Genomic DNA, 116648 nt, shown 5'->3' with positions numbered 1-116648 from the left:
TACACATGCCACAACATGTATCTGTAAAAGGACATATAATGCTCTAGGGCCTGTGTTTTATAATGAACGATCATCATTAAAAACCAAGCAGCTTTTCTTAGTTTGTTTTTAGCTAACATTTAGATTAATGTACACTCACATTCAAAAGTTTGGGGTAGGTGTAAATTAAAAAGAAATGAATACATTGATAGTTCTATTTAACATCAGCGCACTAAATTCAGTGACAGGAAAGTTTTCATATTATATTAGAAAGATTTATATTTGAAATAAATACTGTTCTCTTGAACTTCTGAAAAAATAGTCACGTTTTCCACAAAAATAGTAAGCAGCGCTGATAATAATCAGCATATTCAAATTATTTCTGAAGAATCGTGTGACACTGAAGACAGGGATACTGATTCATCTTTGCCATCACAGGTGTTAAAGATAGAAAACAGACTCTTTGTGATTATATTTTATAATATTTCTGTTTTGTGACCAAATAAATCCAGCCTGAAGTGCACTTGCTCTTTTTCATGTCAAAATGAAAGTGAACAGAGCATGAAATCTAGTGTGACCGCCTCTTAAGCCACCTTTCCACCATCTGCAACATTTACATACGACTGTCACATTTCACACCCTGGTGGCAATCACAGGGTACTTTGAATCAGCGATTATAATGAATTTAAATGAATGTGTGAATATATCCACACAAAAATAAAATGACCCCCAATACATGTCAAATAAAAACACATTTAAATTACTTGGGCCGATAAATTCTAAATAAGTATTAAAGGACTTTATTATACAGCTCTCTGATTTATTACATTTGTTCCTTATTGGTGAATCATGATATTCCATCAATTGGTTAAACTAATAACACACGGTCATCCGGGTACTTCGAATCAGCTTGATCAGGGGTGCCCAAATATTTTCTTATAAAAAACCAAACTTGATTGAGGGCTGTGGGTCAAAGTTAAATATACCAAAGCGTATTATATCAAATTAGCCATGGATAATTTCCTACTTTATTTGCTAATATTTCAAAATAACTAGAAATGTTGCTTTAAAACATATTAATTAATAATGCAGTATAATTTCTACCATTTTATAATGAACTTATTATAGTAAAAACATAAACAATCCTATTTATAACACAATGGAGTTCAATGCTGAATACGCTAGTGGAGCTGCTTCTGCCTTTGTCTTGATTTGCTCACCGATGTCTTGTGCATTGTCCTCTACCTGACAGTATTTACATTTTAAAAGTCTGATTTATTAACATCATTTAAATGAAACATTTAATTTTAGTTGGCTTTTTTTGTAGCTCCTCAATTAAACAAAGAAACAAAAGATTTAGTTCGATACGAAATGATGATCTCTGTCAAAGCAATTTACCTCAACCAACTCCCCATCATTCTCCCTCTCCTTTCAGATGGGATGGTGGGCCAAATCAAAGGTTACCATGAGACAACTTTGGCTTGCGGGCCCTGCTTTGGTCACCTCTGATCTTGACTGTAAGTGAATATATTCACATACATGCTTATCTGTCACATAACCATTCTTGACTGTTTGGCACCATCTTGTGGCAAGCTTTCCATGTAAAAAAAAAAAGAGTTAACTATTAGAGCTTAGATCATTATTTTGTGTCTAATTGTTTACTTCATTAGAAATAGTAGCAGCGGTGTAATTATCAGGATAGTGTACATCTAGCGAGTTGTTTTTGCAGAATTAAGTCCTTTATACTTATACAGGAGCCCTACGTGAAAAAGAATGCATGGCTTTATTCTCCGAGAACAATCCCTTACTTTTACTATGAGGCTGTTGAATGCTTGATTTTGATTGGCTGGTGAACATTCCCTGGAGTCTTTCACATATCACATCAAATCTAAATGGAGAATGTGAGACGCACAGTTTCCTCTACCAAATTCAACTTGCGCTCCTGTGGCATCTGATGTTGCTTACCAGTCATCAGCTGTGCTCTCCACTGTAAAATTTAAGTCAGTAATCCTTATTACCTTTGGCTTTTTCTTGTTCACTCAACTTTTGGAAAACATCAGCTGCACTGACCTAAAATAATTTGTCAGTAATACAAAAACATTTAGTTGGTTTAACATTATATTATTAATTTTCTGGAGAGACTACTCTGTAACAAAACTTTAACTTTAAATTGGGCCAGCTGAACATTTTTCGTAGGTGAGTGAACAAAAAACATAATCCTTATTTCCTTTCGTGTTTTCTCGTGTACTACACATTTTTTTAACCTTTAATTGATAGAACAGTACTTAGTATAAACAGGAAAGTTTGAGCAGAGGAGAGAGGTGAAGGATCGGCATAGGACCTCGAGGCAGGAATCGGACTCGGGTCGCCTTGAACACCGGATTGCCATGTGTCGACACACTAACCACTACACAATTGGCGCTGACGTGTACTCAACTTTTGAAAACATCAGTTGCACTGACCTAAAATGTCTGAAGTTGAGTGAACAAAAAAACTCTTTTGGACATTGGTACTAAGAAATAATACATTATCAGAACAAACAAACATAGTTTAAATGAAAAAACAGGAAGGCATGCTTCACATGTGCAGCATTACAAAGCATGTTTCCCTGTTTGTCCTGCCATGTTTTGATCCTTGTCTTGTTTATCGTTATTGTTGTTTTACCTCCTGTCCTGTTTCTAATTCTGTGTCTTAATAAATGTTTTGTCAACATTAGTCTCTGTTTTATTTATTTTTTTTATTGAACTATGTTTGTTTGTTCTGATAATATACTTCAGGCATTCCAGTTCTGCAGACAAAACAATGTTCAGTTGGCACAACTTAAAAGTTTTGTTACATAGTTCACCTCTCCAGAAACAAATAATCTGATGTTAACCCAACTAAATGTTTTTTGTATTACTGACAAAGTTTTTAAGTTAGTGCAGCTGATGTTTTCAAAAGTTGAGTGAACAAGAAAAAGCCAAAGGAAATAAGAATTATGTTTTGTATTTGTTTTTTGTTGAACTGACTAAACATTTTTCACAGTGCAAGGAGCCACCACTGACAAACCCTTGCTTTAACTCTGATACATGCTTTATTTTCATAAAAAAAGAAGAAAAGTGCTGCAGTGTTTGCATGCTCTGTGTTTGTTGAGGTAATTATTATGTTATAACTGAAATGTTTAACACACAAAAGGAAAAGCTGATTAGTCGGCTCTTGTCACACGATGTTTAGTGCACTAGTGGCATTCTGTAAAGTTGAGATGTTTTCAACTTGCTGCCTGGAAAAAGAGAGCGCATCGCTCTCTATTTGCACTTGCTTGCCACACATCTGCATTTGAAATAAACTATGATGGGCAGTTTTTTTTTAGATAAACACACAGGTTAAGTAGTTGTTCCAGTCAGATTTTTAACCACATTACAGTTCCATGTCACTATGCTGAATGATTTCAGTCATTTCACTGTTTAAAACTGTCAAAAATCCTAATCCAAACAAAACAGAAGGTTCTGGATGACGTGTAAGAAACTAGTCCTATACACAGGAGCACTTTGAGGACAAAAGCTGACAAATGTCTTGAAATACAACATTTTTAACAGTGTCTTTAGGAGTGATAACCATAGGTGTAAGTGGAATAATTGAGCCAGTGAATTAATAGAAAATACACCTCGGTTATTCCAGGTATACACCATTTTGAAGGATGTAAACAATAACAATGGTCCCAATGTATTTCCTGTTTTACATTTTTAATTTCCATAGCTTCCGATAATCCAAAAAAAGCCACACATTGATAAATAATGTTATGAGAGCTGTTTTACCGTCAAGTTTTGATTGAATTGCCTCTTGTTACAGTTATGAAGTAGTTTGATAACAAGCAGGAAATGTTTATGAGCCAGTGACATGACCACATTGAAATGGTCTATTCCAAGTCAAGCCCCTGTGGTCAATTAATTCTCACATAAAAATTCTGTGACTTATTCATAACCAGCATTTTATAGAAACAGCATTTTCTTGATAATGTTAGAGGGAAAATACTGGTAAAATAAAGTAATATTAACATAGCGCTTATTAAATACAACATTTCTGGTTGGACAGTCGCATAACCCAAATGGTGCTCAAATCTGATCCAAAATAAAAAAGACTTTTGGCCTGCTTTTTGCTTGTCAGAGATAGTGAAAAGGCAGCTTTAGCAGTAAAATGTACCTGTCCCGAACTTCTTTTCTGTTTCAAAACCTAGTGAGCTCTACATAGGCAGCATTTTTAAGGCACCATAGGCACACTTCTGCCTTCTATGATACGTTCCTCCTGTTCAGATTCTAAGGCAGCACTGCATGTATGGAGAAAACAATCCCAGAATGCACCGCGACATGAGTCAGTCTATTAATTCCATGGTAGGCAATGCAAGAAATATCAATAAATACTTAAGTATTAGTCAAAAAGTTGAATCTGATTAAACACAGGCTCTGTCACCCAGTATTTGTGTGAGCTACGTATCAGTTTCACGTTATCCTAGTCTTTTTTGAGGTTCTGTTTCAGTTAATGTAGGCATTAAATAGCAAGGCAGCTCACTTGGTTTTGAAAGAAGCCTACAAATTACCAGTAATCCTGACTGCATTTAAGACCAGATCAAATTCAGTGTCATACAGTTATTCGTTAGCAGCACCTACTTATAAAATGTAATGTACTGTGATGTTTAGTAAAACCTGATCAAAGAGCCAAACGACTCTTAATAATTACACACTGACTGACTGCAGGTAGATCGAAATAGTTGGCATTGTAAATGTTTCACTATACCTACTTGAAACTGATTTGGTCAAATATTCCCTGTTTTGCAGTAAGGGCTGATGGGATACATCTGTGAACACGAGAGGTTTCAGAGCTACTTGTTCTCTATAAGTGTCTGCACTTTGCACACCAGGTCTCGAGACAGAGTCAGGATCTGCTTGATATTGTGATGCTCAGCCATTTCTGAAATATAAAAAAACAGGACATAATTATTCAAATCAACTGTCTAGTGAACTGAATAACCTAGAAATAATTAAACAAATAGCCATAATGCATTTTATCCCCTCCAAGAAAGTAAAAATAATATCACATCACTACAATCAGCATCAAATGTAACGGTACAACAGAAATAATAGTAGATAAATATTTAAAATTATTAATTTTAATATTTAAAAAAATTCATTTGTAACAATTAGTTAAAAGTCTGCGTGAACTGGAAGTTCCTGCAGCTTTTATGACAATATTATAATGCATTTCCAACTGAAACGGAAAATTGAGTAGGAGGTGTATTTTGTATTTGTGTTCCACCTCTTTTCATTTAATAGCGTCTTTGCAGAAGTACTTATAATGTTCAGTAACCCAGTTCAACTGTATGCAGTTACAAAATCATCATGTTTAAGGTCATTTTCTTTCCACAAAATTAATGATCTTTACTGCCTGATTGATATACAATATAAAGTGGGTCTCAGACTGTACAGGGAGCACTGCATTACATACCATTGTTCCGCACCATGTCTTTAAAATATGAAAATTTATTTTACCCCAGTATTTTCAATACAATGTCTGTTCGCCTGCTGCTTCTGACGGTGCTTTTCATCTCGTTTTATGCTTGAACAACTCATCGTGAGGTTCATTGTCATCAAAGCAGATGACCTAATGGTTTGCGCCTTCATTGCTCATCATTGTGCACAAGGAGCAGTAACTGCTTCATTCCGGATGTCATTCAGGGATGTAACTGTAGACTTACCATAGGCTATTGTGTATATAATATAATGATATTGTGTAGTTCTATAATGTGCACGTATGACGAAGCCACTAACAATATAGAAGCTAATGAAATTGTTTTAAATGTGTGCGGATGTGCACTCTTTCCGCTTTCAAAATTTCATGTCACGACCACGTGCGCTCTAGGTACATTATAAATACAGCCAGGACACACATTTGTTATTATCTTCTGCAAGTTATCTGTCCTTATATCATTTACATTTACATTTAGTCATTTAGCAGACGCTTTTATCCAAAGCGACTTACAAATGAGGACAAGGAAGCAATTTACACAACTATAAGAGCAGCAGTGAACAAGCGCTATAGACAAGTTTCAGGCGTGTAAAAGTCTAAGAAGCAAAACATTAGTAGAAATTTTTTTTTTTTTTAAGAGAGAGAGAGAGAGAGAGAGAGAGAGAGAGAGAAAGAGGGCTCAGTTACTCATTTATGTAGTGCTGCAACTAGGCACCTCAATTTTCATACCTGAAAGTTTCGTAAGTTTAGATGACTAGTAGTTTATTTATCACGTTGAATAAAGAGTTTACTAAATTACAGGAAAAAATATATTCTGTGGACACAAGAGCACTAAATCGAGTTAGTGGCTCCATCTAGTGGTGGTGTGTAGATCTGTCTTGACATTTAAGTACAAAGTACTGTATAAACCTTTTAAATAGACCTTTAAAGCTTTTAAAAACTTTTTGAAACTAATAAAACAAAAAATAAACTTAAATTGTGTCAATATCTACATATTTTAATGATACTTCTGTTTAGCCATTATTCTTGTTATTATTAGTTGTAGTTATTGCTCCACTTACTTGTATTTAAAGAGTTTGAGTAGTTACAGGTATAAATCGTCAAATAAAACTTCTGACCATATTCCGCATGCTAATATGACTGAGAACATGCTGAGAACCATTTATATGATTGAATTATTTGTTTATGAAAATATTGTTTCGTTCACATTTTCATAAAAAGTGCACAATAAATGAATTGGCATGAGTTTGATAGTGATTTTGTAGCAAAAATTAGACTTTCAAATTAGTTTATGTCCCAACACCCTCTTTTCCCAAAAACAGGTTGCAGACATTGAGATGTATGTTAAACGAGTGCCTATGAAGAAGTATTTACCATTAAAAAACTTGATGATGTCAGTGAAGTCCATATTGTTCTCCAGGATGATGTCTCTGTAGATCTCCACCAACGAAAGAGCAATAAAGAGCACAAAATGGCTGGAGGAAACACACTTAGCAGCCCAGATGGTCTCCCAAACAGCGAACACATCATCATACACCAACTCTGAGGAGTCCAAACACAGATGTTAAGACAAGGAAGACACCTTCTTATGAGGAGGTATACAAATAATATACTCATTACTGTATATTGTGAACAGCAGAGGGAGCTGTCATTTCTAACAATCATTTAATTAGCTTGGCCTTGGGCAGAATCTCATTATTTCATTTATTATTACAATATATACAGCCTTTAGCATGTCCAGAGCCTTGTGTTGACCTAATATTAATGTAATCGGTTTTAAATGACTGAGTCTCAATCGACGAGGTTATTTCAATTGCTAGTTAGGAGACTGAACATTCATTATAAATCATTAAGCAGAATATGGCTTCATGTTACGCACTTAATGCATTTATACTAGTGATACGTTTAGATTTACTGAATGCCAATTTGTAACTATCAGTTTCTTTATATACGTTTTAGCAAAATACATCATTACCTCTTTTAAAGTCAAGAAGAAACCAGCGATAGCAGAAGTAGAAGTGAGTGTAGTCTCCATTCTGATGCATCAGCTCAAACAACTCTGCGTCTAGAATCTAATTCCAAACAGAGTTTACACATCCATACAGCAGATTTAAAAGATGTTTTTGAACACATATGATAGAAAAATTGTAACCTGGATCAGAGATCTCATGTTGGCGAAATGAGTGTCCATCGCTCCTCCGTGAGGAAAATTCTGATTCATTCTTTTCATTAGTTCAGTGAAACAACTGAAAGCCATGGCCTCTAAAAGGTTCAATGAGAACTGATATGAGAAAAGCAAACATGTAATAAAGTTTCTTTATATAAAGAATGAATAAAGCGCATGCTCACCGTCATCCAGAATAACTAGCAGGGGAGCGAGTAGGTCGCACATGCCCTGGACATATCCAATTTCAAGGTGCTGCCAAACATAACTGCAGAAAGAGTCGGTCAATAGAGAGATATTTGAGCTGCAGCACAACACAATCTGTACAGAGAGCTCTTTATTGTTTGCCATCCAGTTTCTGAGGATTTCTGAGTTATTGCTAGGATGGTTTCTGCTGTTTTTTTTTTTTCAATGATTTCAACAGAATTTACTAAATCAAATAACCCATGTCTACGTGTCTATAATATTTCCACCCCTAGTCAAATGTGAATGTATGTTTTAACATTTGCCAGATAAAGTTAATTACTATGAGTCCAATTAGGAAATAAAAAAGAATTTACTTTAACAACAAATCTTTTCAATTCAATAAACAGTTTTTTCTTTATAAACGGCAGAAATTAAATTAATCCATCCTATATCACCTGTGCAAAAAATTTAATTAATATAAATGGTCATTTGAAATGCAATTTTAAAAGTGAATAAAGACATCACTATAATAAAATGTACAGTATTTACACAATTTTTTAAAAATATTAAATTATATATTTTTATTCAAAGAATAAGCATTTAGAGTAATGCAGGAACATGCATTACAGTTTTTTACAGACGCTAGGACACATTTCTCAATACTTATGTCACTTTTCCAAAACGCTTCACACAGTGAGCACAACAGAAGTCAATGTGGGCTAAACTAACGATCAATTTTCATTGTTATCATGTTATCATTGTTATCAATTATCATGACTAACATCTCTCAAATTTCATGAATTCTTTTCTCACTCAACACACAACAACTGCCAAAAATCTTTGTATGTTAAGGACATTTTGCACATGCTTACATACTGTTTTCAAAACTGTTAAACTTATGTTCAAAACAATAACATAATGAAAAATGATTAAGTCAGCAAAATTCAACCGCAATATTATATTGAAACATGTTTCAAATCTAAAAATGCAGTTTATCCAGCCAGATTAGCATTACTATTGTATCTGTATCAGTGGATGGTGTGTATACAAATTCTTGTATTTTGGAATTACTTAGTGCTAAAAAATTTAAATAAATAAACAACATAAAATATTGACAAATTCTGCATCATGTCTGATTCATTCCAGTAACATATATTGCAGTTATAAACAATATATGTTGCAATAATAACACTGTAATGCTACATGTTGTTAGTGTTTTTTAGGTCATTGTATTGTGGGTGACACCTTTGCTAGTGTTCTGGAAGAATGAGTTTATTTGAGACCTGAATAAAGTGTTTTGGTAGGTGTAGTGCATTTTGAATGTGAAATGAACTGCTTTGCCAAGCTGAAAGCCGGTTAGGAGAATTGTTTGAAGAGTTTTGCAAAAGTGAACTAAGTTTTGAAGTATTGAGTGTCCATCTGTAAAAAAAAACTATAATAACAGAAGCATAGGACACTAAAGACTGGGGAAATGTGTGCTGGAAATTCCCTAGTATTTTTTGCAGGAATAAAAAATACATACTTAAATTCTAATATTTTTTCAATTTTTTCAATTTTTTTTGTTAAAGAGCACCTATGATTAAAATCAACTTTTGTAAGCTGTTTGGACAGAATTGTCTGTATGTATAGTGTGTGCACTACTGGATATATGTGTGTGTCGTACTAGAGTGATATAAACCCAACAAGTCTCTTTTTAAAAATTTCCTGACGTTAAAATAGAACCCAAAATCCCAGTGATTTTGAGGCCCACCGCAACGTGACGTAGGAGTGCAGTTTTCCCCGTCCACCGAATTGATTGACAGGTGCCATGTTTCTATAATAACATGTAAGCACATGTCCACAGAACATTATTTTTTGCAAAGAAACTGGGATTAAAATATTTGTTTCAACTCTCTGTGATTTTTCTAAGTTTTATGAATTTAAAAGGTTTTTAAAACAGCATGTTTGTAATTAAGACAGTAAAATCACTATGTAATTCTTAACCGCTATAATCACCACGGCTGCATGGTGTCAGTAAATGCGCACAAATGTGTATGTGTGTGTGACTCAACATTTCAGAAAGGCTTGAATAAACTCCACCGCAAATACATAAAACTTAATCATATTTCAGCTGAGAAGCAGCTCATTTGGATTTAAAGCCACAGGCTACAAAAACAGCTACAATGCATTCAGACACCAAAATGAGCAAATTCTGAAGGCTATAATAAATTATCTGATGGGTATTTTGAGCTGGAACTTTACAGAAACATTCCAGAGACACCGAAGGCTTATCTTACAACTTGTAAAAGGGGTAAAATAGGTGCCCTTTAAATGAATACAGACTTGATAAGCTTTCAAAAACAAAACAATTTTAATCATAATGTATCCTACAGTGACTGATAATGATAAACCAAAAATAACACTACACACTAAACCATTCCAGCTTGTTTCAAACCAAATTTGGGTCAAATATGGACTAACTTAACTATTTGGATTAAAAGTATTTAAAAAAGCAGTTTGGTAGGTTTATATTTGGCTCAAAACAACTCAGCGTTTTTTTTAGACCATAATATTGGCCAACAAATTTAATATGGTATCCATACACATTGCCCATCCATTCCTGAAAACATAACACACTTCTACTCAAGCCATATGATCTAGAGCAGGGGTTCTCAAACTTGGTCCTGGAGGTCCAGTGTCCTGCAGATTTTAGCTCCAACGTGCCTCAACACACTTGCAAGGATGTTTCTAGAAAGCCTAGTACACAGGTGTCAAAGTCAGTTCAAGGAGGGCTGCAGCTCGGCACAGTTTAGTTCCAACCCTAATTGAACACATATGATCCAACTAATTGAGTCCTATAGGCTTGATTGAAACCTACAGGTAAGTGTGTTGGAGCAGGATTGGAACTAAACTGTGCAGGGCTGTGGCCCTCCAGGAACTAAGTTTGACACCCCTGGCCTAGAAAGAGCTTGATTAGTTAGCCCAGGTGTGTTTGATTAGGGTTGGAGCTAAAAAGGAGATTGAGTATGTTTACATACGGACACCAATAATCCGATTTTAATACGATTAAGACAATACTCTGATTAAGAGTCTACCATGTAAACAGCATTTTTTGATTAATGTAATCTGATTAAGGTCATAATCGAAGTAAATAGAAATTGAAATTGAAAGACATGTGGAGTAGCCGATTTTAGTCACATTATTAAAGTGCAGTACAGACATTTAAACATCGCAATCATACTATTACTGTCGTGAAGGATTTTTGGATAGTCTATACAGACACAGCTGTTTGACGCTATTCTCTGCACCTACCGAGATGGTGAAGGACCACAGAAACCCACATCTCAAAATGCGGAGGTTTTTCCCATACGGCGTGCGCTATCAAACCCTATTAAAACTACACTCTTCCAGCAGTTCATACTCGCATCCAATATCATGTTTGTCAAGGGGGGCATGCATGAAATATTCCTGAATGAAAGTGAAAGTGCCAAACTGCAGTTAAAGTTAACAAATTGCAAACGAAACACCCGAAATTACATGAAACTTCAGAGGAAACATGGATAGCACGGTGATGCAATGATGTTAATTTAATTATGTGCTAAACAAGTAAAACAGGATCATGAAAGGAACATTCAAAAGCAACTCAGGTAAACACCTTAATCATATTATTGTCTTATTCAAATTAAGGCAAATAATTCGATTACTGATGTCCATGTAAACCTGGTCATTGAGAACCCCTGATCTAGAGTATCATTCATATCTGGAGCTGAAACACTGAAACGCAATGTAGAAATTGTTCTGTTACCTGCACATGATGTTGCGCAGTTTCTCCAAGTTAGCAGGTGTGAAGTACCAATAATTCCGGTCGCAGCGCTGAACATCTTTATCTATGCGATGCAGATTTAGAGTGTACATGTCCAAAAGCTCTTGCTGCAAATACATGGGTATCAGACCATGAATATTCAACTTGATTCACATAACAATTCTATTAACATCAAAATAACCAGTGCTTACAGAATAAGTGGTCCCTATAGAGGAAACCGGAGAGGAAGCTTCAATCTTCTCTGTGTTTACAGCCAGTGAATCAAGTTGTGGGCAAAGACTCTCCATCTCCGGCTCCTCAGGGTTCACTTCTACAGAGTTGGGCTTTCCATGAGCTTCCTCCAGTCGGAGCTTCAATGCAGGAATAGTTGCTTGCTCAGTTGTTCTTCTTTTGGGTGAACTTTTCCTTTCCCACACTTTAGCCGAAGGAATCTCTTCCATCTCGATGGCAGAGGGAGACTCGTCTGACTCGGTTTCATCTTGGGCTTCACTCATCTTTCTATTGCTAAAAGCTTCATGGACCAAAGGGACAGTCTCCTCAACCACAGGAGCTTTCCTTTGCATATCTGCTTTTCTTTTTCCTGTCTGTCCAGCTTCATCAGCTAAATCATTGGTCTTCTCATCAATTGGTTTTAACACTCTAACATTGTTCTCCTTATCCATCCATGTCTTAGAGTCTTTATCCTTGCTTGTTTCATTGGTTTTCGTTGTTTCTTTCTCTGTATCGTTGTCCTTTGAAACAGACACCCGAATGTCAGCTACAACCTTCTGTTCAAGCACATCTGATACCTTAAGATCTTTTGCTATCAAAGGTTGCTCTCGGATTGCTGTAATATCTTTAATTCCCTTGTGGGGCCTTTCAATGTCCGCTCTTACTCGAGTCTCATTCATCTTCCGCTCTGCAGGAGTCGATTCCATGACCTCTGTTGCTTTGGGAATATCTGGCTCAGTATGCCGTGTCGGTGCTTCATTTCCCGATGTCAAACATCTCTCTGGAGATTCGCCCACTTCCATTTTGGTCATCGGGCTGTGAGCTGCTGTAGAAGCCACAAAGGCATCTTGGGCTGTTTTTATACTATCCGTTTTGACTTCAGAGTCCTCAGTGGCCTTTTTGCTTTCCTCTGTAACCACTTCATCTAATAACACTTTGTTAAGCTCAGTTTTATTATCTTCTCTTACCCCCTGTTTCATCACCATTTTGGTCTCAGGTTCCTCAGTCTCCTTACCTTCCTCTCTGCAACTCGCAGCCTTTTCCTTTGATGCTGCTAGTTGCGGTTGGGTTTTAAGGTTTGGCTCATGTATCCCGCTGTCTTCTGTGCTCAAGGAGTCTGACTGACCGGAGGTGACAGAGAAGTTTCTGGAAGAGGGGTGGCCGGAGTCTGGAGAGCTGGTGCCATTTTGGGGAGTTCCGTTTGAGATTTTGCAAACCTGTTTGACATCGTCGTTCTTGGGCTCAGACTCGATTTGCTCGACCTCTTCAACAGACTCAAACACCTGGAGAAACAAACCAAAGGGAAGCAAGCTACTCCAAGGGAAGGGCTTCTGGGAAGTAATGAACTACCAGGAAAGTGTGAGGGTGAGGAACATCAGTCAAAGAGGGGCTCCTTTGTTATCACATGCAATTTGAACAAAATCAATAACTTTTTTCAGTGCCCCTGAAGGTTTACATGCATCCTTGCATAAATGGAACATATAAAAATATATTATAATACCAATATCTACCATGATCGCAAGAATACGTGTAAAATTCGTGGATATATTTTTTTACTTTTTAAAAATTGTCATAAAATTGTACTTAAGCCCCCTTGATGGCCCCAAAATGGAGAAGTTAAGCTATTTTGCCTCACTTTGTTTCTTTATGTGACTCGATTTGACTGGGAGACAGCTGAAGATAGACTGAAGATTCTCCGTGGGAGAAGCTCAGACCAGACGCATGCTTTTTCGACAGTTTATGTGGTCAACCAATGCACTGGAATCTCAGCGAACACTTGCTTCACAGACATAAGTCATGTATTCACATAAAGTTTGAAATCTCTACTTTTAAATAAACCAAGTCCACTTAAAAACAAGTTTCCTGGTTTTGTAATCTGTTTGAAAGGAACGCGAGGTACAGTCCGTCCTGTCAAACACACGTCACATGACAGGAACTACTCAAATGCCCACAACTTTAATCAAGACCAAGTTGTGGATTACTTCAGAAGAGCAGCGCGATCTGACGGGGCATTATACAGAGGATGATAATGTGTAACACGGCCATAAATGAGGTTGGTGTCGTGATCTCGTTCCTTTCGAGTGCGTATGCGCATTAGCTTGGGCAACCTGAAAACATGCTGATTTTGTTTGATTCAAAATTTAGAAACGAAGCTTATGAAACAGTTGTTGTTTCATTTATTGGCGAATCCAAATATGTAATGTAATCGTAAGTTTGGCAAATCGTTTTGGAGAATCTGACGTTTCCCCATTCAGACAGAATGCCTGAGCATACTGCCCGAGAGGCGTTTCAAAGATGGCTGCCAAGTGAAATAAATTTTAGGATCTTTGGTACTTTAAATGGGCTTAATTCAAAATACTTGTGCTTTAGTTGATTTCATCAAATGTTAAGAGTATTTTGCATTTGAAACCAAATGGGATTATTACTAGTGCCACCTACTTAGCATTTTCATTCAGCCAACTGTTTTCTGCAGTTGTATTTTCTGCAGTTGTATTTTTGCAGATGTAAAGTCCCTTTAAAGAGCCCATATTATACATGAAATAGGGTCATATTTAGGTTGTAAGGGTCTCCAACAACAGTCTAATATGCATGCAAGGTCAAAAAACACTTTGATGGTCTTATAATCTGCATTTATTTTTACCTAATTATCCCAGCGACTCCCATATGAATCGTTCAGTGATTCATTTGTTCCCAACCCCCTCCTCAGCGCGAAGCTAATCTGCGCTGATTGGACCGATGACAGCCTGATGCGATTGGTCGACACAGACAAGGCTTCAGCACGAGAGTGAAATGCCCAGCTGCTAATCTACAATATAAAAGTAGTCACAGTGCACACACGCTTCATAGTGGATTTTGGCTGCCAGTGGGTGAATGTAAATACAGACGATGGACTAGAAAATACTGACGACTAACTATTTTATTGAGCAAAAAGTCCAAGAACTGGCGAGGAGGTCACAGTCTTCTTGCTCTTTTCACACACACACACACACACACACACACACACACACACACACACACACACACACACACACACACACACACACACACACACACACACAGGGCCTGCGCGTCCATAGAGAAGCGGCTGAATAGAGAGGGCGCGGCGCGGCGCTCAGTTATATCCGCGAATACCCGTGCGTTACACACACGAGGAGACACACACACACACACACAGGGCTGGCGCGTCCATAGAGGAGCGGCGCTCAGTTATCTCCGCGAATACCCGTGCGTTACACACACGAGGAGACACAGACACATACACACACAGGGCCGGCGCGTCCATAGAGGAGCGGCGCTCAGGTTTATCCGCGAATACCCGTGCGTTACACACACGAGGAGACACACACACACACAGGCCAGCGCGTCCATAGAGGAGCGGCGCTCAGTTATATCCGCGAATACCCGTGCGTTACACACACGAGGAGACAATAATATTGAGCTGAAATATTTTGAAACTTGTCCGTTGCATGTGTGTAAACAGCTGACGATCCGTTATCAAAGCGGCACGCGTCGCGTTTTCAACGTGGCTTTACACGCGATATGAGAATATAAAGAGTTAACCTGATACAGCACACGCAGTTACAAGTAACAAAACACAACTAAATACATAATTTGCAAGCTAGAGTAAACGAGGCAATAATTTTAATCGCACTTACTTACACTTGTGAAATGGGGGTAGAAACTGATCCATGATGCACTGATCCATGTTCAGACAGTCTTCACTGATCCTTCCTTTAACAAACTGATGAAGTCTTCTTTGAAAGCATATAGTTTTCAGAAGCACTCAGAACTGCTCAAGGCTGGGCTATATTGCTGATGTTTCATCTTTGATTAGACTGTCCATAATATCCATCTGCACAGCGTGACTTCATTCGACCAGTGTCTGTGTGTGTCTCTGTGTGTGTGTGAGACTTTTTTTTCTGTTAGTGGGCGGGGCCGCAGGTTTCAAATCTCCCAGGTTTGCGCGCCCAACTACTTGTGTTTCGTAGCTGCGTCATCACGAAACACCTAATGACTCGTTATCAAGACGACTCGTTTGAAGCACTATGAGTCGACTCTTTTATAGATGAATCAATAGTTTTAAACACTGTACACTTACAGATTTAAGCCTTAGCTGGATATTTCACTTCACTTAGAGCTATGTTACACACTACATGGAAGGGCATTTTCAAAAACCCATAATATGGGCTCTTTAAGGCAAGTCATTTCACTCGGCGGCCATCTTTGAAACGCCTTTTGGGCAGTATGCTCGGGCATTCCGTCTGAATGGGGAAACATCAAATTCTCCAAAATGGTTAGCCAAGCTCACGATTACATTACATATTTGGAATCTGAATCAAACAAAATTGCCATATTGTCAGGTTGCCCAAGCTAATGTGCATACGCACTCGAAAGGAACGAGATCATGACATCAACCTCATTTACAACCATGTTACACATTATAGTCTTTCAGATAATGCTTTGTCTGATCGCGCTGATCTACTGAAGTAATTCACAACTTGGTCTTGATGGCAAATCTCCTCCAGAAATGGCAGCGACTCTGTGTACAAGTTTGTGGGCTTTTGAGTAGTTGCTGTCATGTGATGTGCGTTTGACAGGACGGACTGTACCTCGCGATCATTTCATACAGATTACAAAACCAAAAAAACTTTTGTTTTTCAAAAGTAGTTGGTTCATTTAAAAGTACAGATTTCAAGCTTTATGTGGATACATTTCTTATGTGAGAAGCAAGTATTTGCTGAGATTCCAGTGTGTTTGTTGAGTAACATGTCTTGTGTATTCTATAGTCTTTGATTTTGTGTAGCATAATTTCAAACCATTATGTTTTTATTTATCATTTTGAAATTAAATACTCTAAATTAAAAAAAAAAAAGCCAGCTAATACATGTAGCCTCTTTGTGTGGATTCTGATAACGTTATCTGAATTTATAATCCTTTAAATGTAATAATTTGAGCAGTTTTTATATACTTGTTATACTTGTTTGTTTATTTATATATATATATATATATATATATATATATATATATATATATATATATATATATATATATATATATATATATATATATATATATATATATATATATATATATATATATATAAGCAGACCCACACTTCAACACCCAAATGTTCAAACCGAATCTACATCCTTGAATAAATTAATGGTCAAAAATCACTTTCATTTTCTCACAATCTCAATTTCACAATACCTCATTTGTCAAGGATTCTCAAACTATTTGTTCAAAGATTTCTTCTTTCTTAAATTGTTCTCTCCTTTGAGCCCAATCTCTTGTGTGTGATCCACAACTTATAGCGCACACTGAAAACAAAAGATCCATTAGCATATCTGAATGCCAGCTCTGGAGGTTTCCTCAGTCCTGATTTTACACACAGTAAGAAAGGCATTGATTTCATTATATTAATCCAAGTAGAGACCATTGATAAACACTGGAAGAACTAATTGATTAACTTGAAGCTCAGTAGCAAAAATGAGAAGGATGTTTCTCATTGACACATTTAGAGAATAATAACCAATCATACACAATTCTGTTGAGCATATGAACGCAATGTCCGATAAGATGTTTAGTCACTGAAAACGGCAGAATTTTTTTGAAATGCACACCCACTAAATTTTGCACTCATGTAATAAACAACAAAGCACAGATACAAAGTATTACGAGTAAGAGATTTTTTTTTGCAGCTTTAGTAACTATAATGTAGTTTTTGTGAAAGTGCATGCAGTAAGTTGAGCTTGAATAAATGTTCTCTCTCAGCAATAGTTTTAATCTTGATGCGATATTGACAGCACAAACCAGCTAAAGCATTAGGAGCTAAGTAGGCATTGTTCAAGGGGAGCCAATGAAGACCATAGGATGGCTTTATGCAAATTTGTTTCATATTTACACAGGAATTGTAGATAACTTGCAGACTTTAGGTCTTATTCACTAATAACTGGTTACGTTTTTCGTATTTATTTGCACATTTGAACTTAGCACAAAAACAATACTGGCTCATTGTGAAAACTTTCCACCGTATACATTTCTGGAGAGCGCTAATTGTGTAGCCAGAGGCACGTATGATATCCCTTTGACTGTCCCTCTACCAAACGGTTGACCATGTATTTAATATTTTAAATAATAGCTTACACACACAGCATTGTTGGTGTGCCAAAAAAAAAAACAAATCAAACAAACATAATCCTGTTTCACGACTACACTTGATTTTGGTTTAATTGTAAAAAAACAAAAACAAAAAAAAAAACAAGAAAACATGTTAAACGAGAATCTGAAATATTTTATGGCATACTTAAAGGTGATTTAGTATTAAAAAATGTTTTATTTTGAATATATTTTTAAAATAAATTGGTCTTATTTTCATATTTTTCATAGTTTATGTATTAAACCTGGTACTTTTACCATAAACGACATATCAACCATTTGGAAGAGGCTGATATTTTAGAAATTATGGGACAAAATGCATTGAGTGCGTTAACTAGTGACATTAGGGGTTAAGAAACGCAACGCATTTTTTTCTTGGTGGGATAGTTAAAGGGTTAAAGCGAACGCTATGGGGGTATGACGCTGCCAATGGCTTGTTTTTTTTCGCGATACCAGCTGACCGCTTACCTCTGTACGAACGGCTTTTCTGCTGTTCCCAGTTTGCCCAGTGGCTCACTGATTATGTTGGTGGACATGAGATGCACAGCGAAATTGACTGCAACACCGAGGTTTGAGTCTGGCAAAGAACGGTTCCAGAAAGCAGATAAAATAAGCAAATAACAGGGTGAGAGGATGGTACGTACTGAAAACGTGGTAAAAATCAGGCGGTGTTGAGGGCTTTTTCTGGATTGCTTTTTGATGACACTTTCAGTTGGGTTTAGGGCTGGGGGTGGGCGGGTCAATCTGTGCTTTTGAAAACACTATCGGTAGGGTTTAGGAAAGGGGGTGGGTGGGGCGTTATTGGTCAGTCAGTCAATCAGTTGACAGCGGCTGCTGGCGGATTTACGTGAGTACAGCTGGTGCGAATGGCACACACTAAAGAAATTTAAGATCTAAAAAAAAAAAAATGTAAACAGCGGCCTCTGGTGGAGTTGCAAAAAAACGTACCTCCTGGGACACACTTCGCACTCTCTAGAAATGTATACATTGGTACATATCCATAACGAGCCTGGGTTGCACAAAAACGTTCTACCTAATTCAGCTGGATGTGAAACACGCTTTCAGTTCTGAAAATTTATGCTCACTTTAGAAAAGACTTTTCAAAAGAGTAGATTGCTTCGAGTTTTATTCTAGCCTAGGCATCCACTGTCTTTTTTTCCAGCTGCAGGTGCACATGAGCGCACCATCAAAACGCGAGGCACAGCAGGAAAATGCGAGACACGTGGCACATAAACAGTGCAAAACACTTGATGCCAATAGAAAACCATTTTAAAAAGACAGCTCTCACCACAATAGAACACATTCGGTATGATCAGTGCCTGAACAGCCATTCATCACTCTCAGGAAACATGTCTGTCCACACACTAAAGACAGTCACTGTGGTCATGCCTCCAACACAAGCTGAGACACAATAATCATCCTTTATATGAGGATATTGTTGAGCAGGTATTACTATTGAGCATTTTTATATAATTTTTTATACATTTATATATTTTTAGGGGTGCTGTGATTAGGATTTTTGCAGTCGATACCTTGTCATGGTGATCGGCTGATACAGATTACCAATTCTGGTGCTTCAAGCTTTATGATAAGCGGGGATCTTTCCTTAGCTAAGAGAATAAATGAAGGATGTTGCATATAATCCCTTAAACAAGTCTCTTATAACCATTTGGGTGTGAAGATGATGAAAGAAGAATATTCAGGAGACTCGCGGAGCTTCCGGGAGAGGTCATTGGGATGGAGGAGACACTAGACAGGGGCAATTGCTCTGCTCGCGTCACAGCAGCTCAAAACACTGGATATACACTGATTGTAACAAAGAGACCTTCACTCGCGCAAGTCACATATAAACAGTTTATGCATATCTGTGTGTGTGTATATAAATACATATACAGTTGAAGTCAGAATTATTTGCCCCCCTTTGAGTTTTTTTTTTTCTTTTTAAATATTTCCCAAATGATGTTTAACAGAGCAAGGAAATTTTCACAGTATATCTGATAATATTTTTTCTTCTGGAGAAAGTCTTATTTGACTTATTTCGGCTAAAATAAAAGCAGTTTAAAATTTTTTGAAAACCATTTTAAAGTTTTAAGTGAAAATTATTAGCCCCTTTAATAGCTATAAGCCGCTATATGTTTTTTTCGATAGTCTACAGAACAAACCATCATTATACAATAACTTGTCTAATTACCCAAACCTGCCCAGTTAACCTAATTAACCTAGTTAAGCCTTTAAATGTCACTTTAAGCTGTATAGAAGTGTCTTGAAAAATATCTAGTCAAATATTTACTGTCATCATGGCAAAGATAAAATAAATCAGTTATTAGAAATGAGTTATTAAAACTATTATGTTTAGAAATGTGTTGAAAAAAAATTTCTCTCCGTTAAACAGAAATTGGGGAATAAAATAAACAGGGGTGCTAATAATTCAGGGGGGCTAATAATTCAGGGGGGCTAATAATTCTGACCTCAACTAAATATTTCAGCTGTTGTGACGCGAGCACAGTGATCCCTCACACCCCCACACATCATTTACCTCCTCATGTGTTGTATTTGCTGAATGTAGAACCCAGGTGCGCACAGACGTCTACTCTGCTTGTAAAACAAAAACCTGCGATGGGTTCATGAGATCGGCCAGATCAGCGAGTATCGATCGAGTAATTAAATGCGATTATTGGCCGCTACCGATCTCTGGCCGATTGATTAACTTTTCGTTCACCCTGTAAATAGAATATCTAATCATATGTAGGGTTCTTTATACATGTTTATAAGGCCCCCGTGGCAAACGTTGGAATACATTTTTGCATGAAAGTTGATGAATCAAGATTTATTTGTGAAAATGTCCATATGAAGAGTTCAGATCCAAAACCCTCTAAATCAACCAGACCTCTTCTTGTAAAAGAGCATTTTCTACGAGGCTCATCTGATTAGGTTCAGAAGTTTCATTTCATAGATAATGAGCATACACTCAGTGCACCACTTAGCGAGCATACACTCAGTGCACCACTTAGCGTGTTTCCACACAGGTTTCTGCACCTTGTTTATATACACTATGAACAGCAGCTACGCTAATTATTCTCTTTATTCTCCATTTCCACCTGGGGATACTCTTCCCGAGGCCCTCAGACTGTGCAGAGTCACTGATTCGATCCAAAACCAACGACGAGATGATCCCAAGGTTTCCATATCCTGGACCAGGCGGTAACCTGAGCAGCTACTGTGGTGGTCATGGAGGAGTGGTCATGGAGGAGCAGCTCTGCACAAGACGTTTGGCCAGCGGAGAAATTAAAATGGTCGTGCCCAACTGAGTCTGGTTTCTCACAAGGTTTTTTCTTCACTTTCGCCAATTAGTGAAGTTTTTTTTCCCTCTCCGCTGTCGCCACTGGCTTGCATGGTTCGGGATCTATAGAGCTGCGCATTGTTGGATTTGCTCTTCAGTGTTTGGACTCTCAGTAGTGATTATTAAACCACACTGAACTGAGCTAAACTGAACTGAACTTAAACACTAAAAACTGAACTACACTGTTCCAATTTACTGTGACCTTTTATGTGAAGCTGCTTTGACACAATCTACATTGTAAAAGTGCTATACAAATAAAGGTGAATAATGTTTGGGTTATTAGCTAGTGAATAAAAGAGCTTTTTTCCAAAAAAGTCACTTTAAACTAATTATTTGATTTTTAACAAATGAGGTTTTCTTTTGTGTCAAAACCAGCTAAATCCACGTGTGCTTTTTTTTTTTTTTTTTTTTTTTTTTTTTTTTGCAAAAACCTCTAAATCCACCTATCAGGACAAGACAGTGTAATTAGTTGAAATACACTAAAGATGCAAATTAGAAGTTATTTTACCAAACATAAAACACATTACACAAGCCACTTAAAATATATAAATCTTTCAAGCAAGTGGCTGTTCATTCCGCTGTGATAAACCAGGGACTAAGCAGAAGGAAAATGAATGAATGAAATCTGTCAAGTAAGTGCATTAATCAATAACATTAAAACTGACCTTAATTCAATCTTAACAATCTGTTGTCATTTCTGATATTTGGGATTTAGATGTAAAATCTAAACATTGCAAGCATTGCAAACTAAGCTTGGTAGATTCAACTAATGTAGTATAAAAACATTGGGAAACATCAATATCTGCGCATTGTCCATTAATATAAAAGCTTATCAAACGTATAGGTAATATGAAGTAATACAAACAATGTATAGTTTCATACATTATATTTATCTTTTGGAAAATACCTTAAATTAGCAAATAAAACCCAAGGTAGGCCTACTGGGCAAAAAGGGAATGTCTCTCAGACAATTTTAGAGGCTGTCACTCATTAATTCTCACCATACTTAAGGTCTTGGTCTCTTGTTTATCCTCATAGCATCCACGTGGGATAAAGAACGACATCTTGACTCTGTCTTTCGTGAAAATCAGTTGCCGCTTAATGTATTGTAAATCGAACTCATTCAAAGTAGCGTGACTGCGCAAAAAAAACTTTATGAATACATGCTGCACTTCCAACTGTACATTGTGTTTTCTTTTTCTTACAATGCAAGAAAAAATGCAAGTGTTTTCTTACAGTTTTGAGGTAAGGGACGTTTTCATTTGCCATTCACTGACAGTCAGACAAGCTCATCGTGGTCATCAAACTCCATCTTTTAAAATCGAAATCAATAGTGGAATAAAACAGTTTCCTCATAAAAGCCAGCGTATCAGCGCACCGTTACATTGAAAACATATGATTCGATTCGCACCTTCGGATTTGTTTTTGGGATATAGCAGCTTTTGCAGTCAAAGGCAAGTGGCATTTAGCAGCTTTCGCATGTGAACTCTTCATATGCACACTTCACACATAAATTTGTGTACGCTTGGTTCATGAATGAGAACCAATATCTTTATTTGTTATTGGTGAATTACCTTTTATATTCACAAACATTATAGGCTGCATGAAAGGTAATATTTGAAACTGCAAAACAGGGGCACTTTTAGCAAATGTCAACTTAAGTACTGCTGTAAAATTCAGCCTGAGGTTTACCTGGGTGCCACTGCTGGAGTCACTCTGAAGCCTGGAATCTCTTTGCCTTTCAGAACTACAGCTTTGCGAGGACTGAATGATAAACACAACAAAAATCCCAAAGTAAATATGGCATGAAATCAAAAGCAAATCTCAAGTCTGGAATCTAAAATCCATCGTAAATTGCAGCCAAGGCCGTTTTGATCTCGAAAAGTTCCTGCACTCACCTCATTACTGATAGTGGAGTCGCGGTGCATTATTCTCTGTGTGGTGCTGTCCATACTTGCCCCAGATGAACATTTGGCTAATGCCACTGCGTGCTGTTCTTTCTCTTTCTGCTTAACAATGGCTTCGCAACCCAGCCATTCACTCATAGTCTGTTCATAGCACGCTCGCATCTGCTCATCCACCTGCGGAAAATCAGATGTTTCAGAGACGGCAGCATGCAGAAAGAAGCGATTATCTTACAACGAACGCCGGAAGATAACAAAAAGGAAAGCTTTGATTCACAAACCATCTGAAATCCAATTAACCCTGCTTTGGAAAGAAGCGGAGTGAAAAATTAAATGCTTGTCACATTTGTCAGAGCTAAGATAAGGCAACTAATTGGATGTTGTGTTGGCTGGCATATTTCTGTGTAATCAATTGAAAGTCTGTAGAGAGCAAAAACTTCAAGGGATAGTTCACCCAAAACTGAAAACCCTGTCATCATTTATTCACTCTTTACTTGGTTTCAAACCTGTTTGACATTCTTTTGTTCTGTTCAAACACAAAAGAAGATATTTTGAAGAAAGCTGGGAGCCTGTAACCACTGACTTCCCTAGTATGTGTTTTTCCTACTGTGGAAGTCAATGGTTACAGCCTGTACAGGTCTTCAGCTCTCTTCAAAATATCTCTTTAGTGTTCAACAGAATAAAAGAAACCCAAAAAGGTTTGGGACCACTTGAGGTGAGTAAATAGTGAGTAAATTACATTTTTTTGGTCAAACTTTACCATGTATTTTGTTAATATACGTTATACCATGTTAAACCTTTAACATGACTAAAACATTCAAATCAGTACACATGCACAGATGTGTTCTGGCTAACTTGCCTACATCAGGGTGTCAATTGGAGTTAATTTACACAATCATTATGTCAAATGACATGATTATCTAATTAGATCTCCGAACAGTAAATCAAAAATAACTTCAAAAAAATAAAAATATCACAACGTGGAGCCAATACAGCAGTAATCTGAAACTCAAAACATGCATTTTTTGTTTGACTTTTGAATTTATTGTATATTACTTCCATATTATTGAAACTGTATGTTTGTTATATACAGAGTTGGGCAATAACGCGTTACTAGTAATGTGTTACTGTAACAGCATTACTTGAAGATGCCTGGACAAAAGTCAAGCGAAAGCAGAGACCGAGTGCGATATATATATATATATTTATAGTATATATATATATATATATATATATATATATATATATATATATATATATATATATATAGTGCGTGTATATATATAGTGCGTGTATATATATATATATATATATATATATATATATATATATATATATATATATATATATATATATATATATATATTTATGTGTATATATATATATATATATATATATATATACACGCACACATACACATACATACATACATACATATATGCAGTGTAAGTTCGCCCCCTTGTTTATTTTTCCCCAAATTTGTGTTTAACGGAGAGAAGATTTTTTTCAACACATTTCTAAACATAATAGTTTTAATAACTCATGTCTAATAACTGATTTATTTGATCTTTGCCATAAATAAATAACATTTGACTAGATATTTTTCAAGACACTTCTATACAGCTTAAAGTGACATTTAAGGGCTTAACTAGGTTAATTAGGTTAACTAGGCAGGTTAGAGTAATTAGGCAAGTTATTGTATAACGATGGTTTGTTCTGTAGACTATCAAAAAAAATACAGCTTAAAGGGGCTAATAATTTTGACCTTAAAATGGGTTTGAAAATTTATTCTAGCCGAAATAAAACAAATAAGACTTTCTCCACAAGAAAACATCAGACATACTGTGAAAATTTCTTTGCTCTGTTAAACATCTTTTGGGAAATATTCAAAAAAGAATAATGTATATTTATATAGTTGATTGTTTATGTGACACACTGAATGTGCCTGTATTGACACCCTGATCAAAGCAAGTAAGCCGTAAGGCTTTTGAGCATGTGTGCTGTTTTTAATATATTTGCTCTTTATACACATGCTAATAAAGGCTTTTTAACTTTCTGCACAATTTGAGTGCCTTGAATTGATAATTTGTTTGCTGATTTAAAAGAATCACGTATCCAAAGAGCACCAATACAGATCTAACCACTGTAGCTTTTTCTGTGTGTTCTGTATGTTATTTTGGAAGTTACTATGGTTTAATTAATTGAAGGAACAGTTTTAAGAATAAAAAAAACTAACCTCTTTTCTCTCCGTCTCCGACATTCCAAACTGGTAATGACCCAACAGGAAGGGCCAAACCTCTTTCCGTAAAGAAGGCTCAACTCCACCGAAATAAACTAGCCGAAGCAACTCCTTTTCTTCATAGGTCTGCCAAAAAAGCGTGTACACAATGACTCCAAAACAAGTCAAACCCTATAAGGACTATACAGGTTTGTTTGTTAAGCACATAAATTAGTCAATAGCCAATATATGCACACTAAGGATCCGAGCCATAAGGCTACGTCTGTATGGATTTTACATTGATTTGCATGCTTTAGTGCCGTCACTCTGGCACTCAGGCTCCCAGCATTAGTCACCCAAACATATTGTTTATGTGATGAGAATGAGAGAACCGCGATTAGGGACAAATGAATATTAATGAGTGTCTGGCAAAGACGCTTATTTAAATGAGGCTGCTCTGGACACCAGGCGGGTTAGTGTGTGTGTGTGTGTGTGTATGTGTGTGTGTGTGTTTGTGTGCACTTACACTGCAATCTTGAAGAAACTTCTGCCACACTTCTGTTGTGAGGCCACTATAAGCGTCACTGGGCACATCTGGCTCCACAATAGTGTGATTGACCAGGCCAGACAGGTGAGTGCGAACCGTGGACAGGTGACGACAGTACGCCAGCCCTGAGAGAGCAAAATATGCTTGTGGTTGATTGAATGAGAGAGACATTGGAGTATGTGAAGGTCATCTTTGATGGAAATAAGACAGTGTTTTGAGGCTGCAAATGTCTGAGTAATGAATACGAACATCCGTAGAAAGCCCGGGAGATGATTTGGTTCTTCATATTGTCACACAGCAACTTCAGAGGGGTCCTGCAGATGAGACGTTTTTTTTAAATAAATATTCAACAGCTATGCTTTAATCTAGGTGTATTTTTTATACATGCATATTTACTTTTGCACAGAATTTAAGTAAAAGTAACACAGACAGACTTTTTTTCTCTGTACATTAGAATGTGTCCTGTTTGTTCTTTTTTACTCTGAGCACAAATGAACAAACTCTGGTGTGCACTCCTTGCCATGTGCCCTTAAGTGTAATTGTATTGTTTACAATTTTTATTTTTACTTATATTTTTAGATTATATTAAATGTTATATATTACATAAAACGAGTTGGAAACCACAAATCAATAATGTAATAAAGTAGTAAAAACTGTAGCAATAGTGTATAAAGCAAGATTTATTCACGACAATAAATCAATATATGTATTATATAACACACTTATGTTGCCAGATATGAGTTATTGAGTTGAAATTTGGGGGAATACGTATAAATCTAACTTACGATCCTTATGTACAATTCAGAAAAAAAGTAATTAGAATGATAAAATAGTGGGGTATTTGGAGCATACAAATCCTTTATTTTTTAAATTGAAGATACTTCAGTTCAATGATTTAGTTACATTTAAAACAGCAGAATTTATATTTAAATCTCAGAATAAATTACTTCCAAAATGCATACAAACATTTTTTGAAGAAAGACAAGGGGGATATAACGTTAATCTGAGAGAAGAACAAAATTTTAAAAGGTTGAAAACAAGGACAACTTTGAAAAAAGTTGGTGTATGTCTGTGTGTGGTGTGAAAATACGGAACATTCTGGAACAGATTCTCAAACAAGGTCAGGATCTTAATCAATTAAAAAAGGTGTATAAATATATATTATTAAAGGAATATATTGATAAATAGAGGTGATTAAAAAAGGAATAAAATGAGAAAGGTATGATGAAATTAATGGCTGTTTGCAATACTGTGTATGTTTGGGGTCTATGTTATAAAATGTTAATGTACAAATACAATCAAACATATAATGTCAAAGATGCCAAAAGGACAAAATATGTCTCATGTAAAGCTCATGAGTCTCATGTAAGAAGAAATAAGTTGAAGTAATAGAGAAATGATGTGTGTGGTAATGGGGTGGGAAAATAATACACTTGTGCTTTATTCCGCTCCATTACGACCATGTTGAAACTAATTTTTTGGTAAAGAATATTTATGTATGACTTTTCTGTTTGAAATAAATCAAATGTGTAATTGTATTTGTTGTAATTTATTTTTAAAATTCTACTTTTTGTATTAATATATTCTGTTATGCACCTAGGGTCTGAGAGTAACGCAAGTTTGATTCTCTGTATATCCAGTACATGTGGTTGAATTGACAATAAAGCTGACTTTGATATTCATGTACCATTATTTACACAGTATGGAAATTACAATGCCATTAAGTTTATACTGTATGTCAAAATAATCTATGACCAAATCATTTGATGAAAAAAAATCACAGTGCATCCTAAAACATTCATTCATTTTAATTCTTATTAAATAGTAAATAATTTTAAATCGATAACACTTTACAATAAGGTTGTGTTAATTAATGCTAGATAATTTATTTACTAACAACAACAAATAATCAACAATAGATTTATTACAGTTTTTTTCATGTGTGTTAATGTTAGTTATTGTTAGTTCATGGTGCATTAACTAATGTTAACAAGCACGAATTTGGATGTAACAATGCATTAGTAAATGTTAAACTGTGGTTAATAAATGTTGTACAAGTATTGTTCATAATTAGTTCATGTTAGCAAATACATTTACTAATGAAACCTTATTGTAACGTGTGACCTTTAAATCTTTATACTTTGACAAATGGATATAAATATTATTAATAAAAATATTATTATTATTATTATTATTATTATTATTATTATTATTATTACTATTATTATTATTATTGTTAATAATAATAATAATAATAATAATAATAATATAAAAAAATAATAATAATATAAAAAAATAATAACAATAATAATAATAATAATAAAATAAATGCTAGAATAAGTATGTTGTTAATTTCATGGAATGATCAGTTATGATGGAGCATTTTCACCTAGTTGTTTTTTTTTTTTAACAAAAGTAATTTGAAACAATAAAATAAACTTCACTTGCATTATTTATGTTATAAAACATATATAAAATCACTTATGTAAATTTAATGTAATGCTCACAATTTAAAGTTTCATTTTTGAACAACGAACATGACATGCAAAGTATGTCACTTGGGTTCAATTGAGTCAAATATTATGTTGTACCTTTCATGGTTGCACCCATTGGGCTGTGCTCCATCAGAGAAACTACTCTGCGAGCAGGAAGAGCACGATGATTTCCTTGGTGTCGGGTGCCACATATTTGCTCCCTGATCTATCAATTCAGGTGCCACTACCACACAAAAACACACAAATAGATCTGATTACATGACGTTTACAAAAAAAAGTTCTTATGTAGCCACAAGCAGAGCAACATGAACCCACAATTACACCCAACCGAACAACACAACCCCTATAGAAATCTGATACATGGAAAACCGGCAAATTGCATACAGTATATGACATGCAAAATTCACACTTGGACTTCACATATACAAAGTATGTATAATATGTAACATGTATTTCAAAATATTAAAAAAAAAATGGCTACTTAGTGCTTGCATATAATTTTTTCAACCACTGGAATTACAAATTTGTATATACTCTCACCGGCCACTTTATTAGGTACACCTGTCCAACTGCTCGTTAATGCAAATTTCTAGTCAGCCAATCACATGGCAGCAACTCAGAGCATTTAGGCATGTAGACATAATCAAGACGATCTGCTGCAGTTCAAAGCGAGCATCAGAATGGGGAAGAAAGGTGATTTAAGTGACTTTGAACATGGCATTATTGTTGGTGTCAGACAGGCTGGTCTGAGTATTTCAGAAACTGCTGATCTACTGGGATTTTCACGCACAATCTCTAGGGTTTACAGAGAATGGTCGAAAAAGGAGAAAATATCAAGTGAATGGCAGTTCTGTGGGTGCAAATTCCTTGTTGATGCCAGAGGTCAGAGGAGAATGGCCAGACTGGTTCCAGATGATAGAAAGGCAACAGTAACTCGAATAACCACTTGTTATAACTGAGGTATGCAGAAGAGCATCTCTGAACGCACAACACATCCAACCTTGAGGCAGATGGGCTACAGCAGCAGAAGACCACACCGGGTGCCACTCCTGTCAGCTAAGAACAGGAAACTGAGGCTACAATTTGCACAAGCTTACCAAAATTGAACAATAGAAGATTGGAAAAATGTTGCCTGGTCTGATGAGTCTCGATTTCTACTGCAACATTCGGATTGTAGGGTCAGAATTTGGCATCAACAACATGAAAACATGATCCATCCTGCCTTGTTTCAACAGTTGTATCAACTCCTGTTTGTGGTGTAATGGTGTGGAGGATATTTTCTTGACACACTTTGGGCCTATTAGGACCAATTGAGCATCGTGTCAACGCTACAGCCTACCTGAGTATTGCTGCTGACCATGTCCATCCCTTTATGACCACAGTGTACACATCTTCTGATGGCTACTTCCAGCAGGATAACGTGTCATGTCAAAGAGTGAATCATCTCAGACTGCTTTCTTGAACATGACAATGAGTTAAAAAAGTGCTCTATCAAAAAAAGTGACTTAAGTAGAAGTTGAAGTGCTCTTTAAGCACCATACTTAAGTGGAAGTACTAACATGACAATGAGCTCACTGTACTCAAATGTCCTCAAACAGTCACCAGGTCTCAATCCAAAAGAGCACCTTTGGGATATGGTGGAACAGGAAATGCATCATGGAAGTGCAGCCAACAAATCTGCAGAAACTGCGTGATGCTATCATGTCAATATGGACCAAAATCTCTGAGGAATATTTCCAGTACCTTGTTGAATCTATGCCATGAAGGATTAAGGCAGTTCTGATGATAAAAGGGGTCCAACCCTGTACTAGTAAGGTGTACCTAATAAAGTGGCCGGTGAGTGTATATGAAACCCAAATATGAACTTTCATGGCATACACTAAATTTGCACATACTGCCATATATAAGATTTATATTAGGAAGAAAACAATGCAATTTTTCCAGTCAGCATGGATTTGATAAAGTAACAATGGCTTTGACACTGAAAATCAACAGGAACCCATTCAAGATTAGATTTAAAATGCCAGCTTTTTGGTTACAAACACATAATTAACGACGTACGTTTCAAAACCATGTAGCCATTTGCCCACAATTTAACAAGGGTCACTAAACTTTACTGCAGGACCACTCCTAAACAAAACAGAAAACTCACACTGGCAACTAAGTGATTGCTTGCAGGTGAAAGCCATAAAAGCAAGCATAAAGCAGCAAGAAGTTGGCCCACCAGACAGACAAATGAACACACAAATGAGAGGTGACAGGGAGAATTACAGCTGGGCTCAGGGGAGGATGGAGACACTCCCGGGCTGCTGCACTGGTGCTTTGGCATCACCAGCGTCTGGCATTTAGGAGGCCAAAGTGCCCTCGAGTTCAGAGACAGATGAGAAGAGTGGGTAATAGTCACTGTAATGAGTCAAAACAGCTCAGTAAAACCAAAAGAATGATGGTACGTACAAATGGACAATAACAAAAATGGCAAATAATAATGTGATGGATATGAGAGGGCCTTTTAAATTTTTCCACTCCTTTAATAACTATGGATGGGAGGTATGACCAAAATTACTTTTACGGTATGAGTATTTTTATTTTAAGATATATTAATGATATATTTCATAATATTTGTATTTCAAGATATATTAATGATATATTTCATGATATAGTTCTTTACATACACAGTTATTATAGAAAATCAACAAAAATATACTTTAAAATAAACTTAAATACTTTACAAATGGAAAAAAAAACTGGATGTAAACTTTGGATGTAATTAAATATAGTCGAGATGCACAATGTTGGATTGTTGCTGATATTTTTAAGCTCATTTTGGTTGTGTTGATGCCGATATCTTTTCTATTTGCGTGTTTTTGAGAAGCGTTAACTTCACAGGTTAATGGGATGAAAGCACAGCTAGTGTTTTTCAGCCACCGATAAACTTCTGGTAAAAAGTTAACGTGACTATTTTTAATTTCATAAGGTTCCTTTTACAACATCTATGCTGTAATGTGATTAAAATATAACCAGTTAAATAGACATTTAGTTGTTCAAGCATAAAAGAAGACGAAAGACTGTGTAAATGCTAGCGCAGTCAGTAGGGTGGCACAGTGGGTAGCACAATCGTCTCACAGCATGAAGGTTGCGGATTCGAGGCCTAGCTGGGACAGTTGGAACATCTGTGTGGAGTTTGCATGTTCTCCCCATGTTCGCGTTGGTTTCCTCCGGGTGCTCCACAGTCCAATGACATGCGCTATACGTGAATTAAATAAACTAAATTGGCCGTAGTGTATGTGTGTGAATGTAAGTTTATGGGTGTTTCCCAGTGTTGGGTTGCAGCTGGAAGGGCATCCGCTGCAAAAAACATATGCTGGATAAGTTGGCGGCTCATTCCGCTGTGGCTACCCCTGATTAATAAAAGGACTAAGCCATAAAGAAAATGAATGAATGAAATTCAAGGACATAGCGGGGGGAAATGGAATTTAATGAAGTGCTTCTTGTCCAGTCTGAGACCCGCTTTATATTGTATATCAGTCAGGCAGTGAAGATAGCTGATTTTTAAAGAAATCAGATCCTAAACGTGGTGATTTTGTAATGAAGCGACAGTTCACTGGAAGTGCTTGAGCTGGCTGACTGAAAATTAAAAGTCTGTATTGCATAAACCCCATTTACAGAATCAGGCTTGAGATTCTTATTTCCCATAAGTCTTTACCTCTAACATTAAATTAAAATCAAACTTGCTATTTTATGACCCCAATTGATGCTTTATTCTTAAAAAAAACTAACCTTTTATAACCTTTCTTGTTAACCTGAATACATTTCTCATAGGGTGGGCATTAGGACCCAGAAGGAGGTTGCTTGGGAGGGATTTTTTAAAGAAAAAGGATTACTAGAGAAGATACTGAATTAAGTTAAGTCTTGAACTTCAGTCTTAGTCTTGTTTGATATATTGGTCAGAATATAAAGAAAAAAAGACTCATTTAGTGTGACACCAATGTTATAGTCAAGAAGTCAATCTTTTGTCCTATATTCTGATCAATATATCAAACAAGACTGAGCATTTTATGACACAACTTGATTTTATTTGTGTATTTTACTTTTGTTTTCCCAGTCTAATGTGAATCTAGTCATGTTACCAGGCAGGCATTATGACCTGGGGGTGGCTGTAGCGCTACACAATTTTGAACATCAAGTAATTCTGTATTCACATTGGCAGTATGATGTTGATAATCCAAAACAGTCAGTTTAAAATAGCTGGTAAAATTTCACCTCAGATTGCTGACCAGTTCTTAGTTCAAGTGCTCAAGTCATTGCTTGCTCTTGCTCTGACCCATGCACTTATGTTAGCCACACCCACTTATTTACATATTATGGTTGACTATTTATTGTGATACATTCCATCATACCGCCCAGCACTAGTTGCGACGTATACAATACTGATTCCATGTCTAAGACTTTAAACAGTCATTAACATCTAGTTATATCACACATTAAAGCAAATCTTTTACACAACCATCCATTTTCTACAGCCACTACAAGACTTGCTGCATCCCAATATTTTAATGGTTTTTAAAAGATGAATCACAGTCTGACCATCTGACCAGTAAACACGGATATTAACATTACAATCACGAATTTCAAAAGAATTACTGCACAGTGTGAGTGTGTATCAATATCATTTGTTGTTAGCTTTTGGCATCTGATAGAGCTTTTGGACTGTGATGCGAGCGGATTGGCTCAAGAACAAGATTCAGTCACTTACCAAATTCTGACTGGCTGTTTGGGAAAACAATGCGGAAGACATAATCTGTGGCTTCTTCCTCTTCTTTGTCCGAGACCGACTCTGACGATCCTTGTGGACATCTCTTTTTTAGCTTAGGAAATACTTTACCCTGGAAAAAAATAAGAGTGAAGCATGGGTTCAAGATATAATGACTGTGCAAACAAGCAAAACGCAGTCTAGAACATAATTGGGCGCAAGTAATGGCCAATTATTTACGCCGTTCGCACACAAAATGAATTGTAATTGACAGATTAATCAATCAAGCCCTGCAAATTACAGCACAGTGAGGGACTGTAATTGATCCAAATAATACACGAACAATGTGTTTAGCATCTCGAATGTAGGTCAGCGTGAGTGGAATGAGAGCATGGAAAAAAACCTACAGAAATATTAGAGCAATGTTTCTCAACCACGTTCCTGAAGGCCACCCTGCAGATTTTACAAGTCTCCTTAATAAAACACACCTGATTCAGATCATTAGAGACTGAAAGACCTGTAATGGGTGTAACAGACAAAGGAGACATCCAAAACATGCAGTGTTGGTGGTCCTCCAGCAACGTGGTTGAGAAACACTGTATTAGAGTACTAGTTTAGCATGCTAGAAAGTTTGTGGATGGATCAAATAAGATCAAAATATAGTGAGATAACGGAAATGTTTAGCACTTTACAATATAATTGTTTAATAAACGCTAAAATTCCTACTGGAAAATACAAATGTCCCAATATTTGCATGTATAGACCTTTTTCGTCATTGCTGCATGGAGGACGCCACAGCGATGAGCACCTTCCGGTTGGATGCTTTAAAGAGCCCATATTATGGGTTTTTGAAAATGCCCTTCCATGCAGTGTGTAACACAGCTCTAAGTGAAGTGAAATATCCAGCTAAGGCTTAAATCTGTAAGTGTACAGTGTTTAAAATTATTGATTCATCTATAAAAGAGTCGACTCATAGTGCTTCAAACGAGTCGTCTTGATAACGAGTCATTAGGTGTTTCGCGATGACGCAGCTACGAAACACAAGTAGTTGGGCGCGCAAACCCGGGAGATTTGAAACCTGCGGCCCCGCCCACTAACAGAAAAAAAAGTCTCACACACAGAGACACACACAGACAGACACCGGTCGAATGAAGTCACGCTGTGCAGATGGATATTATGGACAGTCAAATCAAAGATGAAACATCAGCAATATAGCCCAGCCTTGAGCAGTTCTGAGTGCTTCTGAAAACTATATGCTTTCAAAGAAGACTTCATCAGTTTGTTAAAGGAAGGATCAGTATAGACTGTCAGAACATGGATCAGTGCATCATGAATCAGTTTCTACCCCCATTTCACCAGTGTAAGTAAGTGCGATTAAAATTATTGCCTCGTTTACTCTATCTTGCAAATTATGTATTTAGTTGTGTTTTGTTACTTGTAACCGAGTGTGCTGTATCAGGTTAACTCTTTATATTCTCATATCGCGTGTAAAGCCACGTTGAAAACGCGACGCGTGCCGCTTTGATTACGGATCGTCAGCTGTTTACACACATGCAACGGACAAGTTTCAAAATATTTCAGCTCAATGTTATTGTCTCCTCGTGTGTGTAACGCACGGCTATTTGCGGATATAACTGAGCGCCGCTCCTCTATGGACGCGCCGGCCCTGTGTGTATGGCGAGTGGATAGTGCCACGGATAACCGAACGAAGGAGACAGTCGTGTACTTTTACGTCTGAGAGGGTTACGTCGCCTCAGCAGTCGTGTGATAAGCACGTCGCCTCATACACATCTGAGACTGACGTCGCCCCATCAAACGTGTGATAAGCACACCGCCTCAAACACGTCTGACACTGACGTCGCCTCAACAAACGTGTAATAAGCATTTCCCGACATAAGTGTCATGTGACGCCAAATAATAAAGTAACCTTAGGTTGTTGTTTTACTACCAATTTATATTTATTATTTCATATAATTCACCATCACTATAAACGTGGTTTTAAGTTTAGCTCGAACAAGTTATCATTATATTATTCTGAGATGTATAATTCCTTTATGTTATGTTTATGTTGATTTCTTGAGTCATTCTGACCGTGAAATGTGCGAAAATACTTGGCCCTTAAAAGAAGTTCAATAGGGGGTATAGCCTTTTGCATATTTAAAAAAATATATAGGCCAACTGTATAATGTATTGTGTAAAAGCTGTTATATGGCACGTTTCGTCCAAAGACTAACTAAAAAAATAAACCCAAAACCATAAAATGCTCAAATTTGTTGCTGAGAAATGCTCTGATTATTTTTTGTAAATCAATTCACATTTCCACATGAAAAGATTCACGTTGGACACTAGATTATAAGGACTTATTTATCAGTAAAGCATATAATGCATCACATGAGTTAATTGTATAAGGGATACATGGCACATTGACATATCTCCTGTTCAAACAAAAAAATTAACAGCTATTCCTCCATGAGATACCCATCCGAAGGCCTGTAGAGATCGCGAAGTGCCACTTGATCCAAGCCGGGATAATGCCAACCCCACGAGGACCTGAGAGGTGATGCGTAAAAAACGGACTTTGTGGACAAGATACACACACAGGCTATATATACACACACACATGGTTGTATCATACACAGGCAGCATTTTTAGAAGCACTAGGCTATATGTTTATGTGACGTAAATTATTGTGAAAAGCACTATACATAAAAACTTTAAATGAATGAAAAATCTTAAATTATGGTAAATATAACTGTTTCTGAGCTGCAGCCCTAGTTCATAATATTATAATGTATAAATGATAAATAATACTGTATTATACTTGTTAACTAATCAATGTGCGTTTTCAGCACAGGATGTGTTATATTTTGACTATGTTATTTTATATTTTGATTTAGTTTAGCCTTATAGAAGACAAAACATTACTTCTGACATATTTAGTCATGTGAATCGTTTTAGGCTACTTTTGTCTAGTTTTAGTCAAATTTCATATGATTTTAGACAACTGAATCTACTCTGGATTTAACGAATACACATTTTCTAAGAAATTGTTGTACTATGCATTTTCTGTGGTCGTATAGCTATGCTTTGTAAAAAGTTTCATTTGGCCGCATAAATCTGTCTGCGACTAGTGTCTACATCTTCCTGGCGACAGCCCGGGGAAGAAGACTACCGGTAAACAGTCTTTTTTAACGTGATGTCCGAAAGTAGGATGTGCTGTAAAATTACTGTTGTACATAAGGTTTTAATTTGATCTGTGATTCCGGTGTATCTGAATCCCTGTAAAGTCTGTCAGAACTGTAACCATATTAGTTAAATTCATCCAGACACTCATTCAAATCTTTACTGTACAAGTTGGGATTCTGAAGCAATACAAAAATATGTCACATATTCTTGGCTAATTCTGCCACATTTTACAGTAATGTTTATTAATGTACACTGACCCTGTAAACAAATAAACCAAACATAAGAGGTAAAATAACTCGAAAAAATCGAATGTATTCCTATAAAGCATTTAGATTACTTGCATTAAGTATATTGTATATGAAAGCAAGCTTAATCATGAACCATCAACAATACTTTTTCACAACGGAATTGAACTAAAGCACCATGAGTAAAGACGGGGCCACCATTATGCACCAGTGCCATCACACATGGCACAGACTAAGTACAATGTTAAGATGTCTAATCAAAGCAAGATTCTTAGTGCATATTTTATATAATCATTTCACTACACATGATTTGAAAAGAATAAAAAGATATGAGTTTACTGTAGTGTAGGTGTCACTGTAATAAAGTTTGAATATTTCATCAAAATGTATCTTTTTCATGGAAATTGTTTATTTTTTATTTTTTAGACGACAGTCTTGGCATTAGCTAAAAGTATTTATTTAATTTGTGTATTAATGACGTATTGGCTGAATATAAAAACTTACCTGTGTCTGTAACAAAAATGTCATCCAAGTAATTCGTCCTGAACCAATAGATGAAGTTGTGATGCGGAAGCCAAAAGCAGCACAACAAAGTTTTAAGTCTATGCTATATCAGGCATACCCAAGTGAGATTGTATAAACATACAATTTCTTACAGATGTGTTTTTAGACACATACATTGTACTCCTGGAGGTCCTCCTCTTTTTCATTTAAATACACTAAGCTAGGGAGGACAACATCACTTGTCTAATACTTGACTTGATGCGAGTTTTGATAATACAAAAGTGTAGAAATTAGTCATACTGCATAATAATTACAACTGCATAATAATTACAACAAAAACAATAATTCACATAATAATACACATGATATTATCAAAATACCTGTCATTTTAAATATATTTTAAAATATTCTACAAATTGTATATTGCATTTTATATTTAAACCGTAAAAAATAAGACTAAACAATAGAAAAACATATTAGTTGAAGCTGCCCACATGAAGTAATAAATTGTTGATTACTGTTTATATTGAAATTAGCCTACATCTTGATATACACCAATTAACAACAATGCATTGTAATATTACAACACCCAAAAAAATTATTTTGCCTTTTTACTTTGAATTCTCATGGTCAGAATGCAGATTTCTGTATCATTCTGAAAGTGATACATTCAAATGGAACACAATTTAATCTGTTTTTAATAATTTATATATTTTTGTCGTTTTTATGTTTTTTACTTGCTTCTTTTAGGCTACTCTTGTTTATGTAAAGCACTTTAAATGACTATTTTTAAAGTTGTATTATTAAAATAAACTTGTCTTGCCTTGAAAGCTGCATAACAAAGCCTTAAAGTAGACTAGAAAATGATCCTTTGATGAGTGTAGACACTTATTTGTTGACACATAATAAGCCATTTCAAGACATAATTTGCTCGTGTATAATTTATGTATACAGCGATCTCAGGTGGTTAAGAACATGAAATTGACCTTCACATATATCCAATGCAGCTAAACCATAAGCCTGGCTTAACTGGCCCTATTATGTTATGTTTCTTCATTATCATGTGTTATAAAATATTCCTGCAATTTAATAGGCTACTAATTTGGTAACACTTTATAATAATAACTACACACTAATTAGCTATTAAGCATCAGCAAATAGAGTTTATCATTTAAGCATTAACTTTACATGAATAGACATTATAAGCAGTTTAAACTACAAATACCGTATAACGTAAAAACACATGTATAATATGCTTAATAATTTCATACTTTGTTAATGATTTAATTTTTTAACACTAAATGATGTATTGCATTGTTTACAAACCAGCCATTAAAGAGAAGTTGGGTGTTTTTTATAATCAATCACAACTTTTTGGATTAATAAACTATGATATGAACATAGATATTGTTTTCAGGCATTAAGTAATGCTTTATTTGGTAAAGTAAAGCTTTATTTGGACACGCGATGTGAGGCGGCGTGCTTAGGAGACGTCGTGTGAGGCGGCGTGCTTAGGAGACGTCATGCTTAGGAGACGTCATGTGAGGCGGCGTACTTAGTTAAGACGTATCATACACGTCAATTTTTTCTGCAATTTTCTTATGTGCGTCGCCGCTACGTCGCCGCCTAAAATGGTTTTTATATGACGTCGCCGTGTCGTCGCCGCTACCTTGACGTCTGCCCTCCCATTCACTCCTATTCAAAATTCGACACGTTGAGGCGGCGACGTTAGGGTCGACTGCTCCTTCTCCTTCTCCATGTGAGGCTGAGAAGTGGCACTATCCACTCGCCATAGTGTGTGTGTGTGTGTCTGTGTCTCCTCGTGTGTGTAACGCACGGCTATTCGCGGATATAACTGAGCGCCGCTCCTCTATGGACGCGCCGGCACTGTGTGTGTGTAACGCACGGCTATTCGCGGATATAACTGAGCGCCGCGCCCTCTCTATTCAGCCGGTCCTCTATGGACGCGCAGGCCCTGCGTCTGTGTGTGTGTGTGTGTGTGTGCGTGTGTGTGTGTGTGTGTGTGTGCGTGTGTGTGTGTGTGTGAAAAGAGCAAGAAGACTGTGACTAGGAGGCTAGGAGATCTCCTCGCCAGTTCTTGGACTTTTTGCTCAATAAAATAGTTAGTCGTCAGTATTTTCTAGTCCATCGTCTGTGTTTACATTCACCCACTGGCAGCCAAAATCCACTATGAAGCGTGTGTGCACTGTGACTACTTTTATATTGTAGATTAGCAGCTGGGCATTTCACTCTGCCTCGTGCTGAAGCCTTGTCCATGTCGACCAATCGCAGCAGGCTGTCATCGGTCCAATCAGCGCAGATTAGCTTCGCGCTGAAGAGGGGTTTGAGAACAAATGAATCGCTGAACGATTCATATGGGAGTCGCTGGGATAATTAGGTAAAAATAAATGCAGATTATAAGACCATCAAAGTGTTTTTTGACCTTGCATGCATATTAGACTGTTGTTGGAGACCCTTACAACCTAAATATGACCCTATTTCATGTATAATATGGGCTCTTTAAACTTCCGTTTAGAGTTGTGATCAGCTAGAGCAGTGTTTCTCAACCACGCTCCTGGAGGACCACCAACACTATATGTTTTGGATGTCTCCTTGGTCTATCACACCCATTACAGGTTTTTCAGTCTCTGCTAATGAGCTGATGATCTGAATCAGGTGCGTTTGGTTAAGAAGACAAGGACTGTTTCTTAATATGCGTTCTTCAGTGATCTTGCGTCCTCGTGTTCTCGTGTAACGTCATCATCAACTGCCAAAGTTCAGTTCCAAAACTCAAGACCGCTAGAACGGAGGGTGCATGAAAGTTCCCTGATGTGTTCTTGATATCGAGGATGCGTCAATACAGACTTGAGAGCAAAATTCACTCGAGGAGTCCCAGAAGTCATTACAGCGGAGGTGGGGAGCGCAGCATTTTATACTGACTTATTATTAAAGTTCAGAGATATAACTTATTTGTCTCAGGAGTTTCTGTATATATTTATGCGTGTTTTTAAATAATAGAAATAATCATTCTAAAATATTCAAATATATAAATATTTGTTATTGGCCACACAATTTAAGTTTCATTTTTTGTTTTATCAGTGTAAATGTTTAGCAGTGTAATAGTGACTTAAGTAACATTTAACAGGTTTATACTAGCTAGATAGCGCCACTAACTCCGCTGTCCACAATTTATAACTTTCCCTGTAATTTAGTCGACTCTTTATTCCAGCGTGCAAGTAAACTGCAAGTCAGTCAACAATTCGAACTGTAAAGTTCAGTTCCAAAACTTAAGATCGTAAGAACGGAGTTTCCTGAAATGAGATGGTAAAAGTAAACATTACCATGAAAACATTTATAAAGGCATAAACACATTAGGGGTGTTTATTTGCTAAAGTTCATATTAAAATTTAATTTATTTGTATATAATTTATTTATTTATTTATTTATTTATTATTTGTAATAACTTTCTGTTAAAAATGCATGAAGGTCATGTGACCATCAGGAAGAACACAGCATCTCATTTCTCAGAGGATGCATTCTCTGTTTCTTTGGTCTTCGGAGTACATTCTTCCGAGGTAACTTGACAAGAACAGTCTCCACAAGAACACGAGTCTGTTCTCTGCATTGAGAAACAGCCACAGAAAATGTGCAGAGCTGGTGTTCCTCCAGGAACGTGGCTGAGAAACACTGAGCTAGAGCAGTTTTTCTCAGCTGGTGGTTCTTCGATCCGTTCGAAATTGTTCTCCTAATTGTGTGCATTTCAACAACTTATCTGATAGCAATGTTCCTGACCTATGAGCAGTTATACTGTGCTCAGTGGGCTCTTCAAGTGCATGCAGATGTCACACGCAATACATCACGGCATTACAAAGAGCAAACAATAGCCCCTTTCACACATACAAACCTTTCTGGAAAATTACTGGCAATTTCCTGAAAAGGGATTGTGCGTGAACAGGCCCTTTTTGAAAGTACAGAATTCGGCAATTTTACGGAAAGAGAAGTTGTAACATTACCGGTAATTTGCCGGAATGTTTCGTTGTGTGAACGCAGAAGGAAGATTGCCAGAAAGAGCGTGTTCACAATTAGAACGCGCTGACATGAGACGTGTACTCCAGCCAATAAAAACATTCATAGGCTTTCACATTCTTGCAGTTTATAGAAATAAAAGCCTTGAATATTTTTTCCAGACACATTTAGCTGCTAGATGTTAGTCAAATAACGTTTCTGTTCCTTCTTAATGCCAACTGTGTAAAAAATTCTCGATAAAATGCTTATGATAAACCGCTGTTTGTTTACCTTCAAGCTCTTGAAGCAGCAGGTGAGTGCCAGCACACACACATATAATGTACATCTCGACATGTGAAAGTGTACCTCCGTTTGTTTTTATTGAAGTTGTTCACAATTCTTAACCATCCACAGAATTTGTAATGTGTAAACATTTAGCTGCGGTTCGCGCTTCTCCCTTTGGATGTCTCTGATACAAAGCAGCTGTATGAATACTAAAGCTTTAAATAAAAGTGAAACCATCAACAAAAGCCTGACCCCTATTATGTTTACAAATACAAGTGCAGCCGTTTAGAGCTCATTTTTGGTTAATAATTTCAGAATTTACCTGTATTTTGGAATGGATGTGTGAACGGTCTTACGGAACATCCTTGCCTGTGTGAACAGCGTTTTTTTTAATTTACTGGTAAAGTCGTTCCAGTAATTTTCCGGATATTTACCGGTATCACTGTGTGAATAAGGCTATTATTACTGGCATGCACATTTACAGCACAGTCATGTAATTTCCAGAAATGACCAATAGAAATACATTACTGATACTAAGCTGGCTGATTTGCATGTTGCTTCTATTAATCGGGAGCAGTTAATATAGCGCTGTCGCCTCAAAGCAAGAAGGTTGCTGGTTTAAGCCTCGGCTGGGTCAGTTGTCATTTCTGTGTGGAGTTTGCATGTTCTCCCCGTGTTTGCGTGGGTTTCCTCCGGGTGCTCCTGGTTCCTCCAAAGTCCAAAGACATGCGGTACAGGTGAATTGGGTAAGCTTAATTGTCCGTTGTATGTGTGTGAATGAGTGTGTATGGGTGTTTCACAGTCATGGGTTGCAGCTGGAAGGGCATCCACTGTGTAAAACATATGCTGGATAAGTTCATTCCGCTGTGGTGACCCCTAATTAGTAATGGGGCTAAGACAAAAAGAAAATGAATGAATGAATGTAATAATAGGTAATTTCACATTCTATGAAAAAGGTCGATACTGGTGGAAGGTCTATGGTATCATTAAATAAAGATCAGTTTCTATATTCATTTATTCAATCACTTTCTTTTCAGCTTATTCCCTTTATTAATAAAGGGATGAGGAATGAGGTCGCCACAGCGGAATGAACCGCCAACTTATCCAGCATATGTTTTACACAATTTCTAACCAGTAACATTGTAGCGATTGGTTTCTCACCTTTCCTCTTTGGGACCACAGTGGTGGGTCTAATTGGCCGTGAGGGAGCAGACCATTTTCCAGACAGGAGAGGAACTGAAGAAGATGACCACCACGAGGAAAACGCAACGGAGGTCTCTGAATCCCATCCTGACTAACCAGAACCACTGTTCCCCCACAGTCCACTTCAGACAAAAACACATACACCATACAATTATTAGTCATCACTATATGTACTGTATGTATATACACACAATGACCTGGATTTAAGTCATTCCCACACAAGGCATGGGCAAAGTTGAGGCCTTGGATTTGTTGGATTGGTGAATTGTCACCATGTGACCACACTTGCTGCATTTCCATTACCCTATAAATTGAGCAAACTTAAACTGTAATTTGGAATATAAATGATTAGCTAAACTGAAACGTAAAGCGCATCTACAGGTCACCTGGGGGTGTATTACAGAAAGATCCTAACTTGGTAACCATGGTCGTTTTCATTAGGATCACATTTAGGACAAAATCTATTACAGAACAGCATTTTCTAAGTGCATTATCTTATCTTAACTGCATATTGTGATTACAGAAACATCTTAAAACTTTAGGGCAACCCAATAGAAACACACACACACACACAAACACACACACACACACACACAATTGTGCTGTCATTTCAATTGGCATTACATTTATTGATGATTGAAAAGGACAACCCAGTTCTCGTGTAAATCCACCAGAGGCCGATGTGTAGACTTTTTTAGATGTCAAATTTCTCTCGCAAGTGCCATTCGCACCTGCTATTCTCATGTAATCCACCAGAAGCCGCTGTTGACTAACTGACTGATTGACCAATCAACTGAGCCACCCTCCTCCTTCCCTGAACCCAACCAATAGTATTTTCAAAAGCACTGATTGACCTGCTCACCCTCTTTCCTAAACTCAACCAACAGTTTTAAAAAGGCAATCGAGAAAAAGATAAGCCCTCACCTGATTTTTACTATGTTTTCAAATTTTACCACATTCTCACCCTGTTATTTACTTGTTTAATTTATTTTTTGGATTCTGTTTAAGTCTTACTCGCTTTCTAGAACTGTTCTTCATTGGACTCAAACCCTGTCATCGTGATCAACTCCTCTCTGCGTCTCAAGTCCGCCAACGTTCATGGCGAGCTAACTGGACAAACTGGTAACACCGGGAAAGCAGTCCATACAGAGGTAAGCAGTCAGCTGACATTCGCGAAAACGAACAGTGTCATATTGCACGGTAGCGTTCATTTTAAAGACGAAATGCAGCCATATGTACTTCTGGCTACATAATTCGCGATTTCCAGAAATGTATATAGGGCTACGTTTTCAAAATGAGTCCATGTTGCAACATGAATGAACATTTTTGATGGAGGAAAATCTGATAAAGATCCCTGAAGATATTACATTTCCATGACAAATCACAAGTAATTATAGATAGATTTTGATATAGAGTACATAGAGAGGAGATATGATTTTGTAAGATCATTTAAAACATCATATCTTAAGTTTAGACCTAAGATAAGAAACGTTCTGGAATACTCTCCTGATGTACAGAAATATCCCATAATCATTCTATAAAGACACTGCTATGTGTTTATTTGTGGAATTTGGCTCCCTTGATGCATCCATTGATGTTATCCCCCACCCCCATAGTACAAAATAAATGTGCATTCTTTTAAATAACAAATTTTACATTGGTTTTCTACAACATATTTAAGTAGGAGAATCATTTATGTTATATTAAGCCACACAGGTCTTAATACCTGTACTTCCTTTTAAAGGGTTTCTGTTTACACCATAGGGAGCATGGTATAATACTAAAAATAATTGTGCTGAAACTTCATACACACATTATTGGGGTATCTAAGAGTTATATTACATCTTATAAAAAAGGATAATATAACCTGTTTAACTGTACCAAATATATAAATCATCCTATTATGTGAATTATTCCCACGACACAGCTTTTACAATAAGGAATTATTCATTGCCGTTATTAGCTGAATTATATGGCTTCATAATCTGAGCCTCACTTTAAATTGTCATCTCTCTCCAGAAGCAATTACGTTCTGATTAATTTTGCTCCCTCTTAACGGTCGGCTGATCTTGTGCTTGGATAAATATGAAAAGGGCAAGAACAATTGAGAATATTGGCTGAATATTTAAGTACTGTACACCCGAGTGGATTTACTATGCCAAAAGAGACTAGACACTGATCAGTGTTGATGTTAGATAAGCTTTTAACATTTAGCAACTCAATATTGTACAATTTCTTACTGTCATGTTAAAATAATTGCGTGTGTATGATTCATTTAAACTGAACTGTCAGATGTATGGACGGATACAAAAATGCAGCATGTGTGTCATTTGTCTGCCAGCTGGCTTTTTCATGAACTGGCACAATGTCACATACCCTGCTGATGACAGTGCAAATACACAATCTCCTCCAGGCGGATGGTCATGGCATAGTCCCAGTAAACACTGCAGGAAAACAGTCTTTTTAGTGGCTTGTGACCAGCATAACTGAATAATACAGACCAATGCAAAAATACATATAAAATAATAAATATTTAATTTCAAGACTTCAAAATAATAATAAAATAAAAATCACCCAAAGAAAGAAAAGCATGCATTGTTTATAAGGGATGCTCTGATCAGGATTTTTGGAGCGGATACAGAATACCAATTCCTTGTCATGGTGATCGGCCGATACAGAGTACTGATTCTGATGCTTCATAATGCATAAAGCACATTTTCCATCTAAGCAGGGCCGGATTAACCAATGGGCCTTATAGGCACAGGCCTAGGGGCCCGTGCGCACTTGGGGCCCCTGCGAGGGGAGAAAAAAAAAAGCCAATTTCGGAGTGTCTTTTTAGGCTAAGTGCAAATAGCGCACCTAGATGGAATAAGCTATATTCACGGTTTCCACGCATCATTGTCTGATTGACAGAGACAAGATAAGTGAAGAGTGTGGCAAATGACAGCACGAGTGGCATACCTCGTAAAGCACACGGCAACATCTTTTGACGCGATCGATCATTAACAGCGTTCGAATCCACCATCTGCTGAACTTGTGCGACTTTTTCTCTCCCCATTACATATCAGATAGGAAATATATTTATTTTTAATAGGAAGGAAACATGATATAAAGTCACAATTGCCTTGTGGGTATTTAATAATGTTTAGCCTATTTCATACGTGTATAATGTTCTATAAACAGTTATTTTCCACCTGGTGTTAAACGTTAGCAACATCTTAATAGAATTGATTTGTATCTACAATGTTAGTCGCCCTTTTCCGAACTCTTTTAGTCATCAATGAGGGTACAGAAGACGACGTTATGGTAACGTTAGATGAGTAAGCTAATCAGGAGGCTAACGCCAGCGCATCGCGGACAGGATTCATTGTGTCAAAAGAGACAGACAGAAAAAGGAGAGAGAGAGGGAGAGAGAGAGGGAGAGAGAGAGGGAGAGAAAGGCCATGAAGAGGAGAGAGACAGGCGAGAAGAGGTATAGTGTGTGTGATTTCGGATACTTTTTAGGTTTATAATCAAGCTGATCTATGCTGTTTGCCTGCTCGTCATCACGAGGAGAGTAGAGAAAACAGAGGAAGAGGAAGAGAGAGAGAGAGTAAATCATTAATAAGTGTGTTTTATGAAAGACTCAGATTCACAGAACTGGATTGGAGGGCATTGTGTGTTATATGCTATGCAAATAATATGCTTTATAAGTTTGAAGAAGTTATACATTAAAAATTACCCTTTGAGAAAAAATAAATAAAAAATATATATATATATATATATATTATATATATATACATATATACATACATGCATACATACATACATACAGACATACATACATACATACATATACCATATATATATATATAGCATATATAATATATATATATATATATTATATATATATACTATATATATATATATATATATATATTCACTAGTTTCATTAGTATTTTTTTTCAATGCTTTAAAAACTAAGTTAAATCTTTGTAGACTATATGTCCTATATATAATTTATTTAAATTATACAAATTATAGATTCATTTTATTAAGAAAGTATTATATTAATATTATTTTTTAAATTCAACTACAGGGGTGCGGCCGGGTAGGAGGCCTTACAAGACAATGTGCCCAGGGGCCTCTGAATTTTTAATCCGGGCCTGCATCTAAGTATGATATTCTAAGTAAGGATGCTGCATATAATTCCTTGTATAATGCTGCATATAAAACATGTCTCCTATAACCATTTAGTGTGGACACGTTATGGTCAGAAGCAGCTTACAGAAATAATAGATTAAGACCGATACAAAATTTGGTAAGAGAAATGACTAACAAAGCAATTTGGGAAACATTGGAAATGATGAAAGAAGAATTCAACATGTCTCAATCAAGAAAAGTTTGGAGTGCATATTTGATGTATTAGAAGTTAAAATGGATCTTCCTCTGCTTGTAAACCTGTAAATAAAGACTTGCGATCGGTTCATGTGATCGGCCAGATTAGGCGAGTACCGATCGAGTCATAAAATGTGATTATCAGCAGATACGGAGTTAATACAGAGTTCATTATTATCAAGGGTGCAAACCCATCAGGTGTAAAAAAAATATGAATGATAATGTGACAAACAAACTTTTTAGCAGCTTTAAAATGTGGAATTTAAACTGATGTATGTTAGCATGAAATATAAGCATGAAAGTCACTGGATTATCCTATTAAATAAACAAAAAACATGAATAATACTAAAACTATTTAGTAATAAAACTATTAAACAAAATGAACATTTATTTAATGAAGCATTATTTATTAAATAACATTGACTAGTATAATAATTCACATAGCAATAGTATTAAAAATAATATTACACTACTTTCTATCAAACATTAACAATATACTGTAGCTTCTATTTTGTGGGAAAACCACATTCGACAACAGATATAGGCTGCAATTACACTGCAGATCTTGATGGTCAATTCCGATTTTGTGACTGTATCCGATTTTTTTGATGACCGGCTTACATTATCTTTTAAAAGTGACTCATATCCGATTGTCTGCATTTACACAGCAACAGGAAAGAAGCAATGACCAGGAAAAAAAGAGCGGAGCGCTGACTGACAGCTAATAATTAAAAGATCACTTTTTTCTCCGTTCCTGTATTTGAACTGTTTGCAGGATGACATTTTAAAAATATATATTTTTTTAGTTTTGCTATAGGTTATGATCATTTGGCCATCTTCCTTTAATCTAGACCTATTAAACCAATAGGCATTTTAATGTAATGTTCATGGCGTGATTTATGCAATAGTTTTATATTAGTTTATATTGGTTACATGGTGGATAGCCTATTGCGCTCTCTCGCTCTCTCGCTCTCTCTCTCTCGTTAAAATGCTTACATACTTATGCTACATGAATGTGCTAAAAGCTTTTTTAGTCCTTGTGTATGAGATTTAAGGTTTGAGAGTTTGCTGAAGTCTGTTCTGAACTGAAAGCGTCAGACTTGACGTCATTTGCTATGGTTTTAAATGATGCGTGACGCATTGACAGGTGAAAATTCGATCTACCTGCTTAAACTGCAGATACGAGGGCACAGATCTGATTATTTCCACATATGAACAAGGTCTGAATCTGATTTGAGTAAATCGGAATCCATGTGATTTTTTTTTTTTGCTTACATGCACATGTGCCATTTCCGATCTGTGCCACATAGGAGAAAAAAATTCTGTCTTGGAATTGAGTCACTTGAACCATGCAGTGTAAATACAGCCCTTAGAAACTATTATAAATTATATTATAAAAAAACTTATAATATTATGTGATACTGCAACTGAAAGAGATAAATAAAACAACACATGCATAATTCAAAACTCAATCATATACTTTAACTGCCCCACCAAGAAAATACATGTATGGATTGCATTTCTTAACTCCTAATGTCACTACTGAATGCATTTTTATTGCAACCACATCCCATAATTTCTAAAATATCAGCCTTTACCAATGGCTGATAAGTCGGTTTATGGTAAAAGTACCGAACTTAATACATACACTATGAAATATGAAGTGTAAGACTAATTTATTTAAAATATTTCAAATAAAACATTTTTAAATACTAAATCTTTATTTTTTGAAGTAAACCATAAGATATTTCAGATTCTCATTTAACATACGTTTTATGATTTGTTTACAATTAAACCGAAATCAAGTGTAGTAGTGCAACAGAATTATGTTTGTTTGATTTTTTGTATTTGCTGTGTGTGTAAACCATTTTTTAAAACAGTCAATCTTTAAATGACTTTAACAGTCATTATTTTTAAACAGTCAAAATATGGTCAACAATTTGGTAGAGCAGGCAGTCAAACGGTTAACATGATTAATCTACTAATAAACAAGCCTTGTTTCCCCTTTATTTATTTTTTTTTTATCTCACCTTTTCTCATAGTCAAGATCTACCACGGAGCCGTTCATTAGCTGATTTGGCGTCCATTTCAGAGTCATGCAGTCAGCCGTCTGGTGCAGAGAGAGGTATCCTGGGACTGCTTCCATATCATCCCTCTGAAAACACCACAATAGAAGCCCACATCACAAAGCTTTAATTAACAATAAATACTGCTCATGCTTTATTGCTGCTGGATTTGTATTGATTTTTTTCTAGATAATTTTTTTCTATATAATAACGATAAAAAGCTACTTGACGTTTAGAAATAGCATTCGGAAATAACCCACTGTGGTTATGGGCAGCTGTTTAATGTATTATTTACCGGCTGCACCAGAACATTGTTCTTGCCGAACAGGAGGGTCGCTCTGGAATTCTGATGAAGAGACTCACGTAGTCTCTGGCGGAGGGGGAGGGAGATGGCCTTTCATCCATACTGCTACTGGAGTGCCTTTTCTGAATCTACACACACACACACACACACACACACGTCATTGAAAATGCATGCAAATAGCCACTTTAATAAGTGCATTTTACCTAATACTGGGTTAAACCCCCTTAGCTATTTGAACTGCCTTAAAGGGATAGTTCACAGACAAAATGAAAATTACCTTATAATTTATTCTCCCTAATGTGTCTTTAAATCTTAATTTTTTTTTTCATCTGAAAAAGAGATTTTGAAAAATGCTGGTTGATGGGACCCATCCATATGTATAGTAGGAATTAAATTAATAAGCAAGTCAAGTGGTGCCAGCTAGCAACATTTTTTTCTAATGTTCAATTTTCTAAGTCTTCCTTTGTCTTTAAATCTTTGTGTGAGGTTTTCATCCGTTGAACACAAAAGAAGATATTTTGAAAAATGCTGGATGATGAAACCCATCTACTTTTATAGTAGGAAGCAAATTACTATGGAAGTCAATAGGTGCCAGCTACCAATTTGTTTCAAAATTCTTCTTTTGTCTTTTAAAGCTTTTTCAACTGCTGAACAAAAAAAACATATTTTGAAAAATGCTGGTTGATTGGGGGACCCCTCCACACCTATAGTAGGAACCAAATTACTATAAAGGTCAATAGGTGCATTCGACATGAAGCACAGCTGCAGCCGGTGATCAACGAGATTAGCCGAGTGCAGGCGGGGGTGGAGTTGAAAATGGAGCCGTCAAAATGGACAGCCGGACACTTCGGGGCTCAAAAAGTTGCAGCAGTCATGATGACGGATCACATGGTGTCATCATCATTTTTTAAATTTAAAAAAAATTTATAACAACAAAATATTTACAAACAAAACAGAATACAGTCTCTACAAACTATAGTTCATTTTAAACAATAAGGGAATAATGAATTAAATATATAACAAACGCATGAGAGAAATAAGGGGAAACGAGAGGGTAATATAAACATAAAATGAATAGGCCTATTAAATAGAAAGCAATAAGCACAAATTCTAGGAGTTTAAATATCACTTCTTGTAAACTAATACTTCTTGTTTGAATATGCTAAAAGAGGTTTACATTATAGATATAAAACTTTCCAATATATATTAATGTGAAACCCAAAACAAGGGTTTTGATCAAGTCTTGAACATTGATTAAGATTATTTTGGAAAATGAAAGCATTTTCAAAAAACCACATTAATCCAAAAAGATTGAACAAATGGACATTCCTAAAATAAGTAAGCTACGTTTCCCAGAAAGACCAGGTATAAATAAATATATATTTTATAATCATACAAAATAATTTTATAATTATTTAATAAAATAGTTCTTTAACTTAATTTGTAAAGAATCCTTTAGGGTAGCAGGATCAATGATGATAATTATTTTATTACAAGTCTGAGACTTATTTGAGTTAATATTAGGTTATTTACTAAATATACCATTTAAATCGTTCATGGAGCTGAATGCAGAAAATACTCTGTATAAAAAAGGTTGAAATAAACCTTTGCAAACAAGCCAGCCTTTTATAACCAGAATTATTTAACAAAACATGATTACTGCAGTAAAATATATGTAGTCTTTTAATAAGCATGATGTGTACAAGATAGAAAGGGTATGAAAAGTGAATTGTTTGTTTTGAAATTGTGAATCGGAATTTGTCCAATAATAAACCCGAAACACATGCGGTTGTTGTCATGCGGTGAACTCAGCCTATTGTGTTATATTGGCGTCGTCATCAGAGATCTGAGAGCGACTGCACGGCTGATTCAGTCGTCTGATCTCGGAGCACAGTCGTGGTACTTTGATGCCACATGTGACAGTCACGTGGCGTCGGTGCAGCATCAATCCGGACAAAATTTCTAACCAGCATGCACCGCTTTAAAACAGATTTCAATCGATCTGCGCAGCGCTGCATGAAGTCGAACGCAACTATGGGTGCCAGCTACCAAAATATCTTCTTTGGATCTTTTTTATCTGCTGAACACAAAAAGATATTTTGAAAAATGCTGGGTGATGGGACCCATCCATTTCTATAGTAGGAACCAATTGCTATGAAAGTCAAGGAGTGCCAGCTAGCAACATTTTTTCCAAATATCTTCCTTTGGCTTTGTCAATGGGTGCCGGCTAGAATTTTTTTTTTTCAAAAAATCTCCTTTCTCTTTAAATTTTTATGGTGTTTTTTTCATCTGTTGAACACAAAAGAAGATATTCTTAAAATGCTGAATGATTGGAGTCATCCACTTCCACAGTAGGAACCAAATTATTCTGAAGTCAATGGCTGCCAGCTAGCAACATTTTTTACAAATATCTTCCTTTGTCTTTAATCTTTGTGGGGTTTTTTCATCTGTTGAACACAAAAGAAGATATTTTTGATGGATGATAACAGCCTTCTAAGCCTACCAGTAGGCACAGAAGGCCCCTACTGGCTCATATCTATCAGCTGATAACCACCGATAACGCCTATTCAATCGAGTGATAACATTCGAAGCAGGTGATAAAATATTAAATCAGTGATCCACTAGACAATATACGGAATAAAAGTTAGAATCCCTAGCAAAACAAAGTGCATTCGTCTTGTTTTCCTCACTACATCCATCAATCCAAAGTGGAAAATGTGTGGCCGCAGGTCAGTCATTAGTGACACGTCTCCAAATTCATTTATCAAATAGGCACTCAGCAGAAACCCTTTACTTTTACAGCTCACTGGCAGATATTTGAAAAACATCAGAAAACAAGCCTGGAGTGCAGTGCAGTCAGATCGGTTGCAGACGAAAAACAAGCAGTGCGTGTCCTGCTGTTATGTGGGTGTTGGCGATGGCCAGAGAGGGTGATCAGTCAGGAATCTGACGGCTGCGTTGGTAATGGAGCTGTGTAATGATGTGAAGCGTGTCTCTTGAGAGGAGGTTCATACTCTCCTCATAAACAGCACACCACACTCAAACACACTGACCGCAGCATGACTCTTATAGATCTCAACCCTCTGTGATGGAGGAACTGCACTGATTTCAAAGACCAAAAAAAAAAAAAAACATCAATGACAACAAGCAAATAACAACCAACTCTCTGATGATCTGAAGTGCTTCTTTTATCCTCGCTTGTAAGTCGCTTTGGATGAAAGCATCTGCTAAATGAGAAAACTACAAAACGTTGCTGTGATATATTGAGATTTTAATTATTTAGATTTTGCCTTATTTAAGTAAATCTGTGTAAAAAAACCTGACAAACAATACTTAATTCACAAATAATAATAAAAAGGAACTGAAAGCACTTTAGCATATTACAAAAAAAACGAGTCTTGTTCTGTCACTATGTATTATGACTTCAATTGACTGACTATGACTATACACTGCTTGTGACCCCTGACATTTCCTTGAGGCAATGTTTTAAAACGTCAAGTGAATTTTAAATGACCTGAACTTTCAATTTGAAATGGCACCTCTGTCTTGTTCAAATGCACACACAAGAGAATTCCCGTATGCTAATTTTAAGAGTAAATAGACAGAAATATCAAGCTTTTATAAGATTATATCTTATTTTTGACCTTTAAAGACAAACCATTTTTTATAATTATTTTTTAGGGGTTTTTCACTTTTATTATGATAGGACAGTGGAGATTTCAGACAGGAAAGCATTGGGAGCAGAGAGAGAGGAAGGATCGGCAAAGGACCTCGAGCCGGGAATCGAACTCGGGTTTGCCGTGAGCACATCAGTGCTATATGTCGGCACACATTACCACTAGGCCATTGGTGCCATTTTAAACATTAGAGCATTTATTAATTCTGCCATAACCCTTAAATGTACTATCCTGCATACAGTAATCATTTAAGGTGATTCATATGATCACCATTAACAGAATCAAATACAATCACACATTTACTTACAGTTGTCTCTGCACATAAACCAAATTCCATTGAAAAGACATATCTAATGCCTCCATGCATCCATTTGGGCATTCAAGACCAAATATTTCGAAAACTGGAAATTGGTTACCATGCCACAGCCATATCACCCTGCAGCCAAGAGCGGTTACTCACTGAATCTAAGCAGGGTTGAGCCTGGTCAGTACCTGGATGGGCGACCACTTGTGAAAACCAGGTTGCTGTTAGAAGTGGTATTAATGAGGCCAACAAGGGGCGCTCAACCTGTGTGACTCCTAATGACCCAGTAAAGGTGAAGGGGACACCATACTGTCAGTGGGCATCTTCTTTCGGATGAGACATTAAACAGAGGTCCTGACTCTCTGTGGTCATTAAAAATGCCATGGCACTTCTCGTAAAGAGTAGGGGTGTCCTAGCCAAAACCCCTGCATCGTCCCTTAACCATCATGGCCTCCCAATCATCCCTATCCATTGAATTGGCTCGATCACCGTCTCTCCGCTCCACCTATCTGGTGTGTGGTGAGCACACTGGCGCCGTTGTCCTGTGGCTGCCGTCGCTTCAAGTGGATGCTGCACTCTGGTGGTGGTGTGGAGAGACCCCCCCCTAATGATTGTGAAGCGCTTTAAGTGTATGGCCATACACAATAAATGCGCTATATAAATACACACATTACATTACACACTTTTCAAATTCAGCATTATCTCCTCCATATATTTGTTTCTTATGCTCGAATTACATTTTAAAAAAGCTCCTTTTATTTCAGGATGGCCCAGCCACTGGACCTGTGCAGTCCCAATTACTGTATGTATTTCATGAAAACAACAAGTGTTTGTTTTTTTTGGCAAAAAGCTATAACATTACCAACTATTGACTCTTTTATTCTGAAGGTAGGACCTATTCCACCATAATAGAAATTTCCCTTTCTCCAATCATGTTAGTGTATTGAAGTGTTAGATATTGAAACTGTTTGATTAAATTAGGTACATTAATATTTACATTTAGCAGACCCATTTGTCCAAAGCGACTTACAATTGAGGAGGCATTCAGCGATTCAACAAGAAGAGGTCATACACACAAGAAGAGCTAGTTATACAAAGTAACCTGTTTGTGCTCAGAGAATTTAGTGCTAAGAATAAGAGTGCTAGAGATTTTTTTTTCTGAGAGAGAAAGTGTTTCTACAGGTGGTTTATTAAGCCCACTCACCTGTGTAATGCTGTGTTCACACCAGACGCAGAAGAAGCGTCAAGAGCGAGTGATTTACAAGTTAAGTCAATGCAAAGGCGCGAATAGACATCCAGCGGCGCGATACGTGCGAATAGCGAGGCGCAAATTATGCTAATTGAGCGAATTGAGCATTTTGCGCATTTGACTCGCTTAATGCGCAAATCGCTCAAGTTAACCAATCAGGAACTTGCTCTTGTGGGGGCGTGATTATGACGTAACGCCTTGTTGGTGTCCCGGGGGAAAATCCTCCTGCCTACACCGACAACAGTTCATCAAACTAGGCTCGGCTCAGTCAGAAGCACTGCTAAATGCTTCCATCATCCAGGTTAAGTTTCTGGAGGAGTTAATGAGCTCACAGAGCTGGCTGCACCTCGGAAAGGATCTAGTGGACTCAGACACTGCTCCAAATGAATCAATGCTGTTTTTCAGCTTTCATAAAGCACATAAACACAGCTATTCTCTCAATAAAATCCATGTCAGCCATTTAGCAACGTAGTTACAGTCACCGGGCAGACAGAAGCCCTGCCCATGATGCGAATCCGCATCTGTTCTGAAGTGAATTGACGTGCGAATGAAGCGAGTAAACTAAAAATGTTCACGTGTCTATTTACGCGCGAGTAGCTTGATTTATCTGCACGTACCGCGTCTGGTGTGAACACAGCATAAGGCATACTCGGAATTTATAGTATTCTGGGTTTGTGTGTGATGAGGTGGGGAAGAAAAATGGTGTGTTGGTTTTATTCACTGGGGCTCAGATGCTCACGGAAAGATGGGTTTTTAGTTGTCGTCTGAAGGACATTAGTCAATCTGCAGTCCATGTGGGAAAGGGAAGATCATTTCACTAGTGTGAAACATTGAACGAAATGGTTTGGGAAAGTGACTTATTGCCTCGCTGTGATGGTAGAAGAAGGCGTTGCTCACTCCCTGACCGGAGGCTCCTGGAGGGGATGTAGACCTTCAGGAGCAGGTGGAGATAAGAGGGTGCAAGCAAGCTTCAATGATTTGAACTTGATCCAAGCTTTAACCTGTAACTAATGAAGAGAGGTAAAGAGAGGTGCTACATGGGCTCTCTTGAGCTCATTGAAGACCAGATGAGCTACAGTGTTCGTCATCTGCAGAGGGTTAGTATGTGTTAGCAATATGCTCTTTAAAGAACAGCTGATCATCCAGGATCACCGCAAGATTCCTTTTCCAACTACATGGGGTAAAGGTGGATGATTCCAAGTATGTAAAATAAAATAATAAAAATCTCACATATCACATCTGATGTTAAACGTATTTATACAGACACAAGTCACTCACGCAGAGGGCTGGTCTCTTTGTAGGCGAGTCTTGTCGGCAGTGGCCACTGTGAATACGATGCCTTTGCACCAACTCATCAGCTGAAGGATCTGTCCAGAAATGATCTGCTGTCTTCATTTTAGTGTACTCTAATGCACAGGGGCCCACTGAGGAAATAAAGTACAAAACTGATTATTTGAACAATGCCAGCAACACAAAAGAAACAACGAGAGAAAACAGTCATGTTAAAGCTCGTATCGTAAGCATGGTAATCTATCTGATACTTTAATACACATACACATATCATGTGCAAATATAAGAGGTCGATGTACTTTTATAAACATCCAGTAAGTTTCAGAACTCCAAAATGTATTGTTGGTCTGAAAGCAGCTTTTATTGAAAACAAACTTCCACTTCTTAAAGCGACAGTTCACCCAAAAATGAAAATTTACTCACAATTTACTCTCCCTCAGGTGGTTTCTAGTTTCTTTTTTCCTCTAAACACAAAAGAAGATATTCAAAAAACACGTTGGATACTCAGTCAATGGCTAACGATTTACAGCTTTTTTCTAAATATCTTCTTTTCTGTTCATCAGAAGAAAGAAACCCAAAAATGTTTATAACAATTGACAGAATTTCAATTCATTTTTGGGTGAACTAGTCACATCATGTTTTTACCATGATTCTCCATTTCTTTTCTAAAAGTTTTCAACCAGAATGGTCCTTTTCAGTAGCTTTAATATGTAAAAATGTTACCCAATACTAGCAGTGAGCATTACTTTAAAGTTTTGAATATGGCACATCAATCAAAATAGCTTGTTTCAAAGAGAGGGTCAAAAACATGATAAAAAAAAGAAAACAAAACTGTCTGTTACTTCTAAATTATGACCTCTGTGGAAGTCATAAAAATTATCTAAAATTCATAGGACCCAATCATACACCCTGCGCAAAGACATGCGGCTTAAGACGTGTTTGGCGCGATTTGTTGCTATTTTCAGACCAGCACAACTGTAATAGCAAATAAATAGCAAATCCATTTGCACTACTCTGTGGACTCATGGGTGTGCTGGTCAATAAAGGAGGTGTGTTAAGGCGCACTGTTGGTCCATTGCTATTTTGCGAAATTAAATTAGACTGTGCTATTGACCAACTAAAATCCAAACTAAGGTCTAAAGTTCAACGCAGTTCAGTGGAGCGTGTACAACGCAGTTTCCTTACTCCACAAAAGTAAAAGTATAAAGAAAAGAGAAAGTAAAGAGGCCAAATGGAGGAGGCTAGTTTATTATCCTCGTGCACATGATCTGTTTAACAGTTTTTTCGCTAGTGAAGCCTTCAGTTTTCAGTAAGGACTCACTTGCAAAGTACGCCATGTAAATAGCAAATGTACCATGGCGCGACGCAACTGCTAACACGTTATTCTCAAAACACACCCATAAATTATTTAGGGTAATTTCCCACCTAGACTTTTGTTTCGGAACCGGTCTCGTTTCCCCAGTTAGCTCGGCTCGTTTGGCATATGTGAATCCAGCAATCCCACTTGGATTCACAATAAATCAATCGGTCTGAGATTGCCTGAATGAGGTAGTCTCGGCTCAATTGAAACAAACTTTGGAGCAGACCGATTGTAGTGATAAAGCAAAACGATCCAACGAACTAATGAACCAGGTTATATGACAGCGTATTATGGATATGTAATACACATGACTATATGAAGAGAGGATTACGAATAGGGCGTGATGTCAGTCCTACCGGTAAATGTGCGTTTCATGTCAAATACAAAAGTGAAAGCAAGCTGAACTATTAACGAGAGCTCTTTATCCGTTCGGAAAATTGACTGAACTGCAGTCTTGGTTTATCTGTTATATCTCTCTATAATGTAAAGCCTATAATGAATAATTCTAGCCAACGGCTATGTATGAGAAAGACTTATCTCTGATTTATACATGGTGATGATGTCTGTGGGTGTCACTCCTCAAAATGAAAGCGCAGCTTTTCACTTATAATGTCTTTTTGCTCATTGTCATAAATTAAAATAAGGCCGCGTGACAGCTAAGTGGGACTCACTGAAAAATAAAACTGTGGAACTCAATGTGGACCAATGTGAGAAGAGTTTACTCACACGTGACTATTTTAGTCTGTTTAGAAACTTTGCAGTGTGAAAGCGAACTGCACAAAGAACAAAAATAAACATTGTAATAATTGTAATCCCTGTTTCGGAACAAAACAATCATTTAACAGGTGTGAAAGTAACCTAAGAGTATAAGCATAACCTTGTTAGACAATGCGCTGGGGCGCATACCATATTTTTGGATTCAGGCACTCCCTTAACGCTTTTGTGCCATCCGCTTCAGACTTTGCCCCTAGATCATTAATATAGAGCTCATAAAGTAAACTATTTCATGACACCATTAAACACTTTCAGCATTAAGAATTAGACTCATGATCACAAAAACAGACTTACCTAGCAAAGAAGCGAGGATTGGGCCATCAACTGGGTCCATTAGGATAGCCTCTTTTTCATAAAACTTACTGAAACAACATTGAAAACAACTTTAAGTTCAGATAACACCAGTTTTCAAGTCTAATTATACCTGAAATGAACTGGTCAAGTTTGCTTTCTCTTTATATATTCAATCCCACCTCTCTCACCTGCTGTTTTCCACCAGGTACAGTACAATCTTGTCCAGCACTTTCTCAAGGAGTGCAGCATGGATCCACACATGTCTGACGGCCTGAGGAGAGAAGTTCAGGACTTTGGGCATCTTCCGGGTGCTCTCACTGTATGAGAGAGACTGACTTCGCCTAAAGCAATGAGTTAAAAAAAAAAAAAAAAAAAAGTAAAAAATTTAAAATACTTAAATAACAATAAAAATAATAATAATTGCGTTTTGTCTTTTATCCCTAATCAGGAAACTAAAACTGGAAGAGCTGCAATAGTGACAAATGTCTACTGATGTTGTGAATTGATGTTGTGAAATGTCTACTGATGTTGTGTATTGTATTCGCAATAAAAACTGAAATAAATTTTTAAAAAGTTAAAAATGAATCTCCTTTGACATACACTGAAAATGGCAGTGGTTTAATAGTAAAACACTAAAAATGCTAAAGTAAAATTGTCTTTCCTTACTATACAATATACAGGGTTTCCACTTTATGTTTTTTAATTCCCTGACTTTCACTGACAAAAAGTATAATTTCCATGACATCAACACTGTAAAAACATCTTGCTGCCTTAAATCATTTAGTTGACCCAAATTAATTTCAACTTACATAAATTAAATTGACACAAAATATTTAAAGAGTTCACACTTAGCTGATGCTTGATAATGTAAATGTGTGTTTGGAATGCTGATCTTCGATCCCGGGGCTCCCTCCCGTTTAGTAGGGAGAGAGGGGAGTCTGAGCTCAGATACTGTAGGTCTCAAGAACTCCCCTGGACTATGCTAGGAAAGAGGGGAAGGAATCCGGGTGGATGGGAGGATTCTTCAAGAAGATGGCTAAGGAAATCTGGCTATTTATGTGCATTTGTATTCATCTGATCGTATATTATGTGATATATAATGCGGGACCCAAGGTGGTCAATCATGAGCACGTGATCCTCTCAAAATTAGTTAATAAATAATCTTCACTAAGTTAAACTTTATTTACCTTAAAAAAATTTGTTGAATCCTGATAAACTTATTAACATAATTTTAAGCAACAAAAAAAATTGGTCTCGTCTTTTGTCATTACATTTTTTTTTACAGTGAAACAGGCTGCTGTTGTGCCTTATATTCATAATATAATATTTAAATTATATGTTCAAATAAAAAACATAATATAATATGGTTAATAAAACAGATTTAGATCGAATATAATTTTGCAGGACTTCATGAGCTTTGATTTGATCATTATCATTATGACTTTCTCATCACCGCCTGCTTTTGGTGGCGTTTTTGTCTGTGTAATACAAAGGTGCAATGTAGATGTTTATACTTCAAAATGTTGCAAATTAACATTGGTAAATTAATGAAATACTGCAGTTTAATATATTACTACAATAATAATAATAATAATATAATAAAATATAATTTTATTTTTAAATGGCCAAATTCAACAAACCACAGCTACCATTTTTTTTACAGTGTACATTTGAACTACTGAATATATTTATTCCATGAACAGTATTTATTGGAAAGTTCCCTTTAGTGAACCCAGGTCTCACTGGAAAGGGAGATGTGACTTCCTGGCTAAATAATGGACTAATAATTAAAAAAATATATATATCGATGAGATGCAATCATTCCAAAATATGTTGCCAAATGTAAATGCATAGTAGGTTTTTAGGTCGTGTGCACAACATAAAATGAAAATAAAATGAGTATATGAACTGGGTATAGGAAATCTGCATATGAAAGCATGATCCACACTCACAGGGGGGTGGGGGAAAGACCTTCCTCAGTGTGTGCACCATAACCCCATACCCATTCAATATTTTTTTTTTTACTTTCTTTATTGTCAACAAGTGGAAATTTATCTTTGGCTTCACCACACAACCCCATCATCGTTCACATTACACACATCACAGAAAAAACAGGAAACACAAATACATTCAATGTAATCACATTAAAAACTCAATTTAAAACCCTATACATACTTAGAACCCAGTTTTTAAAATGCTAATGGCAGTTGGCACAAAGGACATTCGATACACATTTTTCTTTACTTGAGGTTGCCTAAAACATCTTTTTGATGGCAAGAGCTGAAATTTTATATTTAGGGATCCGTGAAGCACTGGGTCTGCGCAGGGCCGTGCCCCCGATTATATACACCTGTTCTCTTCATTTATTTTCTGTATATCTGAGTGAGTCTTAGCTGTGTGTTGTAAAGTATGGTCTGACCTGCTCTCAAAGACCAGCTCCAGCTCCTGGGCTTTTCTGCACAGCTCTTCAGCCGGAGGGAAATTTTTGGCCACTTTTGTGAAGAGTGCCGCTATCTTGTTGCTTCTTAAAAAGCCAGCAGCTCTCCGCTTCAACCCATGAAGCACACAGGCTTCAACGGCAGCTACACATTTATGGACAGAGAAAATGGACAATATTGCATTAATGGATCATTTTCCAACAAGAACGAACACATTACACCAGTCCATCAAAGGCTTTTTGTGTATCTGAGAAACAGAAAAACAGGGATGATTGCAAAAAGTGAGCGCACTTTCAAGAATCATACTTTCAAGTACTCTTCCAGAAAGTAGACTACTGTTTAGACATTTGCAATATGTCTTTTTATATTTTATTCAGCAAAGATACACTAAATAGATCAAAATAACAGTAATAACATGCATAATGTTTTGTAAAGCTACAATTCTGTTTCAAATAAGTGTTTTTTTATTTTCTATTCAAAGAACTGAGAAAAAAATACATCATTTAATCTAAAGCATAACAATGTAACGGCTGCTAAAAATCAGCTTCACCAAAAATAAATTACATTTGAAAATAGATTACCAGAAAAAAATAACAGAAAACTACTGTTATGCTGAAATAAATGCAGCCCTGGTGAGAATAGAAGGCTACATTCAAAAAGTCAGAAAGATTTTTATTTTAATGTAACCAAATTTCCATGATTCAGATGTTTTATCTTCTTAATATCTTTCTGAAAAAACAAACTTGAATATTGATAAAAGTCAAAATATAAAAATAAATTGATAGAAGTTCATTTAATAAGTACCCCTGGCATATGAATAGTTTTGAACTTGACTGTAGATATAAACATACAACTCAAAGAAATAGCAAAAACAACAACAACAACAACAACAACACACCAGTGTTAATTTCATCAATAAAAAATAAAGGACAAAAATGGTTGTTGCTTTTAGCTTGAAACAACCAGAAACTGGACAGTTTGACAATTATTATGTGACTTCACAATTATTAATTATTAAGTTATGTGACTAAAAACTATGCATTCTGATCTGCATGTACCAAATGACACAATGCAATGCCGTCGTCCAGTGGATTATAACAAAAACTAATGTTGGTTAGTTTTTATCTCATTGACTACATTTTAGTCACATCTTTTTTTCGTCAATGATATTAAATTCTGATATCACTGTTAGCGTGCCCTCCAATTTTTAATGATTTTTTAACAGCGAGCTGTCATCTACTTGGGAGAAGAGGCATGACTAACATAGAGTCTGCATGTCTATGTGCATCCGATTGAAGTATTTTTTTGCATGTTTGCAAAAACTGAAGACCTGTGAAGAGATGATTCCATCCATCAAGGACCTCAAGGACAACACATACCAAGAGATAATGCCAAACATAGAGGACTTCTAGAGGTCTCCATAATCCTCGGCCAGGCCGTATCCTGAGCAGATGCTGGTCATGTAGGAGTGGAGGGCATGAGACCGATTGCTTAAAGACCCCAGTGACAGACGAGTCTGATCCCGTGAGCCAGTCTGAACACCTGCTGGTGACCTAGAGTACTCACACCTGCAGCTTCTCCAGGATGGATGTCCAGCGGTCTCCAGTCTCTGGCACCTAGACGCAAGCTCTGTACAAAAAGTTTGGCCATAGGAGAAATAGTCATGCCCAACTGAGCCTGGTTTCTCTCAAGGTTTTTTCCTTCACTTTCGTCAATTGGTGAAGTTTGTTCCTCACCACAGTTGCCACTGGCTTGCTTGGTTTGGGACTTGTGGAGCTGCACATGGATGGATTTGCTCTGTAATGTTTGAACTTTCAGCATTGAAAATTAAATCACACTGAACTGAACTAAACTAATCTTCAACTCTGAAAACTGGACTGACACAGTTTCAGTTTACTATAATCTTCGATGTGAAGCTGCTTTGACACAATCTACATTGTAAAAGCGCTATAGAAATAAAGAAGTATATATAAAATATATATAAAAAAATATATTGAAAGTTAAATAAGTGAAAGTTGAGCAGGTCTCGCGATTGAAATGATTGTTTCAGTCAGAGAAGAAAGTGATGAAACGCCAAGCACGAATAACTTTCATGTATACATGGATAAAAAGTGATGCAAGTTGGATGGGTCAGTATATTAGATGTCAGAATAATCATATTTTCTGGGATGGGAGTGAGATTTAGGGGGGTGAGTGTAACAGCCAGCTAGCAAAGTGCTATGCAGGTAAACCCCACTCCCCTGACCTCAAAAGGTGCCCAAGTAACAGGCACTAGAGGCTATGGTCTTTCGCCTCCTTGCAACCGACTCCCATGCAAAGAATCACTTGTTTGATTCCAGCTCAGACCGGGTTGGGTACAGTCGGACCGTTGGGTTGCATTATATTGCACTACATATTAAGTTTGATGCTGTCTACCTGCAATTTATATTACAAAAGAACAATTCAGCACACACACAGTTGAAGTCAGTATTATTAGCCCCCTTTTCATTTTTTTTCTTTTTTAAATATTTCCCAAATGATGTTTAAAAGAGCAAGGAAATTTTCACAGTATGTCTGATAATATTTTTTCTTCTGGAGAAAGTCTTATTTGTTCTATTTTGGCTTGAATAAAAGCAGTTTTAAATTTTTTGAAAACCATTTTTAAGTTTTAAGTGAAAATTATTAGCCCCTTTAAGCTATATGTTTTTTTCGATAGTCTACAGAACAAACCATCGTTATACAATAACTTGCCTAATTACCCTAACCTGCTAGTTAACCTAATTAACCTAGTTAAGCCTTTAAATGTCACTTTAAGCTGTATAGAAGTGTTTTGCAAAATATCCAGTAAAATATTATTTACTGTCATCATGGTAAAGATAAAATAATTAAGTTATTAGAAATGAGTTATTAAAACTATTATGTTTAGAAATGTGTTGAAAAAATCTGCTCTCCGTTAAACAGAAATTGGAGAAAAAATAAACAAGGGGGCGCTAATAATTCAGGGGAGCTAATAATTCTGACTTCAACTGTAGTTTATAAAGTTTGATTTCACTTTGTTTTATTTTATTTTATTTTTATAGTTCATTTAAACAACCTACTGTACTTATTTCATGGATTTTGTCACTATAGTCCCTAAATGTATGTAAACGCAGCGAATTGGAATTTTTCATTTAAATTTAAATCTTCTGTCCCCCTCTCAAACACTCAAACCAAAGTTACAGCACTGACTGTAAGAATCTAATCATGTCCATGTCTATATTTTAATCCAAGTCTTGCTGGAAAAAGAGAACAACAACAAACAAAATGAAGGCTGCTATAAACATCTGAGAACATACACAGGGTATACATAAAGTAAATGGTTATACAAGAGATTTACATAAATACTGCATAATCATCTCGTGCATATGCAGCAAAAATTGTGTTCATTAAACAACAGGTGGTTTGCATAGCTAACTCGCATGCATGTGTGTAAAAAAAACAACACCACCCAGAGAGAGATGGAACACAAATACGTGGACTAAGAAACACAGCACTACGTGGCAGTGTCTGCAGAGCTGATAGTGCGGCTCCCAGGACTAATCTTGTGAATGTGCTCAGATGGGGTCGGGGGAAAGCCTGTGTAGCCATGGAAACCCTTACTGATGGAGCACTCGGTGTTCACTGAGAGCTGGGCAGGGCTCTGGAACAACATCAGCTGTTTTGTGCTCATCTCTGCCTCGTCCCTCATACTGTGCTTTTCAGCCTTTTCTTCTCTCCAATGTGTCACTTTTAGTTCTTTGTCTTGATATTTAGTGTTTTTTCATCTGACTCCAGCACTTCATGACATTCCCTCTCCTCCATTTATAATCTGCACAATCTTTTCTGTGCCTGTATCTATGCGTTTCTTTTTTATCTCCTCATCTTGCCCATTATTTGTCTCCAGCATTGCAGACTGAATGTCGGAGAGATAAACATGAGAAAAACCCCATTCTAAACCTTTAGTCGAACTATTAAGAGAGATGCACGTTTTTACAAACACAGCAGCTGCTTTCATCCGATGCTGTATTCATTGCTTCTCTTTGACCAGCCTAAATTAATTCAAGCCAAAGAAAGAGGACTAATCAAATAAGCAGGTGAAATGAATGAGCGATGAATAGACGGACCATCAAACGGGTTCAAAGGTCTCACAGACTTTATCTCATGAGAGGATCTTCATTTGAATCGTTCACAATAGCTTCATATTTTGTTTACTCAACAGGTTGAGTTTCAGAACTCTATGAGTGCTTCTATTAAAACAAGCAGAATCCTGAAAATGTTCTTTTTAGAGTCAGAATTAGTAACTCGCTTGTGCAATTTTAAACACGGTGTCTCAATATATAATGTATGATTTATGACCTTAAAAAGGGGACCTATTTTGCCCCCTTTACAAGATGTTGAAAAGTAGAAGTTTCAGCTTAAAATACCAAGCAAATGTTTTAGAACACTGAAACTGCCCCTTTTAGACTTTGATCCTACTTATGCCATTTCGGCTTTAAATTCAAATAAAGATTGTGCTCCCTGCCCTCTTTTCAAAAGAGGGGGAGCTACAAATGCAAGCATAGTGTCAGCATAGTGGCAGATTCAAAAACAATTCTAAGTCCTATGATGATGAAGGAGACATCGTCTCTAATGGGCTGGGCTTTCCCCCTCTGATGACATGTACATGTTCTTATAACGCTGATAAGAAGCTGGTTATAACCCTTTTTAATAGTTAAACCCTTTATAAAAATGATTTTTGCATAACAGGTCCCCTTTAACATGCAATAATATTAGCTATAATATGCCTTGTGAAGGAAAAGAAGGAATGTTTGAATTAAATACTGTTCAAAAGTATGAGGTTTGGTAGAATTAAAAAAAAAAAAAAAAAAGAGTTTCAATTAAGCTTTTTATATTCAGTTATTAGTAATACAGTAAAAAGAAATCTATTTTTTTAACATTTTCAATTGTAATCTATTCCTGTGATTTTCAGCATCATTATGCAAGCCTTAAGAGTTGCATGTTTCTTCAGAAATAATTTTTATGTGCTGAATTGGTGCTTGTGAAAATTTTAGATAGCTGACAGCTAGGGATGTCCAGATCTGATCACGTGTTTCGGTCACAGTTTCAGACTCCACCGGAATCGAACGTTACCTCTCGATCAGGACTCGAATATATATATATATATATATATATATATATATATATATATATATATATATATATATATATATATATATATATATATATATATATATCAATTCAGTCATTATATATATATATATATATATATATATATATATATATATATATATATATATATATATATATATATATATATATATATATATATATATATATATATATATATATATATCAATTCAGTCATTATATATATATATGTAATGCAAAGCAGACTTACTTTTCTATTCCACCTGATTCTCAATTCAGTCATTATACTGAGAGAGGGAAATGATGAATCAGTATGCCAGGTAAATGAAAGCAGCTTTATCCAAAACAGTGAAAGGAAACATGTAGAGAGAGAGAGAGATTGCACGAACAAGAAAATAATATTCCAGCCAAACAAGTTTCCAAAGCAATATTCAGGGCAACAAACAAGCCTCAAGACTCATTGTCACAGGAAATGGCACAGGGAGAGGCGGCCACCCCCGACCCTGATCTCAAACGCTCATTAAAAATGTAATCACACCACCAACACTAATGGTTTCAAATCCCACTGTCACAGAGTGAAACCTGGATATATATGACACCCTCCACTCTCGCTGACCAGCACTTTACACCGCAACATAATGACGTAAAAGCGTCTGAGTGACGAACAGCATGCTTTTAAAGCCATGCGTGGATTAGTGACGAAATTAAGAGATGTCTTAAAATCCTACAGAAAGGCGCAAGGTTGATAATTGTATCCCATATCTGTGATGATGAGAAATGTCAGTGTTGACATTTCCATCTGCAGTGTGTAAACATCGCTATAATAATGATGGCTAATTACTCCCCCATGGGCAGCCAGCAGAGTCTGGCTACCCTCCATTCATCTGCTATTATCTGCCAGTGCCACACTAGAAGCAGCAGTAATATTACACCATTACACTATTAGCATACATACTTATGTTGTAAATCATCCATAATGGCACAACGATTAGGTTCTTACTTTTCTTCTCCAGTATTCCTGCTTTTGTTCAGGAGCCTGACTTACCCTGATGTTGTTGCAAATGTAAATGCACTTTGAGTAGAAAAGAGCATAGAAAATTAATACCTATGGCTCCTGATGATACATTGAGGCTTTATGAAGCAAAACAATCAGTTTGTCAAGAAGATTATTTAGCTTAATATTTATTTATCTCACAGTCCAGAGTGTTGTGAACGTGCTCAGGACTTTTAGATTAAAGGTAATGATAATTGTAACACATTTCGTTTAAGCATTAAACCTTTGAACAATATTTAATGTGTTCCTCATTATTTATATATTTTCAAAATAAACATGTATTACTATTTTGGTTCTTTTACAAAACAGTAAAGCATTTACCATCTTGTAATGTTGCCATTCCTTTTCACAACACTTAGGCCCAATCCCAATTCTACCCCTTACCCCTTCCCCTTACCCCTACCCCTCGTTTTGCGCGTGCACGCCAAGGGGTAGGGGTGTCCCAATTCTCTTTAGCTTGAAGGCGTAGGGCTAAGGGAAATGGGTGTATACCACTTAGAACGAAGATTTTTTAGGACCACACTCAAAACCAAGGGGTAAGAAAATTTCCCAGAATTCTCCAGCCACAATGGCAGTATTGCTGAACCCGGAAATAAGGAGATCCACAAATTAGTATTTTTGTCATTATTATGAATTTTTATGAGAAGCAAACACATGATTTAATATATCTAAAAAAAACGCTTAAAAAACACTTTAAAAAATCCATTAATAAGCAGCAAATTACAAGTTTGAGACAAAAGTCTTTTGCTAATAGCAAGATTTGCATTAAATAAAGTGTGACCATAAAAAATTTAAATCATGTTAACTTTCTTGAACAGATGGTTTGCTTTTTGTGGATTAGTGGTGTATGGCTCCTTTTTAAAGCACCATTTATGCACAGACACCATTTTAAAAGTATTGACTTGGCACCTTCATCGTAAAAAAATATCTAACCAATGCCTAATCCCACATAAGTGTGAGTATGCAAACAGCTAATTCTCTTTAAGCAAACTAAAAACACCAGACTTTAAACCTAAACCACAGGGGGTCTTTAATCATCAAGTTTGTCTCTGATTCATTAGAAAAGAAAAAAAAAAACACTTTAGAGACAATGCATTTGAGACTATGAGGGCCCTATTATGCACCTGGGAAATAAGGTGCAAGACTTTTATGGCTTGACTTGTTGCTATATTCAGACCAGCTTAACCCTAATTTTCATGTTTTGCGCCACATTGTTTAAGCAGCAAATCAATTTGTGCCACTATGGGGACTCATGGGTGTGCTGGTCTGAAAAGGAGGTGTGTTAAGGAACATTGTTGGTGTGTTGCTATTTTGAGAAACTGAAATAGATTGTGCCATTGACCAACTAAAAGCTGGTCTAAAGTCCAGCGCAGAGCGTGTTATCTTTGCGCCTATGCAGGTTCAAACATTTACACTAGGGATGGGGAGTCGACTCTAAAAGAGTCGATTCCTCGACTCTAGATGGACCTTAGTAGCGGAATCGACTTCAGGACAGGAATCGACTCCAGAATTGAGTCTGTTTATTTAATATTTAACTTTCTGTCTCCAAGATTGCAATGTAATTACCTAGTTTTTTTGACTGCAGATAATTTGCTGCTGGTTTTGTCTGACCAGAGGAGAACTGCACAATGTAAAGCTGCAATTGACTGAGTAGCATTGTGTAAAGAATATGATACAGCATGTTTCATCCTTGCGCTGTTTTAAGTGAATGTAAATGGAGTTGATTCCAGGAGTCGATTCCACCGACTCCAAAATAGTCGAGAATCAGAGTCGACTCCAAAATCCCCAGAATCAAACACTCCTAGCTTACAGATTGGGGAATATTTTTCTCATAGTTGCCTCTTCCGTGACCTTTTGTGTTTCAGCTGACAGAGGTTCAGTGATGTGGCAGGAGACAGTTGAGAGGACTTGAGATGGAGACAGAGCGGGGCAGAAGAGTCACGATGAATCAGAGCTCAGTGAATTAAAGAAGAGCAAACAACCGGCTAAATCCAGAAACCTGCAATGCACACGGGTCCAATAATCATCCACCAAATCCCACGTCTGCTACACACACACATAATAAAATGAGTTAACAAGGCGCTTAATCAAAAGGTAATTTTCAAGTTACTTTGATTGGTGTTACTCAGAAAAATCACAGTGGGGCTGAAGAAAGTTGCTTGACTATATGCTTCTGTAAGCTTGAACGGCTTGAGAACAATAATTGCTTGGATACAGAGAGAGAAAAACAGTCTTTTAAACCTGCCGACAGCGTTTGACCTCTCACTGAGCGGTGCTGATTAAATTCAAGGGAAGGTGGCATGGTTGCCAGCATCCTTGAGCTGTTTATAAAATGTAAAATGTAAATACGAATAAAGCTGGACAGGACTATATAGGCTTCATCTAACAGAGTAAATATGACCTGGCAGAATCTGTACTACTCATTTATTGTGTTGACGCTCTGCTCGATCATTAAACACTATGTTGTAATATCTCATTGTCAATTTGCACAGCTACGGAGAAGGTGTGCATCTGTGTGTGTGTGCGTGTGTGTGTGTGTGTGCGTGTGTGTGTGTGTGTGTGTGTGTGTGTGCGTGTGGAAGAGTGATAACTTCATTATGTGGAGAGATCTTCTGCTGGCAAACAGCGGGCAGCACTTATGATGATCGATTGCACATTCACTTACTGGTTCCTACACACCGAAATCATCAATTTGCGTTAATCTACACTCAATAAACATTTGTTCTCTTTACTCCCACTGAATGTTTGGTCTACCTGGGATTTAGCCAAATCATCAAGGCTGCCCAACACTTGGCAGGTACTGAAACACCCCAGAGGCTTCCATGGGGAAAAAGAAGAAAATGATCTCTCTTTTAGATCTTTCTCCTTGAAACGAATCAATATTTGTGAGATTAGACAGAGAGATTTTATTTTTTATTTTTTTTGGAGTCAGAAAAATCAATGTGTCTCTTTCATCTAGCTTACTTAGAAAATCTCAAAGTTGTATTCCAGAACAAGATTTTATACAACTTCAAAACAAAAGAAATGAATACTTTAAGGCAGAGATTCCCAAACTAGGGCCCACGGGCCACAGTTAGTCCATGGTAACCTATGATTTGGCCTGCCATCCCATCTGAGAAGAGAGGGTGAATGATAGGGATGCTATATAGGATAGGGAGATTGCCATTTCTAATATAAAGTAAACTTTTATTTGTTTGTTTTATTGTTAAGCTACAAAAAAGCTAACTGAAATGAATTGTTTCAATTTAAATGTTGTAATTTAGTTTAAATTGCACCCGATGCAAAGACTTTGGTGAGTGAATCAAAGCAAAGGCAGATTCTGCTTGACTAGTTTCTTCAGCATTAAACTCCACTGTCTTATAACTGTGATTGTTTATGTTCTTATTGCAATAAGACTCAAAGTGATGTTTTTTTATTTATTTTTAGAATATTATTTAACAAATTAGGAAATTACCTATGGCAACTTTAATGTAAAACAGTTTGGTTTATTTATCTTCGGCCCACGGCTCTCAATGATATTTGGTTTTTGGCCCTTCATACGAAAAAGTTTGGGCACCCCTGCTTTAGGGCAAGACTGCATTGAATTAAAGAAACACTAATAGCACTTATGTTACAAGGAATATTATTCAGTTAAATCCTTTTAATTTAAACATTTTATATAATAAATGTGTACTGAGCATCTAGCCTATTAAAGAGCTCCACATTAACACTAAATGGCCACACTTTGTAAAAAATTGTTTCTACTGGAGCAATTTTTTTTCAAATTATTAATTCATTATTTTTTTAGGGTTGGTGCCATTAACAATTTAATAAGCCTATAAATATTGCCATTTTGTTCCACATAAGAAAAATTTTACACTATAGCAAAATGAAACCATAGTATTCATTTGAGCTGAAAGACAGGTGGCGACTTACTGTATGAGCCATGCCCAAGAACTAAAGAATAAGTTTTAGAGCAAATGTGTTATTGTTGTTTTAACAGACTCAAAGGTGTTTGAGTTTGGTGATGAATGTCTTTTTGAGGTAAACTATTTGTAAGTGAATTTAAGTGTCACTGACATGGAAAGATACCATAACAATCCAGTTTGAAGGCTTTTCATTCCACTAAATCCAATAAAAATGTACCATGATGTGGGATATTCAAGTCAAAATGTAAAATAAATTATATCATTGCTACATGCATGTTAAAGGGGTAAGAGAACATAACTACAGTATTATCAGTTTTTGGTATGTGGCTATACCAAATGATAACTGTGATAACTGTGGCTATCTTAATCAAATGTGTACAAAAATGAGGTTACACATTTTTACAGATTTGGCAACACAGGCTCATTTAGGACATGTACTCCCGTCTACATTTCTGGAGAGCACAAATTATGTAGCCAGAGGTACATCTGGCTGCATTTCATCTTTAAAACGAACACTACAGGGTGGTCTCATGCCACAGACGGCTTCTTTTCATTTTAGCGCTACCAGCTGACCGCTTACCTCTGTACAGACAGGCCCCATACGTCAGCGGACTTGAGATGCAGAGCGGAGTTGACCGCAACGACAGGGAACGAAATACGGTTCGAAAAACAAAGTAAAAAAATAAAATAAATAAACAACAGGCTGAAAAAGTGTTAAAATCCCGCAGCCACGACAGCTTTTCTTTTTCTAGATTTCTTTTGAAAACACTTTCGGTTGGGTGTAGGGAAGAGGGTGGGTGGGTCTGTCAGTCAGTAGACAGCAAGCTGGCCTGGTCGACTAAAGTCTATATTGCGCCCTTTGGTGGATTTATGTGAGAAGAATACACTTGAGAGGAATTTGTGATCATTAAAAAGCGTACACAGCGGCCTCTGGTGGATTTGCAAAAACAAAACTACAAGCAGACGTACCTCCGGTTACGGATTTCGCTCTCCCAAGAAATGTAGACCTGGGTACGTATCCACAATGAGTCTGGATTGGCTTTTGTTGTTACTCTCTGCTGAGACTGGACAGTGTGTTCAATATGCATGAATTTAGATCTACATTCCCCAATTACAAAGACTAAAGGATCTGAAGTGTGCTCATCACAGTTTTTATACTTTTAGTGCATAACAATATTTTTCATTGCATTATGTCTTCTAATAGCCAAGAATTCATTGTGCATTTATTTCAACACAGGCTTAAAAAAACTCTTCTGGGTTTATGGTGGGTTCACACCAAACTCGGAATTAACTACTCACACTAGTAAGTAACATACAAAGTCAATGCAAATGTGAAAATAGATGCGAATTACTGCTGGGTGGCGCAAATGACAGGGAATGAGCAATGCATTTGCCCAATTCACTTTAATTGCCTTTTTCTGAACAATTTGGAAAAACATCTAGTTTTCTAGAGTGAGTGACGCAGTGGTTTGTGTTTGGTATGAACCCATCATTACACTTAAAATATAAACACAGTCAATATTTTGGTATATCTCTGCTAAAATCTTTGGTGGAACCTTTGCCAGTTTTATTCTATGTACAAATGGAGGAGGATAAAAAGGTATTTGGCAGTGAAGGCAGTAAACACTTAACCTTCCCCCTGGTCAAAACCACCTTGAATGCCAAAGTGCATCATGAGTATGTACTTGCAGTTACAAACAAATGCAAAATTCTTCTTCTAACATTATTCCAGCATTTCTTTGACTTACCGCAGAATGAGACGATATGGCTGCTGTCTTCATGAACAAACTTCCTTGTGACCGCTTCCTCCATGATCTGCTTGACCTGTGATAGACACAGACACAGCAGAAAAAGAATGAATGAATGCAACATACATGTTTCTACTGCTTTGCATTAGTGAACACTCTCATGATTGGTGAATCTGCCATGTCTTATGAACATGTTTTCCCCTCACAAGTACTCTCATTAGCGGCGCCATCAAACACTCAAAGCTGAAAAAACTGAAAAAAACTCTGCAATAAATAACAGGAAGAAGAGTAGGAAGAACGGAGACCGTGACTCACCTCCCCTGACTATGAAGAGGAAAAGTAGAAAATGAGTGTTGCATGCTTGATGTATGCATGTATGAAGCGTTTGCTTGTCGTGACTGCGGATGGTGGATCTACAGTGGCATAATTATGACGCCAACTATCGAAGACTTTGAAGACAACACATACACCTAATACACAAATACACTTCATTGAACATGTACATAAGGACATCACCTATATACTATATAACTACAGGATAACTATGTTTATATATAACAACTTGAACTGTTAAAAGCTATGAGTTACTAGTTAATTGTAACTAAATTGTACTGCACACATAAATGAAAGGAAATTGACCCTCAGTCTGATTTGGAGGGTATTTGAGTAAGTAAATTCAGGTAAACTGTAATGGACGCATTCAGAATGAAAGGAAATAGACCCTCAGTCAGATTTGGTGGGTATTTGAGCAAGTAAATTTAGGTAAACTGTACTTGAGCACGTTCAGAACCTGGATGAAAGAAATTAGCCCGCTGATTGGCTTGAGGAAGTGGCTAATGGAAATTTCCTGTTCTGTGTGTTTCCTCTGTTGATACATTGAATGAGATGAAAGCGAGGGCAGGAGTAATGTGAAAGTAACCACAAGTTAAGCAATGTTATACACTTGTTATTTTGAAAGGGTTTAGCACCCTCCTGTTTGGCCTCAAGGCTTGCCTTATGAAATATTTATGTGCTTCTCATAGTTGCAGAAACTCTCATGAGCTTCTCCTTTAAAGAAAGAGTCAAAAATGTCACAGTGTGATGACAAACACTCCTCTGTGTTTTTCTGCTTTTCTTTCTTTATTTCTGGTTTACGCCAATCAGAGCGGTGAGTGACATTTCTGTGTGTAAACAAGTGAGGGGGAATATGCATTGTTCAAATGATGAAACTGAACTGAAACATTATTGTAAGTCTCTTTGGACAGATTTAGCTTATTATTTAAGTTTTCTTTAAGATATCGCATCGTTCAAAAGACATAAAAAGACAAAGATTTTTATATCCTTATAGTTGTTTTTTTCTCTTGGTGCTGCACTATGATATGGTGCTTTAAGTCAGACCAGCATACAGCTATTATGAATAAATACCTCATTTACAAACAATTCTAGCATAATTTCAATTGTAACTTTAATCGTAAAGAAATTTAAGTTCCACTTTGCTAAAAGTTCTGGTAGGCTAAGTTTAACTTTTTGCAGTTTCACTGATACAGCCAATAAAAAGTCTGTTAGCACTGTCATCGGTCATGCGTCAATCTAATTCTAAACACCTAATAGTTTTTGATAAAGTTAAGTCAAGGAACAAGGATAAATAATGTCTACTTTAATAGTGAAGAGATCGCGATTGCATACAGTCTTACGTTTCACGTAAAACTAGACAAGGTCATCAGTAATTGGCCACTTTCATACGAGTCAAATCACTGTTTTAGAATCACTGCAGTTTGTGTGGGTATTTTTGCATTAAATAGTCACAAGAGTTTACATTTTTGCTGTGTGGAAATTGCATACAAAATCTCCTTGTTAATTTAAGCACTTTTAAGCACTTTTCAACAAACAAGTTAATTACATTTACATTTACATTTAGTCATTTAGCAGACGCTTTTATCCAAAGTGACTTACAAATGAGGACAAAGAAGCAATTTACACAACTATAAGAGCAGCAGTGAACAAGTGCTATAGACAAGTTTCAGGTGTGTAAAGTCTAAGAAGCAAAGCATTAGTAAAAAATGTTTTTTTTTGTTTTTTTTTTGTTTTTTTTTGGAGAGAGAGAGAGAGAGAGAGGGAGAGAGGGCACAGTTAGTGGTATAGCCAGAGAGGCAGTTGCAGATTAGGAAGGAAAGTGGAGACTAAACAGTTGCGTTTTTAGTCGTTTCTTGAAGACAGCAAGTGACTCTGCTGTTCTGATGTAGTTAGGGAGTTCATTCCACCAACTGGGCAGATTGAATGTGAGAGTTCGGGAAAGTGATTAAAGTTAATTTTTCAGGTTTTCCAGGACTTGAATTTCTAAAAGCCAAATTACACTAGATCACATTTAAAAAAGTCTTGTGTAAAAAAAATAAATAAATAAATATATAATAATAATAATAATGCCATTAATACTGCCATTCGAAATCTTAAAGGGAGACTCCTCATTTTTGAAAACAGGCTAAACAGGTAAACGGTTTTACCTTTTTAAAATTTATTCAGTCATTTTCCAGGTCTGGCAGATGCACTTTTAGCTTAGTTAGCATAGATCATGAATTGCATTAGACCACTATCATCTCACTCAAAAATAATCAAGGAGTTTTGACAATTTTCCCATTTAAAGCTTGACTCTACTGTACACCATGTACTAAGACTGACAGAAAATAAATATTCTAGGCAGATTTGCGAGTCAGTTGAACTTATTAAAAAAACTCTACAGCTTTTGTTTTCTCTCATTTTTTAAAAAGTGGTGTTTCTTTTAAAACTGATGACACTATCAATTAGCAGTACCATTGCTAGATAAAGCATGACCAGTGTGTTAAAATGACCCTGGGTTAAACTGAAATTTGAAAAGCCCATTACTGCTCTCCTAGCCTCTGCTTTAGCGTTCAGACAGTGGGTGTGCTGTGATTCTGATATTTACTTCATGACCTTCTCATCCATTTCCCGTAACTAATGCAGGAGGACAACACAAGCTCTGTAGAGCAAAACCTGTTGATTTGGGGATGAACCAGATGCCCTAAGAAAGAGTCACGCTCTTTCCTGCTTTTCTTTCCCAAAATCCAGATTTCTTTTAAATCACAGAGCATACAAAAAAACTTTATCAGAAGGCAACATTACTCTCTTCATATTTAGATTGGACAGCAGGTTCATACAGTACATCTGCTCTTTTTGAGATCAGTCTTGCTTGTTTAACAACCATGAAATCTTCTCATTGTCTTATTGGTAACAAACAAAGCAGCACAACTGTGTTCTAATCAACTTAACCTCAAGAGTTTAAAACATTACATGACTCAACTGAGTGCTAAAAATATCACATCCTCCATACTATAGAATCAAACCTATCCAAACCTTCAGGGAGGGAGAAAGAGGAAACTCTTTTACTGAGAGACCAAAAGACACGACAGCATGATTCACAAAGCTGCAGATCAGAAGCACTGCCACAAAAGCCTGTTATCCTTGGAAAACAGACACTAGCTTTGTGTTACCTAGAACATTATGACACAGCCAAATACTAAATTTATTGAACAGTCTGCGTGAAAGCTGCTTTTAAGTATTAACTCCTCTGTCGTGTCTCGCAACCTACCCATAGTTAAACATCATGTAGCTTACTTTTTTGATGACCTGATCGTGGATTAACAGCACGACTCGTAAATATAACATACATACACTGTGCACACTTGATTATGTAATGTGTGAATTCATGGATCCGTGTCAGTGCAAGGATAACTTATCTTTTAAATGTCCATGCTAAATCGGTGATCGATGAGGTCTACGGATTTGCAAGGTTATCAACAATGTGTGTATATTTTTGGCTTGGAATAGCCTTCTCCTAAAGATTTTTGTGTTCATCCTTGCTACAGGCAAAAAATAAAACCTCCTTTCAAATGAATTGCACTTTCATTAAAACCAAATCAAAGAAGTATCGGAAACGGTATTCGGTATCGGCGAGTACAGAAATTAAAATACTCGTACACGAATCGGTTTGTAAAAAAAGTGGTATCATCTATCATCTAAATTTATTTAAATCTCACTAGGAAACATCGTGACCAAACAAATGCAGCCTGGGGAGTGCATATTAATGATCTTGTGTGCAACTCAACAGTCTGTGTTTTGTTCTGATTGGCCTGATATTCATGGTGTGCCTTTTCACGTACTGAGCTCGTATTACTGAACTATGCCTAGTGATATCCAGATTTTCATTATATGGCACTTTTAAGCAAATCATTAATTAATCATTAAGTAATAGCATGTCTAAGCTCTGCCTCCACAGAAGACAATCAACACCTGCTTTTACATCATGCTCTGTTTAACTCCGCACCACCACTTTGCACATGTAGAAGAGAGCAGCAAATGCAGATCTTTGCAGAAACTAATTGATAAAGCCTTGCTTCTGGTCCCAACAGAGTGAGTGAACTTGTGAACTCGTTAAGTTCACTATTGAATTTCAAGACTGCATCAGTAAGAGCTTTCAAATGTTTTTTTTACTCAATTTTACAGCAGCTTTGTTTACAAATAATGTGAATTCGATGGTGTATCTTGATTGGACTGCTTACTTTTTACAAAAGTGAGTAAATGGTTTTAGATGGTCACAATTGTTTTGTCAGTTATTACAGTACATCTGATATGTACTCCGTATTTAAACATTTTTAACCTTAGGGTGCTTTCACACCTCTTTTGTTCCGAAACAGGGATTAAAATTGTTACAATGTTGCACTTTCACACAGCAGAGTTTCATGGTTTATTTTGCCTGAGTCCCGCTCAGCTGTCATGCATCCTTATTTTAATTTATGGCAATGAGCAACAAGACATTATAAGTGAAAAGCTGCACTTTAATTTTGAATGGTGACACCCACAGACATCCTCACCAAGTATAAAAGAGATAAGACTTTCTCATACATAGCCGTTGGCTAGAATTATGCATTATAGGCTTTACATTATAGAGAGAGATAACAGACAAACCAAGACTGCAGTTTAGTCAATTTTCCTAATGGATAAACAGCTCCCGTTAATAGTTAACATGCTTTCACTTTCGTATTTGACATGAAACGCACATTTACCGGTAGGAATGACATCCCGTCCTACTCAAAATTCTCTCTTCATATAGCCATATATATATATGCCTATTACATATCCATAATACACTGCCTGGTTTGTTAGTTTGTTGGATCGTTTTGCTTTCTCACTACAATCCGCTCCAGAGTTCGTTTCAATCGAGCCGAGACCACCTCATTCAGGCGATCTCGCACCGATAGTTTTGGTGCGGATCTGATCGCAATTGCTGGATTCACATATGCCAAATGAACCACGCTAACTGGGGAAACGCACCAGGTTCCGAAAAAGTCTAGGTGTGAAAGCACCCTTAGCCACAGCAGCATCTACACTGAGTGACAGTTCAAAATGACCACTACCGCCGTGTGTGATGCAGTCGCGGGACAAGTTTTAGGATCAACAAAAAAAAACTTGACTTCTAGTTGATCATTTGGTATCAGAAGTGGCAAAGGCCTCTACGTTACACTTATTTTACCAAAATAAAATATGATCATGCCTTTGCATTTTAATTATTTAATTAGGACAGAAAGTTCTGACTTTGCTTAGACAAATGTCTTGTCACTTAACACAAATAATGTACAGTAGACAATATAAAGTCATGGTGCAGTGGAAAAGAATTAATATTGTGTATGACTCCCATGAGCTTGGAGGACTGCATCCATACATCTGCACAGTGACTCAAATAACTTAATATAGTCATCCGGAATGGCAAAGAAAGCATTCTTGCAGGACTCCCAGAGTTCATCAAGATTCTTTGGATTCATCTTCAATGCATCCTACTTCATCTTACCCCAGACATACTCAATAATATTCATGTCTGGTGACTGGACTGGACAATCCTGGAGCACCTTGAACTTCTTTGCTTTCAGGAACTTTGATGGTATGAGAAGGAGCGCTATCCTGCTGAACAATTTGCCCTCACTTGTGGTTTGTAATGTAATGGGCAGCACAAATGTCTTGATACCTCAGGCTGTTGATGTTGCCATTCATCCACTCTGCAGATCTCTCGCACACCCCTATACTGAATGTAACCCCAAACCATGATTTTTTTCTTCACCAAACTTGACTGATTTCTGTGAGAATCTTGGGTCCATCAGGGTTCCAATAGGTCTTCTGCAGTATTTGTGATGATTGGGATGCAGTTCAACAGATGATTCATCTGAAAAAAAATCTACATTCTGTAATTTTTCCAAATGACCAACCAGAAGTCAAGTTTTTATTTGTTGCTCTTACAACTGGAATCAACAACAAGACTTTTGTCAGGTAGTGTAAACTGTTTTATTTAATTTAACAGACTTTCACCACACATATTTAAATTGGTGTGTTCTAATGAGAGGGATCCAAGCAGTACGGAGAGTACCAAATTACTTGTCAATGGGATGCTATTTGATATAAAAATTATGATTACATTATAAGTGGTACAAAAATAAAAGACAGTTCATGAACTCTTAAATGTAAAGCTTTTTTAGCCCAGATTACACAGAGTATCTTCACTGTATTGAATCACTTTACTGTATTGTGCATCTTTCAGCAAATTGGTTGTCTGTCCATGGCTTGAATGAAGTGCTTCATATGGAGAGCTGTAAACATATAGACTGTAAAAATATAAATAAAGACAGAAATTTTCTCTTGCTGTTAACAGTTTATCTTCAAAACCTTCAATGCTATTTTGTTCATTCTAGAAGTGATTTTTTTGCCTGCTTTGTGCAGCTAATTTGCTCTAGATGCAACAAAGGGCTGAACTTTTCATCTTGTGTATGGGAACATATTTCAGTCGTTGCTGACTGCACTTACTGTACTAGTATATGTGCTATGGATGTTAATGCTACAAGAAATTATTCAGCTTTAGTAGTGGTGGAAGAAAGTTGTACAATCACTTTTTATGCACATGCAATCATTGCAGACAATTTGAGACTGCATACTGTAGAAAGGGAGAAAAAAAATCCCTGGATTGAAGAGTTGAGTTGAAGGACATCGTGCTGGGCAGCCTCTCTGATGAGCCCTTGAGTGTATCTTTCAGGAGGTTAGAAGTTCATGAAAGCTCTTATCTGTGGCTGACCTGAGGCACAGATAAACTAATCAGATTCTTACAGTAGTTCTCCATTATAACGATGCACTGGTCTGATACCTGGGCTCATATAGGGCATTGACCTTTATAATGGATCAGGTATTGGCCAAATGTATTCATGTGCTAATTCAGATAACTTGCACTCTTCATTCTATGACTGTGCAAAGGGATTGTTCGCTATTCAAAGTCTGTGACAGCAAGATTTAAAAACAAAAAACCCTCAGTATTTCTATTTAATATAGGCACAGTTGATCAAAAGATGAACACAGTCGACAAAAATTTCCATTTCAAACAAATGCTGTCCTTTTGAGCTTCCACATATATTTTAGGCAACACAATTGTTTTCAGCCCTGATAATAAAATGAGAAGATTCTTGAGATCCATATTTGAAATTATTTTCAATAAGCTGTATTTTCCATACTGTAAATAATGCCTCCAGAAGAAATGCCATCAAAAGGAATAGAAAACAATTGACATCCTGTTAAATGGCTCTAGTAATATTTTAAAGCATTGTAGCTTTTACTGTAATCCAATCAGAATAACAGACATTTTTCAATAATAAACCTAATCAACCTCCAAGTTCAAGTGCAGGGATTTAAAATATTCTAAACAAATACTCTAAAAAAAAGAGTTCTGGCATCAGACTGCAACTAATAGATAACTTGGTCAGGGTTCCAAATATTTTTACAAGCAGCACTAATGCCCGATTACTGAAAATCTTTAAGAGCACAAGAAGAAACTTTAGAGGTACTTCTTAAATTAGCCTGCAATTCAATCACACACATTTCCCCATTTACATATACAGACAGATGCTTTGATAATAAATGGTGGCACCAGCACCTGAGTTGTCAGTAATGTACAAGCAGCATGATTTGGGATCCAGATGTATTTATTTTCATAAAAACAGCACCATCTAAAAATCAAACAGCTTCTTTTTGTATTTTAGTAGATAATCATGCTCAAGCAACCCATACCACAGGAAATAAGAAGCCTATCATCATGCTTTCTATTGTGAAAAACCTGAAGACGTTTAGAACAAACTTTACATAACATTATTTATTGTAACAATATTACATTTCACATTTCAATATCTTCTATATTATTATCCCACATTTCTACTAGTGTTTGCCATGACTACAGCAAAAGGACCACTTTTAAAAAATTTGATTTAAAGGGCACCTATGGTGAAAAATCTACTTTTAAAGCTGTTTGGACAGACATGTGTGTAGATGTACTGTATAGACAGTCACATTTTGGTGAATATAAACTCACCCAGTCCATTTTTTTTCCAATTTAGCAACATAAAAATGGTGGTCGATTGAAGCAGTTTTCAGATCGACCGCAACTTGACATAGGAGTGCAGTCCCCCCGCCCACCGAATTGATTGACCAGCTGTGAGTATTAACATGTCCCGGTAGTCACGTATATAATCATATCAACAAGACCAGACGTGCGCAAAGCAACCGGGAATAAAAGGTGTGTTCAGTTCGCTAGGATCCTCAATTATCATCAAACGTGATCAAGAGTGAGTTTCACAAGTTTAAAATGTTATGAAACAGAGCATGTGTGTAATGAATTACAGCGTTTTAGCTTCGCTTTACTTCATCAGCACAGCCGCGTGTCAGAACAATTATAAAGGAAGACGCTTCAATCGCGGTTTGTGGACGTTAAATCAGGTTTATTTTGTACATTAACGTAAAAGATACAGCAGTGGATATTAACCTGTATCCTGTCACATTTGCGTGCAAACAGAGCGAAGCTAAACACACGTGCTGTCTCTGTCTCACTCTCTCTCTCTCTCTTTGTGTGTGTGTGGGTGTCTGCACTATTGGTGTGTGTCTGCGCTATGTGTTTGTGTGTGTGCGTGTCCTCGCTGTGTGTGCGCGTGAACTTTGTAACGACATTGTGTGTGACTCATGGTTGCAACTTACAAAAAATGCATCAAATACTCATTGGTAAAGTTCTTACTGTAGTATTTCTCACAAACGCAACGTGAGATCTGAGGCGATTGAGGCATGTTGCTGTTGCTGATGTTAAAGGCCCAGTACAAAAAAAACAGCAACTGGGTTTTACCGGCTATAATAAAGACACTTCAGACGGCTATAACAAATACTCTGATGGTTGCTTTGAGCTGAAACTTTACAGACACATTCTGGGGACACAAAAGACTTATCTTAAATCTGAAAAAAGGGGTAACCTAGGTGCCCTTTAAGTGGAAAGACTTTAAGTACAGTGTTAAATGTTCTTCGTAGAACTAGTGATACCAGTAAAAAACCTTCATTAATTCATTTTCCTTCGATAATGAAGACAGCAGAAGTCAACGATTCATTTTCATATTTTAGTCTGACATGTTTACCAAATATTCCAAAATATTTTAAATGTTTCTCAAAATAAAATATATTGTGTTCAAAGGGGAAAATAGTTTCTATTTTTTACCCAGACATTTAAAAAGAATATATTTACCGTAGTATTCCCAATACTGTGAAACCATGATCTTTTTATCCGAGGTTATCATACTGTCAGAATCTTACACCAGCTTATGCCTACTCTCTGGACCCTTTTGACAATTTCCTCAGCCTAGATAACATTTCAGTAATATCAAAAAACATCACATGAAAATGAACAAAACAATAAAATTCATCAATCAGAGTGAGTAAACTGTCACGGCTAAATTAAATGCCACTGATGTGATAAGAGCAAATAAATCCATCAGTAAATGTTTTATAACAGTGCCTAAACTCCTATTGATCAGCCTCTTATAGACTGTAGTGTGCATTGACAGGTAGAGACTCTATCATGCTCTGTGTGTATGAAAGAGAGAGAGAAAGAGAGAGAGACTGTAGGGGTCTATTTGGAGCACGGCCATCCCTGATGTCTCAGCGGCATGACAAATGTTTCCATGGAGATAGCATGGAAAAGTCTCACAGCTTGGGTTGCCAAGTTACTTCCCAAATGTGTTGGCACCACACGGAACTGTTAGTTGAACTCTGAGCAGAACTCAGTTCTGGCTGGGAATGGGAATGACACAAATTATGCCACCAGCACAAAAAATTATTTGTTGCATTTTTTTGCCATGCTTCATCACACACAGAGAGCGAACGTGTGAATAAAAAGGCCACGATGTTTAGTGAATTATTACACTACTCAGTACGAACAGCCATATTCACACAATGAAAGTCATAATAATGCCAAATGTACTTCAAAGCTGTCAGAAGCCCACGATGGAAAACAAATTCACACCATACTCTCAATTGGTGTCATTTAATATTCCTAATTATCTAACATTTACTACTGGCACAGTTTACGAAGTAAAAACACTTAATACGCACCAGGTCACCATTTATACTTCCAACATGCCAGTTTCTATGATTGCTACTTTAACCTAAGCCCGATTTATAGAGTCCCACCCATAGACTGTAAAATATATGGACGTAGCATCCGTGACGTCACCCATAGGTTTCTGAACACTGCACAACAAGCTACAAGTAGCTACAAGCTACAAGTAGGCACGGCCACCCGTCGCCATTTTGTTCGCGTGTCATCACACCCACGGCGGGATACCAAACAAGGGCAAAGAGGCGGAGAGTGGGCGGAGCTACAGACACCTGCTGGCACTTTGCTTAGACCTGGCAGACAGACTTTACTTTGGGAGAAACGCTTGATACTTTATTACCTGCGACTCGTTTGTGTTCTGACCACATGTGCTTGGCTGTACACTATATCAATAAATTGTTTAGACTTTCAAAAACACTGTAGTAATACATTGAGCTACTAAGCATTGTTCTTATGACGTTTTTCTACACGAGGAAAACGCGAATTACTTCAAAACACTTCAAATATAGTCTGTGTTAGTAAATGCAAGACTATTGATGAACTCCAGCATAACATTGTATGATAACGCTTCAGATGACTGTTCTAGAGCCTACAGCTAATCAATCTGTCACATTCTGGAGTGCTTTACGGGTCTAAAGAAAAATATTAATGATAAATGATCTTAAATAAAACAAATACATTTATAGATATGTTATACAAGTATATAACTTTACTCACATGGGAAACGAGGACCACGTGAATGGTTTGTGAGCACAATTAAGTGCACACAGCATGCCATATCATCTGATAATTGTAAGAAATAAGTCCAAAAGCCACTATAAACACATAAACAAAAAATACGATGAATATGCCGAGATCAGTGGCTAATCTGCCGGATTCAGCTGAGGTGAAGTGACGGCGACCAGCGAGACCTAGCTGTCGCTCAAGTGGCCACGCCCTTAATTATGCCCTTAATTATGCCCTTAATTATAATTAAACTTAATATAACCTAATATAAAGGAAATGGATGAGTTATAAAAAAATTCACCCCCCTCACAGTTGTCATGGAGGGTAATAATAGCTATATGAACCAAAATCGTTCTTTGTACCAGGCTGTAAACACCTTTTTTTCTGCTGTAAAGTTGGCCATTCTAACAGTGGGCTCAATTGCAATTTGCTCTATTATGGAGCCAGGACTAGCGGAATTTTGATGAATTGCAGTTTCAGTTACTTCCGTATTGGCTTCCCGAGGGAGAGCTGGAGGTTGCCGCTTGGTCCCACCACTCTAGAAAGCATCTATGGACGCATGTATTGGTCTATTTTGACATAATAGCATTCAGCACTGCAGACTTGAATACAGTGTGAAAATAGAGTGAACTTAATGCCATTTTTAATAAACCAGTTGGAGAAGATTTGGATTATTCTGCTTTAAGTAGCTATCACAAGTTTGCATACACTGTCATAAAGAAAAAAAGGTCGGGAAAAGGCTGTGACATTTAAATTATGCTCAATTGGAACTAAGAAGCCTATTTATCCAGGATTTACCTTTTATACCACGATCACCAGCCTAAATTCTTGATTCAATATTGAATGAACCAAGGTTTTGTCCAATTTACAGGCTGGATCTCCTTAGAGATGGTTGTGCAACCATGCCGCATTCAAAAATCACTTCCATATTCAATTTTAGTTGTATTTTTATAGTGTCTTCACTTAAGTCATGATTTAGTCAGTCACCTGTATGTGCAGCCTTGATAGAGATAGACTGAAAACAATAGCACTGGATCGCACAGTAATCTAATACTGAATATGCCGTTCTGCTTATTTATGCTGACCAAAACCACAGAAAAAATATGTGGAAGCTGCTAAATCATATAGAAAATTAAACATTATGAGAATATATTTAATTGACTATATTGATCTGTTTGATTTGTTATAACTTTTGCCAATCTTTAGTACAATTTTATTTGTCCGTTCAATTAGTACAGGCCAAAATTTGATAATAATTGATCATTTTGAGCGGCAGAAATCAGCTGAATATGCTAGTTTCGTTTTCATCACTCATCCATGATGGTGAGCAGAATGTAAGCAATGCAAAACAATTTATGCTTCGTGATTATGCTGAATTTCATTCATTTTGCATTATTTTCTCTATCTTAACATTCGTGGACAGCACATTTAGCTCTTAAGTGGCTTTTTAAAATACTTTGAATGTTTTATATTTTGTTACAGACATACAGTGTCATCCTGTAACTCTTTTGCAGCATAAGAAATGTCCCAAACACCATTTTTAACTGTCCAAAATGGAATAAAAATGTTGTTTTTACTTTCTTAAAGTTAAAAAGTTAAGTAAAAAAAATTATTATGTTAAATATGCATTAAAAAACATTCAGGAAAAAGTGTTTTATGTAAATTCGGACCACGAATCCACATATATGGACATAATTTTTCTAAAAGTACATCATATCAGAAGATGATACTTAGGTTTTTATTCTAACTAGGTTCTAATAAGCCCAAACAGCAAAGAGAAATCAAAAAAATGCATGTAAAAAAAACACCTTGGGTCTTAAGAGGTTAATTAAAACCTACTTTTTAAAATTATTTGAATTGTGTTTATTATGTGCCATCTAGGCCTAGATGCCGTAAAATCACAACAAATACTGCCCAATGCTGCTTTGTTAAATTCAATTATGCATGCAAATACCTTGTGTAGATAGCAAAATGCATTACAAGCCATGGCTGCTTAGATTGTTTTTGTTATGTTAGAAATTTACAAAAAGAGGACAAATACCTTGACCTGGCAGCAAAGTGGGTGTTTGAAAAATAGAATTGGAATATGTAAAACAGTTGAAGCTTCACACCATTAAAGATGCTCTGTGGGTGGTGCTGATCTAAAAACATCTACAGTCCATATGGCTTGACATGAACAGGGTCTCACATTTCTTGGGGCAACACACTTCCCTTGACACATTCATGTATGGTGCTAATGCACAGCAGAACTGTCATATTTCTTAAAGCCGCACTAATATGACTCACTAAAACTATACAGCTCTCTGAAGAAGAAATAAAGACTATTCATATATATTTTACATGTGATGAACGGTTGCATCATTATTACTACTGATCTATTCTTCTATCTGCTTCACTAAAAAGAGCAAGTGCCCTATAATGCCTTTTTAATGCCTTTTATATTTTGTATGCCTTTTATGATGGCCATTTGAAACATTCTGCAACATATTTGCATAATGACTACACTATAACTGAATGTTGTTCAAAGCTATCCCTCTATGCTAATATAATGCAGTCTGTGGGCTCTTCTTACAAATACATTTTATAACAAGGTTAGCCATTCATTCATTTGACTTAGTCTCTATTTCAGAGGTCAACACAGCTGAATGAACCGCCAACTATTCCAGCATATGTTTTACGCAGCGGATGCCCTTCCAGCTGCAATCCTGTACTGGGAAACACCCAAAAAAACGTATACACTACAGCCAGTTTAGTTCATCAGATTCACCTATAGCGCATGTTTGGACTGTGGGGGGAAAAGGGGAGGGAAAATGCAAATACACCAAGAGGAAACCAACGTGAACATGGGGAGAACATGCAAACTCCACACAGAAATGCCAACTGGCCCAGCCGGGACACAAACCAGTGACCGTCTTGCTGTGAGGTGACAGGGCTCACCGCTGAGCTACCGTGCCGCCCCAGAAGGTTCGTCAGTTATTTTCAATAACCGAAATTAACACTTTCATTCATCTGTCTCTCAGATAGGCTGGGTACAAATTAAAATACTTTTTAAAGTCTTATATGATTTTCAGAAAGCTAGAGACAACAATCTTGAGCACCAAAAATCTTTCATTGTTTTATATTACAGTATATGTAGTAATGTGTGCAACAATGTGACAAAGACAGCTCAACACACACCTACCTTTATTTTTCAAACAGATTCACGAATGTGACCAAGGCAAATCTCACAAAATCTCTTGAGACTTGAGAATAAACACTGCAGATAAATAAACAATTAAAAATGAGAACTGTTGCCACTAATTGGCAAGCTAATCCTCCTTCTCTGTTGTCCAAATCTATTTCACTTTGAGCTGCACCATGACAGTGTTTGTTATGCTTCCGTTTTCTGTCAGCTTGTTTTCTGATTGGATATCTTTTCATTTCACGTGATAATCTCCAGCTCTTATGCACATTTGTCCTCGAGGTTACCCCCATACATTATGCTGAATATTTACGATTTGTCCAAGCAGATTAAGTCACTCTCAACACACAGGAAAATCTGATAAGATAATCTTATGAACCACCAAAATGATTTGGACATTACCTAGGATTGTTGTAATTGGAGAAATTGGCTCAAAATCAGCCTGATCATCTTGAAGTGTGCACCCAGGCTTAATAGACCTCTCTTTTAATGCGCAGATAATCTGAACCAGGTGTAACTTAAGGGAGATGAACAGATCTCATTGCCTGTGCCTGACTGGCACAAAGGCCAGGAGGACAAAACTATCGTAAAATTCAGTAGAGGCAATTTTTGAACCACAAATAATTAGATCATCACTCACAAAACAAGTAAAAACAAATATGTCTGAATAAACATCAAATTTTTACAATCCATAAACAGCACCTGCTGCAACATTGTAATACTCAAGACAATTATATTAAGAGTTCAAATTCAATAAACTATAGGCTACTGATGATGATGCATGCAAGCAGATGAGCCCACAATATGAACGATGTTCTTTATAACATTCAAGGTAATATATAATGCAGTTTGAATCACCATTGAGGTGTAGAGTATTCTGAATTTATTAGTTAATAGTCTTAGTATATTACTAGGGGTTTGTGAATATGTTGGGTGATAATTTGTTAGTCAAAAATCACTGCATCAATAATGCTGTTTGCTACAGTAAATAGTTTCTGCAAATATCGTTTATTTGATAAATGATTTGGCATTTGGAGTAATACTATGCTAATATGTGCTGATCATTTTCCTCACAATAAAATAAACCACAAAAAAATGACAAGAGTGAGAAAACAGCTCTTAAGAAAGCATATTGTTGTGGGTAAATTACAAGCTCTCCAAATCAGCATTAAATAATGTAATGTATATTTATATAACCCTATATTAATAGATTGTAGATTACAATAGACACTTTAATATTTTCCATTGCTCAGATTGCAAAAAATCGAATGTTGAATGCTGATGTTGTTGTTGTTTTAGGGAATGATAATTGCAAATTCCGGTTCTGATTAAATAAAAAATAAAAATCTGCTTGTTCAGTGTGACGTCACGTAAAGCAGCTTCCGGGTCCAAGCGCTCTATCAAACTGTATCTGGAGACTCAACAAATGGTAAAAATAAACATTTGCAAAGCAATGTAATACTTTCAAAAATCATGATCGCAATATATATATATATATATCCGATGGCCAGAAAGTGATAATTTTTTTATAAATTGTTCAAATATCTGTGTCTGTGATGCAGCAAGTCCAGAGACTGTTGTGTAGACTGTGATTTTATCTAAAATTCACTTTAATCTGTTATATGTGTCTGTCATAAACTGATATTTTCTCAATTCAAATGAGTAGTTCATATAAAGATGTGAATTGTTAGTGTTATAACACTTGTGTAATGTTCAAATTGACCATCCATACGTTACGTTGGTGGCTGTTTTTGCCCTATTGATTTACATTATAACAACATTTTTTAATTGCAAAAACACGGCCCCAAAAAATCATGCATTCTTGATTGTTAGTGTTTTTACTTGTTTGAAAGAGAGGTAAAACTTTTAATTTTACTGTTGATCAGTTGGTAGCATGAACCCTTTAGATAGGCCAGTTTTAAAAAGTTACTGACATTTATATGGAGAACAGCACATACTGTAGGGGTTAAAAATCACCCTAATTAAATTCTTTATTATGGAATTAATTTTAAAAAACATTATCAACAGTATTTTTATAATAAAAATGTCCTGAAATGATCTCAGCAATGGCTGTATGATGGACTTGAGCACAGATGTCTGAGTGTGCAGACATATGACTCATCAGTGAGGATCAGGATGAACTTTTCATCTGCCTTTCAACTTCCTGTTTCACTAACAGTTGGCTTTAAATTTGTGCTATTTCACTTGCTTGATCCACCGTCAAAAAACACGCACGCCCTTATTCTACAGTGCATATTTTATAAACCATAAATCATTAAGGATGACTGATTTAAGAGAGAATATAATATATGCTTTCTAAAATAAAAAATATAGAAAAATATTAGAACATCTGAAAATACTACATGGCTAAACGCTAAGCATTGTTTCAATCATCTGGAATTAGTGTTCAGAGATGCTAGATCTTGAAGATTTAATACAAACAACAGTTTTTTTCTCAGCCACATAAGCATAGTGCATCTTCTGATTAGACATATACGAACCCATTAGGAAGAAACGGTTTTCGGTGGCTTGACTGTTTGACCAGCTTTTTGTGCAAGAGGCTGAGGTTGGCAGGAGGTTTAAGTGTTTCTTGCACACACTGAATCAACATCTTGCAGAGTTGTTTTGTAACACATTCACAGACTGATCTCTGCACTCTGAACATGGTGATTAATTGGCTGATGGACTCTAACAGATGTTTTTTTTTCTATTAGAAATATATAATGAGAGGTAAAAAAGCACGATTTTATCTTTTACTAAGATTCTGTCTGTTTTGGTACAAATAACAATGGGGCACATTAAGTGGTTTAATTAAATCTTTATTACTCCTAAAAATGTTAAACTAAACCATCATGAAAATTTCTAAAATCTCTTGAATCACTTAAGAAATATTCTTATATAAGAAATATATTCTTATACAAGAAATATTCTTGATTAAAATCAAGCTATTCAATTTAACGTTTAATGCTATTATAGGAAAAACAGTTCAGACTAGGTTTGGATTTCAATGGCAACAGGAACACTAAGAAAAATGCTAACAATGCTGAACAAAAGAGATCTTTGTTTTAGAACCAGTATTTCTTAACAACACTTTGACTATGTTTACATAAATCACCTGCACCTCTATAAGCAAAAATGTTAGCTCTAGCTTTTTGAGTTATAGTTCACATGAGATTTGGCTATGACCTGACATCACTACAAAACAATAAAAACAATAAATTAAGAATAATGAAGCATATATGCTTACGATATATATTATAAGGCCAGCCCACCTAATAATAGATTTGAAAATGAAGATTAAATACAAAAACTTATTTAAAAGATAATTGAAATAAATAAATTTGATAGTATTTTAAAATGGAACCCAGCAGACACACAACGTCATAAGACGTTAATATTGGGTTAGATTGAGGTCGCCAGCATCTAAGGACAACTTTATTTCAACTTTCAATAACAACGTCAAATGATGTTGATATTTTGTTGATTTTAGGTTGTGTTAGAAAGTGACCAAAATCCAACATGGAGTCAACATTTTAAACCAATGTCATACTGACATTTTTTCATCAGGTATGAAAACCAAAATCTAGAGTCTGATAGACGTCATATTGGTAACATCCACACAATGTCAAGCTGTAACATCATTAAAGGTTGATAATATTTTGTTTTTTTTCAGGTTGCGTTGGAAAGTAACTGATGGCACGGTAGCTCAGTGATTAGCATTGTCACCTCACAGCAAGAAGGTCACTGGTTCAAGTGCTGGCTTCGCTAGCTGGCATTTCTGTGTGGAGTTTGCATGTTCTCCCTATGTTCATGTGGGTTTGCACCGGGTGCTCCGATTTCCCCCACAGTCCAAAGACATATAGGTGAATTGAATAAACTACATTGTCCGTAGTGTATGAGAGAATGTGAGAGTGTACGAGTATTTCCCAGTACTGAGTTGCAGCTGGAAACACATCTGCTGGGTAAAACATATGCCAGAATAGTTGGCAGTTCATTCCGCTGTGGCGATCCCTGATAAATAACAGATTAAGCCAAAAAGAAATGAATGAATGAATAATTGGAAAATAACAGGTACAATGTCAAACTTGTGTTATGTTGACGTCCTGTGCCTGCTGGGAAGTTTTGTTGGAGTAATAATAGATGCCAGAATAAATAATATTGCGATTTGTGAATATAAAGATAATGCTGCAATAATGCAGCACAAAATATCAAATAAATTGAAAATAAATATAAAATATAAATAAAATAAATATTTAAATAACAAAAAAACTAATTAAAATAAATAAAGTTATACAGACAGAGAAATGATACCAAAACATAATTTGCTCTAAATTTCTTTATAAGTGATTTTTCTTTTTATACATATTTTCCTGTAATATATTTTTGCAGGTCTGATTATCCCTAAAAATCAGTATGGGGGAAAAAAAAAGTAATAAATACCCATCGCTATTTCTTATGACTTACCAAAAGCATGCCTCTATTAGCAGTCAAATTAACCAACGTGACACTTCTATTAACAACCTTTATTTGAAAACCAGATTTCATAGCCACAAACAATTCATATTGCTTAAAATATAGAGAAGAAATAAGCATACCTCAGTTACAGATGATAAAGAGGTTCTTTAAGGACACTCTGATAAGTGTTGAGTAAAACTAACTGCGTTAAAGGAAGCTTCAGGGCAAAGGTAAACAAACGGGGGGCTTCTGGCTATGGAGTGTCTTTCTGCGCATGACCAGGACGGTGTGTCAATACAGGTGTGAGTGAGCGAGGGAGATCACAGACAGAAACACAAAATGAGGCTTTTTGCTGCTTTGCCAGTGCTCATCATTTCAGCAATGCAATATCTGTAATAATGATCCCTCCTAATTTTAGTTAACAGCTGCAAAAGGGTAAATATGCACTGCAAATGTCAAAGACTGAAAAAATGGCAGGTTCCAGGCCGCTACGCTGTAAACACATTGAGGATCAAGAATACCTTGTCTTTATGAGCTCCACAAAGCACAGGATGAGAGTTCATCTCCCTCCACTCTTCTTGATTAGCTATTCCAGTCATCATAATGATGCGTTTCAAGTGCTGGAAAGTCATTTTTTATGCATCTACTGGGGTACACGGAGACACACTGCAATGATAGATTACAGACCAGGCTTTGACTGCCAAAGACCTCAAGCTGACAATAACCGATTATACCAATAACAATAATTAGATTGGCTGATAACAGGTTAGATCAACCTATAAAAAACAATAAAAAAGTCTAAGTAAAACAATGCTGATGATAGTGCATTAAAAGATACAACCTAAATTATGACGCATTCGTAAATTAACAGAAATTAACAAATTAGCAATCAACAATACTTCTTCAAAAAATTACCTATGAATTAAATGTAAAAAATGTAATATTCTTTCAAAATGTTAGCATTTTATATCAATTCAAATAGGCATGGATGCCATGGCCATCTATACTATACAAATATATCTATATACTTTACAAATAATAGATATATACTCTCGCATTTTATTAGCTTCTATTTTAAAGTGTAAAATTATTTCTGATTTGTTAATTATTTTCTGGGAGGTACATGGACATATTTATTTAGCTTCTTATATCACTAGCTTTAAATGTGCAACTTCTGGGGCAAACAAATGAGTGACCAGATGAATATAAACAAATTCAAATAGATTTTCAATGCAGACATCAAACATTTTAGATAGACTTGTGAGTGTTTTGTCACATTGTTTGTGGTGGTATTAATTTTAGCATGCTCTCTGCCTTAAAGGGGACCTATTATGCAAAAATATTAAGTCGTTTAATAAGTGTGGCAACTTTTATAAGTGGTTTAAACACAGTTGTGTGGCAACAGTCGGTTAATTTAAGCAGCTTCTGAATTTAATTTTTTATATAATCACACTTCATAAAAAACGCTCTGCAGAATCACTTTGATTGACATTCTCCCTTTGTACATGTCATCAAAGTCCAGCCCATTAGCAACAGCCTCTCCCTCATTAGCATAGGACGCAAGTCTTGTTTTTGAATCTGCCACTATGCTGACACAAGGGCATTTGTAGCTCTGCCCTCTTTAGAATGAGGGCTGGGAGAACAATCTTATTTTAATTTAAAGCCAAATACTAAAACCAAAATGGCAACTTCTGGGCCAAACAAATGAGTGACCAGGCGGATATGAACAAATTTAAATAGATTTTCAATGCAGACATCAAAAATTTTAGCTAGACTTGTGAGCATTTTGTCACATTGTTTATGATAGTATTAATGTTAGTGTATTGTCTGCAACTGCAAACGCTGCTTTTCTCTACTAAAGCAACAAACTAATTACCACAATATGTAGCAAGTTTACTGTGTGCATGGTGCTTGTCAGTTTTTGCTGATTACAACGGTACCAGGCAGCAATCGATTACTAGTGCCAATTATTCAACAAAAGTAGTAATCACTGAACTTCTAGTCAGGATATCCTAAGCCCAGGCTCACTGAATATACATGATTCAGCCTACATTTTTGCAAAATGTAAAATTCTTTGCTCCAGGAATGTCTGGTTGCATGTTTCAGAAAACAAATCCACTAGAGGGTGGTGTCTACTTTTTTGGGAAAAAAAAAAATGTTACTTAAACGGCACCTATGATGAAAATCATCTTTTGCAAGCTGTTTGGACAGAACTGTATGTATAGTGTGTCCACTGTCATATCGCACTGATATAAACCCTACAAGTCTCTTTTTTTTTAAATTTCCTAACATTAAAATAGGACCCAAATCCCAGTGATTTTAGGGCCCACCGCAAAGTGACGTAGGAGTGTGGTTTTCCCCGCCGACTGAATTGATTGCCAAAGCGCCATGTTTCTATAATAATATGTAAACATGTCCACAGAACATGTTTTTGAAATGAAACTGGGATTAAAATATCTGTCCCAACTATCTGTGATTTTCATAAGTTTAAAATGTTTTTAAAACCGCTATAAATCACTGAGGCCGCATGGTGTCAGTAAACGCTAATATGTGCGTGTGTGTACAAAACGAAATTTGTGCGAGACTCATCGTTTCAGAAAGGCTTGAATAAACCACCACAAATACATCAACTTACTTGGAATTTTTGACTAATGAGCCATATTTCAGCTTCATCCATGTCTATATTTATTACTGACGACTGTTTAACTGATGTAACGCAGGAGAAGCAGATACGCACAAGGGAATAGTGGGAATAGAAGTAGCTCATTTCCATTCAAAGCCACAGGTGACAAAAACAGCTACGCTGTCCTCAAACACCAAAATGGGCAGATTCTGAACCACTGACCTAAACTAAACAACTGTTTTCAAAAGCAGATATAAGGGGAAATTGCACTGCGACCACATAGTTTTACCTTGATTTTATATTGCTTTTGTTTCTTTTGTGAAACCATGCTTCACCAGACACAAACCCAAGCGCATTACTTGTCAAGTACATTGACCATAGTTAGCTACTAAGCAACCAATAGGCAAATGTATTTGATTAAAAATCAGACACTAGCTACGTTTCCATCCACCTATTTTTATGCGCGTTTTGGAAAAAAAAAAACAGTTAATGGAAATGCCAAGATGCACATAAATTTTGAAAATGCACATAAAAAACGGATGCGCATAACTGAGTAGGATTCAATAAGAAAAGATGCGCATAAACTACGACGGAAACCCTTTTACCGAACAAATTCCAGTATGCGCATTAATAAAAGTCATGTGATTTTGTTATAAGAAATCATGTGATGATAAAAAATGTGTGCGAATGGACAAACCAGCAGGGTTGAGCACACTAAAACATCTGAAATGTTGTTTTGGTCATTCTAAAATGCCTAAACCGTTTCAGTATTAGTGTTATTATATCATTAATAAACTCCAGAATCAAGAGCGTCTGTGCTCTACGTCTCATGCCTTCAAACACCACTGCGCGTTCATCGCATGTCAGGATTGCCTTCTGAGGCATGAGTCATTTATTAAATGAAAAAAAGATTCACGCAGTTTCTTCTACCACAGCAAATTTTGTTTTTACTGTTGATAAAATTATTGCCAGTTAATCAGAAAGCGACGATTTTGTTTGCTTTGACTCGTTGGATGAAAACGCTGCTTTATTTGCACATCTTTTATGCGATAATCCAGTTTTGTGCATAAAGTTAATTGGCATTTTTGGATGGAAACATAGCTACTGTGAAGTTGTTTTGTGGTATTTGTTTGGTGTTGTGGAAAGAACTGCCTTTATTCATAGATAAGGAAAAGGAAACAATTTTTTTGGGCGTAATACTGCCCTGTAGCAATCATTTTATCTAGAAACTGCAGTCAAATTAATGTTGAAGTACACTTTCTGCGGTTTCACTAAAATGTAGGCTGAAGAAGGATTCCATGATGAAAGTCACCACAGATTTTTTCATTGCATAGACATTAACATGCAAAAAGAGAGACTCCAAAAAGCTTGCTGCATAAACCAAAATCTATAATTTGGCACAAAGCTATTCAAAAATCCCAGTACTGCTAGTATAAAACAGTCATATGAATAGCTGCAACACAGGACTGATATACATCAGTGACTCAATCACAAAACAGAGAACCATAAATCAAATAAAAATCAATAGAAGGCAAGTGTGTATGCTCCAATCATCTACAAATTCACACCCAAATTCATACAAAACCTGATCCCCTGAGCAAATGCTTTATACCCTCGCACATGCAAATTCACACACAGTGAGCGCTGCTTGCTTAACTCTAAAGGATTATTGAAACCTATTAATCAGATGAAATGACTGAAAGGCAAAGACCAAATAATGCTTTTAATGCTGTCATAAGAGAGAGCATTGGCCTTAAATCAATACCACAAATAAAAAGATGTAGTGAGCCTAATGAGCATCTTTTTACATATCCAAAAGAAGCAAATCTATAAAAAAAATCAGGCATTGTAAGCACGCTGCAGACTGAACAAGTGAGATGGACAGATTTATCACATAGAAAGTGTTAACTGAAGACGTGGAAGACACATTTATTACTGTAGTACATCTGAACATGTCTGTATTGAATGCATCTGTTAATAAAAGATGTAGTAAACATAATAAAATAAGAGAAACATGCTAAATCCATGGCAGTAACAACATCTCCAAATGACTGCCTCTATAAAACATACTATTTAACGTTTAACCAACATTATTTAGCTTAGTAAAGAAATAAATACAGCAATAAAAGCTGGTTTTAAGCCTGACAGGTGCTTGATGGGCTAACGTTAAAAGATAAACAGCTGTAACGTTAGCATATTCAAAACAGATATGTAAAAACTAATAAATAATGTATAAAATTCGTTACCATAGACTAGAATCGCCGCTTTTCTAAGCTGCCTATGATTTTACGACCACACAGCCATTTTACAAACAATTAAACACAATTAAATACGCTTTTGGTCGCTCTCTTTCGCTTATATGGTTGACTCCAATGTTTGTTCAACTTACACAACACATTTTGTAGACATCTGTGAAACATGAGTCACATTTTAAAGGGCGGTTCAGCCTTATGTTCACTTGGCTTTATTTGTTTTACTATCACTTACCTCTTTCTTCACGTTTCGCAGGAGTCTCTGGCGGGTTTCGGCTTCTGGGAAATGAGGAACATACAGAAAATAAGAATTTATTAAACATGGATAAATCAATAAGTTAAACGTGCGCATATTATGGTAAAACAAAAGATGTATTTTGCCTCACCTGCTGTTGTGTTTGCCATGATTGTTATTGTGCTGCTCGCTCTCTCTACTCCACAGAAGACCAGCACTCGACTAGATGAAGCCTCAGCGGCTCTCTCTCTTTCTCTCTCTCTCTCTGACAGGCAGCAGGCGCCACTGAGAGATCACGTGGCCCGCCGTAGTGACGAACTACAGTAGTAGTATCATGGAGTTATAATATTCCTCGAGTGAGTTTGCCGGTAGATGATGATATTTTTCTTAAATATACATTTTCTTTCTCCTGTATTTTATTACTGTGTTTTTAGGCTGTTTCAGTTTAGATACTGTCTTTCTTGTATTTCTTGAATTAAAAAGAAATGCCGTTAGTATCCGGCAGCCGCAAGTGTTTTGGTTTCTCGTAGGTAAAACGTAGGCTATAACGTACATCTATTCATTGATTTATTTCCATTCAAGCGCTCATATTTAAAGAGCATATTTTATTTCTCAAGCCCAGTCCTGTGTGTGGAACAAGCTGTCATTGAACTAACTCTAAAGAGATTCTGCTTTACGCCAATAACATTACCGATTATATTTGTCTAGGCTAGGGAAACAGACCTACTGAGATACATTTTTATTCATCAGGGGCCGCCACAGCGGAATGAACCGCCAACTTATCCAGCATGTTTATCCAGTATGTTTTACGCAGCGGATGCCCTTTCATCTGCAACCCAGTACTGGGAAACATCCACACACACACACACTATGGCCAATTTAGATGATAAATTCACCTACACTGTAGGTCTTTGGACTCTGGGGCCAGAGTACCTGGAGGAAACTTAAGCTAACACGGGAAGAACATGCAAACTCCACACAGAAATGTCAACTGACCCAGAGCCGGGACTCGAACCAGCAACCTTCTTGCTGTGAGGCGACAATGCTAACCACTAAGCCACTGTGTGGCCCCACATTTTCTCTTGTATCACGAAATTCTTTTAAAAGGCTTTGCTGAAAATACATGGATAGTTTAGAATTTAACCTTTCTGCCTGCTTAACAGGATCTCAGGAAGTGTTAATTTACGTTAACCAAACAAATATTGATCTTGGAAAATGTTAAACAGCCTTGACTGACAAGTCACATGACTAGCTGGTTGCACCCTGTAGTTGCACCTGATGCTGTCAGGTTTTTATTGTTGTTGTTTTTTAAGCTACAGAAGCTAATTCAAGAAATTATTATGGAAGGATATTTGGGACAAAATTTGTTTTCTACTGCACATTTTGAATCAGAGAAATTAAATGAATTGTTTGCCATTTAAAGTTCACATGAAATCATTCATTAATTTTCCTTCGGCTTAGGCTCTATTTAGAGGTCACCACAGAGGAATGAACCGACAGCCATTCCAGCATATGTTTTACGCAGCGGATGCCCTTCCAGCTGCAACCGAGTACTGGGAAACACCCATACATACTCTCATTCACACACACACATACACTACGGACAATTAAGTTTATTCAATTCACTTATACTGCATGACTTTGGACTGTGGGGAAAACTGGAGCACCCAGAGGAAACCTATGCCAACATGGGGAGAACATGCAAACTTGACACAGAAATGCCAACTGACCCAGCCGGGACTCAAACCAGCAACCTTCTTGCTGTGAGGCGACAGCACTAACCACTGAGCCACCGTGCCACAACAGATGAAATTAAAATTTACTTTTTTTTTTGTTAGTGCACATAGAATCTTGAGGTGAACAATTAATCCACACAAGATAATCTAATGGAAAAAAACTGTTTGATTTAGGTCATATTTAATCAAAATCTAGCCATTTGCTTCCACTCCAAAATGGCAGAGCTTCTCTGATGATGTCAGTCCGACGGCTTGGCCTTAATATGCTAAGCCACACCTCCACACATTAGTTTGCTGTTTAGATTAGAGGAGGAGCACAAAAATAAACCTCATCTCTAAGATCCCATCTATACTTTTTTTGGACCCCATCCCTACTCAAAATTCCATTTCAGTTGGAAATATGTCAACATTATCCAATAAAAGTCTGCAGCAACTCATTAATTCATTCTTTTACTTTCAGCTTAGTCCCTTATATTATGAGGGGTCACCACAGCAAAATGAACCGACAACTTATCCTGCATATGTTTTACACAGCTGATGCCCTTCCAGCTGCAACCCAGTACTGGAAAACACCCATACACTACGGCCAATTTAGTTCATTCAATTCACCTATAGCGCATGTCTTTGGACTGTGGGGGAAGGAAACCCACGCCAACATGAGGAGAACATGCTCCACACAGAAATGTCAACTGAACCAGCCGGGACTCAAAAGAGCAATCTTCTTGCTGTGAGGTGACACTGCTAACCACTGAGCCACCGTGTCGCCCTCTGCAGCAACTCACTGATTTTAAATCCATATTGAAAGCACATCCTGCTCCTCAGTGTTCGTTCATAAGACACTCAATTTCCCCCTTTTGCTGGACAATGTTCTCACTTTGAAATAGTCTAGCTGAGGAACAGGTCAAAGGAAAATTTGTCACAATCTTACAGCACCAAACCCTTAGCAGCTACACATGTTGCTAAGCAACACAGTCGGGCCCCATTAACAGACCTAATTGAGTAAAGTCTAGGGAAACTCTGTGATCTTTTCACCACGTCTGTAGGGAAAATGCCACCTCATTGTTGAGGTAAGAGTTATAATTACCTTTCATCTAGACAACTAATGGCGCAATGTAAAAATAATTATATAAATAAATCTAATCATTTAAAATAATAAGAACTGAGGTAGGGCAATGCGGTGGCGCAGTAAGTAGTGCTGTTGCCTCACAGCAAGAAGGTCGCTGGTTCGAGCCTCGGCTGAGTCAGTTGGCATTTCTGTGTGGAGTTTGCATGTTCTCCCCGTGTTCGCGTGGGTTTCCTCCGGGTGCTCTGGTTTCCCCCACAGTCCAAAGACATGCGGTACAGGTGAATTTGGTAAGCTAAATTGTCTGTAGTGTATGATTGTGAATGAGTGTGTATGGATGTTTCCCAGAGATGGGTTGCAGCTGGAAGGGCATCCGTTGTGTAAAACATATGCTGGATAAGTTGGCAGTTCATTCTGCTGTGGCGACCCCCAATTAATAAAGGGACTAAGCCGAAAAGAAAATGAATGAATGAACTGAGGTAAAATGTTAAACCAAAGCACATTAAATATTCATCCATTCATTTTCTCTTCAGCTTTATTAATCTGGCGTCGCCACAGCGGAATGAACCGCCAACTTATCCAGCATATGTTTTACGCAGCAGGTGGCCTTCCAGCTGCAACCCATCACTGGGAAACGTCCATAGACACTCATTCACACACATACACTACAGTTTATTTTAGCTTACCCAATTCACCTATAGTGCATGTCTTTGGACTGTGGGGGAAACCGGAGCAACCAACGTGAACACGGGGAGAACATGCAAACTCCACACAGAAACACCAACTGACCCAGTCAAGACTCGAACCAGCGACCATCTTGCTGTGAAGCAATTGTGCTACTCACCGCGGCACCGTGACGCCTACATTATATATTGCGATTCTTAAATTAATTCACTGTTAATACTATAATATACTGTTGCCAAGTGTTCCATGTTTCAAGCTAATAAAACAAAATGATAACAGCATGTTTTATTCAGTAATAAAAACAAAACCATATTTAGAGTTGAAAATACAGAATATTTAATATTGTAAGTGTTTCTGTTTTGGCAGCAAATATCATGCTGAATGACTCTTCATACTGAAAAGGGCTAGTTAGGAGAAGGCACTGAATCAGAAATGAGCACTCAGAATCTGATTATGTATATTCTGGGCCTTGCCTTGGTAACAGCCTTGCCTGTTGTAGAAAAAAAAAGCAGCCACTTGATACCAACTGGCTTGCTATTGGTCATCATTCAAACACTGAGTCATACGTAATTAATTAATTCAAGGCTGTAGAGTGTGACCGCACTTATGCTGATTGTGTGGGCCTTTTGAGGGAAACCCCAACACATTTTTTTAAACTTTGCTCCATTGCATAACATGGGCTCATAACATGCGCTGTATACTGGAAACCATTTTAAGACGAATATACATCCATGTTTTCTGTGATGAATAGCCTAACAAGAATCCTAATGTAAATCCTAATAACACCAAAACTGCCAGCTGATTACTGAGCATTAGCAGTTGGTGAGAAAAGTAAACAATTAGATAGTCTGACAAAGGAATTTTTTGAATAAATATGCAGCTTCAAAGCAAATGTGGCTGATAGTGACTTGAAAATTGAATATAAACAGTTTACTTCATTATTATAGTTCATCACTTCTAATATTAATGCTGGCAAACAGTGGAGTGCAGAACAGTACAGCAGTAGCATACAGTACAGCATGTAGGCCAAACATGTCAGGGTTTGGCAGAGGTGGCACACAATACTTGGGCCAGGCGTAAAAATTAGTATTTGGCCCAGATGTTAAAAATTGATATGTGGGTCATGTAAGTTTGGCCTATCTTCACCCACATTTAAAAAACATTTTAATAATTTTGGAATAAAGAAAAAAATTCTACCAACCAGGTTGCTTCGAGAAGAAGCACACTCATAGCATGCATACAGCGCAATGGGTTTATCAGTTACATTGCAGTCGTGACACACCAACAAATCTGGCCCTGTTCTAATATCAGTTATTAATTTGGCTGAGACTTGGACCAGATATGGTCCATGTTTGGCCCTTGTCTTGAAGCCAGACTTGGTCCAGTCATGTACCGTAAATCACTGCGGCATGTGGGCCAAGCAAGAGTTAATTGTGCGGGCCAGGGAAATTTTCCTATGTGGGATGGTATAAACCGTTACGGGGGGATCAAATGTATATTTATATAAGACATTTTAATTATTAATATTTAAGGTGTAGATCAGAGATCAGAGAAAGCTATTTCTTACTATTAAAGGAATGACACCCCCCATTGATCTTGTTTTGATGTCCTTTAAGGGGGATCAAGCTTTAATCCCCACTAACCACCGTAATTCGCACCCTGTCTGTATTTATTTTCTGATCTAGTTATTATTTTTGAAGGTTTTATCCAACATAAACCAGAAGTTCTTCAGACCACATTCACTGTAAATATGCTGGCTTCCACACAATTCCCTCATGTTGTCCCAACACAAATCCATTAAGTAATTTAACCATTTTTACAAATTGAAGTGAAGTGAACATAAAACAATTAAGTTGTCCTCCCAAAAAAACTTAAGAATTGTGTTAGTTCAACTCATATTAAATAAGTAGTTTAAACAGGCAAAAGTACTTTTTTGAGTGGAGAAGAACTGCTCTTAAAAATATTACACTTTTTGGAAATTTGGGGAGTTTGTTCCTTTCCCTGTTGTGTTTTGCAGTTTAAGATTTAGAATAGAGTTGGATAGACAGCAGGAAACAATACATTAAAGTGACTAATCAATAGCAATTTGGCTGGTAAGTAAAATAGTGTTAGAATTTCTCATTTTCTTTCTTTCTTTTTTTTTTTTGTGGCGATCCTTTACTCTACATAAGGTTAACCAGACATACTTCACAAAGCAGAGAAAATCCCCCCTCGGGTTTACCATATAGAGCCAATATTCTAAATAACACTTTGAACACCTGGCAATGAAAAAAATTGTAAGTCAATTAAGCTGCACAGCTGTTCACAGCGAGAGAGACGAAACCTGAAAATTACACAAAAGTACATAATGCAGACTGGAGCTTTATGACTACATCGAATATTTGTATTTGATGTAACATATGTAATGCAGTATCAACTAAAAATTTTAGGGGGGAGTACAGATTTATTAGCACAGACAGCTTAAATTTATAATTTCACAAATAACTTTTGCAACACATGGCAATGTCCACTAGATGGAACCCTTAAAACACCAATAGAAAAACAGTGGCGACAGAATAAGTATGCCTCTTTCCCTCTCTCTTTATATACATATTTAAACTCCAGATTTTTATATGGCACAGTAATCACAAAATGTTGTTATTTTAGAATAACAATAAAGTACAGTCCTTTATATTGTGGAAATATATCAAATAACAGATAAAACCGTACTGCTCCTCGTGAAAACACAATAACAATTTGCAGAAAGAGCAGGAGGGATCGTGCCGCTGTCTGTCCACAGGCTGATCCGTCAGAAAGGTTGCTGGACACAGTGATGATGATCGGACAGGTAAGGGCAGACCTAAAGGAGAAAACTGTCATGCAGATTGAGCTGGTGAGAGGAGATACAGGGGATTTAGGTGGACAGGAGGCCAAACCAAACAAAACCACGCAAATCCATGGTGCGCATGACTTGTGGAGTGGAAACGTGAAAATAACAGGCCAAAAATTTTATCCACGTTAAAATAACAAACTCCCACTCGCTCACTATCCTACAGTTTAGTCCCTGACTAATCATGGATCGCCACAGCGAAGTGAACCGCCAATTACTTTCGCATATGTTTTAGGCGGTGGATGCCCTTTCAGCCGCAAAATAACAAACTTTAAATGAGATGCAGTCAGCAATTTATAACAATGGCAAGCCATTTTAACATTTAATCCGTGACATGTATTAGCTAATCACGTTAATATTGGAAAGTGAAGCACAATTTACACTTATTGACACATTTATTGACTTTTCACAGAGACTATTATAGGCCTATATTTTCACACTTGTCTACTTCATTTATGTTTTTGTTTCATAATTACAGTACATATTTTTTTTTATTTAACCCAAAAGAATTTAAGGGGAAGTGTGACAATCAGCCCCATAATTGGCACACATTGTAAAATTACAATATAACAGCAAAAAAAAAACCAAACATTTTATCTAATTTAATTAAATATAGAAGACAAACAAAAACTTTTTAAAAGAAAATAAAAAATAATGATTAATTCTTCATATAGAATATGAAAAAAATGACAATGTCACAGAATTGTATACATGTAATTTTAATATTACTGATGTCCACTGCAGTGTTTCCTGTCTCATATTAAAACCTGGTTAGTGTTTTCTGCTAGTTAGCGAAGCATTAAAAAATGGTCTAAAATGCTAATTAACAGACCAGAGATTTAAATACTAAACACTAAATACTTAGTTGAAACCGTTTTAAATAAATATCCATAAATATATCAAGCTCTATTGGATTTTCCAAACCACACATGCAATGTTTTATTACAAATATTTTATCATATATTCTTTATATATATTCTTGACCACAGAGCTATACAGAGCCATGTCTACAGATCAATGAAAGTTTAAAGCAGTGAGTTTGCTACTTCTGTACTTTTTGCCTTATTAGTTAAGTAAATCACTGTTCTTTGAAACAATCCCCTTTTTTTTCTTCGATGCATTCAAAACAATGAGAATACTTCCATCACAAAAATGTAAGGCTCTGCCATCTTGGTTTCTGTCTGTTCCTGCGGGGAGCTCATTTTCTCATTGAGTTACTTAGAAAAGTAATATTATTATGCAAGTCACGTTACTTGTAATGCATTACCCCCAACACTACTTATTATTGGTTTGGGTTGAAGTTTTAGCAGCTTGAATGGAGACACTACACCTCGACATGATCACATGACTATATGTTCTGTTAGTAGTGTGTGTTTCCTTCTCCGGGGACCTGCACAGTCTCCTATTCAAAACATAATTGCATTGTCTGAACTGACAAATGCAATTGGAAGAGAAGAGCTAGCATACATTTCATAACTCTTACATTACTCTTATTTCTCATAATAAAACCGTTCTTCTTAAGAATGACACATGACGACATTAAATATAGGCAAAATGGACATTGTTTATTGTTATTTTTGTGGCTTTAAATTATAGAGCAGGAAAGTGGGGTGAGAAAAAAGACAGGAATCCATTTGGAAATGACCCAGGTCAATCTCAAATATGGGTAGTACAACAGCACATGCAGTCGAGATCAAAATTAATTTATTAATCCATTTTCCTTTGGCTTTGTTCACAGCGGAATAAACCGCCAACTTATCCAGCATATGTTTTATACCCGAGGCAGCTGATGGGTTCCGACAGGCCAAGCGTGCTGCAGCTTGGGTGGTTGCGGGAGCAAAAACTCGAGCCTGGGAAGAGTTTAGAGAGACCATGGAGGAAGACTACCTGTCGGCCCTAAAGAGATTATGGTAAACCGTCCGGCGCCTCAGGAGGGGAAAGCAGTTCCACACTGACACTGTTTACAGAGGAAGTGGGGAGCTGTAAACCACGACTAGGGATATTGTCCGGTGGTGGAAGGAATACTTTGAGGATCTCCTCAACCCCACTGACATGTCTTTCATTGAGGAAGCAGAGACTGGGTACTTGGAGGTGCTGATTCTCACCCATCACCCAACCTGAGGTCACTGAGGTAGTTTGCAAGCTCCGCAGTGGCAAAGCAGCAGGGGTGTATGAGATACACCCTGTGTATCTCAGGTCTCTGAATGTTGTGGGGCTGTTTTGGATGACACGTCTCTACAATATCGAATGGAGGTTGGGGACAGAATCTCTGGACTTGGCAAGTGGGGTGGTGGTTCTCATTTTTAAGAAGGGAGACTGGATGGTGTGCTCCAACTATAGGGGGATCACACTCCTCGGCCTCCCTGGGAAAGTCTATGCCTGGGTACTGGAGAGGAGGATCCGGCCGATGGTTGAACTTAGGATCCAGGAGTAACAATGCGGTTTTCGTCCAGGCCGTGGTACACTGGACCAGCTTTATACCCTCGCCAGGGTGCTTGAGGGTTCATGCGAGTATACCCATCAAGTCTACGTGTGTTTCGTGGACTTGGAGAAGTCGAGGAGAAGTGAGGTGCTTTTTTGTTTTTCTGTTGGCTTCATCGGACATGGACCTTCAGTATGCACTGGGGCGGTTTGCTTCCAAGTGTGACGTGGCTGGGATGGTGCATGGTGCTCCACCGGAAAAAGGTGGCTTGCCATCTCTAGGTTGGAGGAAAGTCCTTACCCCAGGTGGAGGAGTTCGAGTATCTTGGGGTTTTGTTCACGAGTGAGGGAAAGATGAAGCGTGAGATTTATAGGCTGCAGCGGATTGTGGTAAAGAAGGAGCTGAGCCGAAAGGCAAAGCTCTCGATTTACCGGTCAATCTACGTTCCTACTCTTACCTATGGTCGTGAGCTTTGGGTCATGACCGAAAGGACAAGATCTCGGATACAAGCGACCGAAATGAATTTCCTTCGTAGGGTGGCAGGGCGCACTTTTATAGATAGGGTGAGAAGCTCTGCCACCAGGGAGGAGCTTAGAGTAGAACTGCTGCTCCTCCACATCGAGAGAAGTCAGCTGAGGTGGCTCGGACATCTGTTTTGGATGCCTCCTGGATGCCTACCTAAGGAGGTGTTCCAGGCATGTTTCACTGGGAGGGGGCCTCAAGGTAGACCAAGGACACGCTGAAGGGACTATGTCTCTCGGCTGGCCTGGGAACGTCTCAGGATCCCCACCGGAGGAGCTGAAGGAAGTGTTTGGGGAGAAGGAAGAACCAGTGACCTTCTTGCTGTGACTCGAACCAGTGACCTTCTTGCTGTGAGGCGACAGTGCTAACCACTCCGTGTCGCTGAGATCAAAATTAGGAAACAATATCTAAATCTTCATTATTTTTTAAAGAATTTTAGCTTTGACTATGCTGTAGGAGAACTTGTTTTACAAAATAGCCAACACTTAGTCAAAACTCAGGACATCACTAATCTCCTACAGACATCACTAGTCTCTCATAGACATCACTAGTCTCTCACAGAGATCACTAATGTTGCATATGATATCACTAGTCTCACACTAGTCTCGCATATGACATCACTAGTCTCTTACAAGCATCACTTTCTCACTAGTCTTTCATAAATAATATTTTGATCTTCACTACTAAACTTCAATACTAAACATTTTACAGGGTTCAGTGATCCAAATAAGTAAGCATCAAATCAAAGCAGAATAAAATATTTGTCAGTTCTGATATACTGTAAGCTGTTAGTAAGCTGTTATGTCACATTATAGAGTACAGTTTGTTTTTTGAAGATGCTGGGTCACATTATGTCAGAGTTTGAGTTTCAGACAAACTGTGATGTAATGTTATGAATATCATGCTAATGGTATTGATAATGCTAATTGCATTAGTATCAGTACTACATATATTCCCATCATGCCAGTAAATTATGGAGCATAAAACATGAACTAATATATAACATTATGCAGCGGGAAGCAACAGCTGGTTTTGTTTGGATTTCAGCCATGTCTTCACACAATAGAGCAGATGTCAGTCTGGCGTTCAGCAGCGCCTTGTGTGATCCGAGTGGACATTCACTGATGGGCAGCAAGGCATGTTGGGGAAGACCCTGTCAGCCTGATGTTCTTTTAACCGCACACATAAAGTCTCTTTGACAGCAGCAACTCACCTCAGCTTGATCGCAGGAGGTCTACTGTGCTCCGGGACTCCACTGCCCTTTTAACCTGATCCAGCATTCTTAATCATCTAAATTGTTTTTAGATCTGCTTCCTGGAAGATTTGAGTGTTATCCTGTTATTTTCCTAGGATATCACTCCTGCCTTTTAATTATTTTTTTCTAAATGTAAAAAAATAAATATTCTGCATTGGCATCAATGGTTTTATACTCTCAAAAAAATTTGCCAAAACCAGATTATTTAAAATTATAACACAATTTATAATAACAAGAAGCAATTAGTAGAGTTTCCACATTTAAATTGCTGGGTGTGCAAATACCCTTTGATCTATCATGGGATGCCCCTGGTAAGTACATGATTTTGAAGGTGCATCACAGAAAATACTATCTTTGCGAAGCCAAAAAAGCAGGTCTTCCTTGTGATGTTAATGCAAGTGTACTTGACATTTATACGCCAGTTCTTGAGTATACTTGTCCAGTCTGGGGTGGACTACCCAAAGGTCTCTCTGAGGAGTTAGAGAGGACCCAAAAGTGATGCAGTCGGATAATAGGTATTCCGACATCAACTTTTCCAACACTGAGTGAAAGGCGTGAGGAAGCCATTAAACGATACTCTCATTAAAATACCCAAAGACAGTTTATCACCACTGCATTGTTTCCTGTCTAAGGCTCCAGTGTCATCCTACCTTCTTCGGCGACACAAGACATTTACCATACCCAGGAGTAAAACTAAACATCATGAACCCTTCTTCATTCCTCGTGCTCTAAATTTGTTGTATAGATAAGTTTAATTTATAGTGTTTGATGTTTTTAAATTATTGTTTTTACTTTGTTTATCATGTTACATAGTAGTATTTTTATTAGTCAAATATTGATTCGAGTGTGTGTTTGATGCATTTCAGGCAATTGTGCTACACTGTAAAACCCAACAGTCAATTTTATTAAATGAAATGAGTGTAGTTAACTCAAAGTTTACTGAAAGTTAATTCTACTCATTTGAAAAGAGTTTTGAACTCAGTGTTGAAGGTAGTGAGTTAATTAAATACCTCATTACTTCAACTTAAATGGAGTAAGTTCACAGTACTCATATAGATACATTTTTTTAAACTCAAATGGTTTGTAGCAATCAGTTTTTTAAACGGTTTGAGTTGCCTTAACTTATTGGGTTTTACAATACTCAGCTGGTTTGAGTTCTCTTCATTTATATGAGTTTACTGTGCTCAAATTGCTTCGTTTACTCAAATGGATTAAATTCTCAGTACTCATTAGGATCAGTTTTTTAACTAAAATGGGTTTTTGCAATCGGTTTCCTCAAATGGTCTGAGTTAGCTTAACTTTTTGGGTTTTACAGTGTACAATACCCTGTCCTGTCAATTTTTTAAATAAACTAAACTAACTAAAATTTTTGATTCCCAAAGAACCTTTTATTCAACAGTTCTTAAAGGAATCATATATTATTAAAGTGAAGAACATTTTGATTACTTAAAGATCCTTTTTCCACTTCCATGAATGTAATAAATTCTTCATGAAACCATTAATGCAATAAAGAACATTTTTGCTGCCTAAATTTTTTAAGTTGAATCAAATGTTTTGAATCAAATGAATCACTAGTTTTTCATTACTTGAAACTTAAGTAACATAAAAAAAATTGTCAAGACTTTTTGTCATACCATTTTACCATGCAACCCCTGGGGTTATTATATAGATTAATAACACAGCAACAGGGTTATTTGCATCAGATTGATTTTACGGCATAATGTTAAACTTTGACACCTTTACGGCACTCACATACATCAAAAATTAAGGCCATGACTGAACATCGACCAACAATCTCTGAGTTGCAGTCTCCAAAATTAAACTAGATAAGTCTTGTACTGTAAACATTGTGCCGACCATTCTCATTGAGTGAGGTTAATATTAAATTAAACAAATGAATAATGACTATAAAAAATTATTCAAAAATGATTACCTTTGTATTGCATAGTTTTTGAATGTAGTATTAGTAATCTAGTAACAAACAGTAAACAAGGTAAGCATAATAGAGACAGCTGATTTATTACGTTGGTGTAATATTCCAGCCTGATCTCACAAGAAAACTTAAGTATTTTACATTTTGTCAGTTTAGTGGCTAATTCGTTCGAAAAAGTACGATTTTAAAAAGAAGGCGGGGCACCCAACCACGCCCCTAAACCCAACCGTCATTGAGTGATGAGCAAATCATACTAAATTGTACAAATTAGATCGGACAGATTCATACGAATTAGCCACGAAATCAAAAAGTTACGAACTGCCGCGATATTGTGTTGAATATTTGCTACGTCACAGTTATTCTGTAAATGTGTTTCCATCTCCCTTTATTCACAATAACCTGTCAAAACCACCTCAAGCGAGTGTAAAAACGTTTAGTGAATGAAAGTTATTGTACTTAAAATTGGGTGTATCCACTTGTTTCTCAGGCTATATTTCAAAATGTGCATTAACACAGGATGATGGAAACCCTATTATATATGTAAATATTCGCATTTATGCCAAGAATGAAACTCCATATCAGGGAGTGTTCATAATATTTTATATCACTGTTTAAATGTTCTACACAAAACAATCCATACATTAAACAGGAATTCATAAGTGCTTGTATATTGACTGTGAATAAATCAGAAAACCTGGCAGGCCGTTCCAAAGTTTCTGGTTTTATTTTAGGTATCAGCGATGTAATTTGCAGTGTAAAAGCCTATATGTGCAGAGCCAAAATAACTTCTTCCTATTACACTGACCTGGTGTAATGTAGTTAGCTGCCTTTTAGCCCACACTTTTTTATCCAAAGCTTCTTCAAGTGTGTAATCCATTACTCAAGCGGAATGCAGCTTTCAGATATTGTTTCTTTTTGAACACAACCCAAAACGGACTCAAATGATTTATCTATTCAAAGTTTATACACAACTAGGCCAAAGACATTCACAAACTAATTGGGTGAAAAACTTTGAATGTACAGGTTAAGTGGTTTGTATTCAGGAGTGACATCAGAACCAGTCAGTGGCAGGTAACGCTTGAAATAGGAGTGAAAGGCTAAAAATAAAGTCATTGTCGGATTTTGTTACTGGACTGCAGACAAATGGGGTCTTTCTTCCAATGACAAGTTCAAGTTACAGTTAAATAACTTCTAAGGTGGGAGAAGATATTTAATTGTTAAAGAGCACAGGAAGTGGTTTCAAGCCAGCTTCTGTTAGAATTAGTGTGTGTGACTGTAGCTGTGAGTTTGGTTTTATTTTTGCTGTCTTAAATATAAAGTTAAATAATGACTTGGTGACTGTGCATTATTATTATTATTATTATTATTATTATTATTATTATTATTATTATTATTATTATTATTATTATTATTATTACATGGTCATTTGCAGTGCATAAGGAAAGTATTCATAACTTTTCATAACATTGCCTTTTTTCCAAATTTTTTTATGTTACAGCCTTACTCCAAAATGGAATAAATTAATTTATTTCCTCAAAATTCTACACACAATACTCCATAATGACAATGTGCAAAAGATTTTTTGAATTTGTAGCAAATTTATTAAAAATAAAAAACCTGAAAAATCACATGTATATAAGTATTCACAGCCCTTGCCATGAAGCTCTAAATTGAGCTCAGGTACATTCTGTTTTCACTGATCTCACTGTCTTCAGCAGCTTAATTGGCGTTCACCTGTGGTCAATTCAGTTGATTGGACATAAATTGTCCAATGTAGGAAAGGAAATTTGACATCTTTGGACACCTGTCCCAGGGTTGAATAGGTCCCAGGGTTGACAGTGCATGTCAAAGCACACCTCTAAAATATTAATGGAGTAGCTTCACAACAACTCGGTGAATGTCCTTGAGTGGCTCAGCCAAAGTCCAGACCTAAATCCTATTAACATCTCTGGAGAGATCTGAAAATGGCTGTACACCGTCGCTTCCCATCCAACCTGATAGAGCTTGAGAGGTACTGAAAGAGAAATGGGCAAAAATTCCTAAAGACAGGTGTGCCAAGCTTGTGGCATCATATTCAAAAAGACTTGAGGCTGTAATTGCTGCCAAAGGTGCATCAACAAAGTATTGAGCAAAGGTTGTGAATACTTATGTACATGTGATTTTTTTCAGGTTTTTTGTTTTTAATAAATTTGCTAAAATTTAAAAAACTCTTTTTTCACATTGTCATTATGGGGTATTGTGTGTAGAATTTTGAGGAAATAAAGGAATTTAATCCATTTTGGAATAAGGCTGTAATATAAAAAAAGTGGAAAAAATGAAGCGCATTGAATACTTTCCGGATGCACTGTATAATATTAAATAGATTGTTAACCCAAAAATGTAAGTTTTTATTTCTTCATCATTTATTCAACCTGACACAAAAGAAGACATTTGGAAGAATTTTGCAAACCAGCAGCCATTGACTACCATGGTAGGAACATAAAATACTATAGATGTCAATGGCTGTTGCAGTCTAACACTTTTTTCAAAAAAAAAACAAGAACAAGTGAAGGATGAGTAGATGATGACAGAATTTTCATTTTTTCCTTTAAAAGCAATAGTATGAAAAACAGTCAAAACAAAAGGCTTGTCAAGACAAATGACTCTTAAAAATAAAGGCTATTTATTCGTGTAACCTTTTAATTCCACAAAAGTTTTTTTTTATAGTTGAAAAAGGCTCTTTAATTTTCTTCAATGCCTGAGGAAAAAAATGGTTCTTTAATTACTTTTACACTAGTACATTTTTAGGGGAGCCAAAAATTTTCTTTTGGAATCACAATGGGGTATATGCACATAGACTTTTAATTTCAGTCAGCCAGCCCCAAGGCCTCCGGTTAATTGTCACCCCATACCAAATCGCAGCGTTTAGGATTTCATAAAAAAAAACTGCCTGGCTGAGACACGATGTAAAGTGGGTATCATCAGACCAAACAATAAGCACTGCATTAAATTATATTTTTCCACGCCATGTCTTTAAAATACGGAAATTAATTTTATCCTAGTATTTTCAATGGAATTTCTACAACTGCATGCTGACGATAGTGGGTACACAGGTTTTCGTCTCTTTTTACACTTTAACAGCCAAATGGATTCTTAATTCTGTTTTAACTGATTATATTTGAATTACATTACAACATTGATGCTGTAAATGGAACCTTATAAAATTGAAAAAAGTAGCATAAAACTTTCACCGGAAGTTCATCATTGGCTGAAAAACACTAGCTGTGCATAAAGCCCTTTCTAGAAAAAACTCCCTTCTGAAACTTTCATTATTTTAAGTAATACAGAAGTTCTTTCAGGCCACTTTACAATTTGACAGTGGTACAAGCAAGCAATGCCAAATATTCAATGATTATGGTTGCAGCAGTAAAGGCCATGAAACATGCTATGTGTCAAATCAAATAAATCGCTGTGATCCTATTTTGTACAAAATCATGAATGTTATTTGGAGTTAAAGCAAAAGAAGAGTTCAACTTCACCCTTCGCTTGTCACAAACCTGTTTGAGACAACTCCTTCATGTTGTCCCAATACAGATTGATTAAGTTAACTTAACTGTTTTTAGAAATTTAAGTGGATTGAACATAAAACAATTAAGTTGTACCCCAAATAACTGAAGAATTGTGTTGATTTGGCTTATTTTAAATAAGTAGTTTGAACAAGCAGCAAACATCATTTTATAAGTGCACACTTCAATGCATTCTGGTTAGAAAGTTTGTCTGACTTTGATGTGCACTTGCAATCCTTTGCTACCTTAACAGCAATATGAGACCAGACAGATGAGACAACATGCAAGCTTTGCAGTAGACTTCTACCTTTCTAAATCTGACTGTTTTGTGTACTCATGGACTTAACAGACATGTGCAAACGGAAAGTCTGCAAGACTGCAAGTGTTCATGAAGTGTAATATTTGGGATGCACTATAAAAAGTCATTAGTTGACTTTACTTTAAAAAGTGAGTAAAGCTGTTCCATAACCTGTTTGCAGATATTTAAGAAACGTGCTAAGTGAACATTCTTGCTTAACTGAAAAGCAATGCTGAAGTCAGATATTCTGCTTTGCGACCTCCAGTGGACAGTGGGCAGACTCCAGAATGAGACAGATTCAGAGTTCCACATGAGGTTATTAATTAGCAAATAATATAAATGTTACGAATGTAAACATTAGGTGAGCAGGTTATATTGTAACCGCGTGTCCTAACAACACACTACGTGACGAGATTTGCAGTGAAATGCAATTTGACTGTTTGCACCAGACGAAACATGACAGAAATTTAAATACAGCCAATCAGAAGCACAGAATATGCACTCACTAATGAAATGGTAAGGTTTATAATCTAATTAATACATATTAAACCTCTTAAACACTATTAAATGTACATGCTGAATCACTGATATGTTGGTTTTGAGTCTAAAGTTCAATTTCAAACAGTTTAATTTAATTTCAAGATCTGAGGTGAACTATCTGCTGCTGCTTTCAGTAGTATGGCAATAAATGTCATGTAAAATGGCATTCAAAATCACATAGTTAGAATTTAACACTAAATAAAGCACATGAGGTGTACCTGAGGTGATCATTGTCAGTTTTCTGTTGTTCTCCTAAAAGAAATAACCGTTTCTAAAATATAAATTTTAGATGTTGGTTAGGACAAAAACTCCTTTTAATATGGAAATTATTCCTTCTATCGGGTGCTGTTGCTTTTATTTAGTACACGACAGCCTTGAAATAGCCTTTAATCAGCCTTTAGGCTCAATAGTCAGGTGCTCCTGTTGGTCCTCAATCTGGCAACCTGCGATTGCGTTTGTGTTAATCCAGGAATGTACCTAGTTCAACCATTGGGTGTCAAATTTACATAGTGCATCGTTGAAACGATCAAGTAAATAAACTATATGCGTAATTAAGTTAGGGCAGCACGGTGGCTCACTGGTTAGCACTGTCACGTCACAGCAAGAAGCGAGCCTCGGCTGGGTCAGTTGCCGTATCTGTGTGAAGTTTGCATGTTCTATCTGTGTTCGCGTGGGTTTCAAGTCCAAAGGCATGCGCTATAGGTGAATTGGGTAGGCTAAATTGCCCGTAGTGTGTGTGTGTGAATGAGTGTGTGGATGTTCGCCAGTGATGGGTTGCAGCCAGAAGGGCATCCGCTGCATAAAAACATATGCTGGATAAGTTGGCGGTTCATTCCGCTGTGGCGACCCCAGATTAATAAAGGGACTAAACCGAATGAAAATGAATGAATGAATGATAATTAAGTCAACTTAACAGTTCCACATTTCAGCAGGTTTACTCACCTTTTAAGTTAAGTCAACTTGTCACTTTTCCTGCAGCAGGTTTACTTGCTTTTTTTAAAAAGCTAATTGCTTTGTACTGTGGTGAGCTCCTTGTAAAAACTATAATAGCCACTGATAGCTTGAATGACCAATCAGAGCTGAATATTCCAGAAAGCTGCTTGTGTATATTTTATAAACACAATGATGCATATAAAATGTAGGTTTTATTGATTTCCTGCAGTATTTATCAGGTGTCACCACTGCGCAATGAACCGCCAACTGTTCCAGCCGCAACTCAGTACTGGGAAACATCCATACACAAACATTCACACACAAACACTACGGCCAATTTAGCTCATCAAATTCACCTAGCGCATGTCTTTGGAAACCGGAGCACCCAGAGGAAACCCACGCAAACGCAGGGAGAACATGCAAACACCACACAGAAATGCCAACTGACCCAGCCGGTACTTAAACCAGCCACCTTTTTGCTGTGAGGTGACAGTGCTAACCAGTGAGCCACTGTGCTGTCCAGTTACAATTATGAATCTGCAATTAGCCGCAGTATGTTAATCAGAACAGATAGCAATAAATGTGCAGTCACACCTGTCCTATAGTTGAAGCTGTTAATGGACTTATTTTCTCCTTCACTTGGGCTTGATTCAGACCTCACAGAGGCTTCCATTTGGGGAGTCTAACTTTATTTGCTGCACTCTCTGGCCACTGCCCTACACGATTACTGGAGTCTCTATATCTGGTTAGGACTTTTTCGATTAGCCAGTGCTAAAAGCGGTGGATTTGATTTCAAACTCTTTTTATTAAGTTTACCTAACGAGGACAGTTAGACCACAGAGCAGATACACTCTCCTGGATCTCCAGCAAATAATATTACATCTGCCTGCTCAGGAAGCCAGGGAAACTCAAAATGTTATTCACACGGCTCTGCTGTCAAAATAACATGGCTCCGAAGCCTCACAATCCATTCTTCATCCAATATGGCTTAATGCAAGGTGTAGAAGACAGGTCAAGACAACAAACAACTTGAGTAAACAAATATATATCTCTGTTTTCAACACGCACACAAAAACAAAAATATAAAGTAAAGAATATAATTTTTTATTACTTTATATTATTTTCATTACTTGTATGATACATGATGATTAATTGAATATTTATTCATTCATGTTTTATTTTCCTTCGGCTTAGTCCCTTATTTGTCAGGGGTCGCCACAGTGGAATGAACCACCAACTATTCCAGCTTATGTTTTATGCAGCGGATGCCCTTCCAGCTGCAACCCAGTACTGGGAAACACCCACACACACTCAGTCCTTTTTTTTATCTGGGGTTGCCACAGCGGAATGAACCGCCAACTTATCCGGCACATGTTTTACGCAGCGGGTGCCCTTCCAACTGCAACCCATCTCTGGGAAACATACACTCACACACTAAGGACAATTTAGCCTATCCAATTCACCTGTACTGCATGTCTTTGGACTGTGGGGGAAACCGGTGCACCTGAAGGAATGAGCCGAGGCTCAAACCAGCGACCTTCTTGCTGTGAGGCGACAGCAGCTACTGTGCCACCACATTGCCACACTATGGACAATTTTAGTTTATTTAATTCACCTACAGTGCATGTGTTTGGACTGTGGGAGAAACCGGGTCACCCGGAGAAAACCTACGCAAACACGGGAAGAACATGCAAACTCCACACAGAAATGCCAACTGACCCAGCCGGGACTCGAACCAGCAACCTTCTTGCTGTGACTGTGGCTGACCACTGAGCCATCGTTAATTAAATATTCAACACTTAAAAGAAGATTCTACTTAAAAAAATTTTAAATTAAAAGTTTACGTCAAACAAATCCTGTAGTTTTTTCAATGCTATATAAAGCATTTTAACAAATATTCATATCTAATTATTGTGCATTTGTTCACATTCATTGTAGTTATACACATTGTAGTTATTTTTATCAGTTATATTTGATATTTACCTTACTTAACACACTTGATTCAGATCATCAGTTTATTAACAGAGAAATCAATGAACTGATCCTTTTGCGTTAAATATGAGGCATACAGAATGTGCAGGGTGGGGTAAAAGTTCGATTTTTTTTATTTATTTATTTTTTTATGTTGGGATGTTTCTTATTGTGAAAAACATTTTACCAAAAGCAAATTTTTTCACTTTAAACCATTTATGGAATTTTAAGATTACAGATGTCAAAGGTTCTTCATGGAATCACTAAAATGTTTTTTTTAAATACA

General features: G+C 36.7%; 1 protein-coding gene across 1 annotated transcript; it reads right to left on the bottom strand.

Annotated features, from left to right (window-relative positions):
* Positions 1-1088: 1088 nt before the first annotated feature.
* sgsm1a (small G protein signaling modulator 1a) lies at positions 1089-96808 on the bottom strand. Its single transcript, XM_056457528.1, is given in 26 exon segments — positions 1089-4923; positions 6853-7020; positions 7454-7550; positions 7631-7740; positions 7828-7910; positions 11613-11737; positions 11822-13123; positions 23032-23103; positions 23238-23420; positions 25480-25608; positions 25988-26133; positions 26258-26322; positions 28600-28726; positions 33257-33386; positions 42640-42803; positions 45058-45125; positions 49089-49213; positions 49420-49487; positions 49490-49556; positions 55937-56082; positions 58377-58444; positions 58565-58717; positions 60796-60958; positions 72670-72745; positions 96592-96635; positions 96743-96808. Coding segments are annotated over 26 exon segments (3987 nt in total). The 5' UTR covers positions 96762-96808; the 3' UTR covers positions 1089-4834.
* Between the last annotated feature and the right edge of the window lie 19840 nt (positions 96809-116648).

Source organism: Danio aesculapii, chromosome 5 (assembly GCF_903798145.1).
Source record: "Danio aesculapii chromosome 5, fDanAes4.1, whole genome shotgun sequence".
NCBI lineage: Eukaryota > Metazoa > Chordata > Actinopteri > Cypriniformes > Danionidae > Danio > Danio aesculapii.
The sequence above is the reverse complement of the archived record's forward strand: the minus strand, read 5'-3'. Positions and strand labels throughout refer to the sequence as shown.